At 42.6% G+C, this 126236-nt stretch overlaps 6 protein-coding genes and 1 long non-coding RNA gene across 10 annotated transcripts; 4 read left to right on the forward strand and 3 right to left on the reverse strand.

Moving 5' to 3' along the window:
- Positions 1-7238: 7238 nt before the first annotated feature.
- LOC119128877 lies at positions 7239-7896 on the forward strand. Its single transcript, XR_005099088.1, has 2 exons — positions 7239-7707; positions 7780-7896. It is a non-coding gene; the product is annotated as an uncharacterized LOC119128877 (long non-coding RNA).
- Positions 7897-44593: 36697 nt separating this feature from the next.
- glra1 (glycine receptor, alpha 1) lies at positions 44594-74891 on the forward strand. 3 transcript variants are annotated; one of them, XM_037263131.1, is made up of 11 exons: positions 44594-45384; positions 51277-51401; positions 52469-52480; positions 57575-57613; positions 63655-63722; positions 64701-64924; positions 66956-67038; positions 67544-67681; positions 70344-70558; positions 72267-72413; positions 73921-74891. In XM_037263131.1, the coding sequence occupies exons 1-11, from the start codon at positions 45314-45316 to the stop codon at positions 74230-74232; spliced, it is 1434 nt and encodes a 477-aa protein (XP_037119026.1). In that variant the 5' UTR covers positions 44594-45313; the 3' UTR covers positions 74233-74891. The 3 variants fall into 3 exon arrangements, with proteins under 3 accessions (XP_037119026.1, XP_037119027.1, XP_037119028.1); XM_037263132.1 differs by lacking the exon at positions 52469-52480; XM_037263133.1 differs by lacking the exons at positions 52469-52480; positions 57575-57613.
- Positions 74892-80593: 5702 nt separating this feature from the next.
- g3bp1 (GTPase activating protein (SH3 domain) binding protein 1) lies at positions 80594-85387 on the reverse strand. Its single transcript, XM_037263130.1, has 12 exons — positions 85239-85387; positions 84307-84419; positions 84144-84225; positions 83032-83205; positions 82722-82812; positions 82553-82643; positions 82244-82469; positions 82070-82174; positions 81867-81987; positions 81664-81789; positions 81408-81517; positions 80594-81194 (listed from the first exon to the last, which is right to left on the reverse strand). Exons 2-12 carry the CDS (start codon positions 84399-84401, stop codon positions 80943-80945), a joined length of 1473 nt encoding a protein of 490 aa, XP_037119025.1. The 5' UTR covers positions 84402-84419; positions 85239-85387; the 3' UTR covers positions 80594-80942.
- Positions 85388-87405: 2018 nt separating this feature from the next.
- sparc (secreted protein, acidic, cysteine-rich (osteonectin)) lies at positions 87406-96430 on the reverse strand. The gene is made up of 10 exons (XM_037263135.1): positions 96325-96430; positions 93188-93253; positions 92834-92992; positions 91571-91655; positions 91167-91288; positions 90843-90963; positions 89656-89789; positions 89104-89252; positions 88858-89006; positions 87406-88015 (listed from the first exon to the last, which is right to left on the reverse strand). The coding sequence occupies exons 2-10, from the start codon at positions 93242-93244 to the stop codon at positions 87987-87989; spliced, it is 1005 nt and encodes a 334-aa protein (XP_037119030.1). The 5' UTR covers positions 93245-93253; positions 96325-96430; the 3' UTR covers positions 87406-87986.
- Positions 96431-99318: 2888 nt separating this feature from the next.
- si:rp71-1d10.5 (transmembrane protein 216) lies at positions 99319-101465 on the reverse strand. Its single transcript, XM_037263136.1, has 6 exons — positions 101424-101465; positions 100762-100775; positions 100589-100682; positions 100418-100510; positions 99540-99741; positions 99319-99453 (listed from the first exon to the last, which is right to left on the reverse strand). The coding sequence occupies exons 1-6, from the start codon at positions 101431-101433 to the stop codon at positions 99438-99440; spliced, it is 429 nt and encodes a 142-aa protein (XP_037119031.1). The 5' UTR covers positions 101434-101465; the 3' UTR covers positions 99319-99437.
- Positions 101466-101693: 228 nt separating this feature from the next.
- On the forward strand, positions 101694-103771 carry tmed9 (transmembrane p24 trafficking protein 9). Its single transcript, XM_037261784.1, has 5 exons — positions 101694-101900; positions 102240-102340; positions 102539-102664; positions 102740-102886; positions 103296-103771. Exons 1-5 carry the CDS (start codon positions 101699-101701, stop codon positions 103443-103445), a joined length of 726 nt encoding a protein of 241 aa, XP_037117679.1. The 5' UTR covers positions 101694-101698; the 3' UTR covers positions 103446-103771.
- Positions 103772-104372: 601 nt separating this feature from the next.
- Positions 104373-110368, forward strand: b4galt7 (xylosylprotein beta 1,4-galactosyltransferase, polypeptide 7 (galactosyltransferase I)). Of its 2 annotated transcripts, XM_037261781.1 has the most exons (7): positions 104373-104843; positions 104927-104965; positions 106696-107034; positions 107232-107457; positions 107589-107672; positions 107754-107858; positions 108356-110368. In XM_037261781.1, exons 1-7 carry the CDS (start codon positions 104794-104796, stop codon positions 108509-108511), a joined length of 999 nt encoding a protein of 332 aa, XP_037117676.1. In that variant the 5' UTR covers positions 104373-104793; the 3' UTR covers positions 108512-110368. The 2 variants fall into 2 exon arrangements, with proteins under 2 accessions (XP_037117676.1, XP_037117677.1); XM_037261782.1 differs by lacking the exon at positions 104927-104965.
- Positions 110369-126236: the final 15868 nt, after the last annotated feature.

Raw genomic sequence — 126236 nt, forward strand, 5'->3', positions numbered from 1 at the left:
GTCTTTGTCGGTATTTTCTTCTTTTTTTTTTATTTAAAAAACTAAAATACATCTGACGTGCTTTTTTAAGTGGAGGCTGTACACAATGAAATATAAGTATAAGTATAAGTTCTTCTACTTTGAGCACCATCATTTTTACCTTCTACTTAATAATAGCAAGGTCTTTGGTCACCTCCGGCTTCCCGACATGTTCAGCACATATGTCAAGGCCTTCTTGAGCCCCCGCGTGGTCCTGACATCCGATTGGTCGCCGGGCCCAGGTGCAATTGACATGCAAGGCGCGCACGTGTCGCTGGAACAACATCACCCAAAACGTGTGCTGGACTTTGTGAACATGTGATAGCAGCATGTGACCTCAGGCTGATAGCGGGTTGGTTATCATACAAACTGTTGCAATGCAAATAACATTTTATTCTTGACGGGTTATGCGGTGGACTTTGTGTTTTGAAGGCTGTTGTGTTTGCGTGTGAGTGTAGAGTGGAAACAGGGAAACATCTGCAAGTGTTCATCATCAAGGCCAAGAAATGTTTGGAGCTCAATTGAAAAGAAAAGTAATGACAACCATAATAGCTCGCCAGGCTTTTAAACAATGAACAGAACAAAACAGATCCAAACAAACCACATTGAATTTTGGTGCCAATTGGATGAGATTGAAATTTTCTTAATTCAATTAATTCTCCCAAAAATATATCCATCCATCCATCCATCCATCCATCCATCCATTTTCTGTAGCACTTTTCTCCACGGGGGTTGCAGGTGTGCTGGAGCCTATCCCAGCGGTCATCGGGCAGTTGGCGTGAACCGGTTGCTAGCCAATCACAGGGCACACAGAGACAAACAACCATCCGCACTCACACCTAGAGGTGATTTGGAGTGTTACCCGGGCTACCATCCATATTTTGGGCATGTGGGAAGAAACCTGTGGGAAGAAACACACGCAGGCAAGGGGAGAACATGCAAACTCCACACAGGGATGGCCGGAGGTGTGGAATCGAACCCACACCCTCTGAACTGTGAGGTGGACGTGCTAACCACGATTTATTATTGTAGGCAGCTCGGTAGCGCACTGGTAATTATAGACCTAATATAGACGTCCATTTTAGGTCTATAGAATAACCTAAAAGAGACGTCTATATCAGGTTGCAGACATAACCACACTTCACGTGTATGAATAAATGGATGTTAAAAACGAAGGCAAACAACTTCTGTACATTATTTATACAACTTACAACTGTCAGGATTGAGTTGAAACAGGGTGACCAAATGCAGCTTGAACCAGGATTTATTGAAGGGAAGGGGGAAGGTGAACAAAGGAACCCGCGGAAAGAGGCTCACGGACAGCGAGCGGGAAACGGGATTCCCCTCGTACCAAGCGCAGACCAGGAAGAGGTTCTGACCGTGAGCCTCCACACAAGACCCGGCGAAGACACAACTGGCTCGGACACAAACGGGAAGAAACAGGAGACACCGACGGAGAGGAAACACGGTGACAGTCATTGCGGTAATGAAGGGGTGTGGCTGAGGGAAGTTGCCGGCTGAGCGTCCTCTGGCACGAGCGTGACAACAACTGGTTGAGAGTTAAAAATTTCGATATATGATCATATTTGATGTTTTTAATTTGGACGTCTAAATTAGGTCTACTTATACACTAATACAGACGTCTAATTTCGGTCTATATATAGACCAGACGTCTAATAGACATGGATGGCTGACAGGGCCGGAGATCAGGTTTTAAGTGCCTCGACCTGTGAGGTTTGCTTGCATCCAAAGTCACGACAAGCAGCAGTTTGACACATAGGGAATAGGTTCATTACGAAACTAAAACAATAAATGTCATGTTAGCCTATTGCTAATACTATCGTGTTGCATTTACATATAAATGCAGAATGCCAAAGACAGGCAACCAAAGCTAGGCTCAATATTGTGGTTTCCATACACAAATTCTGCATCCTGAGTGAAGAATGACTAATAAAGAGTCATTAAAAAATTACAACTTATATAAAACCAAGTTTAAAAAGCGACCATCTTTTTTTACAAACATTTATGGGGTGTTTGTTGCCTACCTGAAACAAATCAACATCATGTCCTTTGTGTATCTATCATGCAATTGCGCTGTAATGACTCTCAAGAAGTTCTGCCCCTAAATTGTAAAAATATAATAAGTAGATGTTAGTAAGAAAATAGTGCAAACTTGTCTCGGCCTTTGTTGGTTTGTTTTTGGTTTGGACTTGAGTGCTATGAATTTCGTCAAAGCGTGTGGCCCCCTCTACTGGTTCGTGGGCAAAAGCAATGACTGAATGAAAAACATGTTCAAAGTGGCTTCAAGCACAGTTGGGTTGTATTAGCGATGCATTTCAGCCGTGGCGAGTGAGGTCAGACGAGAGCGCAATACCACCTATGTCCACATGACGGCGCCACCCGATGGAACCCCGTCCCTGCAGGAATGGAACCCGACCGCCCTGTGGGCCCAGGCCGAGTCCCCAGCCGTTTTTTCCCCCCAAAGCCGGGGGGATATAATGGAAGAGAGCACTGCCGCAATATTGGCCTTTTCTCGTAGAATACGTCTACAAAACCAAATTGACTTTTCAAAATGAGTCTTTGTTTTTTTCATTTGCTTGTTTGCTCACAGTTGAGGGACTGTTTGCATCACTTTTCTTTCACGGTAATGAATGAATGAATGAAAGAATGAATGAAGTGAAATTTATTTTTGAACACAAGATCGACCAACCACAAAATCATTTTTTCACATTTTCACATAATTTCATTTCAAATTGACTTTTCAAAACGAGTCTTTGTCGACAGAGTTTTTTCTTTTGCTTGTTTGCTCACAGTTGAGGGACTGTTTGCATCACTTTTCTTTCACGGTCATACCGAAGCCTGCAAATAAATTGTAGGCAGCACACGAATAAGCGTATGGAATGTTTTGACAACAACAAAACGTGTGTGTGGCGGGGCTTTTCTTCACCGAGCGAGGTGGTCATGTTTTGGTTTCCTTCAATACACTGAGCAAGCTGCAATGCGAGAGGGCACAGTGAATTTGTGACTTTGAAAAGATGACTTGAAAGTCGGGGGGGGACCTTGATAATGTAACAACAACACAAATGCTTTCTGGAAGTCTTTGGTAAGGCAAGCCATTTAGCCACAGATGCTTTCAGCCATATTGAAATGGGACAGAAAAGTTGAGAGAAGGATTAAGACGTAAGAAAAATGAAAAGATTGAACTCGACCAGTCTGTTGACGTTCAAAAATGTTGCAAAGCACAAATACGAAGCGGTTTGCCATCCAACCGGACGCCCTTTGCAGAGAGAGAGAGAGAGAGAGAGAGGCCGCTAGCAGTCACCCGAGTGCAAGGCGGCTGGGCGGGTGTTCTCCAAAGTTCTTTGGATTGTGTTATTTACAGTGGTTGGGGCACCCCTGATTGCTTTCGAGATGTTCCATTGGGAAAATGACCGGTTGTCGGGATCGTCAATTTCACTTCAGTACATCGTCGTATAGTAGCAGACAAAAAGAGGGAAGTGGAGTTTACACGATTGACCGAAAGATGACCCAAGGAGGCCGCTGCCTAAAGTTGGGCACCCCAACAGAAAAGTGCCATGTCACACTCACTATTTAGGAGCTGGTCCTTTTGCAGAAAGAACACGACCTACGTAGCTAAATAGCATCACTATGTTCCTCGCTCACTGACAGTGACAGCTGAAATCTCTGCGCTAGCTGTTTTTTCGTATCCTTGCCCTGAACCACGACGTCGAACAATCTTTGCTTTCAGGTCGCTTGCCGGTGGTTTGGAGGCTCCCACGTTTCCGCTCTGAATTCAGAGGAGATGCAAAGAGGAGAAGAGCTTGCAAGCGGCCGGCCGTCCGGCCCCTCCGTTTCATGTAAAGAAGAATGGTCCACATGTTCTCGTCCAGCAGAATCGGGACTCTCGCTCACTGGGAGCCTCTCGAGGCTGTTGTTTCTGCCAAAGGAGGATTTTCTCTGGCCAAATGGATGCACGCAAGCGGCCTACTTCATTTTGTTCCATTGCACACTTTCTGCCAACTTAATTTCACGTCTCAAAGATCACTGTGTCTGATACATTGAACTGAAATGAACAACCAATGATTCCTCCAGGAAAATCCTGAAAAGGATCAGGGCTGCCCAAACCTCTGCATACGTGACGAAACAAAGGCAACAAATGGTGTGTGTTTGTGTCATGATCTCGGCGGACGCATGACTCCCGCGGCGAGCAAGCATGAGAATGGAGATTTGCAGTCCATCACTTTGCCAACAGCAGTCATGACGATGATGCAACCTTGCCGTGAAAAACACTTGCGGGTGGCTGGAGGGGGGCCGAGGGAAGTCGAGGCCTTCAGCTTTGCCTTTGTCCTCTGATGCAAAGGCACAGGGCACTCAAAGGTGCGGACCGCGGGCCGGATCACAAAGCGAGCCATTCGTTTGAAGGCTTTGAATTCTGACAATGTCGCTCACGCTGGAGCGAAACGGACGTTCTGTCTTTATGAGTGCGATTCCAAACGTTGACATTGCAATATTCTAATATGTATACATAACATATATAATATAAATACTCTAATATGTATACATAATATAACATATATATCTAATATATATATATATGTACACACACACACACAGACATATGTGTACACATGTAGACACATATATAAATAAATATATATATACATATATGTATTGCTTTTTATGTATTTATTTCTTTAGAATCCACTTCAAAGAATGTGTGTCAATACTCGTTTTATGTTATGCAACCTCTGCACAAACGATAACAAAGTCAAGCATGATTTTTTTCAGATCGATGAAAAATGAAAAGGAATTGACAAAATTAAATATATATATGTGTGTGTGTGTGTGTGTGTGTGTGTGTGTGTATTTAATTATTTATTTTTTAAACTCCACTTGAAAGAATGCGTGCCAATACCGACTTTATCTTATGCAACCGATGGACGAACTATAAGAAACGAAACTCAAGCATGATTTCTTTTTCAGATCCATGAGAAGACAGGTACTTTATTGTGATGATTTTAAGCCGACTCCAAAAAAAGCGTGGCGCGCCATTTTGCACATTTGGCTGACTCATTTGCCTGTTTGTCTTGAACTACTTGACTAATGACGGACGGCAGTCATAAAGTTAAACTTGCAAGCCTTCACAGACGCTTTGACATCAAGCTAAGCGCGCGTGGGCTCCGCGTGTCAAAGCGGCTTGACGTCACGCACGTTGCGACTAGTAGGGAGCGCTCGCGTCCGATCGTCACTTGGTTCGCTTGTCGAGCCGGAGCAGCCAGCCAGCCTGCCAGCCTGCCAGCCTGCCAACCAGCCAACCAACCAACCAACCAACCAACCAACCAACCAGCCAGGAAGCCAGCCAGCCAGCCAGCCAACAGCAGCCAGCAGCAGCCAGCCACCAGTCTGTCTCTGTCTCTCTCTCTGTCACTCTGTCTCTCGCTCCTACGCGGTACCCCTCGTCAGAATGAAGCTCGTGACAATCATCTTGCTCCTCTGCGTCCACTCGGCAGGTAGGAAAAGCTTTCACACACTTTGGTCCGCTGTCAGTGGAATCAAGTTGGTCAAAAGCGTCAATCCAAAGGACTGCAGCCAATAAATGGATTGTCATCAAAGCGTAAAGCGATGTTGATTTGAAAAAGGGCCACTTTGTTGTTGTGACGCTTGCAATGTCTTAACCCTTCATTTTGGGAATTTGGACGTCGTCGATTGGCAAAATGGCTCGCCGAAAGCAAAGTGCACAAATGACAAAGAAAGCTCAATGCTAAAATGGGTAATTAGGATTATTATTTGGCGCCTTGAATTGAATTTGTTTCTGAAGTAGCTTTCTGTCAGTACAATCCTTGGTGTCCTTTTACACCGTGGGAGTAAGAGCATGCGCTGGCTGGCCACCTCTGCTTTTCCAGATCCGGCAGATTGCGAAGGCAAACAGGGTCTGGTGAAGTTCTGCACAGCTGGCGACGACCTCAAAATACCAATCGCCTACAATAAGGACATCAAATGGGAATTGGGAGACAGCCTTCTCTCAATAGAACCAAGTGAACCTTCAAAATCAGAGAAAGCGGTTCTGTTGTCGCCCAACCTGGAAGAAGAGGACACTGGCGTGTACAAGGCCACCTACGACACGAACAAGGTCGAGAAGTTCACCATCATTGTTGGTGCCAGTGAGTTGCACGACCATTTGATTTTGTGAGCAAATTGAGATGGAAAAGAGCCAGTCACATCCATCTGCGTGTGTGTGATTTGGCCGCCTGCGCTTGGAGGTGAATAACTCTATACAACTCTTTTGGGCTTTTTCAGAGACCTGCACCGCAAGCACCCCATGCATCGTCAAGCCGGGTGGCTCCATCCATCTGGACTCCGGAGAGCCAACAGGTGTCACCTGGTACTTTAAGGCGCCTTCTGGCTCTGAAACCGAAATCAAGGACAGTGGCACTGATGATCCACCCAAGTTCACCGCCGACAAGAAAGAGTTGGGCCTCTTCAACCTGCAAAAAGCTGAAAGCGGGACGTACATCGCCAAGAAGACAAGTGACCAGACCGACAAAAAGTTTCCAGTCGCAGTCCGAGGTAAGTTTGGCGTCGCGTCTCTGGCGCTCCTTTCGCTCCTTTCGCTTGGCGCGAAGGATACCACCACGCGGCCGTTGGAAGTTTCGATCAAAGTAGCCGCTCAAACAATCCCGACGACGGGCTCGTCGCGGCAGGCGGCGCACGTTGAAAAGAAAGCGCTGCTGCTATTTTGTTGTCCTTTGATCGGTGCACTTTTTCAAACCCTTGTTAAAAACGTCAAACATTTGAGATGAGGGGAGGGGGCCCTTGGAGGACAATGCAACCGGGACCGATTTGCAAATGGCCTCTCTTGAAATTGAGTCTCATTTCCTCTTTCCCAACAGCTCCCGTCACCGAGGCCAAAGTCCAAAAGCGACAGAGCGGCTGCAATGTGATCTTAGAGTGCAATGTCGATGGTGATGCCAAATCCTTCAAATGGACCAAGGGCGGAACTGTCGTAGCTGATGCAACTCAGAAGCAGTTGACCATCCAGAAGGTGGATGCTGGAGCGAACGCTAATTATGTTTGCAAGGCCACAGACTACGACAACGAGGAGAAGCCTAGCGCCGCCTTCGCCTACACCTACGCAGGTGAGTCGGGGGCCCTTGGAAAGCACCATCCCATTGAATTTGCCCGCCCCTTGCAAAGCGTGACTTCCTGTTTTTGACAGTCTCCGACGTCCGCATCACCCGGAAAGGGAAAGTCCTCACGTGTGAGGCCAAGGGTGTCGTCAAAAGCTTCAAGTGGGAGATGGAGGATGGGACGGCTGTCACTTCACAGCACGGCGCAGTGGACGCTGTTGAGTCAAAGTTCAAATTGAACTCGAAGGCCAAAGGCAACTTTGTTTGCGTGGCCACCGGCTGCGATGACAAGGCCAAGACGTCCAACCTCTTTAGCGTCGACGGAGAAGGCGGAGAAGAGGGCGGCTCCAGCACCAACCACGACGAGAGTGACAATGAAGGTGAGTACTTGCATGTCTGTCAGTGGAGCAAGCCCCGCCACCGCCAATGTTTGCCATCTTTGCTCTAGGTCCGCGCCACCCAGGAAGTGGCCCCCAGGGCGCGTCCACCTCCGTCGCTCTGCTGCTGATAAGCGTCCTCGTTGAGCTCTACGTGATGATGCTGTAGACCCGGCGGCCGCCGGGTGAGTTGCCATTTTTTTGCTTTTTTCTTGCTTTTTTTCCCCCCAACCGGCTGTTTGTCTGCTTTTCCTCAGACGAGAGATCCTGGAGGCGACGACGTCAACCTGCGAGTGGCGCGCCCTTCCATTTTTCCTTTTTTCATTTATTCGTTCAGCAATCCAAATATTCATTCGTTCATTCAGCAATTCCCAAAGAGAAGCACGGAAAGCGGATCGGGAGAAGCGGCGGCGGCGTTGACGGCGGCACGAGACCCTCGGCCAATGGAAAACCTCCATCATCTGGCGCCAGGGAGGGCAACAACTCGTGACGCCTGAGCGGTTGGCCTTTGACTTGTTTGCAGCGGGCGAGTGGAGCGGGAAAGCGCTTTTTTTTGGGTCTTATTCAATGTTCGACTCCATTTATGATATTTACAATTGAGTGCAACCTTTTTGTCTTCTACTTATTCCAATTGTATTCTACTTGATTATATCATTGAACTTTAGCATCGGGGGTGTTGCCAAACGTTTTGTGGAAGGAAGGTGGTCAACGCGATGGGGTGAATTTGATGGCGCAACTTTGCTTTCAACCAACGCATTGGAAGGGCTTGCTTGAATTTTTGATGCGTTGGCTTTGCTTGCAGCGCATTGGAAGGGATTGCTCGAATTCCATGGTGCAACTTTGCATTGGTGTCATGTATTGAGTCGAAACCACAATAAAGTCTTCATCCCACTTGGTGTTGTGTTTTGACGTCAATGAAGCGCGCGCGCCATCTCGTGGACCAATTGCGGGACATCTCTGCGGCAAAGATTGAAAAGACGAGCAGAGATGGAATGGCCCGCCGCGATGGCTGTAACGTTCTTGCATGCAGGTTTGTTTTTAAATGACTTTTTAAAGACAGGTGGGATTTTTGTATCACACGTTCTTGCATGCTCTTCTCAGTCGAGCCTTTTTTTTCTTTTTTTGCTAAAAGACAGGTGGGATTTTTTTTGTATCAAACTTTCTTGCATGCATTTTTCAGGCAAATTGAGACTTTTTTTTCTTTTTGCTGAAAGATAGGATTTCTGTATCAAACTTTCTTGTATGCATTTTCAATCAAATTGAAGGGCCTGTTTTTTTTTTCCAAAAAGACAGGTGGGATTTTGTATCAATCTTTCCTGCATGCACTTTTCAATCAAATTGAGATTTTTTTTCGTCTTTGCCAAACGACAGGTGGGATATTCGTATCAAACTTTCTTGCATGCACTTTCCAATCAAAAGACTTTTTTGGTTTGTTTTCCGCCTGCTCCACATATCCTATATATGTTTCAGCCACTCACTCACTCACTCACTCACTCACTCACTCACTCACTCACTCACTCACTCACTCACTCACTCACTCACTCACTCACTCACTCACTCACTCACTCACTCACTCACTCACTCGTGATGGCAAAATTCAGTGAGTATTTAAAGTTAAAGTCCCAATGATCGTCACACACACACCTGGGTGTGGTGAAATTTGTCCTCTGCATTTAACCCATCCCCGTGTGATTTTAATCCATCCCCTGGGGGAGAGGGGAGCAGTGAGCAGCAGCGGTGCCGCGCTCGGGAATCAGTTGGTGATCTAACCCCCCAATTCCAACCCTTAATGCTGAGTGCCAAGCAGGGAGGCAATGGGTCCCATTTTTATAGTCTTTGGTATGACCCGGCCGGGGTTTGAACCCACAACCTTCCAGTCTCAGGGCGGACACTCTACCACTAGGTCACTGAGCTGTATAAGTAGTATATAATATTGATATATGAAATTATTGAAATAATAATTTCAGGTATTCTCATCATGTGCTCCATGAATTGTTTCAATTTTCCCTCACACGATAGCTCATAATTACAAACACTCAAACTGTTATTGCAGTAAATTCGAATCAATGGTCTCGTACTTTTGTGTTATTACTTTGCATCTTTGCCGTACAAAGAAATTGGCATATTCATTCAAATAATGTGAATTAAATCAATTAGGCAGGTCGGGAAGCAGCTTTGAAATTCGGTGGTCAGCATTTGTCCACCACATGGCGGCTCTCCCAATCAAAATGCTGCTATACAATTTCGAAGAAGTAAATTCCAACATGGTGACGCCGGAGGAGTTTTTCTTCCCCATTTGTTTTACGCAGGAGAAGGTATTCATAATGTTTTTACGTAAGCTCAATTCTGCGGCCAACCAGTGTTTTGAATAGTTGCTAACGTGCATTCCGCCTTACATTGACATTACAAGCAATCAGTTTATTACTTCGAAACCTAAAGTTAGCCAAAGAAAGAGACCTAAATTAATCCTGAATTTCGCCACTGTTAAAGTGTGATGAGGAGGAACACTTTCTTATCAATATCTCTTGGAACGCTTAAAAAAGACAAGCTCGATGCAGAATGGATCTAAAAATAACCACGTTCCATAATATGACCACCAGGGGGCACCATGACTTCATTTTGAAGTTCAAATCTCATTATTAGTATTATTTCTTCTTTTTTTTAAACGATTTCTTAAAACATTTTCTGTCTTTTTTCTTGGCTTGTCAATGTCACCTTTCCCACTAAGAAGCCTGGAAGCTCCACAGAATTCATAAACAAGAAGAAGACCAGGAAATCAGAGACGCACACAAAAAGGTACAATACACTCTTCTGCACAAGCGTGTGTGTGTGTGTGTGTGTGTGTGTGTGTGTGTGTGTGTGTGTGTGTGTGTGTGTGTGTGTGTGTGTGTGTGTGTGTGTGTGTGTGTGTGTGTGTGTGTGTGTGTGTGTGTGTGTGTGTGTGTGTGTGTGTGTGTGTGTGGTGTGTGGTGTGTGGTGTGTGGTGTGTGGTGTGTGGTGTGTGGTGTGTGGTGTGTGGTGTGTGTGTGTCCGATATGATTAATGTGCAGCCACAAAGGAACCAACCTCTTGTGTGTGCAACATGCAAGCATACATAAACACACAACTGATATCAATACAAACACGCAGAAAATGGACACTAACACATGAATATGCGCGCCTCCAACACACAGAACACAAAAATAACACAATCACAAATTGCACATACACACAAACACACACACAAATACACATACCAATTGTTAACAAATGACACAAACACATTTGACACATTCATACAAATTACACAATAGCAAACAACACGTATTATTATTTTTAGAGTGTGCTAAAATGTATCCTTGGTGTTAAGACGCGGTTGGCTGTTGAAGCATCCATTGAGGTTTACGCATAAGGGAATGTTCTTGTAGCCGTTGTGCAACACGTCGCCCACTTTGCGTCGTAGGCCCCGGTGGCCACATCACCGAGCAGAAGCTATCTGACGTGACGCCGCGGCCGGCATTCAGCCCGCCGCTCACGATTCATGATGTTACCTCGGGTGGCACACGGCATACACAAAGGGTTATTCTCAACCCTAACTGCTGGGGGACCACTGGAAGCCAGCCACTTCTCTGAATCCATCATCCAATTTCCAGAATTATTGGTGCATTTTACTCAGGTTGAAATGGCCAGATGCTAATAATGTTAACATTGGCTATCGAGTTCCCATCAATTTGAATGTGTACCGTCATCATATGATGATGACAACGGGGTTATTTCTAAATGTACAGATTTTTATTTGCTCCCATTTTAAATCCATTGATTAACACTAGTTAGTTAGCACTAAGCTAACCTGATCTCTTGTTTGGCATCCAAGGTGACAAACATTTTTTTGCGCTAGGACAGCGCGGGAGGCCAACAGTGAAATAACGACAAAAGTGTCAATACAATGCTTAGCTCCAGGCTTTATTGGCTGATTGTTTTAATTCAGTGCTCATTATCCAGGGCAAAATAGTCCCCTAACATAGCGCACTCTCACAACACCACACATTCGGAGAAGTGTCACCATCTAAACATTCCTCCTTTGTGAAAAGACACAGACAAATATTCTGTGACCCAATACGACAGGAATTCGAAAATTCTGATTGGGCCAATATGCGAATCAGTGCCGATTTTGTGTACAGGCCGAGTTAAAGTGGTGTCGTATTTGCAAAGGAATCTCGTTGTCGTTAGTCGTATATGTTTGTGGTGGTTGGTTCAAGGTAAGCTTTTGTGTTTGTGTCCGCTGTAAAACCCATCCGCGCTTATGTAAAGCAGGCTCGGGCCTCCGGCGGCGTTGAGGGTGAGTACGCTTAATGCGGAGTGACAGTCGCTAAAACCAATAGGCCGCCTGTCCTGTGGCGCCGGCGTGCACACGGCTGCGCATGCCAGCCGGGTACTAAATATGTTGACGCCGTGTTGCTCTCGCCGCTAGCTTGTCTCTCAAAGAAAATAGAAAATGTTGCTTTTTGTCTGGGGGCTGCCCAAAGGCTATGCGACAACACAGACCAACATATTTAGCATTTCAAGTGTTGTGGTTACTTTTTTGTTTCGATTGTGTATCTTGTTAGCTAAATGCCTCCTCGGGCCGGACCCAGATCGACATTTTAGACAGAATCATATTTTGATAATTGATTAATCACACATATAATAAATATCTTATTAGCAATTGTGTGTCCACTTTGCAGTTTGTTAGTTGTAATTGTGTCTTTTCCACTCGTGATTTTCCTTCAGCTCGTGATTGGCTGAGCTTACTGGACTATAGTGACTACTAGTTTACATTTGCTTGTGGCCTTTGTTTCCAGTAGGAGGCGCTGTAAGGCGTCAGTGGTGACCTCATGAACATCAAATGAGAGCCAACTGGCGAGATTGGCGGGCGTGACGTTTGACATTTGCACTCACTCAAACATGACCATTTTTTTTTTTTTTTTACTTTTTTGGGGAGGTTTGTTTGCGCTCGAGGTTGTCTTGGCGCCACGCTTGAAAAGCGTCGACCTTCTCCACAGTGACACGTCGAGTCGTCAGTCGGTGAACTTTGCCCGCAGGGTCGCTGGCGTCACACTCTCCTCCATTTTGTTCGCACCGTCGACATCGTTGCTTGCTTTTCTTATTTACGTGCCATGGTGTGGATGAGGAGGGAGGTTATTATGGGATGTGTGTGATGTTATTCAATCGGTATTTTTTGTGTTTTGTTTTGGTGCTGTTTTTTTGTTGAGTTTGTCTTTCAGTGTTTTGCGCTGTTTTGGGATATTTGTGTTGTCCGTTTTGGTGTCAGCTTGTATGCTTTGGGTTGGTTTGTATGTGTCGATTTTTGTCTTTTTTTATGTTTTCTCAATGTCTTTAAATGAGTGTTTTTGGTTTGAGTGTCTTGATGGTGCTATTTGTATATTTGCTGACACTGTTGGTGTTATTGTCTGCTTCTCTGTTGTTGCTTTCTGTTTGTCCAGTCTTTGTTGTATTTGTGTACTTTGTTGAGTTAAAATTGGAAATGCGCACACACTTGTAGGTGAATTTGCAGTCCTTGTGGGCCACCGCAAGGCATCGTGGGAAATGCTGAAGCTCCCAGAGCATCTGTCGAAGGTGCAATTGCCTGTTGTCGGCAATTTGTTGCCAATGCTAAACAAAGGCTTTCTTTTTTTGGAGAAACAAAACTTGCATTTTTTGTTTGTGCATAATACGGTGGTGTTTTGAAATAAGACTTTTGTCTGACTTCTGAAATCTATTCTGGGACCACTGGAAGTGGAAATGTCATTAATGCGTCCCAGCAACTGCCGAAAAATGGTAATTTTTGTAAGACCAAACTGTATAAAAGTATCGCGTAATGGCATAATGAAATACCAAGTCGAGATATAGACAATTTGTGTGTCAAGATTTAATGCCACAATTTGTTTTCCATTATGCGTTTTTTTTTAATGTGTTGGTTTTGGCCTCGAGGGGGCTGTACTGTAATACATTAATACGTCATCTCTTATTAAAGTAAATGCTGTAACATTTATAATAGAAAATCACGAATCTATTTCTGTGATTATTGTAGTATTGTGTGTATCGCCACCATTTGTGCTATGCTGTGTCTAAAACCTCAACTTTCAATGCTAACCATTAGCCTGTGCGTAGGGATTAATAGTATTATTTGTATTAAGTTCATTAGAATTTCCTGTGTCAAACCAAAAATTGGTCGAATGTCAGCTCATGTGTCAAAACCTCGTCAGTTGAGTCATTCGTATCTCGAGGCTCCATGTACGAGCCAGTGGGATACTTTTGGTGCGTAGCATAGCGAGTATTGCGTTGTGGTTGTTAGCGATATGAGTGAACGCGAGTATTCATTAGCTCATCATTAGCATTAGCCCATCATCAAACACTGGATGAGATGGGAATTGGAAGGTTTTGTGTCAGTGAGTGAGTGAGTGCGCGAGCGAGTGAGCGAGTGAGTGAGTGAGTGGGCGAACGAACAAACGAGCGAGTGAGTGGACTGGACGTGCGTCTGTCACACTGGAAGTGAGTTCACTTGTCTTCACAGCAAAACCTTAAAGGTCACAGACTTCACTGATGACATCGACCTGACATGCATGCACATTCACACTCACCGTGATGTCACTTCCTAAGGCCTTCAGAGGGAGGACTATAAAGAAGGGACTATGGTCCAAAAGAAGTAGGGTGAGGAAGCAAAGGGCGACATCATTGAGAGGGTTTGCTGGAAGGGTGAGGGAAGAAGTTTGGGCGCGAGTGTGTCAAAAACTGAAACGGGTGAGGAGCAGTCCCAATCGTCTTGTCATCTCTGTCCATCTGTCTGCATGTCTCTCCATCTGTCTTTCCATCCATGCATCTGTATTCTTTATGTTGAATGATTCCAAGCTGAGTAATAGACACCACATTGCATCCTGGGAAATTCCCGTTTAACCTTCAGCCCGCGGTGGCTTCAGATATTCACATCAGAACAAATTCAGGCCGGTGAGGCCAGAGCGCACATTCACCACTGGCCAACGGTTTCCCACGTGTTTCGATCACGATTATTCTCATTTTTAAGTCATCATTATCAAAATAATTATTTGGCTCTTCACAAGATGCCCAATGAAAAAAAAGAGATTGCTGAAATATTTGTGTCGGATCAACACAGCAACCTACGTGTGTGCGCGTCTGTGTCTGTGCTCGCGTGCTCTCGTGCAAGCGTGTGTGTACATGCTCGTATATGGAATTCATGTTGAGGTTTCTGTGCATTGATATGTGCATTCGATATTTATGGTGTGTGTGTGTGTGTGTGTGTGTGTGTGTGTGTGAGTGTGAGAGACTTGGTGATGGAGAGAGAGAGAAAGAGTTGGTGATGTCAGATGCTTGAGTTGTAAGTGCTGTCACTTCAAAATGGCAACCATGCGTGCCTCTCCTTGCTCATTTCCGAGGGCATCTTAGGAGCTTATAGTAGCAATTATTTTATTTTACGTTGTTGGATTTTGTCCACAATTTAGGGAGCGCGTTATCTGCGCCTCACGGCAAAAGCCATTGCCAATCACCTGTTATCCAATTTACTCACTGCGTGCTCGTTTGATTTCGTCAGATTTAGGAAAATGCTAAGACACTGAAGCAGAAATTAGACTTACACAGGTTGGTTGAGTTCAATCACAATTCTTGTTAAGAAAGCTCTGTTTTCAGGAAAGTACAATACAGCGCTGGGCCTTTCAAGAGCAGAAAGTCTCCATTCAGAAAAGGCAACGTTCAAGGTTCTTTGGTCAGCTTATATTCAGTTGCACATTCCCCTTGGGTTGGTGTCAGGAAGGGCATCCGGCTGTAAAAGGTTTTGCTCCAAAAAATTTCTCGGTATAGGACTCTCAACCACGAGATGGCCATGGACTGTCCCCGGTGGAAGAAAGCCATACTGAGAATCCAGTCCAACCCAGCGGCGCCTGGAACATGGACTTTAAACCGATGATGATGACATGCCGGTGTGGGCCGAGTTTGATGCGCGATGAGTCAGGGGGTGTGGCAAGTTCGCAGGAGATTTTGATTCCATGGGAGTGGGTGCTGGTTCGGTGAGATGGTTTTATCTCCAAGTGACCTTCCTGTAAACATTCTGCTCCATTCCTGCACATACACTGTCGCACCTCATCCATTCGTCATTCTTTCAATTTTGTCATTTTGTACGGAATTATGTGAGCTTTTGGCTGTGACATCTCAATTTATTAATGTTCCCTGACTATGCAAAGTTTGTACTCACCACTTACCATGTTTTTGTTTGTTTGTTCTTTTGATACTCCATGTACCGTAATTTTCGGACTATAAGTCGCACCGGAGTATAAGTCGCACCAGCCATAAAATGCCCAAAAAAGTGAAAAAACCCATATATATATGTATATAAGTCGCTCCTGAGTATAAGTGGCCCCCCCACCCAAACTATGAAAAAAAACCGCGACTTATAGTCCAAAAATTACGGTACTTGCTTACGTCATCATATTCTTCGTTTAATCATGCTTCCAACCATATCTTTTCTTTGTTAGGCAAAATATTTCCCTCTGTCCAGAACGTTCAGTAGTAATCGAAAACTGACGTCTAGCATGAGTCAAAACATAAGATACAATCAAGTACTGAACATTTTTAGACGACTTTGGCAGTGTCCGTGATTTAGAAAATCATCAGGCATGCATTAAACAGTTCCTTAAGGCTCATTAAGCTATTCAGGCAATATATCAAAAAACATTTGTTCTTTCAAAGTGCTCAGAAATATATATCAGATCATAAAGTTATAAAAACCTTTGTCATTACCACCTATCAGAAATGTCTAGTTAGTTCTTCTTTATTGATTTGGTGTGTAGGTATAATTATATGCTTAAAATGTTTCTTTTATTGATTTAATATGTGAATATACTTGTCTGCTTATGTGCTTTATTCAGTGAGGTTTGAGCATATCGGTTTTTGTAGCTAGGCAGGACTTTTTGTATTTCGACCCCATACCTTCAACGTCTTGCCCAAGTGTAGCGAATATAAAAACCTGTTCCCCTTAGAAGTCCAGGTTTAGCAGTGCAATCCCAAAAAAGTCCTTCTCGCTTTCCTCCCGCAAGCACTCGCTGCCTCGGGCCAGGCTGCCTCCACTCGTCTAATTGCCGCGCGCGTGTTTGCGTGCGCGGCTGCTGCAGTTCTATCGATAAAAAGTGCTCAACGGCCCTGCCGATGGATAGAGGCCTTCCTCCGTCTATTTTCTCTTTCGCTCGCTTAGTCTTTCTCGTTCTCGCCCTACCACATCTATTTTCATCTTTTTCTCTCACTTCATCTCTCTCTCATTCGCTTTCCCCTTTGCCCCCTTTCATTTTTTCTTTCTCTAGCATTCTCCCTCTCTCAACTGACTGCCATCCTCTCTGTTTCCCCATCTCCTCCTTCCCTTCTTTTCTCCCGAGCTTTCATTTTTCCTCCTATCTCACCATTCCCTCCCTGTGTCTCGTCGCTTCATTTTTTCTCACTCGTCTCTGTCCTCCCTTCTCTTTTTCCTCACCAAACTCGCTCCCTTGCAACCCCCCTCTCCATCTCACCTTTTCTCTCTCTTTCTCTCATCACCTCTCTGCTGCTCTCTGTCTCTCTCTCTCTCTCCAGTCTCTTTCTCTCCCCTTAACTTGCACTCTGTCACACATCACCTTCTCCTCCCTCTCTTTCTGCTGTCCCCCTCTCACTCTCTCTGCATCTGTCTGCCTCTCCTCCCGTCTCCCTACATCTCTGTCCAGCATCCTCTCTCCCATGGTTTTGTTCTCCTTTTTGGCTCCTGTATCTCTCTTCACCTGACCCTTGTTTTCCCCCCTTCTCGGGCTTTCTGTCTTCCCCTCTTTCTCTCCCTCTTTCTCTCTCGTCTTAACCCCCCCCCCCCTCCCCCAGTCTTGCTCGTCGCAGGCCATCAGTGAGATGGATGCTGAAGATGCTGATGGATATTGAAGATTTACGGCGTATGATTGATGGAGCAGTCGTCCCCTCAGAGATGTTCATCTGCTCCGCGGCTCCATCATCACTCAGCCTGACTGCCCCCCCCCCCCTTCTTTCCTCCGAAATTCTTCTTCCCCCCACAGATAGGAAGCTTTGCCTGCAAAAGTGCAAACCTTGCCATCGTCCTCTTCTATGAGTGCCACCTTTCCATTGCCGGTTGCCGCGGTAACCGTCCGACTCCTCCAGCCTCTTTCCTCTGTCTTTGAGTGACAAGCCCAAAAAGAAACTTGGTAAAAGGACAGACGGACAGACAGCGACCGCGGGCTGGAAAAAGGCCCGTCAGTCAAAATCATGTGAGCTTGACAATCTGCCCTCTGTCACTTTGATTGACGGCTTGAAAAGGTCATCGCTTGCGGAGTGCGTCGGCGCGACTCCGCTGATGAGTGCATGACACCCGTGGTGGACGCATGTAGCGTGTTCGCGTGACAGGGAGGAAATAAAGAGCAGTGTGACAAAATGAAAAGGTGAAAGAGAAACTGGTAGTTGTGACGCCGTTGAAGGGAGATTGTTGGTCAGTAGTGGTAATTGTGGTTGTCGGAGGCAGGTTTTTCAGTCATGGCTGTCGCGGGTAGATTGTCAGTCGTAGAAACTAGATTTTGCGTTGATTGTTGTCCATTAGTAATTATAAAGACTGCTGTGATTGTCGTTCAGTTGTGGTAGACATTGCTTTGAGTGCTAACATGGTTAAAACAACAACAAAGTGCGATTTTCAGTAAGTGCCCCGTCTGTGCTGCCAGAAGGTGAAGCACATGCGGTTGCAGCGAGGTTAGCGAGGGACGAGCCAGGACACGAGGGAGCGCGTCGCGTGTCCAAGGCCCAAAACGGATGCATTGCCCAAGTGGAGCTGACAACACTCATCAGGTCGCTTTAGCAGTTGAGGGGGGGGGAGCACCTCAACGCACGCCGGCTTCACTGCCTCCGCGTTTGCTCACTATTTGTCTCCTGCGGGCGGGAAATGCCTCCGCCGTGTCCTCATCAAACATTCAAGCGTCAATGCTGCTGCGTGCTGGTGTGAAACTCCAACCCCCTCTTGCCTTCGCGAGGCACCGAGTTGCGACTTGCACTCATCAGATCAGTCGGAATTTCGTTCCCTCATAATGGAGAGTGGAGAGTCAGCGTCTTAACCTTGAGTTAACTGTCGTAACTCAGTCGTGTAACACGGTTAAAGAAATCGTTAACAGTTCGCCACGGTAACAAGACTTGCGAGAGAGTTGAGCCTGGTAATACTTGCTGATCAGAAAACAATTAACAAGATGCATTGCCGATCAATTTCCATTTGCTGAGCTGCAGACTGTCCCTGTGCGCACGGACACACACGCATACACTCAATCGAAATTTGGAAGCAGCTCAGACGGGTAAATTGGAAAAATAAATTTGCCAGCCGGTTGAGCAATAAACTAGCGTTGGCCGTGAATCCAGCACGAGATGAAGAACAGAGGACCGCCGCGAGGATGACGACGGAGAAAAAGACAAGCACGCCTTATTGATTGCAGGGGAAGCTCGCCGACGCATGTCCACTTTTCAATCTCAACATACGTGACACGCTAATAGATTCAGCTCATATGGTCACAGCATTCCTCCATTAATTACTGCGCTGACCAAACGTTCCGATGAAAAACTCGTGAAAATATTTCGCGGCGTTGAGCTCTTGGACGTTGAACTGGGGCGATTCATTGATCCGATGTCACGCAATGGCGTTACGATAGAACGTCCTGCTGTCATGACACACTGATGTCACGCCATGAAGCCTTAAAGCTTTCTTATGTCATGCTGGATATCACACTGCAGGGATGGACAACTTAAATAATGGAGGGGCCTTCATTTTTTTTGTTTCATGAGTGCTACTGGGGAGCCCGATAGGACCACACACACTTGCTAACCAGATGTATGACACAAATGCATGTATGCAGAATGTCGAGATTTTATTTCACCAATCCACGGTACACTCTTTTAATATAGTTCACATATTAAATATCCAGTCAGTGCAAAGTGCAAAATTTCGGTACAAGAGCAGCAAAACCATGTCTGCCATCTCCTGGTAAATAGTGATATTACAACATAAAACTAAATTAGATGAAGCATGTTTCGAATTGAGAGCGAGATTTTGAGCTGTAATGTCACACTGCGATGTTACTGCAACGTTGTGTCAGTTCAAGATCAAATGATGATGTCATATCCCGCTATGGGTGTTACGCTACACCGACCGCTATGTCAACACACTGTGCTTCATGATAATGTGGCGCTCTTACGCTATGCCCTGCTGTAGTTGCACAATGAGCTTTTATTACAATGGTGTCACAATATCAAGTCATTTGGACCAAAATAAAGAAAAACAAGCATTTGCAGGGGTCACTGGGATTGCCCTGCTGGCGAGCGGGTCTGGCGGAGCCTGCAATATGTTGGAGGGATGTTTGGACAAAAGCGGCGACGGAGGCGGCGAGCTGCCAGTGTCACGCCGCAGCTGCACCCATGCCACGCCACGCCACGCCACGCGCCGCCGCATCCGCCCCGGCTTTGTTTCCATTCAGCTAAAGCGGTTGTGACAGGTTAAATGGCGAGAGGCTTGGTGCGTGCTGCTCAACGCCCTTTATCGACTGCAAAACGACGTCTCGGTCGCTCGCTCGCTCGCACTGACGCGGCGTGTACGTGCGTGCGTGAATGACCTCTGCTGGTAGTTGAAGGTCGGCGCCAGCTCATGACAAATGTTGACAAATGACGAGCAAGAAAGGGGACATTTGGAACACAAAAGCGTGTTTTGAGCTCCACGTGCTTGTCTGTCCATTGCCCAACCACAAGAAGATGCCGCTGAAAGCACACAGGCGCGTGTACGCACACATTTAGCGTGCACACGCCGGGCCAAAATGTGGCTGCACTTAAACAGAGGCGTAGCCAAGCCGGGGCGAGCCGGGGCGGCGCCCCGGTTAGGACTCCCTGCGCCCCGGTTGAAAAAAAAAAAAAAAAAAAAAAAAAAATCTTAATTTTCATGCCGTTTTTTTCTTTCGGTCTTGCGCGAATGTGCTTGCGCTATTCTATGTGCGCGATGTTATCCATTCACCGTTTGCCTCCCGGACCCGGATGTTGTTTTAGCGATCAGCGAACGGCGTGGGTGATGTTCGATTTTTTTTCCTGTGGGCGTGCGCCCCTACTGGAAAAATTCCTGGCTACGCCTCTGCACTTAAATGAGCCGTTAAAAAGAGTTTCTGGTCTTTGACGTATTTTTTAGCCGTCTTTTTTTTCTTCTTTTAACCTCTGCATTCATTTTGTCGTTTTGTTCTGGTTATTACATTTATTTATTGTGTGAAGAAGACTGGTGGCCTTCACAGATTCTTCTGCTGTCTCTGTTTTATTCCTCACACTTTTTTGGCGTTCTTTAACGTCAACATTTTTCAATCGAATCTCACTGTTCCAACGTATTCCAGAAATGTATTTTTATAATTTATAAATTTATTCCAGTGGGGCTTGCATTTTATTCCATCCCGAAAATTTGCGGTTTCCCCAATGGCACATTCAACATTTCTCATTTACATCGTTCCCATTTGAAATTCTCAGCATTCGGCTCATTCAAATCGCCTTGGGAATCATTTTCAACATGCCAAACATGACCACGCACTCAAAATGTTACATTTTCCCCTTTAAAAGACCCACAAAATTTTAATGAATTATTATTTATTTTATATAAGGCAGTTCTTTTGTTCAGACAACTCAGAATGTTCGATGTTACCTGCTTGACAGTTTCGACTGTCTCCAGTCTTATTATTTATATTGTTGAACTCCTTATTTCTATCTATTTTTTTCACAGTTTCAAACCATTCCAACCTAAAAGTGTTCAGCCTGCAAATTCCAAAAACGGACCAAAACTTTTCCTCATGAAGAGACCTACAAAATATTTATGTTGTTCATCATTTGTCTTATGTAATGTCTACATTTTTGACGGATTCAAACCGTTTCAACTTTAATAAATTCAGCTCATTCCCAGTCATTCCATGTCATTCAAAACATTTCACAAGTTTTCATTCAGTCTCTTAGCCTTCACATGCGATTTGTTCAGAAATTGCATTCCCTAGTAATGTTTATGCTATTCATTTTATTATTTCTTATCAAAAGATTATTTGATTTAGTTTCATTTTATCTAATCATCTTCATGAAAGCGACATTCGATTTTTTTGTATTGACTTGATCATTTGTCTTGGATTTGTATTTATTCTCTATTTCGGCCACTAGACACAATTCCACAATACAAATGAAAACATTTTACAAACAAACATAGGCACACACTTTTTAACACTTTTTAAACATCACAAGAACATACGATTAGTGCATTTGTACATCCAAGAAAGGCACATACCCGAGACGCACAATTCCCTTGGTCACGTTTGCAAACATCAAACTATGCTTAACTACCTTGGTAACCGACACGGGTACAATTAACTAGCCAATCACGACTGTTATTGTGTTTTAGGCCAGGCTCAAGATGGCCGCCAGAATTCAAAAGGCTCAAGTTGACGTATTGGAAGAGAAAGTGAGCAAAGCGACGCCGCTGCTGTGGTTTGTGCACGCGTCGCATTGCGGAGACTCTTACATTGATTTGTGGACGACCACACGCCGCTGATACGTCAGTCGAAGTGGGAGGGGCGAACGAGTTGGGGTGGGGGGGACGAGGAGGTTCACCTTGACGACGTCCCATCCGAAATGCGTCTCGTCGTCGTTTGAGACAAAAGTGATGGACGGCAGGAGAGTGGAAAGGAGGCGGTCACGTGGTCGTCGTAAACACGGCAGGCGAGGCAGGAGGCTGGGAAGGGAGGGGGGGCTGCAATCAGCAGTAAAAGCTTGACGGCGGCCAAGGGGAGGGGGGCGGTGGAGGTGCTATGTGATTCCAGATTCCAAATGCATCCCGTCCGCATTTCGCCTTGAAATTCCTCCCCCAACATCTGCAACGTCCTCACGTCGATGCTGCTGCCGCAATCACGCGGGAAGTGGCGGCATGGCAAACAGGAAGTACTTCCTCCATGTTCATGTATGGCAGAAGTGAAAGTAACAGCTTGAGTTAGGTACTCAATCATCAAATATAATCAAAGGGAGATGTGATTAATCTGCCGTGCACCGCAGATCAATAACGTTGATCCAAGATCAATAAAGTTGAAAAAATAGCTCTTATTTGACATTCTTATGTGCATGCGGTGGTTCGACACCGACTTGTGAATAAGAATGCAAATACGATTGTTTATGGATGAGGAGTGGATGCAGGTGTGGGAGGGATCAAACTTGCGGCCCATAGTGATGCCGAACGTCTGCTTGGCTGCCGTGTCAATCATTCATGAGTCTCATCAATCTGGACGACACGCTTAACCTATTCACGAGCGCCGCATCTCCTGATCGAGTGGCTTCGTGATGTCATCGAATGATTCCATTAAATCATGTCACAGTGCTACTTTGACTCAGAAATGTAATTAGTTCGGAGATTCTTTTTGTTACTTGACTTGAAACAAAAAACGTAAACAGTATTTTGCTGCGTAGTCTTTTTTTTTTTGTGCTATATTTTGATTCTGCCACATTTCTGTTAAACGTCAATTCAATCATATCGGAGTTCTTTGCTAGCAGTAGTCAAAGTTGAGAGATCGGGGATTGTGTGTTGGAGTTGGTGGAGGACATAAATTTTACAAGTCTTGGCGTACATAAACAAGAGTAGAAATGTTCTGTCGCCAAGCATCGCTAAAGGCGTCAACTCCTATCTTAAACTAGGCTAGCTTTGTTGTCGTCTGTAGCGGCATTGATGCTATCTTTGCTAACGGCTAAGCGGTGTTAGAGAGAGCGTTCGTGTTTTATCGACTAGAGCGCATAAACACGTTTGTCCTTGAATCTCATGAATAAACAAACACTGTTTTTGTATTCAAGTGGACTCACACTCAGGCAACTACACGTTCAACACCGCAGGACTAAGCTGTCAAAGGCTATTGCATGCAATCACACGCACGCACGCACGCACACAAACTAGCAGACAATCATGTGTCCTCAAGTAAAAACCGACTGGCTGGCAAGGATATGGCAAAACCACAGTGCAATACACATTGAAAATGGTGATGTCGTCATGTCACTTTCATACAATTTGTTGAATAACAGTAATGACATTTTTCTTGGTCAAATTGATCAGTTTCTAATCTTGTTTCTTCACATTTTAATCCAGCAATTTCTCTTAGCATGCTAACTTGGGGGTTTCCATCAACGATGTGATGCTTATAGCCATTTGGGATGTATTAGCACGCTAACTTAGCTTGCTAGAAGCATTATCTCAGCAAAGCACATGTATTACTCAAGTGTGTGTGTTTGTGTGTGTGGGTGACGCTCGTGTGAGCCGACAGTCAGGGTTGCGGGGCCAAGAGTGGACGTGATGGATGGATCCGGGTCGTGACAAGAAATTGAAAAAAGATCAAGTTCAGCGTCTACCTCACCTCAGCTCTCTCCGTACTTTGTCACCCGAATGTGTGTGTTTAAGTGTGTGTGTGTGTGTGTGTTGATTTTAAGATGATCCCCTGATCAACTGTGTTGGAATCTTCTGCAATTAAGTGTGTGTGTGTTGTGTGCGTGCGTGCACTACGACTACTCCTGCCATTACAGGACATCAACCTACCCAGAATTCAATTGCTAGTACCACCACTGCACATCAATCTACCTTCAACACTAAACAGTATTGCCATTACGGGCCATCAGTGTACCCACAACATAATCACTATAAATCAATAGGATCATCAATTCCAAGAATATTGGAATAGGTACGGCCCTAGAATAATGTCATGATTGTTGATTTTTTGTTTGTTTGTTTTTGTGATAATCAAAGAGGAAAGAAAATCCATTCAAATCGGAAATCAGCTGTTTGGGGGAAAGGCCTCATCCTAGTCTAACAATAAAGTTTCATTTTGAGTCAAACTTAAAAGTGGCTTCTAGCTAACGGGTGCACACAAACACACACACAAACAGACAACACATCCCCTGGAACTCTGCTGACGTGTTTCCTGGTGTCACTACAGTTTTATTTAGGTGATAAGTACTTAGTGGGAGTGTGTGTGTGTGTGTGTGTGTGTTTATGTGTGTACCTGTAATTTGCTGCGACAGAGCGGCCTGGCAGCACGTTGAGCGCCACGTAAACGAGGGCGAAGGAGGGAAGAGGCGCCCACTTGGCGTTAAGGCGCATCACGTGCACGCTCCTCGCTGCCTCCATTGTCACTTCACTTTGCCGACCAACGCGTCAGCTCCAAGGACAAGCACAGCACACATGCACATAAGCAGACATTTGCACCGATACAGCTAAGTCGCGTGAAAGGTCTCAAAAGTGAAGAGTCCTCTACGGCCGTAACGCCAAGATGACCTGCGACCTGCACGGCGGAAATTCACACCATCGTATTCACGTATTCCAAGTGATGCTATCCAAATTAAGATCAATGAGAAGGACATCAACCTGTTCCGAACCGATGACTACAATTTTTTCAAATGTTTCAAATCAGCCTCGTCTCGTCCCTTATTAGTCAAACATTCTTTCCATGCGCACCATTTGAATTACTTCTGGATTTGCTGTCAAATTGCGATATTTCACATTATCTAGCTAAAATTCATCGACTTGTCCATTTTGATTTTGTCGCCTCCTTGTCGTGTTTGACTGTTTATACTCGAGAATTCCTACACTTAAATACACTCTTACTTTGGGGAAGCATTTCATCCTGTTTGAGCAAAAAAAAAAAAGAAAACAGTTACGCTCGTGTGTGTTATGATGCGTATGTGACGTGATTTATCTTAATGCGGCGGCGGTGAGCATGCGGCGCACGTCTCAGCCCGTTGCGCTCGTCATTTCTTCTCCATATTTCGAAGATAAGCAAGGAGAGAAAGCGAGATGGCGCTCTATCGCTCAGCAGCGGCTGCTAACAAAACAAAGCAATTTCCCGCCACTGAGGCGGGGGCAGAACAATCTATCACCCCCCCCCCGCCATCCCCTTCACGAGAGCAAGGTGAGACAATGAGCAGGAAGCTTCTGTTTACTGATGAAGCTGCAGACAGGCGGAAAACAGCAAAAACAATTTAACTACTAGCTCAAATATCTCTTGGACATGCTGATGAATTCCGGTGGACTGCTATCGTGAATCATTGCAATATCGAAACGTGATTGGCCTGCCGCTTAGTCGGTGTTATCACGCATGTTATCGAAAGACGATGCCCTCGATGACTTAAATGATGACCAAGCGTGACTCAGCACTTTTTCTTCATTTTCTTAATCCACAATTGGAAACGCGTGACCCCGTTAGCATGTTTAGTAGTCTATTTGTGGCTTCATTGTCATCTTGAACTACAAACCATGAAATGGAGTACCTCATGGTAGCGTAGTGGACACTCTCTTGTAGAACATTTGCACCACAAGTGTCCAAACTTTAACCATTAGCAGCAAGCTGTTCATGTTTTTGTGACCTGCAGATTTATCCTATATTGGATTGTAAAAAAACATAACGAAGCCTTCACAGACAAACAAACAATCACAGTCACACCTAAGGCGATATACACAATCAGAATAAAACGTGTGGATATTTCACATTATTATATTTCAGCTGTTATTTAGACCCAAGTGGAGTTTCAACACATTTAACAACAAAACAGGCATTTTGGGAGCTCAGTTTGCAAACAATATTTTACCATGATCACAGAACAAAAGATTGCACCTTTTTGGTTTTAGTGAGTTTGGAGTTGTGTGATGTTCAACTCTAAATCAGTCACAATAGATTGCAACGCCCAGTGCACGTCGACATCAAAATGGCGACCATGCCGACGCGGCTGTCTGGATGGTGCCGCAGTCTAACGGCATTGAGATTTAAAAGCGGCTGCTGCCTGTGCAGGATTTTCTAATTAGAGCCGGCGACTTGGCTTCAGCTTCGCCTCGTAATAAATCATTGAGCCTCTCAGGTGCAAACCCCCTCGACCCCCCCCCCCCCCCCCCCCTCCTTACCCAATCCTCAGTCTTTGTCCCCTCCCCTTTCCACTATCAGCACGCCACCGGTGTTCCCCTGATGTTTCACTCCAGCAGGAAGCCAGTGAGAGCACGACATACATTTACCGTCATTACTACTAAAGAATAGACTTTGGAAGCGTTTCTATTTTTATTCCGTCCGATCCGAGTGCTACCATGTCCCCCTTACATCAGTTTGGGTCCTCGCGGGGTGAATCGCCGATGAGTCAATCAATCCACCGTGCAGAGGATCACAGTGGATTACGAGGGATCATGTGGGATTACATAGCATTGTTTTGGATCACAACGACCCGAGTCATAAAGACGATAGAATCACAGTAGCCCAAAGTGGATTACTCTCTATTATTTTGAATCAGGTTTAGTGGAGCAGAGCAGACCTAAGCACTCTTAACTAGATCTTAATCGATCTACAGTATGTATTCATCAGCATTCAGTGGATGGATCAAAGCAAGAAAACGCCTGACTTGACAAAATAAAGGAAAACATCTCACAGATTGATCCCACAGTGTTTGTCCTTCGGTCTGTCTGCTTTTTTGTCTCTATGTGTCCTGATAGTTACTGTTTGTCTGGATATACCGCGGCATAGACTGCCGACCAGTCCATTACTTGACTTTGGGATCTTCACGATGCCATGTTGATGTGTGTACATTTGATTGCTTTGGGAAGTCGTTTAGCAGTTAGCATGATTAGCCTTGTGATGCAAAAGGAAAAGTCTGATGGTGTCTGCGTGTTCTCCTTGATACGGGGGAGAGGTTGCCATCAGCGGGATCAAGTATTGATTTCTTTGACCAGGTCAACGCCAAAGAGAAGAGATTGATTGGCCACAAAAATTTGCATTCCGCTGACTGGTTGCCAGCTTTGTGGGATGGACCACGCACAGCCGGACTCAATAGAAGTGAATATCTTTGTCTTCTAAATCAGGGGTGTCAAACTCTTTTTTTTCACGGGCTGCATCGTAGTCATAGCTTCTTTCGGTATGTATGACTGTCAACCCAAATAAATGTATGAGCACCTCATATTATATACAGTAAAAGCTACAAAACAAACTGACAAATAACTCGTTTTCAAATCAGACGAGTAAAAACTGGTCAAATATTTAAAAAAAAAGATATTATTAAAAGTGAAGACAATTTGCAATTCTAGTAATGACACAAATTTGTCTTCGCGGGCCACATAAAATGATGTGGCGGGCCGTATCTGGCCCCCGGGCCTTGAGTTTGACACCTGTGTTCTAAATTATCTTGGACCACATCCTTTATCAAAATATCAGTCACTTACGAGGACGAAAACATATTTCTTTCCATCAACAGTTCAAAAATTTGAAACTGCAAGAAAAATTATTTGTTTACGGCTCGGAAGCTAGTACCTAAGAGAAGTCATTCATCGTATTGGTTTGGAAACTTTTACTTCCAGGAAGTACCAAGACCTGAAAGGGGAGCTCAGGGGGTATCTTTGGGACGTGCTATTTTTAGAACTGGCCTCATCCAGAGGATCTGTTTGATGGCAGCCCAGTGGAAACATCACATTTGGAACATAGACATCAAATTTGCATAGACCCGGCTTGAGCGCTAAATCATACATCAAGTTTGCTGCCATAGTTGAGTGCCAAAGTGGAAATGTGAAGATGGAGAGATGTCTCGTGCATTTGCTACCTGGGGATCAGAATCAGACTCGTATTTATTGGTTATGTTTAAACAAACACAAAAAGCTTGTAGATCAGCTTCCACATCTTTACTTGAGGAAAAACCTGAGTGGCTCAGGCCTTTTCTGCTGTGTCGTTCTGTAAAGTTCAGTCCATTGACTTGCATTGGCCGATATGACACACCCATTATGGCGGACGCAACAACGTGGAGGCGGAGTCTATTCACATTTGAAGTCTATGGTTTGGAATCCCTGAAAGCAGATACCTCTTTCTCCTCCTCTTTCTCCTCCTCGCCAAGATGCCGCCGACCCGTTGAGAGTTTACCATCTGGTCCTCGCACACCCGGACACATCGCCAGCTAACAGCACGGTGGCCCCGCCCATCACACTTCCGTGTGACACACATTTGTGGTTCCTGCAGGCATTAGCTTTTTTCCACGCCGCCGCTTCATTTGCATTTCAAAGCCAGCGGCGAGGGGGACTCCCTCGGGCAGCTGCGTCGACCAAAACGGGACAAACGAGGACGCTGTCAAGCTAATTGGCTAACGTATCGTTTATCAGCGTCACATTTGTCTCCTTGTATGTTTCGCCCTTGCCTTCGCAGCTGTCGTCCTCAGACTTGACCCAGCATCCCGGCTATCTGCCGAGGTCGCTGGAAGTTGACACTCGGCTGTCATTGGCTGACACCTTTGATTGACATTACCCACGTTTTCAAAATGTCCCCTTCTTTCCACTGTTTCTTCTCATTTTGTCTTTTCTTTCCGCAATTCCGCTATTGTGAGCACCCACAATGGATGTTAGTGAGAATTGAATCGATGGGCAGAAGCTGACAGCCTCAACCCAGTACACAGGCCTCTGACCATGACTAGGATCAGGACTAAGACCTGAAGACGAAAACAAGGATCGGATCTAAAAGTAGGTTTCAGTACAGGATCAGGCTGAGGTCACAAATGGAACTGGGAAGAAGATGAGGACTAATATCAAGACCAGAACGAAGACAAGAACAAAAACCGAGGTCAGGGTTGAAACTAGGATCTGACTATGAATCAGAAATAGGGCTAGGTCTGTAGTCGCTTAAGATCCAGGACTCGGACCAGTAACAAGATGAGAATCAAACTAGGTCTAAGACGGTAATTTAGCTGATTTGTTTTGTTAGACTATTACAATTCTGATGTCTGTTTGTTGATGGAAGCTCCATAGGTTGAATCTTGTTTGTTGTTTTCTGCTGCACCACAAGAACTTTGGTGGATAGATGGGATCATTTATCAAGTGAAAGTGCACATTAGCATGAGAAAGAATTCTCAGCGAGAAAAAAAATACTCTTGCAATTATGCAAAAGGACTTTGAATAATTCACACATTTTAATGTTGTAAAAAGACGCCTTGTGGCTCTTTAACACCAGGAAGCTAATGAACGTGTTAACCGCCTAGCTTGGCCCTAAGAGACAAAAAGACATAAAAAGTCAACACATCAGTCAACAACTTTTTTTAATCTTTTTTATTGATTAAAGCATTATTGTTTATTAACATCTGAGAGCTAAAATAAGGGAGAAAATGGTGCAGGAAGACAATCTAGCATGAGGGAGGGGCTAATAGGAATTAGGAATTGGAACTTACATTAAAAGGAGCTACTAACTGGATCAGAAAGGAGTTAATGCCCCGTTCCGGGAGAGTGGTCCGGGTTGGGGTTTCTGACGTCTGATCAGGAAAAGTGTACTGAGAGATCCAAGTTGCTACGTTGGAGAAAACAAAATCTTCAACCGGACTTCATCGAGTTGACTCAATGATACGTCTACAGAATTTCAGGAATATGGAAGTGGAGCTAACAAGAAGCTTATGAAGCTACTAACAAGAACAAAAACACAGATCACGAAATGGAACAAATAGAGAGCAGGAAGTTGAATTGACCTAAAACAGGAAGTAGAACGATGAAAGAAGCGGGCATCTTTTCAGATGCTTAATGGGGACTTCCTTGACTTCCTACACAGAAGGCACACCGGTCAATCACACGGACTGTGCATGCGTGAATGCACACACACGTCAATTATTGGATGTTTTGTGGTAATAGAAGGAAAAGTTGACATCGTATGACGGGAAGTCCTCATTTGCCTGCTGGCGTGTGAGTGGAGGAGTGTGTGTGTGTGTGTGTGTGTGTGTGTGTGTGTGTGTGTGTGTGTGTGTGTTTGTTTGTGGCACAGGCACTCTGAAACGTCAGCTATTTACAAGTCCAATATTTTCCAGCACAGTCAACAGTTGCCTGGAGGCACATAGGAAGATCCCATTTGGCTCTCCCGCCTTCATAAGCACACACACTCACACAAACACACATGCACGCACTTGGGGATAATGAACTATTTCAAGAAAGAATAAAATGGAGAAAGCGTCTATTGACTTATATCAGAGGCTGACGAGTCTCTGGAGCGCCATGTGAATTTAATTCATCGAACACACACACATGCACGCATACAATAGTTACCGACACATATATAACTACACACACATACTTGAGATTTAGTGCTTAAAGGGCTGCTAAAGTTGATTGAAGTCATCATTTAATTGAAGACTGAAGATATTCTTCACTTTCATTGTGCCCAATGACCGTCTTATGGCAAATATATTTTAGCCTTTGCAGCTGCTGATAAATAAACGGTAGCGTTAATCTAGTGACTGAATATTGCGAGATTTTTAAAGAACAATTTTCCATCTTTCAGCAGACATAATATAAAATGCAATGTTTATCATTCATACTTTATGTAAAATAATTCTAGTCTTGTCCTGGTACTTGTCCTGGCACTAATACCAGTGCTTGCGCCAAATATATTTTCTTTTATAGAGGCAAAAAATATTGTATAATTAGAAATGGGATAAGAATGAATTTGACTTCAATCTGGACGGCTTGTGTATAGATTGTGTGAGAAAGTCGTCGTTTTTCTTTTGTGTTGCCGCATGAGGGAGAAGCAGGATGATTTATTTCTTGTTCTGGTTGCTCCATATCCTGCTTTGTTTCCCGCTCACGCTGTTCTCGTGAGACCGTTGGCGCCTCCTGGAAAACGACGGACACAAAGATGAATGTGACGAAGAAACGTCTCTTTTGGGATTTTCAATGAACAAAAGTTCTTTGCGGAGAGTTTTCGTCATGGTTCTGAGGCGTAACGTTCTGTGTTAGGGTTGCATAAAGGTGGTTGTGTAGAGTAGTTTTGTTTATATCGTGTTTCTATGTCGTGATGGTTCTGTTTAGTCGCGCTGTATAGTTTTTGGCATTGACGTTTGTAGGTGTTTGTGTTGTTTTGTTGTGTTCCGACCGGGCCCGTTCAGCACTGCAGGCTTCATTTATCACCATAGCGCCGCCCAAAGTGGGGGGAGAAGGGCATTGCGGTGAGGGGGCGGGGGCATTTCATTGGTTACGGGCGCGCTGGTCCGTCGAGCCAATCAGTGCTCTCGGTTCAGCAGCTTCCCGCGGCCCGTGATGAAGCCATTAAAGATGGCTGACTGAGGCCAGATGGTCGTCAGCAAGCGGGGAAGATGGAGGGCGAGGGGAGGGAGTGCGAGGACGCAGCAGAGACAAGGTCAACGCAGGGAATTGGATCATGCACACTTCACGTACTATAGGTTACATTTACTCAACGTGTCACACAGCAGATTTTTGCGTTGGGATGTTGGGTTACGAGTGCCGCCAATTTAGCGAGTTTCCCATTTTTCCGCCACCCAGAGATTCTGCTAGTCTGGATATCCGGATCCAGATTTTGTTGGTGGTAGATTGCATGTTCCAGACTTCCGCCAGATCTCTTGATCATTCGGGTTAAATCTGCCAGCGCATACAATTCCTGGTCTTGATCTTTGTATCCCTTGGTCGAGATCTTCTGGTTGGGATCCCGCGATTTGGCATTTTAGGTATTCATTCCCCATTCCATATATCCTAATTTACTACATGGCTTGTTTGATTTTTTTCTTAGTTCTGATCTCTTCCTCCAGATGTCCTGGTCTGCGTCTTTTGGTCTCGCTCTAGAACAAATTCTACGTCTTTAGCTCAAATGTCAAGTCAGTCTTATTCTACAGAACACAAACTCATAGGAGCGCGAAACAACGTAATCTTTAGAGCTTTTTAACAGATGCTTGCATAATATCTTGGGAATTCACAGACTGCAAACAGGCTATAAAGAGCTGTAGAAAACAAATCTTAGTGTAGATCAGTTGGAAAAAAACAACCAGACAGTCTTTATCCTGGAACCTCGCTGTAAGGGGCGACCTGCAAGATTCATCGTGGCCTACAGTTCTGTATACTCATCTACACATCCAGCACATGTGTTAATTGGGGTTTTGTATGTGAGGCAAGCACTTTATGGATGCTCGTTGCACCTTTTATGCACGCACGCTTTATTTACAATCTTCATGTGTGCGTGCGTGCGTGCGTGTGTGTGTGTGCATGCGTGCAATATTACCAGAGTGAATTTGAAATGTTTCTCTCTCCCGCAGCTGCGAAGCATGTTTCATTTTAGAAATGACATTTTACATGAGAAATGACATTTTCACGGTGATTTATTAATAATTAATTAATTGTTCCGCCTCACCGTCGTTAATGCCACGCGCCACGGTGACATCCATCACGGAGCGTGGGGTGCGAGCAAAATACCAGAAAAAAAGCTTCATACAGTTGAGATGCTGAATAGAGCGTAGGAAAATAATTCATTTAAAATGACAACTAAATCAGCAAATACTCACACAAACAAACAATGAATGCAAGGAAGGAAGGTCTTGTCGAAGATCCGTTGGGTCGTCGAATATCAGATTTAGGTGGGCAGTGCAGTTTTAGTCTCAGCTAGGAAACAGCGGACTGGGTCTACACTCTCTGCAGGGTCCTCTATGGGAGAGTCTGCACATGTTTTGTGGACTGGAGATGGTCTACAGCAGGGGCGTCAAACTCATTTGTTTCGCGGGCCGCGTTGTAGTCATAGCTTTTTTCGGAGGGCCAGTATGACTGTCAACCCAAATAAATGTATGAGCACCTCATATTATATTCAGTAAAAGCTACGAAACAAACTGACAAAAAACCCGTTTTCAAATCAGCCGAGTAAAAACTGGTCAAATATTTTAAATAAAAGATATTAAAAGTGAAGACATTTTGCAATTCTAGTAATGACACACGAATTTGATGCGCAATTTGTCTTCGCGGGCCACATAAAATGCTGTGGCGGGCCGTATCTGGCCCCCGGGCCTTGAGTTTAACACCTGTGGTCTACAGTGACGTTTGGCTGAGAGCGGTCAGAACCCCAAAAAAAAAAAAAACACGAGATTCTAAATATGCATGGCTGAAATGAGTTGGCTATGATGGTCCCCGGGATGGAACTTGTCTCTCACTTGACCTGAGATTGTCTTGAGATCCCCATGAAAGAGTCAGATGAAGTGGCTGAGTGGAGGAAAGTCAAAGCTAAAGATGCTGCCTCCAATGAGCCAACCCCCAGATAAGCAAGCGCAGGATGGAGCATCCAAGACAATGGAAGATGGAGCAATTGCCTTTGGAATCATTCATTAATTCACTTATCACAATTTATTTTCAGGGGCCTTTTTAGTCGTTCTACAAAAAGAAATCAAATCTACTGTATCTTGATTAGGGAGTAGGAAATGAGTGAATCATTGCCAACGCAGCCTTTGTGTTTCTCTTTGACTTTCCTGCGGCGTCACATTCATCAGCGACAGCACAATAATAAAACCTACTTTGTGTGCGCGGGCGTGTGTGCGTGCGTGTGTGTGTGTGTGTGTGACTGTGCATGAGTGTTTGAGTGTTTTTTGTATGTGTGTGGACTTTCATACTGTGTTTTAACTAACACTCCTCCATAAAGTTTGAAGACTTCAAGCTGTGCTGTCCATTTGTTGTAATGTGTTGAAATAGTGCAGTGTGTGTGTGTGTGTGTGTGTGTGTGTGTGTGTGTGTGTGTGTGTGTGTGTGTGTGTGTGTGTGTGTGTGTGTGTGTGTGTGTGTGTGTGTGTGTGTGTTGGTCCGTAGCCAAAAGCCCCATTTCGATATTGGCCTTCTTCATGTCCTCACCACGGGAGGCTGAACGTTTAACACCTCACACCTTGTAGGTTACATCCTCATTCCGGGGCAACCAATGACAAGATGAGTGTGTTGCTGGTGTGTGTGTGAGTGTGTGTGTGGTTGACTGGGTGTGATTTTATCCATCAGTAACAGTCAAATGTAAGGGGGTGAGAACATTTGCAATGTTGGAGTTTTTTTATGTGCACTCAGCGCCGCTTGTTGGTTATTAGCTTCTCTCGTTAAAATGCGGATGTCGTTAAAAAAAAGGAAAGAACGATGAGTCAGCTTCTTAACCGACATCATTTTCATCGGGATGAGGAAGTCAAACAAAATGTCCGACTGCTTGGAGGCGTGAGGGAGCGGTGGAAGAGTGATGACTGAGATTTGGTGGTTTGGTGGTTAGAACATTGAGACAGGAAATGGGAATGATCGATGAAAGTAGGGGAAACGGATGGAATGGAACATTCCAGATTTAATCTCAAAACGCAAACTAAATTCGACGTGTAGTAAAGGATCAATTTATAGCTAATCGATTATCAAGTTATTTGTTATCCATATTTTTTCAATCGAGTCATTGTTTAGATATCTTATTCTTTAAATCTCAGCCTCTCAACAGTAAATATCTGTTTCTTTTTTTAAATTAGACCATCGGTTTTGTTTTCGAAAACCACAATCAGCATTTTTACCAATTTTCGCCCGTGTTACAGAGCAAATTTATCACAATATATTTGTGTCTTTTTTTTTCTGCACTGTCAATTTGAAATGATGTTGGACTAAAGAACTTGCAATTCCAACTTTTCCGAACTCTGTTCATCCATTAATCGACAAGCGAATCAAAATATCCTATATGATTATAGGATATAGGATACAGGATAGGATAGATTATAGGATAATCATATATAATTGTCTCAACACGACACAAATTTCTTTTGTAGCAGATGTGTGCGTCAGATGCCCCCAAGGTTTAAAACGACTCCCGCGGTAAAGATTGACTCTCATGCACTGACCTCGATCTCCTCCTCCTCCTCATTGCTCACATTCTGTGTTTCATTCCGACACGGTCGCTCTTGTCGGGGACATGAGCAGATGGACGTTAAACGAGCTCCTGACGTCACTGGGCCAAAATGATGCTGTTGCCACGCCGACAAAGCGCTCAGCTAATTGGCGCGCTTCACTCAAGCGCCAAACGACCCCTTTCTGCCATTCTGCCACTAAGAGACGGCGACCAGACGGGAACGTCCCGACCTGGTCCGCCGACGCCCTCCAAGCGGCGTTAACGAGCCAGCTCATTCTGATGGACACGCCTCATCAAAGATACGCTATCGTGCTGCTCACCAAATCTCGGTTAAGATTCACCTTTTGATATACCCGGTTGTGATCAACATGTCTGCCATCAAACTCCGCCCCACATTAGCTGGCATAGCCAACAAAAAAATCTCTTTGTCTTGGATGCCCGCTTTGGATTGGACCTCGTTCATATATATTACAGTCTAAAAGACAATTGGTCTATATCAATCAAACATAATGATCAGAAGAACTAAGATTAAGCAGAAAGGTGTTTCTCAGCATTGACTCAAAAGGACAGCAGATGCTGAAGAAGAAGACAAGTCAGGTCTTTGCAGGACATTTTCCACAATAAAATCTTGTGCATCTTTTTATGTTGTGTGAAAATCACAACAGTGCCATAAAAAGCGACAAATATGTAACAATAACATGCTTTTTACTACACAGCAGATGGCGCCGGCGCCGGTGCCGCCGCTACGCTCCATTTTGCAAGCGCCGCCTCTGCAGTACATGTTACCCAGCCAGCTCGGATCAGACAAAACTCAGCCATTCATCATCACCATCAGGTACATTCCTGCTTGATGCTTCTGTTTTTTTTTTTTCAGCTATTCTACTAACAGGTCCTCAACTAATGTTTTTGTATATAAGATTGGATCATAATAATGAATTCCTATAACCATACAATGTAAAATTTAAATACATCCTTCTTTTCAGAGATTATTAAATCAGCACTGATTTTTACAGATATTAAAAAATGCAATTTTGAAAATTCAGCCCCTGAAGCCAGTTGTACCTAGCAACATAAAATCTACAGAGTGTAACCCCCCCCCCCCCCCCCCCCCCCCAAAAAAACAATATAGCCATGACTGCAAAGACACAGGGAGTCCACCATTTTGGTGTAAAGCAAACTTGTTGGGCTAAACTGACATAGTTGTACTAACCCATTTATTTATTTATCTTTTATTTATGTTGCACTAGTTTGATTTTGGAACATGAAATTAAGAGTAGTCACACCGAAATATCTTAACAAGAAATGGCGTAAAAGACACAGAAAGTCTGTCATTATGGTTTGAAACGGCCATTTAGGGGTCACTTTCCAGGAATCCTTCATAAGTCCACTCTTGAAGCGCAGTTCACTCGTATCACATCGTCCATCTTTCACGAGAGTGTCCTTCACCTTGTAAGCTGCGATTTACATCTGGCGAGCAGACACGTCTCGGCAGCGGACTTGACGTCTTCGCAAGCTGGGATGTTTCCGGTCTTGACGCCCGACTGGTCTCGGTGACCTCGCGTCACAATGTTTTACATCCAACGCCGCTGCGGCGCCTTGGCGCTGCGCACACACCTGAGCCGCCGCTTTGTCCACAAACGCCTCAGACACGTCGTTCCATACGCTCGTTGCTATTTGGAGCGTGTATGAGGGTCAAAGCCGCGCCTCCCCCACCACTGCCATATTTGCCGCCTTCCCTGCAGAGTGCAAGATTCCGTCTTGACGTCTCTCTGGATGTTGGATGAGGCATCTATGCGCCATATGGACGCAGAGGGCTGTTTGGACAAATGTTCCAGCGGCGAAGCAGCCTTTGCTGGAATGCACAAAGAAGATAGACAGTCTATATACCAATATATATTAATAGTAAAAGATTTGAGATTTTCTTGAAATTATTTCTGGTATTGAATGAATACAACAAAGGACAGACTATACTTTTACGCATGAATTTGATGGATGGAATATTCAGTGGAATAAATTCAAAAGAAATGCACAGCGAAACACCGTTTGCATATAAAATAAGAAACCCAAACATTTGTGCAATATAGTGGTAGGTTTTGGGAATTATTGTCATGGTGGAATGAATTAAATTCTAATAATCATTAGTGATGGATGTATTCCAAAGCAAATGTAATCTGTATGTAATTGCTTTTATGGTATTGTGCAAAATGAACAACAAATATACGTAATTATCATCTGGTTTGAGGGGAACGTTTGATTTTTACATTATTTTACAAATTTAGTTTTGCAAGCTTGTTGAACGCGTGGCAAGTGATTTAACAGCGCTTCGTTTTGATTGGTTGAAACCTAGCCAACATGGATGCCATGGAATTTTGCGACCTAAAAGAGCTAAAAGTTGTTTTGCGTCACACTTAAGTCGAGCAATCTTCCCATTTGATTCCTAATTATTTTTGCCCCTTGAAAATTAATCAACAAACGTGTCTGATTACAAAGCATTTTGGGATTGATTGTGATTGTAATAAATGACGACTGGTAGGCCAAGCGGCATGCTACGGGGACCCTTTTGAAAAGATGTCCCCACTGTCATCAGTTATTGGACAAAATGTTAACGCTCATAGAATAATAGAAGGTGTCAGGCGGGGCTTTGACAAATGGTTCCGTGATGCTTTGCTGTAATTTAAAGGTGCTCTCTGGACTTGATGGCAGTAGGGATGGATTTAATTAATTCAGACGAAATGAGTTGTGTGTGTGTGTGTGCGCGTGCGTGTGTAAAATAATAAAGTGTACAATGAGTAGAAATGGTGATGATGCGAGCAGACAGGTGCAGAACTCCCATTGCAGCAGCCCCTCTTCACTTTTTAAGCCATGTCATGAATATGAGTCAACGTGACTAAATATGCACTGAAGCCCCATTTATCGTAGGGGATTCATTCTAGGTCCATTAGGTGAAACTCAGCAATGTAGAGAAACCACCATCATCATCATATATGTACGTATATTATTATATTACGTGTGTATATATATAGTATATATTTGTTAATTGCAGGTCCAATTATGATTCAGAAGCAGTCCAATTGTTCTATTTTTGACATGTCCTCGTTTTCGGGTTTCACGGTCGCCGGCAGAAGACAACGTCTGTCATCTTTGGCCCGTGGGGCAAGTTGACCTTTGCCCCGCACAGTGTGCGCTGGCATGTCAACCGGCGCGGCTCTCGTACGACGTGACTCATGTGAGAGGACGAAGCGTAACATCGTTTAAAGCCTCGTCTTCCTCGTCCTCGTGTCTGACATGACGGCGGCGTTGTCGTGACGACGGCAAGACGGGAGAGCTTTTCCTGTATTCGGCGAGGGCCGGGCCCCTGGGCGGCGCGTGCACGTCTAATGAGTCCAACTCATCCGGCTCGTCCGTCATCCGCCATCAGCGTCAGGGCCGGCCGGCGCACGCAGCTTTCCTTACCTTCAGCGCACACGAGTGGAAGTGACGCTCCTCCTCCTCGCAGCAGCATATGGCCGCCAGTGGCGGGCCGAGTCCGCTTTACGCGAGTCGACAGCCGCAATTACGTAACGCCTCTCCTCCGTGAGCCCCGCCGTCTTTCGCATCCTACTCGTGTGTTGTTTCGCTCCACAGCCAACATGCGCACATCTCGGTCTTCGCACGCCAGGCAAGGTGAGGACGCATCGAAATGGACGTTGCTGATATAGAAGTGAGACGACGTCTTAAAACTCAAACTTTCAGGATCATTTGCCGGCTGCAGTCCGATATCCCCAAAAGGCCCCAATGAGCTTTCACTTCCTGTTGCTTCTGTCCATGACATGATGAGACTCAATAGGGGACACAATGGCACAACATTTTACCCAATGCTAAATGATGAAGTGCCATTGGAGACTTTATGGGACACTAGGGTTAGGGTTACTATGGTTTCAAACAAGAGTTAGGGTTTCAAAGTAGGGTTTACAACTAGGGTTAGTGTTTCAAAGTAGGGTTTACAACTAGGGTTAGGGTTTCAAACTAGGGTTACATACGTACTAGGGTTACGGTTTCAAAGTAGGGTTTGAAACTAGGTTTAGGGTTTCAAAGTAGGCTTTCATACTTGGGTTAGGGTTTCAAAGTGTGGTTTAAAACTAAGGTGAGGGTGTCAAACTAGGGTTTCAAACTAGGGCTAGGGTTTCAAACTAGGGTTAGGGTTGTAACCCTGAGATCCACAAGGTCATTAATTCTTTTTGGGTGATGTTTTTCCATTTTTCTCCCTGTAGTTCTCCAGCTTTCCTCTCCGTCTTTTCATGTTTGTGCATTATATTATCAGCGATAAAGCGCTCCCATGCATCTTTTGGTGCCATAGTAGTGCTTAGCCCTTGTGCAGGCGTTGATCGATTGATTGAAAGCTCTAACATTGTTGATTTTAACTGTTAGGTAGTTAATCTAGTGTGTGTGTGTGATGTTTTAAAAGCAGATGCTGAAGTGGTTTTTTTTGGGGAGTTTAAAGTGTAGTTTGAGGAGCACGCACAGGCTGCACAAGGCGCTAGTTCAACACAACGAAGAATAACATGAATATGTATGTTTATGCTACGTCAAGTAAATATTTGCAATTAGCCCGCTGCGCTACATTAGCGGCAGCACGTTCACTCATGCGTGCCGCCGTCTTTTATGGATGAGACCAAAGCAGCGTTAAAAGTTGCTCGTCGGGCTAAAACCGGAACGTCTCGCTGCAAATATTCATGCAAAAAGAACAGCAATGAATACGTCTCCCATCAAGTGTGACGTCAAATACGCAAAAGGAGCTTTTGTGTTGTTGTTTTATTCCTCTTTGGTGGGAGTGCATGTGGATGAAAAAAGAGAGTGCATCTCCGGCCGGCGCCGCTGCATCTGTTGGCGCTGCCCGCGGGAGCACAGCTGGGCTTTCGGCCTTGGCGGGACAATGCAGACGGGCGCGGGACCACCAATCGCTTCTGCTTTCATAAGCCGCACGTGGAGGACGGGCACTCGTGTTGGGCGCCAGTACGGATGATTGCTGACACCATGATGCGTTTCCTCACAACTATCACGACAGCTTTATTGATTCCTTCCATGTTAGCAGTTTAGTAATATTGCAAAAATCACTTCAGAAATGTGCAACTAAAGCTGTCAAAATTAATCCATTGATTGAGAATTATTTTAAAAATCGACTAATCGTTAAGTTATTTTTACCTTAGAATTGTCCAAATCCTCTAATGTCAGCTACTTATACATTCATTATGTAGTCAAGTTAGGTGAGTACAACGTCTCTCTTGTGTGTTGTTCGTTATTTAGTTATTCTCATCACTATACCAAATAAACATTGGTAAATTGGGAAACATAATACACTTTCATGCAAAATAAAATTTGATCTGATGATTCGATTAATCGATTGGATAATTGAGCTCTATGCGCAACAATGTCCTGATGACTCAATCGTTACCACATTGATCGGCAACTATTTTGAAAAGTGATCGTTTCGAGGCCTTGTCCAAATCTATGGAATTTCTGCTGCGTAGCAGTCAATAATCGTTTACAACAACAGGGCTATCATACCAGCTCATGGTGATGCTAGCCCATGCCTGGACAGTTGTGATTGAAAACATGGCAGGCACCAGAAAGGCAGTTTTTCATTGAGAAATTATTTGCATGCAAATGAAAAAAATTCAAATTGAAATGTTCTATAAATTGCAAGAGCACTACAAAATGGCCACCTTATTATATGCCACTACTGTCACATGTAATTCCCAACACAGGCCATGACATCCATGTGCTAGCATCTTTCCAGCTTCCCATTTTAGTTTTGTTTGCTTTTGTTCCTTTTTGGCTTTGTGTGTGTCGTTTGCGCTTGCGAGCAGGTTAGCATGCGAGCCCCGGGCGGCTAGTGCAGCCGCTCTGACAAGGTCAAAGTTCCTTTCACATTCTTCTGTCATTTTGCGCTTATTTTCTTTTCCTTTCCTGGGGCCGACCTTCACTGCAGCAACCACGTTGTTTCCAAACAAGACAAAAAAAACAAACAAAAAAATCCAAATCCATTTCTCTTCCTCTAGTCTTACATGAATTCCTGAGCAGCCAGGCTGCAATTTTGTGGATTTTGTGATAATAGTTTGGCCTTACTTCCAAATGAAGTCAGGTCAGTGAATGTGCTGCTTGTTTACCTTTCTTTCTCTTTTGGCTGGCTGGGAAAAAAAACAAATGACAGTACAACAGTAACAGTACTTCTTTATCGGAAAATTAGTAACTTGACCAATTTCTCTGCTCCGCTTTGTGGAGTAATGTTAGCCTCAAAGCAAACTGTTAGCTATGCTAGTTGGCTAGTTTGCGTGTTATCGGTCTCGGTAGCACATTTGTCCAATTTTTGTAGGCACGCTAACTCTCGTAGCCGCTTGCAATGTTCATTTTATGATGTTATAGGAATGAATTTATTAGAATGTGCATATGCAGCAAACGCCCTCTTGTAACAACTAACAACTCAGGCTAAGTTTAGCAACTCTACGACATACAAAGATTGTCTTGCATTCAACATTTAGCACTTCCTTTGTACTCATTTTGTATTAGATTAGGTTATGGATTTTACCCGTGGCATGCCAAGACATTTTAGAAAAAAGAACAAAAAGGACAAATAGCTGTTTTTTTCTTTTTGTAAATAAGAGAAATAGTTCTCCGAATTTAATCAATAAAGCCAGTAAATGGCCCGCCCCTGCAATGTGTATCTAAGCTATTAAAATGGAATTTATGTTCCCTTACATGTTGATGGATTTTGTAAGCAAGAAAGATGGTCAGACGATCATCGACCCTTTTCCACTTCATTTTTATGCAGTCGTTTTTTAAACCTGTAGGTATACACCGCAAATACATATTTTTTATTTTCTCTCTCTAGCTCCGACAGAGGATGCATTATAACGGCCAGTGTTTTATTCATGAGCGCCATTATTGTACGGCTAGAGGTCGTCTCCGTCCTGCACCGCTACGTTCCAACTAATTACCTACGTGTGTGTGTGCGCGTGCGTGTGCGTTCTTGTGCGTGTGTGTGCTAATAGTTTTCCTTTAGCTCCATTCAAGCGAGTTGTTATCTGGGATTAAAAGCTCTCTCTCAAGCATACAATTGATGACCTTGGAACCTGCCAGTGTTTGACCTTGACGCCTTACCCGTGTCGGCGTTATGAGTCGGGCTCTCATGGACCCAATCCGGCCAGGCATTTATTTCTCTTCTAATTGGGTAGCTTTGATTGCCACCCCCTCCAACACTGGTCATTGGTTGATTTTGAAATGTTGGATCTTGATCACGAGGCCCTCGTCCTTTTCAATATCTCATTTAACGATTTAGTCAAGTTGTCTACATGTTGAGCTGACATTCACACGAACAGGAAGGTCACACAAGATACTTCCTGTTGGTCTACCTGAAAATGACATCACAGTCACTCAGGACTTAGGTAATGACAGGTACCTGCGTTCTGAGTTTGGTCATGTGATGACTTTTATCAAATATCTTTTAATTTTCATTCCTTTATTCACCAACAGTTTCAAATAGCAGAAAATGCAGAAACTGGTGGTAATTCATCTCTGGTTTTGTTCATAATGATTGATTGATTGATTGATTGATTGATTGATTGATTGATTGATTGAAATCCTGTCGAGAGGCTGGAAATTCCAAATATGATCTTTAAGTGTAACAAAATCCTGAGTCAAAATTTGATAATCAATTAGTTGCTAATTAACCGATGAATTCTGGTCCCCCTCTATTCCTAACTTACCGATTCTGTTCTGATTTTCTGATTGTTATTTCAGTGCTCGTTGTGGGCTTTCATTCCCTAATGAAGAGTCTGCTGCGTCATGACATCAAAAACTCAAAAAGTGTATTGCTGTGGTGGATGCGCACACGCTCATACACACACACGCTGTAGTAAAGGTCAGATTTCGTCTTTGCAGCTTGAAGAAAATGAAAAGCGACAAAGCACCTTTTGCCCAATTGACTGCAAAGCCTCCTTTTCTCTTTGTTCTACTTAGTGTAGGTGAGTTGAGCCCTCTAGCGCTGTCGCTTTGACGCCAAAAACCTCCTCTTTCATGAATGCTGTGGAAATGAGGACGGTGAAAATGGCGTAGCGTAAAAATCCCGAAGATTCATTAGCGGGGCTAAATGAAGAAAGGAAGCACATCTCCGTGTCACAGCCATTACATCTTTGCTTTTTGGAGGAGGCAGGTTGGCAATTTTCGCAGTCCTCCAGATTATTTTTATTTCGGAAAACTACTTGATGATCAACATGTTTGCGGATGATTAAATTCAACAATAGAATAACAGATTGTTTTTAGTCGCAGTTCTACTTTGAAGGAAGAATTTTGGAGCATGTTTGTTGTTGTCTTTGTTGTCTTTTCAACCTGCTGGTCCGCGTGTGGCCTCGCCCCCTGGTTGCCTTCCTGACCTACTTGCGAACGGATCACCACTCTCACCTTGATGCCCTCTGGCCTTTCATCCTTCTCAACAGGATAGAAAGATAAAAAATAAAAAAAATGTGGTGTGGCCGTCCAAACGTAATTGTTCTTTCAACCTTCACCTCAGCTGCATCAATTCACATTGATTTCATGAGCGCCATTTTTCAGCTGCATCAAATATCCTTTTAAAAACGCTGATTTCGGATAATTTAGGAGCGAGCCCCAATAAGAATGAATTGATTTTATGGTTTTATGAATTGATGAATTGATTTTACTTTGTGTTCTGAGTACTAATTCCAGTTGGAATCAAGCAATTAGGGCACTGTAATGCTTTACATGTGTAATATTTAACGAGATATGTCAATAACTAATCAATGTTCAAATTAATTTTCATATTAATAGATAACTGTATAAATCATTTAACTAATTTACTGTACTTCTAACTATTCATCAGTCCATCCATTTTCTGAACCGCTTATCCTCAGAAGGGTCGCGGGCATGCTGGAGCCTATCTTAGGTGACTTTGGCCAGTAGGCCAGGGGACAGAATTGTAACAGAATTTTCAATACGTAGTGATAAAATATACAATTCATTCTAGGTAATGAAACCATGCAAATTATTATTATTATTATTTTTTGGGAGAAGTTTCATAAAACTGAGGCTCACCTTAAAACTCAGTGCTCAGTGGCGCATGCGACCAAATCCCAGTGAGTTGAATACATAATTTTTACTCAATGATTTACATTGAAAGAACGTGGAAAAAAAAAAAATCATTGAGTTGATTTCAAACTGTATTAGGTGTTAATGACGTCAACTTATTATGACGTCTCATGAATATGAGCGTGGCGTTGCCTCCCAAATCGCTGTGCAGTTTGAATGACGTTTGTATCGGCCAATCAGCAGTGACAATCTTCCGCCAGCGGGCCAACAGTGGTGCTGGTAGGCGTGTCTTAAGCGGGGCGGGACTGGCGCTTAGTTTGCTAAATGACTGCAGCACGAGCATCACACGCGGCCGCGGCGTCCCTCCTGACGTGACGTGTGACGTGAACGGCGCGGCGCTTTCGTCCTTCCACTCAACTTGCTCTCGTTGGCAGCGGTGTGGACGGCAGCGGCGGCGGCGGCTCGAGCAACGGCGGACGCGCACGGAGCGGCAGACGCGGCGCGCATGGGAGCGTCCGCCGGTGCGTCAACACACCATGGCTGACGACCGCGCGGGCCGCTGACGTGCACGGCACCGAGGACCGGCGGCATCCTCGTCCTCACCGTGGGGTGGCCACTCTGACACTTGGATTAACACTTTGCGAGACTCCCCTCCCCGGCACCCCCGCGAAGGAATATGGCTCGTTTTCCCGCCAGCTGTCCGGATCTGTAAGCAGGTGGAATTCCTCTTCCTCATCCTCCTCTACCTCCCATCCCACTCTGGAGCCCCAACACGGACGCCCCCTTACTGCCTCGCCCACCCCGCCCCGCACCCCCTTTTTCCCGGAGAGGACACAGGTGTGATCGCATGGCCGCCGTGGTCTGACGGACCCTCTTGCCCCACCCCCCGCCCCCGTTCTCCCCGATTCCCAAGTCACCTTGGAGGTCCTCAATCCCACACCTGAGCCACTCCACCTCACTCTTCCTCCTGAAGGTGAGATTTTGGCTGGCAGAGTGTGACCGCCCCCCCCCCCTCCTTTGCCCCCACCCCTGCCCCTCTCCCCCCCAAAACAAAATGAGACTCTCCAAAATGTGTCGGCTCAACGCGCTCAGCATCTACTTGTGGGAGACACTCGTCTTCTTCAGGTAAGGACAACCGGCGCGCTCACAAAATCAGTGCAAATCTTTGTCCCTTTTTTGGATGGGATGGGGCGGCAGCCATTGGGTGCAGGAGTGCGGCCCAGAGCTAGGGACAGTCATGTTAAGGTGGATGTCTTGACCGATGGGAAGTCACACTTGGGCATGACTGGAATGATTTTGCACATTGTTGTAGCAGCACAGTAGAAAAAGTGGTTGGCCGGTCTGCTTTGCACTGTCAAGGTTCTGGCTTCCAATCTTGCTTCATTAAACACAATGCAACTGATTTGTGGGTGTGATTGCCACTCTGATATTTGGCTCTTTTATGTGTGACTTTGTCAGATGGCGACCATTCAAGTGTTCACTCAAGTGCACTGACGTTGACTTGCGACCAGTCCATCATTTGTATGTCCAGGGTTCTTCATTGAATGGCGACCAATCAGCGCTGACATTAGATGGTGACCAGTCTGTTTGTCGTCAATGTGTGACTGACGACCAGGCTGATGTTTTTCAATAAATACCGTGGCACAATCTGATGAGCATTAATTTGCCCTAACATTAACTGACAACCAGTCATTTTAATTCACGTATGGTCTGACATTGATTGATGATTTTTGGTCCTATATTTGCCTTGACATTGTCTTGCAACCAGTCCAGGATGTTCCTCGCCTCACCTCGTTTTGTCCTGAGTAGTTTCAATCCTGGTCATTTTTGTGGCTCTATTTTGAGTCCAAATCCATCTTGCATAAGCTCTGGTGTTATTACTCATCCGGGTTCTGGTTTAGATCATAGTTCTGGTCGCGTTTTTTGTCTATTTTCTTTTTTCGCTCACATTCTCCTCAGAGACACATTTCCTCACGCCACTGGTTGAGTCATTGTCCTCGTGCCCGTCATCCACTGCGCCATTGGATGCCGCGGCCGCTTTGGATTGTAGAACCGAGAAGGACAGGACGGCTTGCTTCTGAGGGAAGGGCAAAAAATTTCATCAGCCCCAATGCTAGGGGTGGGAAATTCTGCCATTTTATTAATTAGATTTTATGATTTGAAAAAAAAAAATCACTTTCCTACGAACGTTTTACATCTAAAATGTGCTCCAAATTTTAAAATTATTTTTTTTAAAAATTCCCCTACGATTGAATTGTGAGCAAGCAGGTCAACAGAATAAAATTATAATTTCAACTATCGATTCAATTTTATTGTTGCACAAAAAGCGGGAAATGTTTTTCAATTGAATATTACAAATATTGAAAAAAACCCACATAAAAGAATCACAAAACCATTTGAGAAAGTTTAGTGAGTGACTTGAGTGGCCACAAAATGCCAAAACAGCAAAAAAAATTCTAATGAGCTTGTAGCTGCCAAAGCTTTAAATGTCAAACCTTTTTGTGTATGTCAAGAAATACAATTTTGTGTAGAAGGGCCGCATTTGGTTTGGAAAGGTGACATTGAGCGCCAAACATAGGCCACATAGAGACAAACCTTTTTAGGTCTCCATCTGGGCATATAGACACAAATAAGGGACTGCTGACAAGTCAATTTTACGACATGCAAAAAACTGATCATCAAGTGTCATCGATCCAAAACAGAAAATCTTCTTGTGGCCCCACTAGTCGACATGTGATGGGCTATATTGCGACTGATTGGCTGACCGCGACGAGTCTCGAGTCTTATCACCATGCCGAGTCGTTAGACGGGGACCAATCACATCGGCTTGATTGTTATGTGCTCTTATTGAATCTCGTGATGGAATATAAATGCACATTTTTATTGTATGCAAATGTTGTGAGGGGCCTGCCGGCTCCTTCCTGCTTTATTGCGCTGCATGAAAATGATTAATACTGCTTGAATCCTCAACAGCACGCACACACACACACTACATTCAGCCGCAGTAAAATTCCATAACTGTATTGTTCATATCACGATTTTTTTTTTCCAGCTTCAAGCAATTCAAAACAGTCCAACGTGAAGATATTCACTACATTTCGATTCAACAGTAATTTGGTTAGCCGGTTAACAGCCAGCCAATTATCGAAGAATTATCTCCAGTTATTTACGACGCACCTTGTGCATTCTAAACAACTACGACAATATGACCCTGCTAGCTTAATGCTAACAGAAATTAGCTGCGATGCTTTACATAAATGTCTCCATCGCAAGTTGCTAAACGATATACATACCAGTACTCGCCGTCATATATTCTTTATCATCCGCATAGCGTTACTAACATTAGTGCTGTACTGATGAGCTGAAAGAGTAGTTGAAACATTATTATGAATCCCACCAGCATTCTAGGCAGGACATGCTCAGCTGTAATATGATCGACAGATACAAAGAGACAAGACCTGCCTAGAAATTTAGTGGGATTTGAAAAATATCATTAAAATGTGCTATTTGTTTTTTATCATCCCAAAACAACTTGCAACTTTTTTAATGAGCATTTTCAATTAGTTCAATGAGAAAAGAGGATTTGAGACATAAGTGTTTTTAAGTCACCACTACTGTATCAACTGTATTTTTTTTTTTTTTTTATTACTCTATTTTTCCATCCACATCTCTCGACTAATTCAAATGACTTCCAGTGTCACATTGTAGAGTCAACCGATTCAGTTGCTGGACATCTCTTTAGCACTTGGACACAATTTCTCCGTGTTCCGCCTCTTGTTCTTCCCCAGGCAGCCTCTTAACAGTTTCATTGTTTCGAGTATTGACGCACTGGCGCGATACCTGACGTCGCCCCCGCCCGGCGTCTGGCTGCCGCAGAGGACCTTGGCATTCCGAGTGCGGCGTTTAGTTAATGAAGCGCCGTCGGGATATCGCCACCTCAGCTCCTCGGGCTTGGATGCCGTTTAATTGATACCATCACCCCATCAGTACACATTGATCGTTCCATGGATGGCGGACCTGATGAATGCCTCTTTAATGCCCCTCCCCACTCCCCCACCAATCTTTCCCACCAAGAACTCACCAAGACTTTCAAACTTTTCTTGGCACTTATTTGTGGAGTTTGCCTATTTACATTTGGGACACACTCCTTTTTTTACTGCAGGTTACATCATAGTCGTGGAAAGACTAAAAATAATAAAATAAAATAAAAAGAAATTGATTGTTCAACTATATTTGTTTTCACGGGCCACCTAAGATGACATGCGGGCCCATATCCGGTAACTCAAAATTGGTCCAGCACTCAAATGAGTTGGACACACTGTCAACTTACGTGGGTGGACTGGAGCTGAGTAAATTCTCTTGCGCCTCCAAGAGGTTTTGCCACTGAGCTCGGCCGGAGGCGCAAACATGTTGATCAGTGTCGGCTGATTGATTGCTGATCGATGGATGCTTTCATCATTAGCTCGCTCGCTAGCTTGATCGGAACTAAAAGTGCAGTGCCTGACCTTTTCGCGCGGATCTGAACAGTCAATAATAAAGTAGCGCGGGATACCTGACGTAGATGTGTGTGTGTGTGTGTGTGTGTGTGTGTGTGTGTTCATTGTATTTGATGAGATGTTCTTGTTTCTCAAATTGTGTGTTTCGTAATTCTCCGTGCTTGATTGTGCCGCACTGCTGTAAACTGAAGTGGCCCTTGGGGCCGGTAAAGAGCTTCTTCTTCAGGATTGCACTCGTTTAAAAGAAACTTGTTTTTTTGTTCTTTTCCCGTATTGAGACGCTATTGATGAAACTAACGTCGCGTTGTTGCGCCCTCTTGCAATGGATGAGCGAATCATTTTATGACCAAATATTGAATGAATAAATTCATCATCTGTACAGGGTAAAATAACACCCACCCATATTGATATGAAGTGTTTTTGAGCCTGAAGCATTATCATTTGCTAACAATGGTTAGCCAGGTGTGTTGGGTGTATTTAGGGTGATTCTTCAGTTCTGAGTGATTTTAGTTTTAGTGGTGTAGTGAGTTCAGATTGATTATCCAGTGGTGTGTTCAAGGCTGTGTTAAGATCTCAGGGTGTGGCGTGTTTACAGTGATTATCCAGTGGTGTGCAGTGATGATTATCCAAATTGACCTTCCTTCAGTTTGGTATGTGTTAAGACTGATTGTTCTGTGGTTTGCAGGATGGCAACAGTGATTCTCTAGCGGTTTGGTTTGTATTAATTGTGATTATTCAGGGAAGTGTTCATGGCAATTATCCAGTGGTATGGAGTGTGTTAAGAGTGATGATGAGGTGTTGTGGTACTATGTGTTAAGAGGGTGTAGTGAATACTGTTAAGATGAACTCTGGTGTAGTGTGTGTTTGAATAGAGGGATGGATTTCTTTTTTTTTAAACGACTTGTATTGAAAAGAAAAATGTCCGTTTTATCAATTACTCAAATAACCATTTGCATTTCTGATAAACCGCTGTAAAAAAATTACCCTGGTTCTGGTGTGTACATGTTTGAATGTCATGTGGGACCGGCGTGATGAGCAAGTGTCTCTGAGGGACGAGGGACGAGGGTTGTTTGGCAAGATCAGGCCAATTAGGAGTTGAGGTCTTCAGAGGAACATAATGAGCAACACTTAGCGCTAATGATTTCAGGCCGGGCTTAGCGCAGGCCTCCCACTTGCCGCTCGCCGCCTGCACATTACACACATACACACACCGAGTTTCTTCTCGTTGCCATTGATCCGGAATAATCACAGCAAGCGGAACTTTGATCATAAGAGCGAGAGAACAGGAAGCGACGGACGGCAAGGGCTTCGGCTTACGAGGCTTCGAAGCAACCGAGGTCTGCTTTCATTCCGGCGCTGTGTTCACCTTCCGTTTCATGGCGTTTGCAACCTCCCAAATGAAATAAAAACATAGAACTTGGTGTTTATTGGTTTCCCCACTAAATCTGAGATATTTTTCTGCAGCAGTTTAGAAAGATGGAGTCTTGTCAAATGGTTGTTGTTTTTGGACAGTTGAGTCATAATGAGTTTATCCTAGCTCCATATGAATTTCATAAATAAATACATTCTTGCTCTTCATCCACAAATCTTTGGTTTTATCTATTTGAATGGACCAGACATGTTTCTGCTCTGCGCATTTCTGAAAGCCACTAAATAGGAAATAATTCTCGATCATATTAGGTTTATTATAAATATAGTGGGACCAGCACATTATTGTCATTGTGACTTACTGGGCAGCAACGAGTGCGGTTGCGCTGGTTCAAGCAAGCTGAAGGAGTTGTTGCAGTGTCTTATTTCAAGCGAGCGATGATGTAATCAGCAGCGCCGCCCAGTTAGGCCTTCACGGGTCAGTCCCGACCTCTCTGGACTTATTTAGTGTCCCGCCTTGGCCGGCGTCTGTGACATCATCCAGCGCTTTGCTCCATCTCTGGAACGCTGGCGGCAAGCACAAGTGACAAGCCAGAAAGTTCCCCGTAGACAGAGTTGTAACGAATTACTGTCCAACCCTGTATCCTCACGGTTTAGCGCCCGGATGTTTGAGGATGTCAAGTATTTTTAAAAATAATGTCCCCGTTTTTTAATGAAAATCTTGTATTAAGTGTTGATCAGAAAGAATTGTTTTGAATTTGACTTTTTTTTTGTATTCATGCTTTTAATTGACTGCAGTTGAGCTCGGTGCTGCCAACTGACCTGTTGTGGCATTGCAAGGTACTACACTGAAAGTGCGCTATGTGAAATTTGGTGCTGCCAGTAGAATATACAGACCATACTACTGCAAAAAAAAAGGTGGGGTGATGGCACAGAACACTGAACTGCGTTATCAAGTCAACGTTTATTCTTGTTCCAACAACTTTGACATTGAATGTAAACGAGTCCTATGTTAATTAATTGCTGATGCTTGTTGTGTCCCCGGAGCCAATTAGACAGCTTTTAATTATTGTTATTTGCAAGCTCTAGTGTGCACAAGCACGCACACACATTCATTTATTAATTAATTTGAATTGTCTTTTGTGTCTGGCAGCCTGGCGGCATCCAAGGAAGCGGCCGCCCGGAAAGCCGCATCGCCGATGCCACCATCCGAATTCCTAGACAAGCTGATGGGCAAAGTTTCGGGTTACGACGCCAGGATCAGACCCAACTTTAAAGGTAGGAGCGGTCCGCCCAGAAGAAGCCTTTTGGTGACGCCGATGTCAGTTGTCACTGCGTTTGGTGGAAGCGTCGGAAGTCTAAAACCACACTTTGAACAGTTGAGCAAAAATAGTCGCCACAAAAGGTTTGTATTTGTGACTTTGGATGTGTTCGGAATCGCTCCCTGATTGCTAGTCAGGGTTTCAGTGCCAGTTTTTTTTTCCGGTCAACTAAATAGTTGGCAAGATTAAGTTCTTAAAATGCACGAAAAATTCATCATTCCTGTTTTAATCACTACAGATTTGTTTTGTAGACTTTTTATCTACTACTGTATAGAAAACAATTGATCAAGTGAGTTGGGAATGAATGGTTGATTCCGAACACAGCCTTTAAGTTGAGACTGAACCATTTAAGTCTGCAGAGGTGTCATCGCCATTTTAAATTGACAAATGTGAAGCTTTGGGGCTGCACTACAAAGAAGAGCCACAAAGGACACATGCTACAGGTTGCCGGACTCCCGCTAGCTAGGACAGCACCCTTATTGTGTCCTCACTCTTGAAGTTGAGCCTACATAACGTTGTTTTTTTGTGTCTTTCCAGAGTATGTGGCTCCACCAGATTCAGACAGATTCACAGTCACTGTTATTCCACCTCAACTCAACTTCACTTAGCAAGTTCTCAGAGATTGGTTTTTGCATCACAAGTCAAAATCCTGTATGATTTTATCCCACTTTAAAGGACTTTCCCAGATTATTTCATTCCACATTAAATTAGGGTCCAAGATAATGTCTTTCTACCCTAATCCAAAATGGTTTTATTCCGCCTAATCCAGCTCCTAGATCAAGTCGTTCTACTTGACGGGAAGGTTCCAGATCATGTCGTTCCACCTTAAATCATCACATCAGATATGAGCCGTTCATGAGCTAACAGGAGCTAGCGGGAGTCCATAAGGAGCACAGCAATCCATTAGTAATCTCGACTCAATGGTCGGGAAATCTCGATTAGCGAACGGTGACACCCCTGACTGACTAATGCTAATGCTAACAATCTGTTTAATCATCTCATGTGCTTGTTCTCAACTTTCAGTGTGGAACAAAGGTAAATGAAAGACAAAATGTCTGATCTTTAGACACCCGCCCCCACTTTCCCCCTGCCTTTCTCCTTCCCTCTTTTGCACCCGGCTCGCAGGATGTTTCTTTTCCCGCCTCTGATGCTAGCTGGCTACATTGCTTGTAGCCACATGCTATCCTGATTGCTTGTTTTTTTTTTTTACTCTGGTGATGATGACAAACAAAGCGATCCCCCTTCCCTGAACGGACGCTCTCGCCTTTAAGACACATGTCACAGGTTTGACACTTTAGCAACACAAGTACAAATTGCGAAGAAGAATCAACAAGCAGCTCCACTTTTTCGCTTGGCAGTCACGGATGTATTTTATTATTTGTTCATTACTATTGAAATAACTCCAGCCAGTAATGACAATCGTGTTAATATCAGCTGACAAAAATTGGCTGACTACTGAACTTGTTGGGTTTTCTAAGATTGTTTGGCTGAAACACACAATCCATGACCCAGTTAAGCTATTTTCCTGAAATAACAATTCACTGTTTTAGCCAGTAGTTTAATACTAACTTTCTGAGCCACAAGGGGGGTAACAACTGAATTTGGTACAGATTCTAACGTCCTTAGGATTAGCTAACTAGTGGTCGCTTTAGATAAATACGTTTGATTCCCACAGTGAACGAGTCACATTACGCCACCAAACTAGGGCACTTTTAGCATTTACACGTTAGCGCCTCAGCCTCAATTATGAGTGTAACGAATGAAAGCGTTTGATGTTTGCGACGCGTTCAAGGAGGAGGAGTCGATATTTGTCTCAGGGATCATTTAAAAGATAATTGTGACGAGATGACCTGAATGCCCACGCTCTGTCTCGTGTCGGCAGCCGAGCGTGACAGCTCACACTTGCTAGTTCATCATACACTTTTTGGATTTGTGCGTGCGTGCGTGCGTGCGTGCGTGCGTGCGTGTGTGTGTGTGTGCGCGTGTGTGTGTGTGTTTAACAGTTAAATAAGGAAAACTAGTGCAGCTCGGCTCAATTGTCGACAACCGCCAATGGGTGCCCGCGCACACAGAAAACCACACGCACACACACACAGTGACGCTACAGAAATACAAACACAAATATTGTTCTTTTAAGACGGCACACTTTATGTTCTGATTTAATACGGCTGTTGTCAGCCCCGGCTTCTGAAAAGAAATCATGTAGACACTGCAGAGTTGACTATTTTTCGTCTTTCAAGTACAATTTGAGAGAAGGTTGTTTGTAACCAGTTCAGTGTTTCCCTGAATTGGAAAGGTTTGCCGGTTTTAGAAACTGTATGTTGCAGAATCGATTTTGAGGTTGTGAGACTTTTATTGATTTATAACACCCTTCATGGTCTAGGCCCCTTATATCCGGCAGATCTTTTTCATATCAACACTTGTGGCTCTTCAGGTCCTCTGGTAACTAACATATTATTAGAAAGTTCCAAAGTCTACAACCCTGTGTTGGAAATGAGTTTGACTCCTTAGTTTTAATCTGTTTCTTCAAATAGTATTCATTGAACCTTTTTAACATTTAGTTTCTTGTTTTGTATTTCTTTTCATTTGTATTTTTTATTTTTTTTCCCAGTTAGGTTAAATGATGCTAAATGAGCTACTTCTGCTAAAACATCCTCTATACAATGGTTAAAATGCTTTATATGACCTTCATGGGCTAACACCAGGTGTCAGCAAGCAGCAGTGGCACCCAGGGGTTATCAAATCAAAGAGTCAGCTAACATGCTAACTAAACCGGTTGTGTTTGAATGTCTCCAGGTAGGCTGTGCTTTATGATCTGTCAGCACTGACGTTGATTTGCTGCAATCAGCACTTGCTTAATGGCTGCTTAATGCTACGAATGGAGTTGCAGTAATGAGCTTGGGGTTGGGGGAAGTGTTGTAAGGTGCGGGAGTAAGGTAGCGTGCGAATGGCGTGCTGACCAAGTACAAGTTTAGATGCTTTTAGCTTAGCTCACGCTTTGGGTGTCACGTGGAAATTCCCAAATGTCAGTTTGGGACACGATGGAAGGCGGCAAGAACAGGCAGACAGGAAAGGAATAGGAAGACAGGCAAATGGGAAGACAGGGGATGGGAAAGACAGGAACTCAGGATGACTAAAAAAAAAAATATGAAGATAAGATAAGATTGGAAAGAGCATGATGAAGAAGTGGGAGATAATGGAAGAATGGCGAAACATGACAAGAACTAGTGGTGTCAAAATGAATGGTCAACAAACCGATGATCCAATTAACCAGCTTGTATTTTTATGATTAATTGTTTAGAGATATTTTTAAACTATCTAAAGGTTGTCTAAAGCTTGTAATTTCAGCCTCTCAAAAGAAAGAATTCTCTGATTTCTTCATATAACCAGACTGATTTATCATTTGTATTTAAAATGAAAGCGTTGCAAACATACACTTTTACATTGGAATTTAGTGACCATTCTTGTGTGATGTAGATAAATTATTCTTTAGTTGTCTTTAGTGACTAAACAATACCAAATAAACAAAAATAATTGGTTAATAATTAGTTGGATTTTTTTCAGTTTACGTAATGCAAATACAACTGTATTTGATTTATTGATTGGAATAATCCATACAATAATTGATTCTCACATTAAAACTAATCACTGTTTTACTATACATCAATTTTCAAAATCAATTTTTTATTCCTATTGTTTTATTCCTATATTCCCATTACGTTGCTTTTAAATATCAGTTTTTTTTTAGTTTTGTTTATTATGTCATTTGATTATAAATGCTTTTAAAAATGGTACTTTTATCTATGTGATACACCTGACGTAGTAAACGTTCTCGATAACAAAAGGTTCCTAGCTTGCTTTAAAAAAGGCTTTCAAGCAGGTCAATCTGACCCCAGTTACATTTATCCATCAGAAAACACAATGAAAAATCTATTGTAGAAATGAATGAAAAAGAAAACTGGTCATTTGTTGAAACCCTTTTTTTAATGTTTAATCTTTTTATATTCAATGTACTTTCAATCAAATAAAAAATCCCAAACAAAAATAATAAAAAGAAAAGTAAAACCCAAACCATTAATGAATGTATTCTTTTTGCATCCAAGAGGGTACAGTATGAGTATGCATATCCGCACGGCCGCTAGTGCGACGTTAATACATTAGTGCCCATATGGAATCCTGAGATACCTGTAGCAAATGCAATCTTTATCAGACTCAGTGCTAATGCTAACACTAGCTGTGCTTATCCACACCCAGATGCTAATCACCCTCGCTCATTTCTTAGCGTAGGGATAACTGCAGCAATAGCAGAAGTGTGCACACGTTGAATGTCAGCTAGCGTGATGCCGGGACAGCCCGGGGCAAGATCTGCCTCTGGCTCACTTTTAATCCCGATTTTAAGCCCCGACTTAAGCCGGGGCTTAGTGTGACACGAGCGCCGGGCCGTGCGCGGAGGTAAAAGTCGACAGAGTGCAAAATGCAGAGAACAATCACCCCAAGTCCATCTTTTATCCTGCCTTACTTTGAACCGTGACAACACGGCTTCAAGCAAATGTGTCAAACACATCCAACAACAGATTGATTATCTTTGCGGTTTTCCAAAATAAATCATATGAAAACGTCTATAGAAAAACAAGAAATGATCATCCTTGTGAGTGTGAGCCAATGAGGGAGCAGAATTGGCTGACTGTTGAGTTAGCCAGTTTACAAGTTGAGTGACAGCCTCACTTGTGGCAAACAGCAATTCTTGTGTGATTGCGTTTATTTTCGGCCTTTTCTTCAAGAAAGTGCTTAGACTTAGAATCTTTATTCATGCCTTAGGATTGCTCCTTCAAAAAAATGGATCCAGTATCTCACAGAAATAATACAAAAGAGAATATTGCATCGGTTGCTGTGTTTATCCTGGACCAAACTGTGAGCTTTCGACATCCCTACTGAGTCTGAAAAGTGTTTTTGTCTGATGAATGTCATTTCAGCTCACGATGGAAGTTGCTAACCTTCTGCTCTTGTGATCTGTGTAGAAGTTACATCATTTAAATATCAAACTGGATAACTATTAAAAAAAAAAAAAAAGATCAATAAAATAAAAACTAAGGCGTATTTAGATCACTTTTAGGAAGTATTTTGTAGATTTGAGCATATTAAGGTACCGTAATTTTCGGACTATAAGTCGCACCGGCCATAAAATGCCCAAAAAAAGTGAAAAAAAAACCCATGTATATAAATCGCTCCTGAGTATAAGTCGCCCCCCCACCCAAACTATGAAAAAAAAACGCGACTTATGGTCCGAAAATTACGGTAATTGATTATTTTTACTATCTTTAGTATTTGAAAACATCCATAAGTGTTTAGGTCACAATGTGAATGAACACTTTGGCCTACTATGCAATTTTATTTTAATATTGGTCATTATTGTGGTTCAGCTTTGGTGGTAATTGGTGAAAAAAGTCTATTGTAGCCAAATTGACTTTGTTGCCGTGAATGAACAAACACGAAGTATGTGACGCCATATTTTGCTGGTTGGCCGTGGATTCGTGCATGGATGGGCAAGCGTATACTATGTTTTTGGTTGTCATGGCAACATTGAGACGGCGGTGTGACTTCACTTGCTGTCTGCGACGGCAAAAAATAATAAAGCCATTTTGACATGTAGTCTTGATGCATTGTGAGCCTGCCCCGCCCCCTTGCATCATCACTCTCTATGAAGTAAGTAGTGCATTTCACAAAGATACGTGCATTTTGCTTGTTTGACCTCCGGCACCTTCCTCCCTCTTCCTCTTCGTCATCTTCTCCATGGCCGCTGCACTGGCAGTTTTTTTTTTTCCTTTACACTTGTGCATCCCCCCCCCTTGCCCTGCCCTGCTGCTACTGCCTTCACAGTATGTTGCCACACCCTCCACCCTTGCTGCCAACGTAAACTCCCCCTCCTCGCCCCAACTTTCCCTGTCCCTTCTTCCTTCTTGGCAGCGTGCCATGGCGCCCCCCACCCCCCTCCCCCGATAGTCGCGTTGTTTTCCTCAAGCAGGATAAACAACGGGTAGTTGCTCAGCTCTTGTTAGTCTCGAATAGAAAAAAAAATAATAATCAACAAACAATTTGTGTTGTGTTTAATTGTCATCTTTTTTTTATTAGACCCCAAAGGCTCCAAAAATGAAGCTACTCACAAGAAAGGTACTTTCCTCTTTTTTTCTCCCCCAAAAAGGTCTTTTTTTAAAATTATTATTATTATTCCTCTACCATGGCGGTGATGCAATGTCCTTTTCTTCCAATTATTATTTTCACTTCAATAATTATCATAACAATTGCAATCATGTGTGTTTCCTTCCTTGAGTTTTGATGTCGATGTATGCGAGAAGGACCGCGGCCGTTTTTTTCTTTTCTGTGATATTTTACGCTATTCATAAATAGATCAAATTCACTTTCACAACGTGACTACTTTCCAGTAAATATTCCTGACATTTTTGCTTGACTCTGAATTTAATGGTGGCACCGTGGCCAGTATGCCGCGGTGTCAAGCCACCACGTAACTTATTGCATCTTAATACTTTAGCTTGTATTCATAGGCTATTTTATTGTAGTGTATTTTACATATAGTATTTTATCCTGCCCAAAAAGACATTACATGCAAAATAATGAATGATATAGAAGTACTCACATGCTCAATTCATACAGTATAAATATAGTAAATATGAAATCATTTGAAGTTATTGTGTTGTAAAATCTTAGGGCCACCACTCAAAATGGCCCAATGTTGTACCCTGATTTGCCCTATTACAAAAGTTTTTTTGGGAAATAGTTTGGACCCTAACAAAAAATGAAAATTCTGCAAAAAAACCAAAGGTTTCATGATGACCTTTGCTATGGGCTTAAAAAAAAACTCCTGTGTGTACAGTATTGTACATATATATTTAAAGCCCCAAATATATATTCATAACTCGTCCCCAGTAAGCATTTCAAACAAAAACCATAGCTTGGCTCCGAATATCTCAAACTTTTTAAAAATGTAAATAGATGAAATAGTGGCTTGTATGTATTCAGAATGAAAAACCTGCTTTCTTGGGTTTCTTTTGGATTTCCACAGTGCTGTTTTTTTTCTCTGAAGAACATGAAATGAATTTAGCCCTTTTACCAACAAAAGGGCTTCTGATCGCAGTCAACAAACAAAACCTCAGCTCGAAAATATGTGAAATAAAACATGTGAAATGGAAGCCAAATGATGCGCAAGTATTGCGGAATGGCGCCAGTCGTCGAAGTCACATAAGCAGGATTATCAATGGCGTTCCTGCTTTGCTCTGCTCTCAGGCTGATGACATGTTTACAACAGCGCGCCCTCGGCAAAAACACACATTGCCTTACCTTCCTTCATATGACATTTCAATATAAACCGTGACTGTGACTCAACCTGGATGCGTGTGCAAAGTGCGTGTGTGCGCACTCAGCTGCCGTGATGCATCTTCTTTCCTGTCAAGATGATTCAAAGCATCAAGCTAACAGCACAGCATCAACACACTTTATTAAATTGCACACACACACACACACACATGCACACGGGAGATAAAATGTCTGTCTGCACAAAACTGCTTTGAGCAAAGTGTCAATGCAATTCATTAGGTTATATACACACACACACACACACACACACACAAATGAATTCAAACACGCACATTCATCAGATGTAAAATATCTGTCCACGCAAAACCAAGATAACGGCAAATAATCAACACACTTCCTTTAAAAAACACACACACACACACTCATGCAAATATTTTAACAGACACATTCAAACACACTCACACAAGCGTTCATCACAGGCTGACAACATGCCGCAAAACGCTTCCACTTTTCTCCTTTGGGTGTCACAGACCCGCTTTGAAACTATTGCAAGCTGCCAAAACAAATCGCTATGACGAAAATGTTAAAAAGCAGCGCAAGCAGCTGTGGGACACACACCTCCCTTAGCGGCGCCATTTTAACACATCAAAAACGTACGTTGGGACCGCTACAAGGTCCAAGTGGTGGTGCGGCGGCAGGAAGTGAGTTTTTTGCTCCCAAACACTCCCGGTAGATTTCCGATTTTCAAACTACTCGCCCTTGTAAAGTGGACACTTCATTAAACTAAGAAGGCCGCCGTGGCCATCTTTCCTCATTCTGTGCTTTGTTTATCTGCGGCTTAATGTGTTGACTCACAACTGCATAAACACACACACACACACGTCTCATACTAATGAAGTTAAACGGGCGGCGGCGTGGAGTGGCAGTGAAGGAAGTGAAGCGACGGAATCTGATTGACAGCAGAATGAGAAAAAACAAAAAGCCTCAAGCTTGGTCTTCAAACAGGAAGTCGGGAAGAAGCACGCCGCTCGTAATCATCCCTGACTCTCATTAAAAGAAAAATGGAAAAAACAATTTTTCATGTATCTGACCTCTACTACTTCATCCAAAGGCAGCAAATGTCACAATTGTTTGGATAAACAGACGGCAAAAGCGAAAGCGGACAGAAGATGGAAGGCCATAAGAAACTGAAGTTGAATGATTTCATTCAAAAAAAATAAAAGGCTTGGCTTCGATTTTATTTTCATCCCGAAATACTCTGTCACATGATGTCGTGTTTTAAGAGCATGCGTATCACTCGCCGGATGCATTTTGTTACAGTTGTATTTGTTTGTTTGTAATGTCAACAACGAGATTTAACAAAAAATCCAAATCGGCCGTCATATTGTGTGAATGTGGACTCAAACAAATGTGCTTCTGTTAACTGTCAACAAAGAAAGAGAGCCAAGTCTTATCCAAACAACTTTTTTTCAACTAAAAAAAAAAGAGACGTATGCCCAAAACCACTTTTGTTTTGTGTGCACTGACTGCATGGCTAACGACGCTTGCCGAAGCTCGAAATTGAAACTGGGCCTGATTGCAGGGGCAATATTGTCAGAATACGTGTTGCGTTGAACTCAAATATTTGACCGTTTGGTTTTGTCATCTTGAGGACCGATCCCACCGGGACACTTGACATTGTCGTTTCATTTCACAAGCATTCCGACTGTGAATACTTGTGGTTTATGTTTTTGGGCACATGAAACTCGACGCTCTCGTCAAAGTCATCAGACACGCTTGTCAAAATAATCAGTAATTCTAGAAACGTTTCTGTCTGCCGGTATTGAGGGTGGCTAAGCTACTGGAAAAGTCTCTGGGGTTGAGACCAGGTTCTGATAACGCACTAGGTTGACCAACTAGTGTCACAAAAATCTTGTTTTTTGATCATCATACTTTTGGATTGAGAAAAACTCAAGATAAGACGGGATAAACTTCCTGGTCTTTGGAGTACCACAAGGATCAGTGCCATGCTCACACTACAGTAACTTAGAGAATGACGGCATCACATGACTAAGATTCTACAGAATATTTTGTGGAGTTCCACAAGGGTTAGTGCCGCTTACCATTGTTATATGATGTAAGTAGCATGAAATTACAAAGCGCTCGAAACTGACTGACTCTACAAACCTTTTTTTCAGTCTGCGTCTTTACTACTCTCGATTGACTGAGTGTATCACAACATTAGCATCTATGAGTGTTGCAGTGTGACAAAGTGTGAAGGAATAAAGCAGCTTGAAGTGTTTGCTGTCACGTCGAATCAACCGCAACAATAAAATGCGCCACACGACGATTGCGTTCTTCACATGTCAGCGTCACAAATGTGACTTCATTAAGTTTCCCAGGAAGAAAAATAATCTTTTGACTTTTTTAGTTGATTAGCGGCGACAAAGAGCATCTTTACTGCGTTCTTGTGAGGATTCAGCAACTTGATGAAGAAGTTTCTAGAAGCAGGATCGAAAATGAGGCAGGCTTTCGAGTTTCGATGATGCCTGATGGAGTTTTGGATTCTTTTATTTTCTCTCAGCCTGAGAGCTGTTGGGTTGTGCAGTAAATACGGGTATTAGCTTAATAAAAGTAAACTCTCCAGCACACCAGTACCATGGATAATTAATGAAGCAGCAAAATCCTCATTAAGTCACAAATTCAGACCTTGGTTTCTTGCTTTAACAAGCTCAACTTAAAGTTTTTGTTTGTTTGTTTCCTTTGTTTGTTTGTTCACGTCCTCTGAAACATCCGCAGGCGCTGCATCTTTGCTCTTAATTTGTTGTACGTCGGTGGCTAAAATGAAATTCAGCGGTAGCTTGACTTATGAGTTAAATTGTTCCCATGACTCAATTTGTTTGCTTAGTAAATCAAGTTGTCCTAAGGTTCTGTCCAACTAGGTTATGTTGGTTCCATGTGTTTTCTGTGGGTTCCATCTGGCTTTCATAAAACTCCACGTTCCATCTGGAATGTAAAAATTCTGTGTGTTCTATCCAGGTCATACAGGTTCTATTTGTGTTTTAGTGATCAACATTTTCGATTGGTATCACGTAGTTCTTCAGATCTATTTTGGTTATGTTTATTTTTCTCTGGATTTAATGAGTTGTACTATCTGGATTCTTCTATTTAGCTAGCACTGTCTGCAGTGGAATCTACCAAGGTTCAATCTGGTTTATGTAGAACTGGAGGTTGTATGAGGATTGTAAAGAGCTTTTGGATCTCTAGGTTTTGGGTTCTGCATATTGTACCTGGGTTAAACAGGCCTATGTGGAGTCTTGAGGTGAAACAAACAATTGTTTGTTCTATTGGGTTTTATCAGGGTTATAGTGGTACGTTCTGGATTCTGAAAAAGCTTTATAGGTTCTGTCTGAGTTTCATAACCCCGCTATCTTGTCCTTTCATTTCTATATGTGCTGGTCATCTACTTTTTGTTCTTTCTTGTGTTTACGTGCCCGACCGTAACGACAAAGGCACTTTTTTATCGCCAGCTCGCCGACCTTGAGTCACGCCATCCACGGCCCAATCACAGCTTGCCACACTTTTGTCTCTCTTCTACCATCCTTCCCCTTTAAATGGACCACCATTGTCCTGCTCTCTCTCCCTCACACACACACACACACACACACACAAACACCAGCATGCACACACGCACTCACAGGGAAAGTGCCTGCAGGGATGCGCACACGCTGACAGGGAGAGTAATTGGCCATCAAAGTAATCCAGACTCCTTCCTTCGGCCCGCCTGTGGAATTAGACACCGACTTGCAGCAGGATATTAAAGCGCCCGACCCAGTGTGTGAGCGTGCGTGCGTTGGTGTTTGTGTGTACGTGCTTGTGTTGGTGTTTGCCAAAAGTCCGCTGTAACCTGAAGGCAAATAAATCCCATAAATAATAAAAGTCCAACAAACAAGTGCGGTGTTGTTTAGAGGTTAAAGTCAACATGGCGGCGCAAGACCCCGCTGCTGGTTTGCTGCCATGTTTGTACAGGCGCATAATACACACACACACGTGCGCAATAATTACATTGTAAGTGGACTCGTTAATATTTGGACTTGAAATGTAAAACAGCACCAACAATCATTGCCTGTCGCACATACACACATGCAGAGCACAGAGATGTTTCTGTTGGAGGAAGTTTGACTTTGAAACAAATTTATGGACGCTGGTGTCCTCACAGGTCACATGACATGGATTTTTCATCTGTGTTAATATTTCAGCAAGATGGCGACTGACAGTGGTGCCGCAAGGGCGATAAAACACTTTCATTGACCTCGTTTTGTGTGCGTGCGTGTGTGTCCACGCTTGTGTGTGTGTATAGTGGACATAAAGCTCATGTTTCGACTTGGGATATAACAGTTTTTCCGGTAAAAATGAAATATTAAAATGACTGCACAAAATTGACGATCAAAACTGGGCGCATGAAAAGTTTTCAAAGATTATAATTGGAGTGGAAGTAAGCCATTTGGTTTGAAGCAGCCATTTTGAGCATGGCTCGGGCCTCATATTATGGTCGTAGGAAAACTATATGGTCAAATGAACGAACTGGTGAAGCCACAACAGAGAAGCGGTCATTCTGACCAAAATATGGCTGCACTCGTGAGTTGCTCCCTCAATGTTTTGATTGGAAGCCTTTGTCGCTTGTGTGCTTGGAAAAGTCCGTTTGTTAAGAAGAGGAACAGCTCGTCTTTCTGTGTCTCAGTTGAGCCATCTAATAATTCAGATTTGAATCGGCGTGGGACAAAATTGGTTTTTCAACATATTCATTAAATTGAAATAAATTTGTTGATGTCCTTGAATGTAAAATATGAAATGTTTCTGTGGTTTGATGTATGTCCTGATATCCTCATCCTCCTCCACAGGTCCTCCCGTCAACGTCACCTGCAACATCTTCATCAACAGCTTTGGCTCCATCGCCGAGACCACCATGGTAAGTAAGTCGCTCTGTTTGAGCACCAAAAAAAAAACTGAAAACAAGTAATCAGTTTTTTTTATGTACAAAATAGGCACCTCTAGCCCATTTGGTGAATCAATCCATAGAACAATCTTTTTTCATTAAACTATAGAAATAAATGTGTCACTTGTTTTATCAAGATGTCTTTTTCCTTATATACAGCAAACATGCATACGGTTTAAGTAACATTTTCATACAACGCAATTTTATGGAGCGTTAGAACAAATTCTCATAGCTCCAAAATCATTATTTTTCAGGAGAGCCCTTGTTTGGCATGTTTGTTCAACCATTCACGGGGGCACCCAAAGCCATTTTCCATACTTTAGGCTGGTCACTCATTTGTACAAAACAAAACAAAAAACACCCTCACTTGTCAAAAATGAAATAGAAAGGTTGAAAGGTTTTAACGACATGACAGGGTGGAAAGTGAGTCGCTTGCTGTGCTCACAGTCACTTTTGTTGTGGTGACTGTTTTTTATTCTTTTTTTCCCCCACATCAATGAACCCACAAATTAATCAATTATTCAAATAGATGTCAGTTGTAAATATAAATTAATGTATGTGCTGCGTAAATAGTCTTTTTAGAACTTAGTGAATGAGCATCTCTAGCGTAGCGCTGTGCGTGCTCGAGCGTATGAAAGAGCGAGGCAAGTGAACAGTGACTGGTCGCTAATCCGTGCCAGATTAGAAAGAAAAACAACAAAGTACGTAAATAATCGGATTTAGCATCTTTTGTCCCGCCGGTAAATCCATTTAGGAGATCCCGTGACAGCAAGTGTGTATGTTTGTGTGTGTGTGTGTTGTGTGTGTGTGTGCTCATGCTTTCTCCTCTTGTCGGATTTGAACGCAACACTGCTAAGAGCGCCGCTTGAATTCTTATTAGCGCATTTATACAGCCGCATGGCTTGTTTTACCATTTGCGAGAAGCGGCTCATGTGTGTTGCGTGTCGACAGGACTACAGAGTGAACATCTTCTTGAGGCAGCAGTGGAACGACCCCCGTCTGGCCTACAGCGAGTACCCGGACGACTCTCTGGACTTGGACCCGTCCATGTTGGATTCCATTTGGAAGCCCGATTTGTTTTTTGCCAATGAGAAAGGGGCCAACTTCCACGAGGTCACCACCGATAACAAGCTGCTGCGCATCTCCAAGAACGGAAATGTGCTCTACAGCATACGGTGATCTATGGGTTACATTTGTTAGCTTTATTTTGCGTGTAAATCTCAAAAGTCGAAGCAATTGTACTTGATGGAAGTGTTTCAGAAATTCAGCTCCCCAAATCAATTTAACGTTTCAACGTGAAATACGGTAGGCTGGTTAATCATGAGTTGAGCCACAAAAAAAAATCTCAAAAAGCCGTACCGAAAAAGCTGCCATTTTGGATTCAGTGGTATAACTTGGTCATTTCCAATCATCTTTGATACTGAAAATACGTTTAGAAATTCAGTTTTAAATAGAAACACAAACTTTGGCTGACAACACAAGTAGACTCACAAAAACGTCATGCCTGAACAGACAAAGGAAGTCTGCCATTTTCATCTGAAGTAGCCGGGTTATTCTAATTTCTGGCTATTAACACAAATTAAGGAATTTTGCCCTCAATGCCAGTTTGATTTAGCAATATAAATTTGGGTAGAATTATCGATCATAAGTAGACCCACAAAAAAAGCCATGTCGGAAAAAACACTTGAAGTGTACCATTTTGGTTTGAAGTGGACATTTTCAGAGGGTCCTTCAAAGATAGTCGCCTGGAAAATTAAGGCCTCAAACTGAGCAACAATTTGGTATGTTCGTCTATTGTGAGCGAACTCAGGGGGGAAAAAAAAAAAAAAAAACCGCTGAAAAGGTCCTGCCTGAAAAGAAGGCGAGTTAGGCTTCAAGGTATAATTTTGGTATTTAAAGTGACATCCAAACTTTGTGTGTGCGTGGTCGCTACCAAATTTAATTTTGAAGACTAAACAGTATGGGGTGCACTGGTTAGCACGTCCGCTTCACAGTTCGGATGGTGTGGGTTTGATTCCACCTCCGGCTGGATGGATGGATAAAGGAAATGGCTTGTTAAAAGTTAATCAACTTTAATTTAGAAAATTGTGTTTTTTGTCTTTTGTCGGGAAGTGTGAGAATGTTAATAAACTCGGAGGGAAGACTTTTCAGACACTTTGATGCACTTTGAGGCCACACTTGATGGCTTCCCGTTTACGGCGTGGACGAGACCTTGACGCCGTTCCTGCAGAACATGTATTAATGCGTCAGAGCGTGACTAGCCGCTTTTCTTTTCATGGCTTCTCGCCGACGTCCAATTCAAGGCTGCTGGAGTTATAGCCACCTCCGTCCCACCTCCTCCTCCTTCTCTCGCTCCATTTTATCGCTTTGCCTCTCCGCGCCTCGCTGGTAATCTACAGAGCTTTTTAGTATTCCGCTGGCGTGCGGCGTCCATCATGGTGTCCACCGGCAGGAGGAGAAGAAGGAGCTACAGTACGAGAGTCCTTCAAATGACAAGCGGCATAATCGAGCTCCGTTTACAAGTGGGATTAAACCGCGCTTGGCTTCTTCTTTGCCTTCGTAAACTGAGAGCCGGTCCCTAAAATGTTATCATTTTGAATGTGCATGCTGACTGTTGCCATTCCAAAAGTTACTTTTGTGAAGGTTTTATGGCTCAAATTGCAATTTAAAAAAAAATCTAAACTTGTTTTTCTCGAAAAAAAAGGAACTTTTTGATCGCATGGCATTTAGTCGTATGTTTGGCCGTAATATTGCAATGGCGTTAAGATTTCGATGGTTTGGGAAGAAAAAAAAAACCTCTTCCTTTTTTTTTTTAGATGCTTTCAGTATTGTTTTGTTAGCGGATGATGTGAATCATCTACCGAGACATCCAAAATGTTGTCCTCGTGCTGCTTCAGTTGTCGAGCTTTGAGCAGCAAAGGCGTTTTACGACGCTCACTTTTCATGAGCCTGATTTTATTGCCTCTTGCCATGGAAAAACCGCATTACAGGCGCAGCTGAAGCGCATCACCACCTCTCCGCCCTTTCACTCACGTTGGAACTTGGAGCTTCTCAAGTGGGAGGCGGACATGCTAACCACGAGCGCGCTGAGCTGTCCCTTATTTACACGACTTATTATTGTCCCTTATTTGAACAGCTACCACTTACTCAGCTGATTGAGTTCAACCGAATCTTCTCAGTGGCAACTGTTTGTGTCTGTGTCGCAGAATAACACTGGTGCTGGCCTGTCCAATGGATCTGAAAAACTTTCCGATGGATGTGCAAACGTGCATCATGCAGCTGGAAAGCTGTGAGTACACACACACATAGTTTGTGCATATTTGTTGTATAAACACACAGTTCCCACCTACACAATTAAAATGTACATGCGCACACACAGTAGAAGACATTCAAGTGTAAATTATTTATACACACGCACGGGCATATTTAACGTGTACACGGGTGGACAGAGTGACACACGTGGTATACAGTAAATGAGTGTGCGCAGACGTGAGGTGACTAGGAAGCAGGAGCGGCGCAGCGGGCCAGCGGACGCGCTCTCGGCCCGACGCCAACATCGCAGAGACGTTGTGATGTCACTCAGTAACCATAGCGACCTCAACCTTTGTCCCGCTTCCTTCCCGTTACCTTTGTATCTTTGCATTTCAGTAACAAAGAGAAAAGAGCAGAGGTTATCAAACCTAACACGCAAACATAGACAAGTGATGCTATCGACGCTACACAAAGAAGCTACGAGTCGCCGAATGTGATCAATCCTCACAAATGATGCTAAGCTAATGTGTGTTTCATTTCAGTTGGCTATACGATGAACGACCTGATCTTCGAGTGGGACGAGAAAGGCGCCGTGCAGGTGGCGGACGGCCTGACGCTGCCTCAGTTTATCCTCAAGGAGGAAAAAGACCTCAGATACTGCACCAAACACTACAACACTGGTGAGTCAGCAAAACACAATTCAGCAACTCCACCACTACAAAACACTCCAGTGGGTAGAAATCTACCTCGGCCATTACCTCTACCATTACTTGACAACAATCTACCATTTTCATTCATTTTTGCCATTGATGGAAAGCAATTTACCTTTCAATACAGTCACTACTGCCTCTACTGGTCAAAATTCTCCCTTCTCCACAGTCACTACCATCACAACAAATAACGGGGCCACTACTAGACAACAATCTACTTAGCGCAATCCCTTCTACCACTACAAGACAGCAAATTCAACAGTCACTACTACTACCACTATTGGACAACAAACTGCCTACAACAAAGTCCCTACTGCTTTGACTGGACTACACAACCACTAGTGCAGGGATTGTCCGCGGCCCTCTAGTGATTTGTGATGGTGTTGCAGGTGGTCCGTGAAATTGGAAATGGAAAATAATTCATATATTTGAAAATAAAATTGATTTATTATTTAGACTTGGTTCAGTTTCCAGCTAATTTTGTGAATGATATTACCATCCAAATTATCTCAAATGTAGCTGAGATTCCCAAAATAAACAGATAGGATGTATAGGTTGATCCTCCAAAATAAAACAATATTCCGCCAAAGCACGGGGCCCCGAGTTGCTTCTTGGTTATAAAGGCGGTCCCTTTATAACCAAGTTGAAAACCTTCAACACAGTCACTGATACCTCCACTGAACCAATATAAGCTTTGTAGTCATCCTTCTCTTTTGTTCTTCCGTGTTCTTCCTCACTCCTCCTTGATTGTCATGCGCTCGTCGTCGAGGGGCTCGCTGCTCCATCTCGTGTTTGTGTCAGGGAGGAGGTGCATTGCCTTTTACTTCACTTCTCAGGTCCATCCATCTGTCTCAATATGCATGTGCGTGTTTTTTGTGTGTGTGTGTGTGTGTGTTTTGCTGGCTGGCTCCCAATAGGGAATAAAGCCCAAGTGAAGGTGCGTTGTTGTTTTTTCGTTTTTTTTTTTTTTTTTTTCTTTGTGTATGGGCAGGGATTTATTAGCTGCGGTATGACTGCGAGGAAAGAGATTCCGCCCGGCAACACAAAGAGTGGGCGACAAAAAGCCTCTTGAAATACTAATTAACTCACCGCCTGCTGCATTGCACAACTCGCCTGCCCCGCACACCGCCGCCGCAGAAGCAATAACAACCACAACAAGGAGAACAACAGGGAACGCCCCAGTGGATCTCGCAATTCGTCTTCGGCACCTTTGGCCACAACTTCCTTACAATATCTTGGCATAAAAAATAGCTCATGAAAAAAATATATATACATATAGATTTTCACATTATTCAACACTGCTTACCACGAATGGACGACAATCTACGTTAACCGCTGTTACACTGGTGGACAACTGCTTTGAACGCAAGCGCTACGGAACAGCATTTTACTTTCAACACATTCACAAGTGAATTTATCTTTAGCGAACAGCAGTAAACCATTAGAACAGGCAGCGATCTCATTAGAGAAGAAACAAACTAAAATGGAAGACTAAAAATATGCTTTCAGCCACATAAAGCGAGAAGCACGCAAGAATAAAAAACAACTGAGGAAAATACAGAAAAGATTTCTGGTAAAGAAATATCCGTAAATATCTTGAAAACTAGTTTGGATTTGTTGGTCTTTGAATATTATGGTTAATTCCAATAGAATCAGGCCAACGTGGAAAAGCTCATCACGTTTCACACTTTATTCTTGCTTATATATTAGATACCATGCTGTACTATATTGTTCTCCAGTCCACTGGACTGTATTGATTAAAGCTCACACACACGCACACACACGGATGAATCATTTCAGTCTTGTCCTGGGATGGAAAATATGGACGTAGCTTAAAAGCTCTCAAGTGTATCAGGCACATAAATCCAGCCGCAGCTCCCTCTTCCTCCTCCTCTTGCTCTTTGGTTGATATTTGAGGCATATGAAGGTTGTTGCAGATATTGATAGTGCTGATTAAATGGCTGGTTGGCCATCTTAACGTGGCACGTTGTTGTGTTTGTTGGCGCGCAAACCAAGATTGGCAATTGGGAGGTGGCCATTTTGTGCCCTTTCCTTCAAGGGGAACTCACAGAGAAAAAATATTTTTCATCATTACCTAAGTGTTTAATATGAAATTCTCAAGCATCTTTTTGGTAGCCTGTTAACGTCATCACTCGAATCACTTCACCGGGATTTTTTGTGGACATTTCAGTCAACTACAAAAAGAATTGACAGGTAGCCAAAACGAAAATTGTTCTGTATGCGCCATGAACAATTTCCAGTGTGGCGTCAGCCGCCGTTTGTCGTTGCGTTTTGCTTCTTGCATCTTGATGTTGATGACAAACATGGCGGCTTTCTACACTGTCAACTGCTTCAGTCAGCACAGATGTCTCCTCAAATGCTCACTTTTTTGCCTCCTTCAACCATGGTCTTTTCCACTCTTCATCTTCTTCCTCATCTGCTCCATGTCCGTTTATGTGTTCAGGTTCAGTTGGAAGATGACTTTGACACCAAAAGGAAACAAACCAAAGCAATGTGAATAAATGGTCGTTTTTGGTGCAGTGAAGTCAAATTGACGCACCCGATGATGTCCCGTCAGTAGCTTTGGATTTTCTGTTCTTTTTCCTAATGTCGCTGCTTTGTCGTCGTTCAGGCAAGTTCACGTGCATCGAAGCCCGCTTCCACCTTGAGCGTCAGATGGGTTACTACCTGATCCAGATGTACATCCCGTCCCTGCTCATCGTCATCCTGTCCTGGGTGTCCTTCTGGATCAACATGGACGCCGCCCCCGCCCGGGTGGGCCTGGGTATCACTACCGTGCTCACTATGACCACGCAGAGCTCGGGATCCAGAGCCTCCCTGCCCAAGGTCAGCCTCAAATTGAGTGGGTCGTTGCTCAACCACATTACAGCACCTTCATTTTGAACCAACGATCAAATATCCACGTATAGCAAAGTCAGACATCCACGATATTGCAGATGCATTTCGCAAGTTGGTGCCAGAAGTTGGCTTTGAGCCTCATGGTTTGAGAACAAAGTATATTTTGCGGGGCAGGGCTCCTCGATGATCACGCAGGCTTTCTGCAGCCGTCTGCCACTGGTGGCAGTGAGTCAACTCGCTTCACAGCAAGCAGCAGTTTGGCAGATAGTGTACAAGTGTTCACAAGAAAGCTTTCAAGGTGTTGATTGACACTCCCAGCTCCTGTTTACTGTCCAACTAACACTACATGACAACTTGTGTGTCGGGGAAAAAAACATACCATAGCTTTTTCGCGAGTGAGTGACTGAAACTACGTTCACACTGAAGTTCAATTTCTTCTTATGTGGTCCAAGATTGGATTTTATTTATTTTTTTACTCTATCAGTTAAGCAACGGATTGACCACAAACCGTGCAACACACATGGAGACAAACAATATAATTACTCACAATCATATCTTCTTCGTCCTCTGCGAATAAAGACTGTTGGGCTGTCTGTTATATACTACCCCCTGGTGGCCAAGACAGGCACACTCAAAGAAAACAATAGAAGCAGTGTGACAAAAAATAAAATGTAAAATTCTGTCTTTGTTATTACTGTGTTTTTTTTGCTGTTTTTCTCCCTCCTTAAAATACCATATTTTTGCTAAGAGAGTATTACTGATTTTAGTGATTTTTTCTTTTGGTAAACCATATAGTGAATTTTGTGACAGTCATTAAAGCTATGATAATATATATGTTAATATAGAATAGATTAGTGAATGCACAGCCAGTTTTCACATATCAAGAAAAAAAAGCAGTTTAAAAAAAAAAAGGCAACTAAATGTTTTTCCGTGAGGGATTTTCAGATTAAAGAAAGAAAACAGTCATAGCTTGCGTGACCCAGTATAGGATTGTATAATTATGTCCAGGGAAGCTGTAATCCCCAACACACATTCACTCACAGACGCGTGCGTATACACTCACACACATGGTTTTTCAACATTAGGTGCTTCATGCGCTCTAAAAATTGAACAAGTGAACCGTGATTCCGCTGCAGTTCAGCTGTCACAATAATGATCACACAGCACAGCTGAGCTTACGCGCACACACACAAATGCGCATGCACATACACACAAACACACACCTGAGTGTAGCTCTCACACAGACACACACTTTTGCACATCCAGTCGCTGCACGTCATGATGAAGGTGAGATTAGCAAAGGAAGTGCACAGGCAAAGATGTTAGCACTGTTAACGCAGTTAGCTTACTGTGAACACAAACATGACAACGCTTATCTGTAATATTCAGTAGAAATGTAAGTGTGTCATTTTATTCTTCTTTGTTGTTATTTGTAGTCATAATGAATCAACATTTTGAATGCACAAAATCTAGAGTTTGCCAGATGTTTTGAAAATTTGGTCCCTGAAATTTCTTTCGGTCGGTGAGAAATTTTTTAGACATGTCTGTTATGAGTTGACCCACAAAAAAAGTCTCTAAGAGTACACACAGGGAGTAAAAAATCATTTTACTTTGAACCCAAAAATGATGCTCTGAAAATGAACGTCAAGTTTCAAATGTTTCCACTTATGTTTTCCTTTGCTGTCTTTGCCGCCAGGTGTCGTACGTGAAGGCCATCGACATCTGGATGGCCGTGTGTCTGCTCTTCGTCTTTTCAGCGCTGCTGGAGTACGCTGCCGTCAACTTCATCGCTCGCCAGCACAAAGAACTCCTTCGCTTCCGCCGGCGGCGACGGCACATGAAGGTCACTTCCTCATTTTGTCAATTGACCCAAAAAAAAAAAAACCTTGACACAAAAAAAAAAAAATCTGCTTGTCAGTAGGAAAGGTCTCAAATTAGACCAATGTTAATGGCGCTAACAGCATGTTAGCATACAGAGAAAAGCAACCAAAAACTGAGATTGAGAGGAACGTACGTTTTTTTGTCCAGCTGAAAGTCAAATGTGATGGTATTAATTGTCATTTTGGCATACTCTGTGCTGATTAGCATTTCAAGCGAAAATGATTGGGAACCAATCAATAAGGAGACATCGTGACGTTGTCATCTGCAATTAAGGGGCGGAGCCAATTAGCCTGGCAATAGCAGGGGCAGCGGCTGGTTAGCTTGCGTCACTATCGATCTCAGCGAATCTTGGTGGGGGCGAGCACGAAAACGTGAGGGACGCCACTCGGCGACGCGTGACTCGATAGAAGGCTTGATTGATGAGCGCGCCCGCCGCAAAGCAGGCCAGCTCTTTAATTGGTTGTGAGAATGACGCTTAACTTCCAGGAACGAAAGAAAAAAAGGATGGAGCGAGCCAAAAAAACGTAGTTGCACTTCCTTGTGAATTTCGCTTGCTGTCCTTTTAATCACCTCCCTGTTTTCCTCTGTCTTTTCATTCCTTGTTCTTGAGTCTACCTCTTGTTGTTTTCCTTTTTTTCCTCTATGCCCTGTTCTCTTCATCTTCCACTTCCTGTTCTTGTTCTGGTCTTGTTTTCCCTCCATTTGCTGTTCTCTCCAGTTGTTTTTCCTGTTGCTGTTTCTTGGAAGTTGCTTAGAATATCATCAAGCACCCTATGACTACTTTTCTTCCTCCTCTTCTTTTTTGCCCTTTCCTCTTCTTCTCCTTCCTTGTCTTCCTCTTACTCCTCCTCTTTCTCATCTTCCTCGTTTTGTCTCCAGTTTTTTTGTCTCCCATTGATCCTGGCAGCGAGACCGGCCAACATCTGTCATAGTTTAGCTCAAGGGCGCACTGAGGTCATCGGTCGTGTGTGTGTGTGTGTGTGCGTGTGTGTGTGTGTGCGTGCGTGCGTGTGTGTGTGTGTGTGTGTGCGTGTGTGCCCGCGCGCTAAAAAAGCATAATACATGGTGTTGCCTGAAGTCAAGGACAGAATTGGGACACGAAGGCTAAAAATGGAGTGTGCTACCTGATACACACACACATACACACACACACACACACAAGTGGAGCGTGTGTTCATGTGTACATGTTGTTTGTTGTGATTTAAATGAGAGTGATGGTTTGGGGGAGACGAGCAGGGTGGGACGGCTGATTCATGAGATGCTTTTGTTGGTCGGTTGATTCTCATTCTCGCACCATTCTCGTTGAAAATGCATTTTGTGGTGTGAGGACAGAAAGCTTACACTTTTGAGCCCTAATTCCAAAAGGTCAAGTTGGTAGTTTTGAGGATTGTTGGGATACGCAAAAGCTTCCACTGCCCAAGGTGGAGAACACACGTGTCTGTGTTTGGCAATTTGTGGTGTGCTTGCAGGAGGACGACGGCGGCGACGGTCGCTTCAGCTTCCCGAGTTCGGGTTACGGCGTGGGCCCGACATGCCTGCAGAAGGACGGCATGACGGCCATTAAGGGCAACAACAACAATGCCCCGGCAGCAGGGGCGGGGCACGCGGTGGGGGCGGCGCCCGAGAAGAGTATCGAGGAAATGAAAAAACTTTTCATCAGCCGCGCCAAACGCATCGACACAGTGTCGCGGGTGGCCTTCCCTCTCGTTTTCCTCATCTTCAACATCTTCTACTGGATCATCTACAAGATCATTCGCAGCGAAGACATACACAAACAATAAACGCAAAATCGCAAGCACCGCGCTCCCCCTCTAGCGTCCTCTTCCTCTTTGGCTCCCTCATCCTATCATCTTCCCTACTCTTTATCATAATCTTCCTCCTCTCTCTCATCCTCATCTTTTGCTCCTTTTCATTGTTCCTCATCTTGTACTTCTTTCTCATTTTCTCATCTCCATTTCCTCTTCCTCCTACCACCTCTTTATCAACACCTCCACACCTTTCTCTTCTCCATTTCTTACTCCGTCTTATCCTCCTCTTCTTGCCCCGCTTCAGAATCTTACATGATACACAGTCCCTCTGCATTCTTCATCCTCCCTTTTCTCCTCTTCCTCCAGACAGGAAATGAATGGCTGCATGACAAGCGGAGTCAAAAAAAGAAAGAAAAATCTAGTGAGCTAAAGAGGCTACGCCCACCAAGCCATTTGGGCGGAGTCACCTCCATAATAGCGTCACAAACTCAAGCTCCGCCTCTTTGTTGGGACATGACCAGAATATTTATGAACTTTTTGATTTGATGTTAATGCTAGCGCGCTAATCTCTTCACCCCCAGCAGTGATGACAAAAAGTACATTAAGACGCGCACAGGAACCTGTGCTTATTAATCTTTTGTTTTGAAACACTGAACAGATTTGTTTCTTATATATTTTATCACTGTTAAAATTTTTATTATTCCTTTTTTCTTTTTGTATTTTTAATATAGATTATATTTTTTCTTTTATCTTATTTTTGTTTTTAGCCATTTATTTTTTCATCAGCTTATATATATATATATATATATATATATATATATATATATAAAAGGAGGTTTTTATTTTTGTATGTATAAAATTATTCTCATTATTTTGTTTTATTATAACTTTATTTTTCTAGTACAAGGCTTGTTTTTTTAGTTTTGTGGGAGACAGGAGGGTGGATGTGCCAAACTGACTGGTGTGATTTGTGCTTCCTGAACTTGATCCTCACTCGGCTTCTCTATGCAAAGCGCTCCGTATGCAAATGATGTCGCCATCGCCTGCCAATCATCCACCGATTATCTGTCATGTGACACCAAGCGAGTACTCGAATAATTTTATTTTGACAAAGAAGAATTTCTACAACAGAAGTCGCCGACAAAACGTCACACTTTCACGTTTTGCCTTTTTTTTTTCTTCTGGCAGATGTGTGTCCATCATAGTCCAAACCAGCAGCAACTTGTGCAAAAATGTTGTCAACTCAAACATTTACAATAATTGTGTGAGATTTTCCTGGAAAGAATGGAGAAAAAAAAGCAAAGTCATTTGAAACTAGCAGCATAAATGCTAATGCTAAACTGGCTAACAAACTGGGTTTTTCACTGGGCCTCTGTGCTAGCCTCATCGGCATTAGCTATTTTCAGCATATAGACCATTCTTTGGTTTTTGTGTTGTTCATAATTCAGGCTTACGCTGATTGATATTACCTATCAGCATCATATCTTCTGTTCAAACATTTCTTGGTCCACCTGCTACTGACAAATTAATGTCAGGTAGTTTGGGCAAATCCCTGATTTTTCATCCAATTTGTTGGTGAAAGAGTAAAAAACGTTTAACAACTATGAAACACATGCTAGTGCTTGTTGACTAACAGCTAGCTTAGCTTCGTCATCAGCTGCTTTTTGTAACATACAAATTGACAAACTGATTTTTACAACAACTAGCTGCTAGGCTTTTTGTGCCATTCAAACGCCATTGTTGACTCACTAGAAAGTTAGCATCCTGTAGCAGCAAACACTACATCAGGTGTAAATGTTTATTTTATTTTGTTTCTATGGTACACAGCCCTCTAGTGCTTCCGACAAGGCAAACTATTACGTCTTTGCAATTTGAAAATAATGTTGAAAATGTAGGTTGGTTGGGTTGTTTGTTTTGTTTTAATTTTCAGCATCACTATTCCTGCTGCTTGTTTTCATGCTAACAAACCATGCTACCTTGCTATCCTTTTTGATGAGGTTGAATTTACGTTTTTATTATGTCAGTTAGTGCCATGGCTACTGCTGCTAACTAGTTAGCTGGGGAAACTAGCTAGCTGGCTAGTTATTTGAGGGCATGCAAAGGAAAACAAACAACATGAGGACCTATGAACGGGGTGGGAAAACTTTTCGTGAGGGCAAAGAAAATAAATAAAATAATGAATTCTCATCTTTATTGATATATAAAATATATTAGAAATATTACCTATTACAGTCGTTTTGTTTTAATTGATGATATAAATGTACATGTATTGTATAAAATATACATAAATTGATAAATGTATTAAGTGGTTATTTTATAAATGAGCTTTTACTTTTTTGCATTTATATAATTTTTTGTATTTTGTTTTTTATCTAAAACAAACTGACAAATTAGTGCGACGTCTGAGTAAAACATTTCTTTTGATCATTTATGTAGATATTTGTTTTGATTTGTTTGATTGATTTATTTCAAGATTATTAAATATATATATATTTGGTTTATGGTTTTGTTAGGAATAAGATATAAAATAAAAAATATTAACCAGCTTACTAAAATATGCATTTGGGTTTTTTTCTTTTGGTATTTATGTAAAATTATTTATTTTTGATAGTTTAAATTTTAATATTTATAATATATTAAATTTGCATCAATTAAATTATGTAATGAAATGGGTAAATTAAAAAATGCGAGGAATACATTTTAATATAACCCATTTGAGGGGAAAAAACAAACATGAAATATTTTAAGATGGTTATTGATGTAAATGCTGGAAGGGTCGTGTTGTGTTTTGCTCACTCCGACCTCTGACCTGTAAACAGTTTTGTGCTTATAAAGGAGCGCTGCTTCAAAGCCTGCTGGTGTGAGATCACGTTCTCACGTCACAGTTATAAAGAGTATTATGCTTGGGGGGGGGGGGGTTCTTCTATTTTTGGGGGGTTGTCTTTACAAGTCGCATGTTTGATTTGTTGCATTTGACGGATGGCTGAGACAATTGATTCTGGATTCTTGCTGATTCTTTTTGCACATGTCGGAATGGCCTTACTCTTCTCTTTTCCTTTCTTTGACTTTTCGAGCTTTTCCAGCTTCTGCGATGGCACGTTTATGTGCGACCTGTTTGCTTTTGCCAGCCGGCGCCGGCGTGCTCCGTCCAAGCAGAACAAGGATTACCCCCTTGTTCCACATGAAGTAAAAAAAAAAAAAAAAATAGAAGTGGCGCAAATTACTTTGATTTTGCAAAATCTGACCAAGAATATTTTGCATGAATATGAAGATGATGAGATATTGGCGGATGGTTTGCTTTTTTTTGCTTGCACACAACAAAAAACTGTGAAGCAATTTGAAAAAAAGAATGTAGCGTTTCTGCTGTATCTGTATATATATATATATACATATACATATATTCTATTTATTGAAATATGTCCTACTAATTATTCTATTAACGACCTTTTATCAACATCATTTTGAACAATGTCGGCGACCGCTCGCTCAAAGATGTGTCATGTTCAAAAAAGAAGATTAAAAAACTGCAAATAAAACTTGACACTGATGTCTGATTTCTTGACTGATGTTTGTATTTGATGGTAATTTTTTATGATAAAACATGGTGACGGTGATACATTATATGTCAGGATTGCAATATCGAAATCTTACACGGCTATGGTATTGTTCCCAAAAAAAGATGATTGAAATCCATATTATTTTCAATTGAGCGGACCATCTGCAATACCGCCACGGACCACTAGAGGGCCGCGGACCACCGGTTGACATTGCTTGTCTGAGATGGAAGAGTGACAAACTTGATCGTTGGCACAAGTCAATGTGTAGTTACTTGGCATGAGTTGTGGCCAATCGTAGCTTTCACATGTTTGCGCTCTTTGGGCCAATATAGCGACTGAAATGCATATGAGCGGATTTGAGTGTTATCCGCATAGTCATTTGATAACTTGGAAGTTTTTTCGTTTATCCCCGTATTTGGGGTGTGAATTTCAAACGCCAACCTGCATCAGAGGTGTTGCAACTACTCCTGGTGAGACACGCAAAGTTAAGACATGCACCAATATCAACAAAGTGGAAAGAGCATTGTGGAAAAGGCCTCGTGGACATAATGACTTGCTTGGGAAAATGCCTGTGATTGCCTGGAAAAGCCTTTTTGATCCAAAACACATCAGGTAAGATACGTTAGATTTTTGTTTGTTTGTTTGTTGCTTAGTTCATGATAAATTCACTGAACAGTTTAGTAAACCACGGGGTGGACCCGGTAACAATCCTGCTCATTTGAATTAGGTGTGCAGCAGGTGGACAAAAAACACGTAGGACCCCGAGTACTAGGATTTAAGACCTCTGCACTAAATCCATAGTTGTTGCTCACATATTTAGGTGACAGCATGCAGGTGGCAAATTGGTGGATCCCTGTGATACGTCCACAAACGCGAGTAAGGACGAGCGGGAAGTGCATAAAAAAATTGTCAAGAACAATTTTGCTTCCACTTTAAAGTGCAAGAGCCCTAACAAATGAAAACGGCAATGTTTCTTTTGACCTCTTTCAACTTCAAACTGACATTGTGAACTCGTCACAATCCTTAAGAAAATATCATGTTGGGTTCAGTGTATTTCAAATAGGAACAAACAAAAACGTGTGCAGCCAGAATTTTACAAAACGGCTTGGTACCACTGAGACGAACTTAACAGTCGGGAGCAGTATTTTGCTTTATCGGAGTTGTCGTATGCAAGCGTCACATGGCGTTCTTCCTACAATTTTCATAACCGGGTACTTGCATTCCTGTTACATCCGCAATCATGACGATTCACGTATATCAGTAATAAAACGTGATTGTGCGGAATCATTGATAAACTCCAGACCTACAGGGGGCGACCACGCGAGAAAGTTCGAGGGGGGTGTGCCCACTGGGAATGAAATGTTTGAATGGAGCTCGATCAGAAAACTAAAATAATTTTCCGACGGCTACTCCTGAAGAATCGCAAATGGTAGGAAAAAACAACTTTAATTGTGGATGATGGAATCTTTTTGACCGTTGTCAAGTCAAATGCAAATCAAATCGCATTATTTGGTTGTGCTGATTGAAACCGGTGCATCCAAACGTAGTCTGCTACACCAGATGAGAAAAACGTTTAGTATCACAAAATTGCTGTTTGAATGTGATGAATTGCACTTTAGAAAACAAGATTCCTGTAAAAACATAAGTATTGCATTAAAAGGAGATCAATTTGACTGAGCATTTGACAAGACAAAATTTCTTCGGCTACAGGTGACTGGCATAGTCCTTATTGCGTCGACTCACTAGCTACAACTGCATTGCTTTTTAATACTGTCTTCAAAAGTGTTTGGAAAATATTTAACATTTGAGACAATTTTAGGTTGAATGATATCTAAATAGTTATCGCTGTTTTTACTAAGTTAGTTGTCAATCTTTGCTCCTCGAATTCATTTTTAGTTTTGAATTTAAAAGGCTCAAGTTATGTAAACATTTGTTGTAGTTGTGATGATTGGACTTGATGTGCAATTGACCGATGGATACTGCATTTTTGTTTATTTTAAAGGTAAAGTCGTCTTCCATGTTGATTTGTCCATTAGGAACAAATGATTTTTTTTTTTTTTTTTTTTACGATTCATGGTGTTGATAAATGTTGACAAATACGTGAGCATAGTTTGATATGAGATGATGATGTGCATATGCGATTGTGGAGATTTGCAGTCAGAAATAATGCGCCGTTTAGTTTGCCTTCCGCAATGACGTCACGCGCGTTGACTTGAAGTGGTGGGCTGCGTGTCAGTGACGCAAGCGTCGTTGGCGCCCGTGGAATACTTCAAATGTTAAGTCACATGAAAGTCGAGCGACGTGGTCTTTGCCTCATCGTGAAAAGCTACGCGCTTCTTGTTGGCGGTGCGTCACCGCCCCCTAGTGGCAGGCTGACGAACTGCTTTTGTTGAATGGAGCAAAACCTGGGGCTATGAGCCATTCATTCTTTTATGCAGTTCACAAAATAACTAATCAACGTCTACATTACTTGCTGAAATTTCCACCAAAATGTCTGTTGTATGAAACCTTGAACTACTATTTTTATTTTAAAACATTTGTTGCATTCATTGAGGCCAGGAAACATTGATGTGGTATCAGCCATGGGTGCTTTCAGAGGAGAGCCATGACTATGATGATGTCTAAAAACCTATCTATGAAAGAGTTCCCTTCTTTCACCAGGAGCAAAATAATTCTTTCTGATCATTAAAAATCACTAAATTCTGATTTGTGGACAAAATCAGAAGTACCTGTATCTGCTGAATACAAATTTGTGAACCAATGGAGTCTAACTATGTGTGTGAAGTAGTCCAGGTGTTAGTGAGTGTTGACATCATAAAGAAAAGGGCTTGGACACGTAGGTTTTTAAAAGAGGAACTCGTTTTAATTTAGTTGTGGTGGGCATGCTCAGCGGGAAGTGCCAAGCTTGCTAAAAAGATGCCGGTGCCTCCAGCACCAGCGCGGCGTTCCTTTAAGGAACAGAACAAGGGGGAGATTCAAGTCCACTTCCCACTTCCAGTCCACTTGGAGGGGAAAAGGGAAGGAAAAAAAAATACAACAGGACACGTCCGTGAGTCAAGATGGCAGCGAGGACAGGACAGTGACACGACCAAAACTCTGCAAACTAAACTAAAGTCCAAAGACATGAAGGACGCTCCAAGGTCAATTTGGTCAAGTCCAATCATCAAGACATCACCACCATCCGCCTCACGGGCGCTGCGCTGAGTAGCGGCCCTCACTGGGTGGTGCACCTCGGCCGGAACCAAAGCTGGGCTTCTGGGCAGCTCCCCCACGGGCCACCCCAGGCGGGCCCCTGGGAGCACCACCGCCGATGCGCTCTCGCGGACCGCCTAGTCCCCCTGGCCCGCGAGGCCGCACATCCCGCCGTTCGACTTCCCGGGCTGAGCGCGTCTTCTTCTCCTCCACGTTGAGGCGCACTTCGCCACGCAGCTTGATGGGCTGAAGATGAAATGCACATAAGCACCTAAAAGATCTTGGACTTTTTCTCACTCAAACTTAATCTTCCATTGCAATTCATTCCCACAATTAAGCAAAAGGCAAATAATTTAAAAGCAAGTTTGGGGCCAGATGAAAAGAAAAAACATCCTGACACCAAAGTGGTGGCCGAAGCAGCAATATTTGTCAAAGGACAGACGAGCAGGCCAAGCTCACCCGACTGCTCAAGATCTTCTGAACTGGATCCGAGTCATCAAACACCACAAAGCCAAAGTTGGGAAGTTTTCCTCCGCTGTTGATCCGCAATTCCAAAACTGTTCCGTACTCTGCGGGCCAGCACACACACCGTGACATTAAGCATGTGATGTCAAACATGACTTGTTTTTTTTACCCAAATCCTGATAGATTGTACAGTTTATCCTTTAGGCTCCCAAAATCATTTGCTTGAGTGTGCCTGGTCAATATGACTTACGCTCAAAGAACTCCTTAAGTTCACTCTTGTCGACGGCGTGTGGTACGTTCCCCACAAACAGTTGATGGGCATCGGGGTAACGCACCATCCGCCTCACTTCCGCCTCACCCTGCTCACCCTCACGAACTGGAAGCAAACAAAAAAAAAACGTAAATTGACACAGCCAAGCCTACTTTGGACATAATTTCCTCTTTTGCACATACTTGGGCGTGGTCCTCTGTGTGCAGGGGTAGGAGCACCGGGGCGCTGCTCTCGCGGCCGGGGGTCCCGCTGCGGAGGTCTCTGTGATGCCGATTGGGACTCTGACTTAACGTCAACCCGCACCTGCAGATAAGAACTCATGCTCAAGAAACAGAGGCAGAACCTCAAATTTGTTTGGACACCAGCGATCTCGGGCGTGTCCTACCGGGGCAGCGGGGGAGGCTTTGACAACGTGTGGCGGGATGCCAGACACGGGGACGGTACCACTGGGCGGGAGATTCTTACTAGTCACAGACGCCCACGAGAATGGCTGCAAACAGGATGTGCCACGTGAGCGTCTGGTTAGCGTCTGGTTAGCGCAGAGCATGCAAACACTGACCCGGTTCTCCTCCGGCGCGGCGGGCGCCGTTTCAGCAGGTTCTGTGCCAGCGTCCTTGTCTGTCTGCTCATTGGCTGCGTGTGCGGGCGTTTCACTTTGTGTCTCCAGCGCGGGGGCGGCCTTCAGCTCCACCGCGTTGACAACCTCCGCTTCCCTCTCTACTTCTGGTTCCGGCTGAGGGCTCGCCGCCGCTTCTTCCCCCTCAGCAGGGTGTGATGCTTCCGTACTAAGCAAAAAGAAAGAGTCGTGACTTCCTGGGTTGTAAGCTGTGTTGGGAATTACTTTAGGTCCACTCTATAACAATCATACATGGGTTGGTAGAAAGCAGGCACAGACTCGTCAGCCATGACGTCCGGAGAGGGAACACGCTCCTCCAGCTCCTCCACATCCTCATCAGACTCTGAATACACGTGTATATACTCACGCTTCGCACTGTTTTTCCCACAGTTTGACATCACCACAATATCAAATTATTTACCTTCAGGTGGCTCAGAGTCGGAATCGGCAAAGACTTCATCTTGGTAGCGAAAGACGTCGTTGTGAACGTAAAACTTGTTCGCCACCGTTCCCTGAGTGAGGAGAACATCGTTGGCATCTTTTTTCACACCACTTTAACCTTCAACAATTCTAACACTTTAATTAAAGCTACAGCCTGGTTAAAAACAATGTCGCTCTGCAATTACGTCAAGCCAGTGCAGGTGCAAGCCAGCTATTTCCATGAAACTCTTCAAATGATGTTTGTTAGAATTGGCAAAAGAAATATGGGCGGCGGTGGCACGGGCTGGTACCTCTGGGGCAAGCACGAAGGTCTGCATGAACTTCCTCATGGGCTGCATGTTGTTGGAGAGCTCCCCCATGACCTGCACCACCACGCCCTCATTCAGGGTGGCGTGCGCATCCACATGACGGATCTTGGTGTGGCAGTCGCGGAAGCTCAGCGCCATCACACGCTTGTGGATGTCCTGCAACACACACGCACCCGTCCTCAGTCTTGGCAAGCTTAATCGGTGGCACATCTGCAGTTGTCAAGGAAGTACAGCGGTAGCTCAGCTTCAGGTTGTTCGGCGCCAAGCTCGCAACTCCTATTTACTTGTTTGGGAATCGCGTTAACCCCGAAACTCCTTTGTATAGAAAGTCTTGGTTTTTTGGAAAGGCATGTTTTTAAGCAGCCGAAGGGGGCCTTTGTTACGTTAATACAAGTCAGGCATGTTGTTGGGCAGCCAGTTTGCCGTCCGTCACTTTGAACACTCCTCACACATCAAAGTCTGTTTATGTTTTATTAAAAAAGAGATGCACATGCAGATGACAATATCATGCGGATTGAGGAAGTCATTTTGATGCTATGTGAATTGGATGGAAGAGAGACTAAAGCGACCATTAATGTGTCTGGCCAGGCTCTGACTTCTGAGCGACTTTGCAGATGAGGCGCTTCCGCGAACTTCCCCCTCTCTGAATCAAAAACAAAACAATCCTAGCTGTCTGTAATAAAGCAGTCAAAGATCAAACTCAATTTCGTATGAAGTAATGCCTTCAAATTGGTTGCGGAAATTCATGGCCGCGCTCGTCATTTAGCTTGGAACGGTCCTTATATCATCCATATAAGATACTATTTGCAAATTTATGAAAAAAAAGAAAATTGGGATCCTTGACCAAACCACAGACAGAAAGTTGAATAGGATCGAAGCGAGTAAAATCGAGATTGAGGTGTATAGTGTAGCATTTCTTGTGAGCATAGGGTCGAAAGGTTTACATGGCGATTGCTACGTACCGTGTTATTCGACAGGCATTGTGTGGAAAGTATTGTGGAACGTTTTTGGGTTGGAAGGATTATGTTGCCTTTGTTGTGGCGTACATGTTGCATAGGATGTGGCAATCAATGTGGAGCAGGTGTGCGACCTACCGACTGTCCATAAACGGCCTCAAGAGGCTTGCCACTCGTGTCCAGCCCGCCGTGGACGTACGACGAGTTCTTGCCATAGAACCTACACGCACACAAAAGATGTGAAAGTGGGCAGGTGCGCACAGTCGTCGTGAACGTGTGCATGTATGTAAGGCGGGCGTACCTGTGCAAGTAGTCGGGCGCCTGGTTGAGGAGTGTGTAGTACTGTCGGACAAACTCCCGCCCGACCAGCTGGGCACTTGGCTTCTCCATCACCATTTCTTCTTCAGTACTCAACTGGATGACAAAAAAGGTGCATCATTGACATAATGTAAATATTGAGTAGGGGACCTATATCATTAGTACTTGACATCAATCCTCACTCCCAACTCCCCAGTCACGACTTTTATCCATTTACCATTATTGTAGGTATGGTGTGTCAGCTGCTGATTATCGTAATAGCCCTGAAATCTATTGTGATGCTACACTGGCCCAGTCCTAATCGAAAGTACTTTGTAGGGGATAATCAAAGGTTAATTCCAACAACACTACAACTCACTGTTGAATATAGTGGTTAGGGCGTGTTTTCTGAAGATTCCAGAACTTTTCGGTGGGGCCTCGAGGCTCAGTGACGCCGGCTAGCACGTGCCAGGTCGACTTTTAAGTCACACTTGCAGGTTTTGGGTAGATCAAAAAGCGCCGAGAGCAGGAGAACTATTCGCTGGATTGGGTGGCACAACAAGAGAATTTTTAAAGAAATAAAAATAAATAAAAACGACGCGAAAGGCAGGCAGCGGCCTGGAGCAAAAACGAAAGCGCGCAGCATGGCGGGGAAGCCCAAGGATGCTGGCTAATTCCCGGACTAAAGCGTCTAGAAGAGCCTGATAAAAGACATTCAACGCACTTATCACGGGGAGTGCCTCGTCGCTCTATGAAATGCCGGTAAATATTGAAAACGATGCCTTTTAAGATAAATATTGTAATTACATAGCTTCCTCCTTCCAGGACATAGACGGTTCCTTTATCACCGACCCAATTAGCTAAACCGATGCGGCGGAAGAAGCAAAATGGCAACTTTTAACAGTTATACGCGCCGCAATCCACGATGTTACTCACCAGGGGTCGATTGTCTCAAGTTTAAGTGGCTTTAGTACAAAAAGTGGTATTAGAATGAGTGACTACAAGCACTTAGGACAACGTGCTCCCTCGCTCGCCGGTTTCAGCCGCGCAGCCCTTACTCACGTCAGTTCCCCCAGCCGCACTTTTAACCAATCATATTATGCGTTCGGCTACTCTCAGCCAATCACGCGCAGTTCCCGCTGTAAGCCGTCCGTACAACCAATCGTAAAATGTTGCGGAGTCGAGGCTGCGCTGCAGCTGGTTGGCCGCTTCGGGGCGAGCTCAGCGTACCGCTGAAGAACTAATGAAGACTGTACGCGCTACTGTACTTTGCGATAATAAAACGTCTCGAAAACGTTTGCTTTTATAATTCATTTTCTTGTTTGAAAGACTTTAAAAATGTTTCCATCCTCGGACACAAACATTGTGATTGAACTCTCCATCACTACACAGCTAATTTAAAATAAAGTACTGTATTTTCAACGGTCTCAGCGATTATTATTAATGATTATAATCCCTCACTACCTCGCGTTTCGTTTATCGCGGCTTCACTACATCGCGGATTTTTTTTTCAAATTAAAAATACATTTAAAAGTCAAAATAAAACATGTGTCTAACCTTTAGGACAATGTAGTATTGCTCCAAATGTTCGTTTACATTCCTTTAGAAGTCCGTTTTCGCGTGTTAGCACGATCGCGAATTAGCATCTTTCCGCTAACTCGTTAGCCTGCCCAGTACTTCTTGTAGGTGACCGTAATTCGCGGATTTCACTTATCGCGGGTGGTTTTTCGAACCAATTATCCACGATAAACGACGGATTACTGTTGATATTTAACAACTGTAAGATGGATCCAGCCTGCCAGATCACTGGAATTTAACTGGTAAGCTATATATGCGCAGTAAATATATGTATACAGTACTTAGTAGCCCAAGCAATTTACAATTAGGAAAATAGTCAGAACTGGCTCATCAGATAGTTCAATATGCTCTGTGCGTGTAGAGAACACAAACTGTATTTTACTTTAAAAAACAAAAACAAAAAAAACTATTATGGCTACTTTGTCTAAAGAAGATTGCATTGGTGATCAATTGTTTATTTGTTTGTTCTTAAGACCACGTATAATATAATGATATTGAGATATATTTTAAGAAGCTATAACTAGCTAACTAATATACAGATAAAGTGGATCAAACTTCTGGATTTTTATAGTCGCTGTATTAAATTTATCTAGATCTAAGTAGACTAAAATTTTAAATAAATGTTCACACAAGGGAATGTCAAAATAATAAATAAATAAATAATTAAATTAAATGAATTCTGGTCATTTATATACTCTGAAGATTATTCAACAATATTAAAAATGCATTGTTAGGGCATTTTGTTGAGCAGTTTAGGTTTGTGGAATCAAGAGTCACTCAGTGATTTCTTTTCCTTTTAAGGAGCTGAATTCTCGTCTGTCTTCCGCCCAGTCCGGGATGAGCAGGTGTGCATGGTGACAGGGTGCGGTCGTCTCCCAGAGGGCCGCCGGCCTGTCGGAAGCTCTTTGCTGGCTGCTATGCTAACGTTAGCATTCCAACAGCAGGCAATGGGTTAAGACACGCTCAACGTTGGAATATTCTCAGGTGCAAACATCCTTTTCCATTTTCATGTGGAACAATAGAAATGAATGATTCCCCGCCTAGAAATGTCTCCCAGTGTATTAACCGCACCTTGACATTAGTAGTTTGTATTCCATTCATTATTTTTCTCCATATTTGTTCATCATCTAAAAGATTGTGCTTTGTTGTTAAATGAAAACGTAAGTGGCCAAACAATGCTAATGCTAACATCATATGAAGGCTAATGTCACTATCGGGACACAAAGTTTGCATGTTGGTAGAAATCATGATGATGGTAAAGATGAGGATGTAAAAAGTGTCTCCTGGGGTTCTGATGAAGAAAAGGAAGTCATGTAGATTTGTGGTCATCTTAAAATTAGGTTCATTCATTAACTTTTGCTAAATTGATCATGATAAAGAGTCCAAATTGTTTAGCAGAAATTGCTAATAGCAGGTCAGTGTGGGAAGTGTCTTGCATCTGGAGAGTGCTCTGTTGAAGAGCACGTTGTCCAAAGTGTGTGCAGGGGTTGCGAAGAAGATACCAAAGGCATGCAGACGTTTGATCATTTGATTGATTTTATTGTGTATTTCTTCAAGTAAGCTTTGCTGCTGTTGTCAGTAGAAACACATTAGAGAGAAAAAAAACTCAGCCTGCGAGACTTTCCCTTGGTTAAACATGCCCAACTTATTTTAGCACCGTGGAAACCAGGCGGGACTAGCATCGCCATGGAAACCAGGCAAGAGCGAGTGCGCGCAGTAGTGGAGCCCAACAACTAAACAAAAAAGTAAGTCTGGAGTAGAAAAGCAAGCGCAGGGAACATTTATTTCCAAACTTTATTTTTGGACTTTTACACTTAAGTCTAATTGATGCCCAATGGAAGTCCTTAAACATAAATTTAAATATCATAAAAACAAAAAACATTTACATCAGAAGTCTTTAGTTTAATGTGAGTTTGTGCACATTTCGCTTTTGGAATTTTTGCTTATTTAGTGGTATAGGCAGAAAAGTTTGTTACTTAAATCTTAAAATGAAAAGAGCAATTAGCACCAAAAGTGATATTTTGTTTTGACTTAAACTTAACGATCAGCACCTCGTCCCCAAAGAAGCGAGCTGTTGTGTGGCGCCTCTGCATGAGGGGGCGAATCTTAGATGAGGAGGTCGTTGTCCACATCCTCTGCAAAGACACGAAACATTTCGGAGCACACGTAAAGATTAGTGGTGGGAAAGAATTAATTGGAGGATTTGTCTTTTGGTTTTGAACAACATATTGTTTTCAGATACAAACAGCAGTTGTTGCTGTTAGGTCCTACAGCGCTTTCAAAGTGTTGCTGCCGTCTGTGAAATATTAATGCTATTAACCATCGATATGTATACAAACACCTAAACCGCTAAATAATTTGATAACTCATATAATAAAATTGGAGCTGCGATGGATTTTTCGACACCTCATTTAACATAATATTCAAATCCTCGGAATTTCAACCTCTTAACAGTGAATTTCCCTTTTCGGTTGTTGACTTGCCCGTAAAAGTAGAGTAATAAAAAAGTAGATAATGTGTCTTTTTCCAAATAAGACATTTACAAACATTAGATTTTACTTATTAAAACCAATGATCAACCTTTTATGATATTCTGAGAAATGTACTAACAGACCTAACCAGTAACTGAGTCGTAATCAATTTTCCGCACTGTCAATTCGAAATGATGTCCTGTTTTTATAATTGAAGGACGTACTTCCTGCCACGCTATTTCATGTCACACCACTTCCTGTTATGTCCCTACATGTGTGTTATACATTAGCTACCAAGTGATAGAACACCTATTTTCCATTGTTGATTTGGGTTTAGTTAGCGCTGCTGCTAGATTAATTAGACATCCAAGATGCTAACGCAACAAAAATTGCTTCTCTATGATGTCATTCCCGAGATATTTGACCCGGACTCAATATCAAGTGAGTTGGACTTCAAAATAAAAAAAATAAAAAAAATTGATAGGAGAGTTGTGGTTTTTACTCACGCTCCTTAATGCCGAAGCAGGCGGCCCACTCCTCAAGGGCGATGTACTTGTCGCCGTCGGCGTCGCATTCGTCAAAGAAGCGGGTGGTGCAGTGCTCCATGGGAATGAGGGGGGCACGCAGAGGGGCCAGTTCGCTGTGCGTCAGGTAGCTGTCAAATCAAACAAGAGCAGTCAAGTATCCGTGGTCAGCAGGATACTGGTGCGAATTTGGAGGCAGACTTGTCTTGAGTTTCTGAGCATGCGTACCCGTCGGCGGGATGCTGGTCCAGCTGCTTGAACTGCCAGTGCACGGGGAAGATGTACATGTTGTAGTTCTTCACAAAGTCATGAGCCAGCAGGTCCAGGGTGTGCTCTCCCGCCTTCAGCCTCTTTTCGTTCTCGTAGATTTTTTTCACCTGCCCCACCACAAGTCACGAGGTCAACATACAACATTGAATGTACCGTTTCCAGCTTCCAAAGTTGAAGACAAATGAATGCACGACTCTTTTGATTAACTGCAGCGATACAAGTTTGCGGGTTACGGGCCCACTGGCAATCTTCTGAGGTTCTATCAGACATAACCGAAGCGGTACAGTAGCTGTGTGAAAGAGTGGAAATTTGGGACTGTCGTGTGAAGTTTAACACCTGACACTGACTTTTCTTGTGTACCGTCAGTCAAGTCAAATTTGTTTATAAAGCCCTTAATCACAAAAACGTCTCAAAGGGCTTCACATGATTCCAGTTCACAATTCTTCTTGACATCTCCTGATCAGTAAGAAAGGGGTGAATAACGCCAGCCGTTCAGGTGGCTTTCCTCACCCTGAGCTTTTGCTTCTCAGTCAGCAGGTTGTTATCCTCGTCGCGCTCGTACAGAGTCACCAGGACGTTCTTCAGCCAGTCCCTCATACGCAGGGGGAACTGGCTCAACTCGTTGTCCAAGCAGGGTTCGATTTCTGCGCAGTCACAAAACGCCATTGATGCAGCTAGGAATCACACCTACTTTCCCATAGTAAATACGTTAAAGTAATTGAACCTGGATACAAGAATTCCTTCTCAGGATACAAATTTAGCTTTAAATCTGATTAGGTAATTCTCGAGGAATGTCTAGCTCTTGGCGGCTGTGCCTCCAAATCGACATGTTAGAACTGCCTGACGGAATCAACGTTTCCAAACACCTTAATTGTCAAACCTAACCCACTTTTGACTGCTTCTGGTTCAGAACACTTGATTCAGTCCAGAACCTCCGTAAATCAGTTTGGTCTGGATAACAGTTGAAATTGATTGCTTGCACGGATGGAAAAAAAACTTTTCCTGTGATTTTGGGTTACCCATCAGTCTCAGATACCTGACTCATTTCCACTTAGTTTCAATGAGGAAAGGCCAAGGACAAGCTTTGTGTTCAGTATTGTGTATTGCCTTTGAGATTTTCTTGTATGTCCGGCGTATCAACGCCATTTCATGTCAATCCGTTAAAAAAAAGTTGTCCTTCCCAGGTAATGCTACTGAGTGAGTTTTGGAAGGACTTGTGTTTGGGACCTACAAAACCAGGATATACATGCTTGATTTGTCATTCTTTAGTGAAATAGAAAACAAATGCAAAGCACCGTCCAGTTGTTGGATTCTAATCTAGCAGAGTAGCATCTCATTGACTAGACTTGGTGGGAAGCCTTTCCATATCAGTGGCGTCAGCCTGTTCTCCACTTGAACCCCGCACACCCGCACTCCAGCCCAGTTTTGAATGTGTACACAAACGTGTTTGGACGCGTCTCAGTCGACAGAGCGCTGCAGCTGCTGCAGCTCACACTTGGCAGTACACTACTACCTCGACATAACTTGAATTTGGTTCATGACCGAGCTCTTAATGCAATTTACTTGGATATCAAATAACAATAAATACCATTTATTTGTTACGTCCACCATTTGCAAAATGTCTTCCTTGGACATTTCATTGAATGTAGTATCAGTTCTATTCATATGGCTCAATATTAGCGGGGTGGAGGGTTCACCTTTGCAGGGTCCGATGTAGTCCAGGTGCAGCTTGTGACCCTTCTTGGTTCCCTCCAAAGCGCACTTGGCGGCGAAGAAGTGGCAGGAAGTGTCGTAGGTCTTGTTGTCGGTACCGCAAACCTGAACACAACAACGCAACAGTGAGGCGCAAAGACGTCAACTGGAACTCTTAGTTGAGTTCCGGAGACGGTGTTGCTGGTCCAGGAACCTTTTGGGTGTGGTGTGCAGTACCAAATATTCTTTATTCAGATTGATTTGGTTCTAGGAGTTAGGAAGAAATGTATATCGTTGTTTTGTGCGAATGGCCGCCGGTAAAAACTGACATGCTCAAACTGTCCCTCGGCGGCGGTGCAGGTGGATGGGTCCTGACACACGCACATGGGGGTGTTGCTCTCGTCCACCTCACACACTTTGCCCTTCTTGCATTGGTGCTGCAGGCATGCGTCTGGATAAGAACACATCATCATGAAATAAAAAGCGGCATCGTTTGCACAATGTTGGCCTTTTGTATATTTCATGCCACGGACTTCCTGCAAAACATCAAACTAACAGTCTACTACTGTGTACGCTTTGCGACTGTTCTCCTGATTACACATAATTCTGGTCTCAAATATGTCATTTTGCTTGTGGTTGTGGTTGTTGAGTCCAGACGAGTGTGAAGCCAGAGAGACATTACGTTGCGGCCAACTGTGAACGCGTGCGGTTGCTTGTGCGTGTGCGCGCTCACTCTCGACAACGTCGTCTTCCAACTCGATGGCCTCGTCAAACTCCCCAATCTCTACCTGCACTGGGTTGGAGCCCACCTCGGTCTCCTGGAAAGCAGCAAAGGTCAAAGTTTAGACCGGAAGTCAATTAAGCAGCAGGATTAACGTGAGATTCCATATAGAGAAAATTTGCTGGGATTAGCATCAAGCTAGTGGTCTAAAGGCTAAGCTATGTGTTTGTTTTAACAAGAGATGTAATTCTCCTTGTTTCATTTAAAAAAAACACAGATAGGGAGTGATTCCGAGCACAGCCAAGTTTTTATTTATGACCACCGAGGCTTTGAGGTTGGACCGGCCACGTTCCAGAAGGTTCCACCCTGAAACAACCAGCCTGTGAGCGGCAGGACCCAAACAAGCAGCTGCGTCCGCATGCAATGAAGCCAGGAAGACGTCAGAGCTTCCTGAGAGGTTGCATGAGACTGCTTTTTCCAGCTGTGGTCTTTGCGGTCCTTCGGGACCCCGGGAGGAGCCAACGTTCACATACTTAAGTTCCTTTTTTTTTCCCCCCCCATTTGAAACCAACCAAACAGAACATTGTGTCTTTGCGCTTGATTTCCTGTTGAGTGACTTCCAAAGGGAAGCATCTTTCTGTTTATCCACATAAAGGTCTCCAAACGGAAATTTCGGATTTAACAACTATGAAGATGATGATGTGGAAGATTGGGAATGGAAGTAAACATGATGACTTCATCAGAACCAGCTGGACAACTAAAGTTCCAACTGTTCCACTTAAGTTTAAAGGCGAGTGGACTCTTCTTGTTGAAGATATTTGACCTAAAGTCCAAAGGATTTCTTTCGTTCTAAATATTAAGGATTGTAACTTAATCCAGCTTTATTGAGGGAGCACCTACACAAACATCCAGAACCTTTTTTTTTTTTTTTTTTGCATTATGTCAGATTCTGGATGGTTCAGTGTCATCGTCATACTGTTCCATGAATGCTACTTCTTGTTCTCCATCTTATTTCATGCCACTTTGGACTCGATTGAGAAGAACTTGGCAACCATCTCTTTGCTGAACAGCTTCTGTTTCACTTGATTTTTTTACCCCGTTAAAAAAAAACAAGCAGAAATATTTGGGTTTTGTCTTCTTCTGCTGTCTTGATGATTGTGGTTTAAAAAAAAAAAAAAAGGAAATGGGAATGTCAGGACTAATTGGTGTCATGTTCAGAGTATCGAGGCTGCAGTGTGGAAGAACTTTTCTGGTGAATGACTTATTTTGAATCACCTCAACAACTGAATCTTCCACCACGGGCTCATCCACCACCAGTTCCTCATCTGCCACCAGCCCCTCATCCATCGTCTGCTCCTCAACCGCCACCAGCTCCTCGTCCATTGGCTGCTCGTCGACCGCCACCAGCTCCTCGTCCATTGGCTGCTCCTCAGTCTGACAAACACAAGATTTCTTGAACAGTCAGTGCATGTGGATGAAAATCCTAGAGGAACAAAACCACGTAGAACTTGCCAGGAACTTTGAGTGACTGATAAAAACTGGGCTTTCAAGTTATTCTAACAGAACATTTGAGGTTGTTGAGGACTTTACACAAACACACAGTGATCGGTTGTCAGAGAGAGGACTTACAGGAGCCGCCATGGTGTGCCCGGCTAGGCAAACCAGGAAGATGACCCACATCCTCATCTTCTATGTCTGTGGTTACAAAAGCAAAACAAGGAATCATTTTATTTGGATTTCAACACAGATGCTTTTTAAGAAAGATTGAGAATCAGTAGGAACCTTCAGACGGTTCCCTGAGGAACACCTGTTAACTCTACTGCATCCCTGTTTGCTTGATTCCTATTATCTGCTTAAGGGACGCTCCAAATTTATAATCAGACACGAAGCATTTTCAATCATGTTTTCTGAACATTGTACCTGACAAAAAATGGCGCGAAGTCTTGGAGAATAAGTGCAATTTGCAAACATTCAGAAGGTCCCAGAAGAGTGTTTTGGAATCCTTGAGCTTTTTCTACGGCAAGCAGTGCGACATCAACATGATTGCATGTTTATTTCTCAGATATTGAACAAGCAAGCATTCTGTCTGTTTGAGGCCTCATGAGCTTTCATTGTTTAGGAATTCTGTCTGCCCCCATCTGCTGTCAAATGGGGAATTCCATAAAAGCTCTTTTGTTTGGGTAGACTCCCGCTCAGTGTCTCTATCGTGCAGACATCAGAAATATACGAGGAACGCTTGGATGCTGCTAAATGCCGGCATCAAAGCATGAAAAACCTAGTGCTGCTCTACTGGCTTCCTTTCAACATCAACATCCAGAATGTTCTCTTCGTTCCACCAGATGATCTGATCATCTTTGAATTCCTGCCTCAGCAGATTGTCAAAATCTTTATAATCTGACGTGCGTTATTCAGGAAAAAACCTTAATTTTCCATGTCTTAATTTCCCACGTGAAGGTTCAACTTCCTCAACAAAAGAAACTTCTGTGTTCCCCCAAAACTAAAGCGTACATTTGTCTGAAATGTTCTCAGACGATGACGGTAATGGTCAGCGAGCTTGTTTATTTGTTTGTTTGTTGGTGGAAAGTTCCAGAGCAGGAACGTTGTGTACAAGGCAGGGTCTCTTTTAAAAATAACCAGAAGGGAACATTGAGAAGTCCTCATCTAAGTGTTTGACTTGGAGGGACACGACCATCATCATTGGGTGAGGAGGACGAGAAGGTGACGCAAGTACCAAACAAAGTGTTTTATTTGGAAAAGGCTCAGTCGCTCTCATAAAGTAGCTCTTTGCTACAAGCTACCTCTTTGATTTGCAGTGTCAGCACGCCAGGAAAACTACCTGACGCATGCACACACACACACACACACACACACACACACACACACACACACACACACACACACACACAGAATGAGTGTTGTGCTTTCAAGACGAGATAGATGCAAATTCGGTCTCCTCGCCATAAATGTTCACATGTGGATTCATGAACTGAAGTTCACCAAATGCCTTTACTACTACTACTACTACTACTACTACTTCTACTACTAAAATATTTATTGTAGTGACCAACACATAGACATGATAAGAAAAAAAATATTTTAAAAGTGTTACTCCTCCCAGCCTTCACTTAAATCGTGAAGTACATCAAAAGCAGCGTTGTTAATGCTAACACTGTTTTGCTAATCCAGGCTCCCAGTTGCTTATTACCTCTGTAGCTTAACGCTTAATAGTTTCTGAGCAGCAAACTTCCACCAAGTAAATTGGTTGTTTCAGTTGGAAACTTAGCTTTGATACTCCTGAAAGAACATTTGGGACTCTCCAAGTAGTGCTGTTTTTTTTTTTCCTGGTATGAAGACAAAGGTTCTATAGTCAGAAAGAAAAAAAGAGAAGGTAATATAAGCTCAGTAGAGCAGGGAAGTAACCTGAGAGCCATTAATTCCTTTTTTCTTTTTTTTTTTGACTTTCTAATGAGATTCTCAGTCATCTGCAACTTGTCTCAATACTCATTTTCATTTACAACATTTATATTCTATGAATGACTGGCGACCAGTCTAGGGTTACCATGCCTCCCGCCAAAAGTTAGCTAGTATCGGCTCCATCTTACTTGCTGCCAAAATGGATTATAGGAAATACATTGAACATGTATAAATTAGTGTGAGAATGGGGAAATAATGGCCTTAAAATCACAAAAATCGAGATTATGATTTTCATGCATTGTTTTTCTAATCCAAAAAGAAAATGTTTTTACTATTAGCGCCGCTAGCAACATGCAAGTAATGGTGGAATTACAGTTCCAAGCAAGTAACTCCCTGCGTCGTTACAATTGCACTAAAACTTCCTGTCAGCAGAGTTTGGGAAAACGCAGCGTACACCTGGCAGCAGACCTCCCACTTTTAGCACTTGAATGCATACCTGGATAAGAAAAATTCACATACTGTACATGTATGTGTATCAAACTTTATAATGTCTTCCTTCGTGCTCCACTCATGTCTAAACTGCTATAATTACACATCGTCTTCCGCAAAGAAATGTCTCTGTCAAGACTGTCAGTTGCTCCATATTTAAAGGGCATAAGAAGAGTAAATGCTCCCCCACAATGGCGCAGCTTGCCCACCTGCAGATCCGCCGTGCTATATTCACATCATTGCTTGTCAGGGGAAAATGCTTTGGTCGTATTTGGGAGCACTTAGGATGCTTTCGTGGACAAAACAAAAGCTTTGATTTGATTTGAGCTCTTTTTTGTGAGAATCTTAGGAAATTTCTTTTGGATGACTTACTGCAAATTTTCATAATCTTGAAAGTGGGTGAGGGTAAGTCGGTGGACAAGTAAGAGGTTGCCTTGACGACCTGCATTCCTTCACAAGGGAGGGGACACCAGGCTGAGATGTTCCTAACCCTTTTGCTTGTCCTTTTTTCTTGGCATTCCAAGTGAACTGTCTGACTTGGGACAAACCCACCGCTAACCCTCCCCCACACGCACTACCACCCGGACCCTCCAATGCCCTCCCTGCCTCCCCCGCTGCCGATGTGGCAAACATCTCATTCCGCACCGACCCTTTCTTGTTTGCTCAAATACTTTGCTCCTCATGCTTCAAACTTTTTCCAGTTTTTTCTTTTTAAGTTTCTTGTTGACAACAAACATCTGAAGTTCGAAAAGATTGTCGCTATGATCTTTTATGCGGTGCAAATGTAGTAGGCCATTCAGGGCAGCTGTCAATCAACAAAACAATAAAAACCAAGTGAGGTGGAAGTATTTTCAAAGTCTTACCTTTGGGAGCAGAGAAGCAACGGACTAGTCAGCGCAAAGAAGATCTTTGAGAACTTCTGAAGGCTTCCCACTGTGGTAGGACAACCCCCCCTCCCCTCCTCAGCCCCCACTTTTTACCCCGCCTGGTGGGAGAGGCCAAACTGTAACCACAAATTGAGCTACCCTTGTTGACATTGCCGACCAAAGTGCTGCTAAAAGAACATCAAAATAACTTGAGCGTCTCAACGCCAAGTTGTTGTTTATATCATCCAGATGAAAACTTGATGGAACTCCCAAATGCGCAGGCAATTTTTGCAGGCCACAGGGACAAACGACAAACTGGTCCCCCCATCAATGTATCATATAGACAAAAAAAAAAAGATAGGTGTTGGTAATGTAAAAACTATAAAGACTTGAGAATGCATTGTGAATTTTTTTTTTTTTTTAGGGTATTGTAGAGAAAATGAAAACAATTCAATTTTTTTGAAAAATATTGTGCATTTTTAAAATAGATTCATTGCTGTTTTTGTTGTATTGTGTTAAGTTCAATTTGTCGGCGGCGGCCACGTTAACAGAGTTGAAGGTCCCATGAAAGGACATGCACATAAGCTTAGCATCATCATAGCTTAGCATCGGACTAATATGCAGCTCAAGGGAGCGTGCCGTATCTACCTCAAGCGATAATTGAGAACAGATTTCTTCAACGTGCTATTTTCGCTACAGTAGGCTGTTGTATTTGTCAAGCTCCTATTTATGGATTCAAATTTTGACAGATGTGGGGAAAAAAGGAAGGGCACCTTTTCCCATTGCAATTCATGGAAATGCAAATAATCCGGTCAATAATAAAACACATCATGTGTTCTGTATCTTTGTTATAGTGGTTTGTTGTTGTAAAACTAGAGTTGTTCAAACTAAAAGAAACAAATTGCTTTTTTCTTTTCTTGCCGATTAAGATTCGTATTCAGATTATAATACAGTGGTGAAGTCATAAAATGGAAAAAATATATATTTTTTTGTTTCATGAATATAGTAATTCTAATTCTAAAGTCTAATTGGCGCTCATGAATGCATTGGGAAGAAAAGCAATTGTTTAAAAACCCCAAATGCTTGAGAAAACTGTGATAAACTGATTAAGAAAAACGTTTTCTACAGAAAATGGGGATTGCTCCTCCCCCTAAAAAAGAAAAAACATTTTTTGTGGACTGTGTGCCACCCTGCAGGTATTTTAGTTTCCATTCATTGCGAAACTCAAAGCATGCATTAATTTCTTTCAAATGGGCAAAGGTAAATTAATCAGAATGCTGTCACCGATTTGGTCTTTACATACTTAATGAATATGTTCGTCAACGACAGAAATTTAATAAAAGTGAAAATGACATGACACCTGAGCTCCCTGGAGGCCATTGACACGTTTCATTCTGTCAATGATGACATGCTGCGTTGGAATGTCTGAAGTCAGACAGAAGCAATCGAGCGCGCCAGCTGTCTGGTCCCTGGTGATGATAAGACCGGCTGGATTGGAGGAGGGTGGAGGTTCTGGGTGACACGCAACGTGGCGTTTTCCACCCTGTCCTGAAGTTTCCAGAAAGCCAGAGAGAGAGGCGTGGGGGGGAGGCAGGAAGTGGGGGGCTCACTCTACCACTTTTTTTTTTCTGCCAGACTGCTCACTTTTTTTATATTCCCTCCTTTATTTACCTCCTTACCTCCTCCACCTCACTTCTTTTTCCACGCTGACGTGGCATTGGGGCAGGTTGGTGCGTAGCAGCGACATCACATGACCAAGAGGTCAAAGGTCATGGGTAGCTGAAAATGACTAGGTGTGATGATAATCAAAGAGGGCGGAGAGAAGAAGGTGTGATTGTTTTATATCACGGTCTGCACACACGTGCCATGGCAAAGACCTTTGACGGAAGATTAATGAACTAAACATTTTGAATTTCGAATGATTTGCCTCATTGCAACTGAAGGAGGGTTGCTCATTTATTTATTTTAGTGGGAAATTATATTTGGGGGAGTGACTCTTTGAATTTTTGGAATATGATGGTTCAAAATTCGGCTGCATCTTTTCCAGTAAATCACAGTGCTGCCTTGGCATGTTGTGGCGGAATGAGGTACTACACTGAAGGAGCGCAACTGAATTCAACAAAAACCAAACATTGAGTTTGATTGGTTGTCAGGAAATTAAGCTTTCAATGGCTACATATTTCAGAACTGTCTTGTATTTAATTAAGGCAATCAAATGGGAACTAAAACACAAGATAAGCTGTTTTGTATATTTTGTAGTAGTGTATTTTGTAGGTTCAAGTTGTAATTTCACAAGACAAAAAGGGTGCTGTTTTTTTTTGTTAGGACGTTTAGTAGCGATGCCCCACGAGGACTTTTGAAGTTGGTCATTTATTTTCCACATTTGCTTGTTGGAGTCCCAGAGGGGAGTGACGGGTCACGACATCCACTTGCCATAAATGTGTGTGCGTGCTTTGGTTTAAAACAACTTCAGTAATGGAGTCAAATGTTTTTCATGTTTTTATGAACATGTTGGGACATGCTGACATAATTCCAACTGTGGGAGTAAGAGTTTGTGGATGCAAATGAGATTTTAGGACACCATCAACTGAGCACTATCGACATATGTTGCCATCAGATTAGCAGCGTTTGGAGACTAAACTGAATCAAGTCTCAACGAGTTGAGCGATACTGTGACGAAGACACGCTTTCGCTTGTTTGCGTATGCATGTGACAAACAGTTTGCATCATGCAGGAAAACAAGCCGGTGGTTATCTGGGGAAACTCTAAAGATCCTCTGAGGACATTAACGCTTCGTTTCTTCTGTCATTTTGATTTCTGCGTTGACCTAAGGCCAGGTCTCTTAACTTCAGTCAAGCGCTTTGCCGCCACCTGCTGTCTATTCGCACCACGTGTTCCGTGAATTTGTGGGGTCAATAGGTGATTTGTTGACATTCGGAAGATGGATGGATGGAACAGATATTAGAAGAAAGACACAAGATGTTGTAGAAATGAGATATTGTGTTTAGATCTTTATTGGTTCTTTTGATAAAAAAGTAAAAATGTCAAGACGTGGGACAAAATTATGTACAAATGAAATTTGAAGTTTTTGATGTGATGCTTGGTTCGCCTCAGTAAACTTTGGATCTGTGGGATGTAAACATGAACATTTTAGTGGGATATGAGGGTTTTTTTTGGGGTGGGGGTGCTCGCTGGGGTTACATTTATCTCACCTTGCAAATGACGACAAGGCCAGCACACTTAGCAGGAACTGGAGGCCATAGAAGCAGAGTAGCACTAAGCCCAGAAGGAACTCCAGACGTAGCACAAAGGTTTGCAGCAGCAGGAAGTAGACGGCCAGCGTGATGCACGGCAAAAGCAGGAACAGAGACACGGCCGTTGTCACCGCGTGTTCGCACAGGTTGCCCTTCCATCCTGACACGCACACGACACCGACCGCTCTTATCACCTGTCTCAATCGTCTTCATCCACATCAAGAAGTTAATCTTTGAAGAACACTGGGAAAAGGCCAACGTGACCTTCAAATGGTTGCTTGTGGGTCTACTCATGTAAGACTTGCTCAAATTGGTCTCAGTGTGGTTTTGAAATTATTTAAATGACCCAACTGATTTGAAAATGGCTGTTTCAACCCAACTTGTCAGACTTCTTGTCTTTTTTTCAGTCATGGCTTCTTGGAATATTTTTGTGGCAGATAAGTCCACCAAATTTCAGTGTACATCAAACTGCTTTACTGACTCATTTTTATTAAGAATTAGTTTGCATTTTATGGCAAGTGATTCAAATTTTGCCCACACACAAAGACCAAAATTCGAATTTCTTTAAAAATTAACATTAACAGCCATCTGTGTAGTATACATATTTAAAAAGTGCTAGCAGTCAAGCACAATCGGCTTGTCTCTAAGAAAATCCGAAAATGTCCAAAGTAACACACCAGAATGAGGCGTTACAGAAACCTATTTTTGCGGATAAGTAAGTCAATCAAATATCGTGATGCTTTCAAACAAGGTGGCTTTGGAGTCTTGCATGTTTGCCTTAATTCAAAATGTTCCTACCATGTCTCATTGTCAGTGAAAGGACTTGCAGCACCCACCATAGAAGATCCGCAGAATCTCTAAACCCAGGAAGAGAACCAGCAACACCACATCCAGGATCAGATTACTTGTCGGATAGGGTAGCAAGAGACCTGCAGAGAAGAAGCATAAAAATATCATAAAGAAACTTGTTGACGCTCACACTAGTTGAAGATTTGCAGACGGCCAACCTTTATAGATGAACATGAGCACATCTGCCAGGAAGAAAGCAGCAAAGTACCAGCAGTTGAGGTACAGAAGCACCTGCAGGGCAGTCGACGACAGCTGAGGGTGTGAGCAAGTCAAGGTCACGCGAACAAGGTCAAGCACACACACAATCAAAATGAAACCACGTGAAGGATACAATTGGTCGGTTACCTGCAGACAAACAATGACATCACAGTAAAAACGGCATGAGAAACAATGTGCCTCGGTGTTACATTACTTTTAAGCTCAAACTTCACTTTATTGTGATGTCGTCATTTCACAAAATTAGCAAAACTATTAAAGCACGTTTTGGTATTTGTTTTAATTGTGCCAGGGTAAAGCTTTTTTCTCCTTACATCTAAATTCACTAAAAATAATCTAAATTGACTAATAATTAAATACATCTCGGAGTCTGCTATTTAAACATTTACTTCATTAAATGTTCTGAATCGGAACTTTTGACTTAAATGTTTAACTGTAGTTGTACTTTTATCAAATCAACAATTACCTTCACAAAACTGACGCAAAGCTAACTTGATTTGCCTGATAATGTCAGTTTCGGTACCGACAATTTCAACATTTGGTAGCTGGTGTTTATAAAGTTTCCAATCAATAATCAGAGTTTCGCTTTTATCTAAGCATTGCAGTTTAAGCAGTCTTACGTATTGCTTTTTACATTGATCACACTAAAAGGTCGTCGCGTGGTAGCACTTTGCATGAACACATATCGTAACTGTAACATCCAAAATATAAAATTAGATCCTTAATTTCTTGTGAATGGCGACATTTTTTGATCGGTTCAGAGATTGCGCTACTTACCGGGCGCCATTTCTGGTAACCCTGGAAACAGCTTGGCGGAAGTGGGCTTCTTCGCTTGTAGTACTTTATTATGCTGCTCTCTACTGTATGAAAACTGCATTACTGGATGTTTTTTTTTAAATGACAATTTTTACGATGTTTTTGTAATTATTATTTCTTTTATATCCGGGTGTGTCTCATTTGTTTTTATGCCAAGTGCTTAAGTTTTAACTTAAAAAAAAAAAAGGGGGGGGAAATGCGAAAGCCTTGCTTGGCTAGGACGTAGGCTTTGGTTGATGTGGCACTGCCGCCTATGCGCAGGCGCAGTAGCGCTCTCTCCTGACAGTAAGATGGCGCCCGTCAGTTCGTGCTCGGCTCTGTTGACGTTTTTCATTCTCAATATTTTTTACGGCTTCATCACCGCCTTGTACTTCCACATCGGAGAAACGGAGAAGAAATGTTTCATAGAAGAAATCCCAGATGAGACGATGATTATCGGTGATTGCTTTCGAGACCGGGAATCGGCCTTGCTAATGCTAACATCTAACTCACAAACTTTGACAATATTGTTTATTCTCAAAGTTGCTCAACATTTCTTCAAGTGTGATTTAAAACCTGAAATTTCCGTCCAATGTTCCGTCATTTCACCTAGCAATACTTGAGATGTAAATTTATTTCAAAATACAAATGTTACCCATAAAGTGGTTTTAGTAGACTAAGTTTGAAGCTTTGATTGATCTTTCCTGTGATGCACACTCGGTGGGATCTTACGTCATTTGTTTGTGACAAAAAGAAGAGTTATCATGTAATGTAGACATGAATTCCATGTGTTTGCAGGCAACTATAGGACTCAGCTGTACGACAAACACAAAGAAGAATATCTGCCAGCCACTCAGGGTCTGGGCATGTTTGTGGAGGTCAAAGACCCCGATGAGAAGGTTTGTAGGATAGACATACGACTTTGTTGTTGAGACACGTGACAAGCAAGTCATCTCAGGAAAGCTGTCTATTGAATGGAGTCAGTCAACGGTGCTCGGACAGCATTCTGAGTGGCTAAATAATCGGTTGGGCAGACTACGTACTCACGGCTAGGTCTCCCCTTTTTTTTTTCAAATGTATTTATTTATTTTTGGTAGGTGATAATGTCTCGACAATACGGCTCCGAGGGAAGGTTCACCTTCACATCTCACACGCCCGGAGAACATCAGATCTGCCTGCACTCCAACTCATCTAAGTTCTCCCTCTTCGCCGGAGGCATGCTGGTGAGGATGCGCCACACAATGTGCCCCCACTTCTGCATCCATTTGTTTTGAGCGGTGTTTGCTGCTTGCCTGCAGAGAGTCCACCTGGACATCCAGGTGGGCGAGCACGCCAACAACTACGCCGAAATCGCCGCCAAAGACAAACTATCAGAACTGCAGCTGCGGGTCAGGCAGCTGGTGGAGCAGGTGGACCAGATCCAAAAGGAGCAGAACTACCAGAGGGTGAGTTGTGATAAGAAATCTTGTTTATGAATACAATAATTCAGTGTTTTTAAACCTTTTATTGAGCCAAGGAATATATTAAAATACCTCACTGATGCCAGCTCTTGTGAATAATATTTCTTTACTGTAGCCCAGTGGCTTAAAACTAGGATAAGGGTTTCAAACTAGGGTTAGGGTTTCAAACTAGGGTTGGGGTTTCAAAGTAGAGTTTAAAACGAGGGTTAGGGTTTCAAACTATAAGTAGTTTAAAAAAAAAAATTCTCTATCATTTTTGACCCACTTATGCAGCTTAGGGTTAAGATGATACTGGATCATACACAAATGGTGAAAAAGGAAGAGTTTTTGGATCATCCCCCAGGTGACTTTCTTTAGCGTTTCTGGTACAGTGATGTTCATGTGTGTCCTGCAGTTCCGGGAGGAGCGCTTCCGCCAGACCAGCGAGAGCACCAACCAACGCGTCCTGTGGTGGTCTATTGTGCAGACCCTGATTCTGGTGGCCATTGGCATCTGGCAGATGAGACACCTCAAGAGCTTCTTCGAGGCCAAGAAGCTGGTGTAAACGCTCGTTTGTGTGAGTGCAACTTGGGGTGTGCTCCAAGTCTATAAAGAGATGCAGTATAGTGCGGGGATGCTGTGCACAAAAGTTACTTGAGACCATTGCTAATATTTATGATTTCCTTTTGGACGGAAGTATTTGGATTATCCAATGAAATGTGAAGCAGGCCCACGGCATCGCGTACTGACAGATTCCTATTTCAAAAGTCGACGTTGACGACTTAAAGTCATACATTGTGCTGCATGTGTGACATCACGTGTGATCACTGCACATTTGAACTCATGTCAAACTATTTCATTTTAGTGTTATACACCCCCCCCCCCCCCCCCCCCCCCCCCAAAAAAAGTGAGTTTTAACAAATGAAAAGTGAAAAACGAGTTACTGCATCTAGTGTGAATGTCCACTTTTTGCTGTTTTTAGCGTGCTCGACATTTCAGCTATGCGGGAAGGAAGTCGAATTTGTCAGTAGTGTGACACTGTCATGTTTGTTTCTGGATATTTGTGTCAAAATTTAATTAATGAAAATGCAGTTTTTTTGTGTTGTTCTACACATCTTTAAAGGTTAGCCCAGTTTGGTTTTTAAGAGAAAACCATTTCTTTTTAAATAATTTTGCTTCCAATAAAATTTGATATTAAATGCACTGATTCAAAAGATGTTCAAATAAAGTCTTATACCCATTCAATATTGATCATTAGAGTGGCAATGCAAAGTAATTTTAGGTGCAGCGAGACGTAAAAGCATTTTAAGTCTCCGCTGTAATCGTTTGTGTTGGCGAGAAATCTGCGTTGTTGCCAAATTGGGTTGGGATAATTATGTGTGCTTTGTTTCCGCCCAAGCAGGTAGTCATGTTTTTTTAATTTTTTTTTTTTTTTTTATAGCAGGTAGTCAATTGAGTGTGCGTTACCTTTTCAAATTGCCTTGGAACCAACAATTGGATGCTTTGTTTCCGCTGAAGCAGGAAGTAAGTCGAACTTAATCACATTCAACTCTTAAAGGGTTGTTTTGCGTGTTTTCAAGAGGAAAAATCATAAAAATCAGTTTTGACCGCTTACCTAAGTTGGTGACGTGTCCGTTTTAAACGCGCTCGTAGCGTGTTACGTCGCCAGCTTCGACTTCTCACGATCAGCATCTCATAGCTCAACGCAGGTATGCTACATGCTAATGCTACATGCTACGTGTCCACCCATTAAACGAGAGGACGCCGCCGACACGAGCGACTCTTGGCCGGGCGAAAATAATTGTTCATTACTGGACGAGTTGAAATGAAGTCCGATTACACGTGAGCTACTCAGCATGGCGGATATTATGGACTCACCCGAGAGATTAAAAAAGTGAACTTGAAGAAGCACGATGTTCTCATCGAGGAGGAAACCTGTGCTGTACTTTAAGGAGGAGAGAAGGTAAATTTCATGTTAACCCAACCTCATATATCAATTAACATATTGAACTGGACATTTTCCCTAATCAAATGGATTGTTTGAAGAAACGACAGTGCCAAATTTGCAGACCGGAAAGACAAGGAGTAAGTGAAAGAATGAGTGGAATTCCACACAAACTTGTCATTTGTACTCTGCAACATCTGTATACTAACTACTATACAGTGCTTCTCAAACTTTTACACCTAAAACAAGTAATTACCTCTCCAATTACATTCCTTAAACGTGCATTTAATATTATTAGGCGCTGTGACATGCACATTGTGGATATGTTGTGAATCACTTTTTTTTTATAGGTAAGAAAAAATACATTAAAAAGCTTAAACCCATTCTAAAGATTCAATGCGATTATATGTCGAGTCGAGATGCGAATACAGTCATTGAATTTCATTTGTGTTTAAATCAAAGTCTTGCACTAATCATTTAAGATACCACACTTTGAGAAGCACTGTCTTAATCCCGTCACAAAATAATACAAATTAATATGAAGCTTGATTTTGAAAAAAAAACAACTAATTTTTCTCTCTTTAAATGAGACCACCTGATGTGTGTGAGCATGTCAATAAATGTGGCTTCTTGCACCACAAGCATTCTTTCCAAATCAACTAAAATGTTTTTAAAGAAAATGATGACAGATTATAGAGGAGCTTTGACTCTCAGTGAAACAATACATTGCTTGCTGGAACAATAAAAATTATTGTTGAACGTGACTTAAAGCATGTGCATTCAATTGCTGTGAATTGTGTTGTGTTAGCTGTCAGCTAATTTCTTGGGAGTGAAATCTAGTGCACTTTATATCTAATCAGTTAACTTGGTGCTGCTTATATTTGAACCAGTGTTTCTAATAAGTCTGTGTTACTTCACAAAAACGTATGTTTTCCAAACGGGCTAGGGTAACAATTAAAACAATTTTTGCGTGTAAGGTAATATCTTAAATCCTTCTGCTGCGATGTTCTTGTCAATCCATTGTTACATCATGAAAAAAACGTTTTCCTTCAAACACTGTTTCCATATAATTTTATTTTTATTTCAAAGTCAAAGTCAAAGTAAGCTTTATTGTCAATCCCTTCATATGTCAAGACACACAAAGAAACCGAAATTCCGTTTCCTCCATCCCACGGTGACGAGACATACAAGTAGGCGACACAAAACAAAAACAAGAATGCCCAAACCATAAATAACAAATAATAAATAAAATAAAATAAAATGAGCGATGAATAAATAACAGACCAATAACCCATTAAATATGAGGGGCAAAACCGAGCCAGTGTGCATACAGCAAGAACAGGACGCTACGCTGAAAGGGGGAGCGAGTTCAGGATCCTAACAGCCTGGAGTACGAAGCTGTTGGAAAGTCTGGTGGTGCGGGAGCGCAGGCTCCTGTACCGCCTCCCAGAGGGCAGAAGTTCAAACAAAGAGTGAGCGGGGTGACTCACATCACTCACAATCTTGGTCGCCTTGCGGGTGAGTTGGGAGGTGTAAATGTCCTTCAAGGAGGGGAGAGATTTACTGTCAATTCTGATAATCTGATTGGAGAAGGACTTTTGTGTCTTTGAGTTTGATAAGAATGAGTCTAAGCCATATTGAACATACGTTAAAAAAAAAAAAAAACGACTTTAATGTCTTAGAATTTTTCTGTCTGTTTATTTTTTGCTACCAAAAACAGTAGCGTAGGAAAATATAAATTGGGTTTTCTTTCACGGTCATCAAGATATAAGGTAACGTAACGTGATACAGACTTATAAGCGACGCTGTATATTTATTTTTGTTTTTTTAAATAATTATGCTGACGTAGTCATGCTGCTTGTGTGTTCAGGTTAGCGTGGGGCCGCTGTACAATGTACAAGCTGTTCGGCCTTTGCGTGCTGCTGCTGCTTGCGTCTCTGCTGTGGATGCAGCTCAGCTGTTCAGCGGACTTGGCCGCCACCTCGTCGCAGCGGGACGGACGCCACCCGGAGCAGCCGCCCCCTTTGTGCCGGTCCGATAGCCACCAGCGAGATGAGTCGACGTGGGGTCCTCACAAAATGGCGCTATTGGTGCCCTTCCGCGAGCGCTTCGATGAGCTGCTAGTTTTTGTGCCCTTCATGCACTCCTTCCTCAACAAAAAGAAGATTGCACACCAGATCCTCATCATCAACCAGGTGGACCACTACAGGTAAGACGCCGCCGTGTCTCGAGTTGTAGCCGAGCTTCAGTTATTGTGTGGAGAAATCCAGGAACTCATTTTAGGACCCCGCACGCAAGTGTCATCCAGCCTTGCCGCGTGGCGAAACGCTTCATTTGTTAGCTCTTCCAGTAGAGCTCAAAGATGGGGCACAACCTGGTGACTGCGTGTTTTGCGGTGACCGGCAGATTCAACCGGGCTTCGCTGATCAACGTGGGCTACCTGGAGAGCCCCAACGACACGGACTACCTGGCCATGCACGATGTGGACCTGTTGCCTCTTAACGACGCGCTGAACTATGGCTTCCCCGCTGACGGGCCTTTCCACGTGGCATCCCCAGAGCTTCACCCCCTCTACCATTACAGGACCTACGTGGGTGGCATCCTGATGCTCACCAAGCAGCATTACCAAATGGTAATCACCAGCATGAGGAATTTCACGTTTTAACCTCATCAATTTTGCATTTGTGACACGACCAATTTTACATTATGTAGTGATATAGTTGCCGTTTAAATGCTTGTTAATTTAACCAATTATCTGCGCAGTGTAACGGGATGTCCAATCGTTTCTGGGGTTGGGGCCGTGAGGACGACGAGTTTTACAGACGTCTGCGAAAGGCAGGCTTGCAGGTGGGTGGCGTGTCTCTTCAAAATAAATGTTGGTGGGGGTTTTTTTTTCTTTCAAATCCAAGCTGTAATGCCAATTTACAGCTGTTCCGGCCGAGCGACATCACCACAGGATACAAAACCTTCCTGCACGTGCATGACTCGGCCTGGCGCAAACGGGACCAGAAGCGAGTAGCGGCTCAGAAGCAGGTTGGTCACGGCATGCACTCGAGGGACAAAAATTATTGTTGCACTTTGGTTTGCTTTTAACATTCAACTAAAACGTTTTTTTTGTTTTTTTTTGTCACGGTGGTTCAACATTTTGTATTGACCTTTTATTCAACGATAAGTGGATTGTAAAAAAGTACAATTTTAGAACATTATTTTATTGTTACCTACTAATTGGACAGTTACTGGTCAACATAAAATTTTCTCAGATTAAAAAAAAAAAGATTAAAAATTTGTAGACCAGTGTCATTTGGATAAAAGCATGAGTGTAAGACAAATTGAAACTTCTCGAACGGATTTTATTTTATTTTTTGTCTTGGCGCGTGCACACGCACACACACGCGCATCGTCATGTGGAAATCAAATTTACGATGTCAGCACACAAGACAGGCAAGTGTAGGGCCTACACCATCAGCGACCCTCCTCTCGGATGTCTTTAGCAAGCCGACCTCAATAGGAAATATTTTTGTGGCGTGCAGGAGCAGTTCAAAGTGGATCCTGAAGGGGGCCTCAGCAACCTGCGCTACCAAGTGGAATCCCGCCAGGAACTGACTATAGGGGGCGCTCCCTGCACAGTTATCAATACCAGGCTGGAGTGCGACCAAGACCAGACCCCCTGGTGCCTCCTCATGTAGGACAGGCAGGCAAAGTAAACGTGTCTTTTATTTTGGATAGCTCGTGAACAAAAAGCAATTGAAGCACAATTTGGCTGCGTTGGGAATGCCTCACTTCCTACTTCTGAAATAATTATTTGGTGTTGTTACTGTTGTAAATGGTGGCTATCCTCCAAATCAAGTTTCCCAACCTTTAGTGGGTGTTTGAATTCAAAATCTATAACCCCCCCCCACACACACACGCATACACACACTCAAAGAAAATATATACTTGAGATAATAGTAAGACGGCGTGTTAGTGTCACACAACAAGAAAGAAAATACAAGATTTAAAGTCACCCTGGTGAGATTAAAAGTCAACATGATGACTTTAAATATCATGAGGACTTGAAGGGTCAACTTGGTGACGTACATTGACCACCGACCATGTTTGCAACTGCAATTTACCGAAATAGGAGTGCATTTTCCTACTGTGGTATGTAGACTTGTGATTTGATGTTTGGATATATCCTGGCTTCACATGTTGTCTGAACGTCCTACTTCAAGATCCTCTTGAAAACTATGATGACTTTAAATCTGGTGATGACGACATGAAATCTCATTTTCGTGATTCCCAACACAGCCTTAAATTGAGTGTAAGAGGAGCAAGCAGTAAGTGGCGCCGTTGCTTTTGCTACGGCCAGATGCTGTGCAACGTGCTGGCAGTAACCTCAACAAGATTCTTGTCACCGCTACAGCAAACCTTTTTTTTTTGGGGTGGGGTGATCTTTCAAATGGTAGTTTTCGTGTTTTCATTATTTTTAGCAAAGTTTTTCTAAATATGGATTCCTTGTCAAGAAAAAGTCCAACATTAGTCAAAAAGGATCACATTTAAAAAAAAAATGGTTAAAAAAATTATTTAAAAAAAGAATACCTATTAAAAATGTGTATGAAAATCGTCTTATTACAATTTGTTTTTTGCATTAATTACACATTGCTTGCACTCCAAATTATCCATGTAATATATTAATGTACTGATTCTGTTTGTGTTAAATTATCTCACTAAATCACAGCTTGATTGCTTGTCCATAAATAAAATTTGATTAAAAAAAAGTAAATATTGGATACATTGAAAACAACAATAAAGATCAGTAATTTTTATAATAATTTCTTTGTATAGTTTAGTTTTCCAAAATATGGTTATTTATTTTTTTAATTTTTAATCTTAACTAGTCAATTAATTTCTCTTTAATAATATGTTGTAAATGTTTTTAAATGTAACTTTTTAAAATTTTTGTTAAGTGGTTGGTCAATTAGCTTTAGTAAAAAAATGAGTGTCTATTATTGAAATAAAATAATTTTCTACATTATTTTATTTAAATTTAATTTTTTTTCTACTAAGAAAATGTCCCTAAGCATTTTTATTTATTTTCCATTCGTCAGGCTCTAATTTTAAAATTCATTTATTGTGAAGGATAAAAAGTAAACATGATGTTAAAATAAAATATTTTCATACACATTTTGTATTTAATTAAATATTAGTTTTATCAATTGCAGTTTTATCCGAATAATAAAGACCAACAACAATAAACACCTCTGATGTGGGTTACTTAAGCCAAACGTGGCCCCTGAGCACAAATGTTTACACACCCCAAGTTTCTTTCGTTTCTGTTTTTGTTACTCAGTGTTGACAGAAAATCGCATCAAATGAAAGAAATGCAATGGAATTATTTAAATGCTTTATTTTTCCTATTTATAAGTGCTTTTTTAAACTGTAGTTTTGCTTGAGGAACTCCACAGACGGACGCCCTGTTACGTGCAAGACGATGATGTCACTGAACGACTATATTGTAGCTCTCATTTGCCATTTTGTTGGGAATAAACGGTACCTGTATAATATTTTATTAGTCTGTCTACTTTTTGGTCTTCGGTACTTTCACATTCTCAATTGACTGGAACTTCTATGTGGGTGGCTCTTTTTTTTTTTTACTGTTGTTTGGTTGGTTGAGCACCTAGCACCGATTCTATTAAATGTAAATTTAGCATTTTTCTTGAAACAGTAAATCAATTCTGTTCACTGTTCTGCTCTTTTACCACTAGATAGAGCTCTGGCTCCATTCAATCCAATTCGTGGCTTTCTTGCAATGACTTATTTTTTTATTTGCTTCTCGTAAACATGATTATATAGATTATCGGGTTACGCTGGTGCTGCTGAAGCTCCCTCTAAAGCTCAAAAACAAAGAAAAAAATGAGATGAGGTATAAAACCACCATTTTTTTACATTTCACAATTTGATCAAAGCAGTCCAACTTCAGTTCATTCAGTATATATTGAAATTTTTCTTTTACGTTCCCCAAAATTCACTCAAACTCCAAGTTTTCCATTTCAAAAGGCGACACACACTAGCGACGTAGAACCTGGCCAGTGACCGAAAAACAAGCAAATGCTTCTTATGTTTCTTTAAATTTAAGGTGTCTAGTGGTGTCTGACAGTGACAGTGTCCATTTCTGACTTGACTTAAGTACCAGGGACTAAGTTGACTAGTAATGTCAGACAGTGGCCCAGGAATTTCTATGTTCGACTAGTGATGTCTATAATGGTGGCCCAGTAGTCAACTACTCATGTCTGAAGGGGAGTCTACATTGTCTTCTAAGTTGACTTGTCATGTCTGACATTGGCTAAGTGTTTCCTGAAGTTGATTAGTAATGTCTGACGGGAGTTATGAGTTTCTCACATTCTTGTCATAGTTGTAGTACAGGTGGTAATTAGTGTGTGCGTCTGTTTGGGTGTTGTTTCGCTAATAGCTAACTATTAGCTAGCTATTAGCTACCCCCCACCGCCTGTCCCCAAATCCCTCAAGGTCTGGTGATTTCTCGGGGAGCTTTCTGGAAGTTGCGTGACGATTGACACTTTTGGCCTTGGGGCTGACAGGTTGTTTTTTTACGAGAATTTGTCACAATTATATACTTGAGCTGAGAGTAGCCCTGCAGCCATCTTACTCAAACGATGCTCACAAATGCACACACGCCTACATCTACAAATCCTGGATCAGTTCGACATGGATTTTGTCTACGTACGTAGACATAGCTAAGTGGGGTCTTCATGTCGGCAAATGTAAATGTCTCAAGGCTGAAACAGTAACGGTTTAAGTTTATCATTTCAAACTCGAGTGCCTCAATGTCCTTATTGACCTTCACAAACGATGGCAGCCCAAACTTTTGCTCAAGATGTAAACAACCTCATAAAAATTTGTTTAAACTCTGGGTTTAGATGCATAATTGATCCCAAGCTATGCGCTTGGTTTTTTTTGTTTGTTTCTATACAATCGGAAAAACGACATGCAATTTTTCTGACATGTTTACAAATTCATACATCAGAAATTGCCACCTGCTATTGTAAATGCAAAATGGCTCCTTCACTCTGGCACTTCCAGATCCCTTTGGTGGACTGCAATAACCTCATGAGGCTCCCTCCATTGTCATTAACGCTAAAGACAACTTGAGTAAGACTTTTAGAAGAATTTAAAGCAGGAACTCTGAAGACACCAAGTAGTGATGTGCATTTAGTTCTTTTAAGTGAACTGAATCTTTAGAATCAGTTCACTCAAAAGATTCGTTCAAACGAATTGTTCAACGAATCCCCCCCACACACACACACTGATCCGTTTTTTTTTTTGTTTTTTTTTAACTTCAATAACACATACAACGAAGCAATACACCAGACAAAAAACAATCGAGTAAACACAGTAATCTCGACAACGGCAACCCACACATTTTTCTTTATTTACAACATCCCGTGGGAACAACGTATACATCAAACAATACAACTACCCCCCCCAAAGAAAATATATAATAATAATTGGCTCGGGTAATTCACACATTTCTTTCTATAATACACTTACACACTGATCCGTTGGCAACAGTCTCACTTCCCTCGAGAACGGGAAGTTGCGTCACTGACTCGTCTCGTTCGTGAACGGGAAATTACGTCACGGACTCGTAAAGTCCCTGGCTCGTGAGTGAACGATTCGGTCAAAAAAAATAATATATTTTCAGTGAACGAGTTTATGGGTTAACTGCCTTCCTGTGCATCAACGGATCAGTCAGTGAACGTGTTGCGTCTCCTGGCGTGAACTATGTAAGCCAGAATGTAGATTTACAATTTGCCAAGGAAAGAAAGAACCACTCACTGAAACACCACTCCTTTTATGCACGTTTTCTTCAAGCTAACGGCTAACTTTATTGCATGAAGGGTTGCGCTGTTATGCAACAACGGGGAGATTATGCTTCTCTTTGGGTAATCTTGATTTTATAACATTTATAGTTGGTTTTAAATAACATGTATGCATATATACGTCTGAATATTATTATACAATAAATCTACTGCAATTTCACATTAGATTGCTGGTTTGAAATTGACTTTTATCATTATTATTAAATAAACATTTATGTTAAAACGTGTCTGGTGTTTTATTCCTTGTTTTTATATTCGCCAATTAAAACATAAAAATCAGACATTTGGTTAACTGCTTTATATGACTGTGTTTTACGTTGTTATAGGAGTTGGTGTCCCCCAAGATAACAAATGTCGGCATAACGGATGATTTTTTCAACCTTTTATTCAAACACAAACACATTCGGTATAATAACAAGTTCCTACAATCCAACAAATACACAATTAAAACAATGTCGGGCTAAACGTGTGTCGGCTGGCATAGCAGCAACGCTGTCTGTCACTCACTCGTGAATCTTCGCGAACAAACCTGAAAATGGCGGTGTACCTAATAGAGTGTCCGAATGACGTCACATCAACCAGCCAATCAGGAGGTGGGGGTGAGGGCGGGTGTGGCACTTCACTTTCACTTAAGCTTTTTCCCTAATGAAGTGGCCTGTGATTAGGTACACCTCATGGACACTTCAATAGGTACACTACACGAGGTAAAAATAAATAAATAAATAAGAAAGTATAGCGAATGGTTCGGTGAATGATTCTTTTGAACAAATCTTTTGAGTGAAACGATTCTAAAGATTGTTCACTTGAGAACTGGAATGCACATCACTAGTACAAAAGAGTGCAGACGGCCAGGAGCTTCCAGGTCGAAATAGCCAAATGGTTAGTGATGTATGCTCTCGCTTGGTAAAGCCTGGGTTCGAGCCTAGGTGAGAGCATATACCATAGTGTGCTTTTAGTGAAAAGTGCCACACCCGCCCTCACCCCCACTTTCTGATTGGCTGTTTGATCTGTGACTTCATTCGGACACTCTATTAGGTACAACATAATTTTCAGGTTTCAGGTAATGAAGTGGCCTGTTATTAGATACACTTGAAAATGGCAGTGTACCTAATAGATTGTCCAAGTGACGTCACAGATCCAACAGCCAATCAGAAAGTGGGGCTGAGGGCGGGTGTGGCACTTTTCACTTAAACCAGGGGTGTCGACCTCCAGTCCTCGAGGGGCCGCGTTCCAATATGTTTTCCAAGTTACCCTCGTTAAACACACCTGCGTGAAAAGATTTTGGTCATTTTCACGTTCGGCATGAGCTAAAAGTTTTCACGCAGGTGCACTTAACGAGGGAATCACACGGACACTCCACTAGGTACACCGCCATTTTCAAGTGTACCTAAAAACAGGCCACTTTATTAGGGAAATATCATGGTCAAAGGTCACAGGTGTCAAGCTCTAGTCCTCGGGCCGCGTTCCAATATGTTTTCCAAGTTACTCTCGTTAAACACACCTGCGTGAAAAGATTTTGTTCATTTTCACGTTCTGCAGGAGCTAAAACTTTTCACGCAGGTGCACTTAACGAGGGAGTCACACGGACACTACATTAGGTACACTGCCATTTTCAAGTGTACCTAATAACAGGCCACTTTATTAGGGAAATATCATGGTCACAGGTGTCAAGCTCTAGTCCTCGGGGCCGCGTTCCAATATGTTTTCCAAGTTACCCTCGTTAAACACACCTGCGTGAAAAGATTTTGGTCATGTTCACGTTCTGCAGGAGCTAAAACTTTTCACGCAGGTGCACTTAACGAGGAAATCACACGGACACTACATTAGGTACACTGCCATTTTCAAGTGTACCTAATAACAGGCCACTTTATTAGGGAAATATCTTGGTCACAGGTGTCAAGCTCTAGTCCTCGGGGCCGCGTTCCAATATGTTTTCCAAGTTACCCTCGTTAAACACACCTGCGTGAAAAGATTTTGGTCATTTTCACGTTCTGCAGGAGCTAAAACTTTTCACGCAGGTGCACTTAACGAGGAAATCACACGGACACTACATTAGGTACACTGCCATTTTCAAGTGTACCTAATAACAGGCCACTTTATTAGGGAAATATCTTGGTCACAGGTGTCAAGCTCTAGTCCTCGGGGCCGCGTTCCAGTATGTTTTCCAAGTTACCCTCGTTAAACACACCTGCGTGAAAAGATTTTGGTCATTTTCACGTTCTGCAGGAGCTAAAACTTTTCACGCAGGTGCACTTAACGAGGAAATCACACGGACACTACATTAGGTACACTGCCATTTTCAAGTGTACCTAATAACAGGCCACTTTATTAGGGAAAAATCATGGTCAAAGGTCACAGGTGTCAAGCTCTAGTCCTCGGGGCCGCGTTCCAATATGTTTTCCAAGTTACCCTCGTTAAACGCACCTGCGTGAAAAGATTTTGGTCATTTTCACGTTCTGCAGGAGCTAAAACTTTTCACGCAGGTGCACTTAACGAGGGAATCACACGGACACTCCACTAGGTACACCGCCATTTTCAAGTGTACCTAAAAACAGGCCACTTTATTAGGGAAATATCATGGTCAAAGGTCACAGGTGTCAAGCTCTAGTCCTCGGGGCCGCGTTCCAATATGTTTTCCAAGTTACCCTCGTTAAACACACCTGCGTGAAAAGATTTTGTTCATTTTCACGTTCTGCAGGAGCTAAACGTAAAAAACACGTACAAAGCGAGGTTCCAAGTCTAAAAGCACATGCAAGTATACGCACACCTGGGATGGAACCAAATTCATACCGAGTAAGAGCCCATGTCACTAACCAGTCAGCTATTTCGACCTGGCAGCCCTTGGCAGTCTGCACTCTTTTGTACTAGTGATGTGCATTCCAGTTCTTAAATGAACTGAATCTTTAGAATCCGTTCACTCAAAAGGTTTGTTCAAAAGAATCATTCACCAAATCCTTCGCTACACTTTCTTGTTTATTTATTCTTTTTTTTTTTCTTTTTTTTTACCTCGTGTAGTCTACCTATTGAAGTGTCCATGAGGTGTACCTACTCACAGGCCACTTCATTAGGGAAAAATCACGGTCAAAGCTTCACGGAAAGTGAAAAGTGCCACACCCGCCCTCAACCCCACTTTCTGATTGGCTGTTTGATCTGTGACATCCTTCGGACACTCTATTAGGTACACCGCCATTTTCAGGTTCGTTCGCGAAGATTCACGTGTGAGTGACAGACGCTGTTGCTGCTATGCCAGCCGACACACGTTATGCCGACATTGATGTTTTAATTTTGTATTTGTTGGATTGTAGTTGATGGTATTATATCGAATGTGTTTGTGTTTGAATAAAAGGTTGAAAAAAAATCCGTTATGCCGACATTTGTTATTTTGGGGGACATCAACTCATATAACAACATAAAACACATATTGTCATATAAAGCAGTTAATCAAATGTCTGATTTTTATGTTTGAATTGGCGAATATAAAAACAAGGAATAAAACACCAGACAAGTTTTAACAATCATGTTTATTTAAAAAAAAAAAATCTATACATTAAAAGTAAATTTCAAACCAGCAATCTAATGTGAAATTGCTGTAAATATATTGGATAGCAATATTTAGGCGTATATATGCATACATGTTATTTAAAAACTACTATAAGTGTTATCAAATCAAGATTACCCGAAGAGAAGCATAATCTCCCCGTTGTTGCATAACGGCGCATCCCTTCATGCAATAAAGTTAGCCGTTAACTTGGAGAAAACGTGCATACAAGAAGTGGTGTTTCAGTGAGTGGTTCTTTCTTTCCGTGGCAAATCATAAAGCTACATTCTGGCTTACATAGTTCACGCCAGGAGACGCAACACGTTCACTGACTGGTCCGTTGATGCACGGGAAGGCAGTTCACCCATTAACTCGTTCGCGAACGGGAAAGTCAAGATTCGTTCCTTCACTGATCCGTTCTCGCGATGAACTGGAAATGCAAATCATTCACTCACTGACTCGTTCACTCACAGATCTGTTCAGTTAGTCAACGGGAATGGCAATTCACGACTTGTTCGTGAACGGCAAGTGACGTCATTTTCTTCTTCGTTTTTGTTTTACGGCGAGGTGGCACCAGCTTCAATGCGCATTACCGACACCTACTGGTTGAAATCATATAAACTGAGAAAAGAACGAATCACTTTAGGAAGTAATTTGTTCACTCTTGTTCACTGAAAAATAATTCGCTCTTTTGAACGAATCGTCCACTCACGAGCCAACACTAACGCCAAGATGCATTTGTATGGGCATATCCCAAAATGAAAATAGCAGCTTCATAAAAGTTGAAAGGAATATCAATCAAATGACTTGATTTTCAGAAAGAAAATTCAGTAGAATATGTACTGTTAATCCAATGTGATAATGAGCCATTCAAAAGCAAGTGGGTTTTGGTTGTGTAGTTTGTTGGAAATGCTAGAAAGTTGGGGCAACAGCCATTACATTGCCTTCCAAATGATTATGCAAACCAAATTTTCTCTCATTTTCCTAAACAGTTTATTCAAATGGGATTATTTTCAAGTCGTCAACTGTTTTGAAACAGTAGTTGGGGGGGGGGAAATCCAAACTATTCCATTTCAAATTACTTTCTAAAATCTAAAGAACTGAAGTGTTCACTGTTATTATTCGTTGGAGTTGAGTTTGCGTCAAGTATGAAGGTAATTCAACATCAAATCAGTGTTGTGAAAATCTGAGATTTGTCCAATTTTCAGTTATGAAGTAATTCCAGTAATCACCAGTGCATTGCTATACATATCACATGGAATCTTATCAGCAATAGCTTCAAAATATCAATTGTATAATCCTTTGTTATATGACGAAAGTAAAACAAGTGGGAGGAGCTTTGCAATTGGCTGTCTGAAGTTTTTGAGGCCTGTGCAAGGGGCACTTACAGGCACCGCCTGGGCACCTGGTTTCTCCCCTCCAGCTGAATACTTTGCGTCCATCTGTCTGTCATCACTTTGGCGAGCCATAAAGTTGAGAATGTTCATCATCGGCTGACAGGAAGTTCTCAAAGGAGATCCGTGAAAGACAAACGAGCGGCAAACGAGCAACGACATCTACTGCCGTGAAAAATACCATACGCCGTATCTATAGAAATGTCATCTGTCTTTTGGATTCAGTCGCCATCTGGCCAATATTTCCCATTTATTTTTAAATTTTGTTCTTTGCAAATGTTGGACATCAACACCACTTTCCTAACTCCCACTGATTTACAGTAGCGGCCGCTTTATGTATGTTTCATTTGATTGATTTAGTATAAACACACAAATATACGGAATCCAACCATGTTAGTACTGCTAATTTTATTCATGTTAATAAATGTGACAGTTAAATTATCCATCAAGTTAGTCATGCTGATAAAAATGTTCATAGTTTTATTATATTGTTAAAGAGGAAGTCGACCGAAACATTTTCTTCACAATAATACGGATGGATGGATGGATGGATGGATGGATGGATGGATGGATGGATGGATGGATGGATGGATGGATGGATGGATGGATGGATGTCCATATCAAGAGACAGCCATTTTGTTGCTGTTGACTGAAAATGACATCACTGTTGCCAGGTTTCAGCCAATCACAGCTCACCAGTTCTGTGATTGGTTGTGACCTGGCAACCGTGATGTCTCCTGGACCAGTTTCAAGGCATCGATTGACCACAAAAACAAAAAGTTCAAAATATGAGCATTTATATAAGCCCATACTGCAACAAAAAAATACCTGACAGCATCTCAACATGGCACGACCCAAAAACGGCATGCCAATGCTAATTTGGTACCCTGAGGTAACCGTAGGACACATTGCTAATTTGGTCCGAGTAAACAAACGTGAGCGTTTAGGTGTTTAGGCTCTAATTGTTCTCACTGGGGAACACTTTAGGACCTGCACATGTCTCCTGGGGGGCCATGAGGGGTGTGGGGGACGTGCTTACAGGAAGAGCCTGGGGCGACGGACACACACACACACACACATATACACACCTGCAGACAAAGGGGGTGTCACATGAGCGCCCACACCCATCTGTCAAGGAGATTCTGGCGGGATGCGGTCCGGCAAGTTGGATCAGAACATCAAAAAGGCTTTTGATGGACAGGTGTGACGAGTGACGGACCACACTTCTCCGAATCTTCCGTGTGATGACATCATGAACACCTGCTCAGGGACCAACTTGACTCAGCGTCTTTTGGGTGTCACTTTCATTTTCATTGAGAGCCTTACTAATTCTCTTTCTTGTTGCCACTTCTTGCAGATCATCATGAAGTGTTGTGGGGGAGTGCATCAGGTAAGAACACACACTAAAACTTGGTTAGGCTGTCGAAAGTGAAGCTGGCATAGCTACACATAGTGGTCACATAGTGGTCATCATGCCAAAGTTTAATTGCTCCTTAATTAGTCTCCTTGTCGCCTGATTCTGTCACACACACTCGTGTGAGTGTGCGTCGCCTCCTTCCAAGCTGTTTCTTTGCTCACACAAAAAAACTCAAATCGTCACTTCTTTTCAACCTTCTGTTCTCCTCCTCTCATTTCCTGTCTTCCTTCATCCCCCTCAGCCACCCCTTTATACCACCATCCGCACCCCACAGCAAGTGTGAGTGCTTTAATTGTGCTGAGCTGGAATCAATTAAGTGTGGCATGAGCATGGGGTGTTTACACTACATACTCACACACACCATTGCGAAAATGCTCATTAGCATTAGCACTAACGTTTACGCCTCACTTGTGGGTAATACTCAAATTTAGCCACATGCTTGCTCACTGGCTTTAATGATCATAAGAGATCATCACACACTAAGTGTCCGAATGACTCACGCATCATGTTGCGTCATCTCATGGCCATCTCGCAAACTAACAACACATTAGTTGTCATCCAAGCGATACATTTATCAGCAGGTCTTATAGCTCTAGGATTATTTCCAGTCAGGGCTTGCTTGACTTTGAACTCCTGCCAGATGCAGGTACAATTTCATCAGAGGGTGAAACCATCACTGGAACTCACCACTCACAACCACAACTTGAAATTTAGGAGATATTCTGTCTTTTCCCCTCCAGGGATGTAAATGAAATGAACCACAGTTTACCAGTTGCTTTTTGTAGGTGTGAAAAGCAGGATTGAAGAGGATTTTATCTTCAAGATTGGAATACTTTTTTTTTCTTTATTTGCTCATATTTGACATAGTATATCATTGCTGTCGGGTGGAATTCCCCCTTCAAAATGTCATTTCGCAACTGTGCTTCCAGATAGCCGTAAAACCTATCGACGAATGAGGCCTATTGTTTGAGTTTGCTTTGTTTCTTCTTGTGCCAGAGTTCAAAGTGTCAGCAGGGGGCGACATCGGAGCCCGAAAAGGAGGCCTTGTTAGGTCAGGCCTTAATGGCGTTTAATGATGCTGTGAGAGGGAGGAGATGCCTCATGCCGCTGGGAACCGGATTATCCCGCTTTTGTCGCCTTGGACCAGCTCAGAGGCACCCACAATAACCCCTGCCCCTCAGGACCGAAGCGCCTCTTAGGCCCCCTGGGTCTATAACACCCCCAACTGAAGAAAGAACAAGTCTTTTAACCCTCCATCACCGGGAAAACGTCCTGCCTTGTGACATCAGCTGCCGTCAGAAATCAGTGAGGTGATGTCATCAGATCACATGCATATCACATGACGGATCTGATCGGAAATGTTGGACATGGGACATGATGGATGCGGTTGGTGATTAACACGGACGGACGTCTTGGCGCGGGCGACCATGTTGATCGCGGGCACCCTTGTTGGTCACGTGACGCGTTGAACACTTGTGTGGGTGTTAAACGCGGCGTCAAAGAGATGAGCAGTCGCCATCTTGTCCCCTGTGCCAAAAAAGATTGAGAGGTCAGCAGATGGCCGCCTCTCGATTGCTCGCACCGCCGCCTCGGCGACCAGTCAGTGAGCTGCCGCAGGCGCATATGTTCTTCCCTGCAACAACCTGGCCGTTACAGGGCCACTTGTTTGGACAATTTGGGCGGCATGCAGAAAACCTCTGCGCTGATGTGAATATGAATCTATATGATGTCTTCATTCATGTTGCGCATCTTTGTTTTTGCCTTCCTCAACCCCGCCTCCTTCAGCAGCAACAGGAGCAGACTCATTTGCTCAGTGAAAAACACCTGAATAGCCTCAGGCCGGGGTGACGCCGCACGCATGCATGTCAATTGATTTTACAGGAAGTTACTCACTTAAACACACTTCATATATGCGTGCGTGTGTCATTATGTTTGCACGTGTTGTGTTCATGTGCATGCGCAGTGTGTTCTAATTTATAGTGTGCTTTGTGTCTCAATGTGTATGTGTGCATGGTAAAACGTGTTTTTTGTTGTTATTGTTGAGTGTTTTGCGTGTTGTTGTGTGCGCCCACGCCTGTGTGTATGTTGCATGATTGTATTGGGAACTGGAAAGTGCCCCCCCTCCCTCTCAGTTGCGCCCAGTCTTCTTGTTTGGCGTTAACACTTCAGATGTTCTCAGGATGCTGGGGGGGGGGGTGTTCATAAGAGGGCTTATGGGGGTGATAATGAAGCTAACACCTTGTCACACACGCGTCCACACAACGAAAGAAGCATTTTGACTGATACTTCTTCAACTTTTTGAAGTCCTTACAAAGTTGTTGTTTTTTTTGGTAAAAGACAAATAAGGAAGGATAAATAAGAAGGCAAATATAATGAGCATCGATTATTTGAGAGTTTTTTTTTCTGGGAAAAGACAAATAAGGATGGATAAATAAGAAGGCAAATATAATGAGTGTCAATTATTTATAGATTTTTAAGGGCCTTCTGTGATTCAGTGTTTTTTAATTGTCTTTTTCATATATTTTGGTAAATTAACGTTACTCACTGTCATGAATGTAATGATGACAAAAGTAACACGATCAACGACACATTCTTAATGGAACATTTCATGATAACACACACAAAGATTAATAAACAAGTGTGTTTGTAAATGCATGTGTATTGTAATAAAGGTTAATTAGCATGACACTCGTGCCAACATGTTTAACACGCCCCAGCCTTGGTATCGCTTCCTTGGTCACATGAGCAAAATTGAGCGCCCAAAACAATAATGCGTACTTACAGCTAACCAGGAATACCAACAACACGTGAGCTCACTCCTAAAATTGTTAAATCAAATATCATTATGGATGATGAGTATCACTATGATAATGATGACAATTATTGCTATTTTTATTATTATTTATTGTGGGTTTTTTTCCACAAAAATGTGTGTGTGTGTCTGTGTGTGGGGGGGAGACCGTTACATACACAGACAAATACTCACTTGCAAACAAATGCACACACATGCACACATTTTTAAAAAATAAATAAATACAGTGACAAATGTACAAAGACACACACGTACAACGTCTTGTAGCTGTGCGCGCAATTTGTGTGCATGTGGGGAGAGTTGGTTTTGCGTTGGCATGGTTGCATTGGCCATCTGCGTCTGGCGCTGACATTGGCGCGAACCACAGTGGCTAATGACGCCTCATTAGACGTTGGCCATGATGGCTCCATCAGAGTGTCACTTCTTCACAGCTAAATGGCTGAAAATGTAAAATGGCTAAACAACTACATGGTTAAAGGGCCAAGGAGCTAAATAGATATGTGGCTCAAGGTAAAGGTCTTAATTGTTAAACAGCTAAGCAGATACATGGCCAGCATGCTAAAGAGTTAAACCGCTAAATGGTTAATGGATATGACAATGGAATACGCCAGCATGCTGTAGCAGTCAGGATGCTAACAGCCATACCTATGTGGCGACCATGTTGGCAGGGGCATTGACATTGCAATTAAATTGAAATTTGCCTTTTTCTCAACAGATTTTTGTGAGAATCACTTTTTTGTAAAAGCCATGATTTTTGCTGACAGCAGAAATGATTGTTATCGCTCACCCCACATATGCGGTGATGACTTTGCCGGTAATATCCATGAATTAAACGGCTAAATGGCAACAGAGCTAAATGACAAAACAGCTATAATGCTAGCTATATGGCTAAACAACTCAACGGTTCAACTGTCAAAAAGCCAAATAATCTATATGCTAAAAGGGTAAACGACTAAATGCCCAAAGGACAGCCGATAAGGCAAATGGTTCAAAGGCCATATTGATAAACAGCTGAACGAATAAACCAGAACCAGATTTTTCCTTCATAAAGGGAAATGTACTTTCGGCAGTTTGCAAACATATTTGATTAAGGCTGCATTAGACATATATAATCATATCAATATAATTTCTAGTGTGCTCGTGTGGTGATTAATAAGTGGAAAGGAATGTGCAGGCTACAATGAATTTGTTCTCTACAAAGTATTGTGGAACAGGATGTCCAGACAGGGAGGATATCTCAAGGCCGGTGAGGAACAACTCGTCTTTGTGGTCCAGACACCTGTGCTGAGCAGGGGAAAAACCCAAACGAGGAGGAGACGACCATCGACCATCGACCAATCACCACACAATATTTTGCATGCTTGAATATTCATATTGTGTTTCTTTAAAACTGGGCAACCCGGAAGAATGTGTTGTCTCTTGATGGTCACAAGAACACACGAATCTTAGTGTGAGGGACCCGGGGGACCCAGGCGCCTGTATTAGTTTGCTTTGTCAGGATTAAACAATTGGTAAATTCGGCCTAATTGATTTATTGGTCTTCTCTTTGACAGAACGAACTCGCAAAATTGTTAGGTGTACCAGTGTGTGGATTAGGACATAACGATTCATGTGTTAAGTGTTGATCGTAATTTGGAGTCAGATCAATAACTAAAATCCGTAGCCTAACATTCACAAGAAACAGAACCTTCTTTTAAAGGGAACGACAATTTTCCTTACACAGATGAGGCATGAGCAGTTTGCACATTGATCCGTATGTATGTCTGTCGTTTCATTTGTCTATCTGTCCATGGCTGCCATACTGATACAGCAGCTGGAGATTCAAAGGTCAAGCTTGTTCTGTGTGGAGCCGCTTGTCGACAATGACGGGCAGGAGACAGTCCAGCGGGAGGCAATCCAGGTGGCCATCTGCAGCTCGGCGCCATTTGTGTGGGTGAAAAAAATGAAGCTTCTTTTTACAGAGCTGACTACAAACGCATCTCATACACACAAACACAGCTAAATTGCTAAATGGCCAAGCAGTTAAAACAGCTAACTGATTAAACAGTCAAAGTGCTAAATGGCAACAAGGTTAAACACCTAAACTACTAAATTCACAGGTGCTAAAAAGCTAACTGGCTAAAAGGTTAAACAGATAAATGGCTACATAGCCAAACATAATGGAGAAACGGCCCAAGGCTTAATAGCTAGATGTCTAAACAGGCAAATGTTTAGAAATGTATTCATCATGGTGACTTTTTCATTTTTTTTTTTTTTATTGTGCATCATCACCTTCATGTCAAGTTTTGATTGGGGCTAATGATGTGAGATTTGTGTGTTCAGTCTAAATAAAAATACTCATCTTATGCGGAAGACACAACAACCACGCGTTCCAGCCTCAAATTAATGTTAGGTTTTTGTGTTGTTGTTGTTGTTGTGTTGCTTCAGATTTCCAAAGAGTCTGCTAATAATAGTTGTGCGATCGGTTACGTGTTGTTGCCAGCGGAGTTGTAAAGTTGTAATGTGAAGCATATGCAGCCCAATCTGTTGCGTTATTTATTGCAAATGCGCGTGACCGTTTCACGCGTCATCTTTGAGCGCTGCATGACTCTAATTAACGCATCATTAAAAGCATAATTCGTATCATTATCCTTTCGCACTCCGCCAGCCAGCAGCCAAGCGACGAGGCGGCAAAGAAAATGTGTCTGTGAAGAAGCCAATTTGGAAGCAGAAAGAACCAAAAGCAACGGCAAATACACCAACTATCATCGTTACTGGATCATTAGATTTGATCAATCTATGGCAGATAATTACAAAATCATACGAGGAAACAACATTTATTCTGATGTGTGTATCACACAATTTAAAGGTCCGGTTATACAAGAAGTGTTTGGCAGTAGGTCACCACCATTTGCCAACATCAATAATTTTAAGCAACAAAGATGTGGAACCGATATTTGCGTGATTAGCATTGTCTGTAATTTTTCCCATACAAATTGGATAAATCGTGTTGTTCAGAAGACATACATTGGACTTGTAGATTAAGATTACAATTGGTTCTAACTAGCAGTGGTAGGCTAGCCCAAATAGGGTTTCAAATTGAAGTTAGGGTTGCAAATTAAGGTTGGGTTAGGGTTTAGGAATAGAGGTTAGGGACAGGCGATAAGTTTAGGGTTATTGGTTGAGTGTCGTGGTACGGTTTTAAACTAATGCCATCTTTTCATCTTCAGGTTATAGAGTTTCAAAATAGGTTTTCTATTTAAAGTTACAGCAACGGAGCCAACCTGTGCATTTGAGTAATGTGAGTTGTCATCACATCGGGGGCCCTTTTTGAATGGGAGGCGGCCATCTTTTGCACAGCAGCGTGGCGCTGAGGCAAATTGCTCGCTCGGACCTTTTGCATACAGGGGCGGGGCTAAAGAGGCCAAGCACAAACAATTCGTTTAGTTTTTCATTGGTGTTGAAAGTTGAGTAATGTCCTTAGGTGTGTTAATGTTCACTCATTAACGGGGACAGTGAGAGTGGTCATTCAAAGATTTCTTCGATTGTCCAGAATTGGATTAGCATTGTTCTTCAATATTCAAGACACCTTCAACATGAAAAACTTAACAATATCAGTGACGACATGACATGAACAGAAACTAATGACAACCCTCAAAAATATCAGCGACACGATTAACGATATGAGCAACACAAAAAACAGTGATGACAACATAGACATTGACATTAACAATGTTGACAACTACGACATCACTATATTAATCACATTAGCATGAATGACATAAATGCTCTGACTAATAATATTCCATCGCTAATGATATCAACCACAAACAAGATTAACAATAATAATAACGACAAAGAGTGGGTAACATAAATGATACCGACGTCAATGTAACCAACATTGTTAAACCACATCTGCAAATTTCATATAAACACCCTGAAAATCAAAAACACTGACAACATAAGACATTAACGTCTATAACCTTCCTGAATCAATGGCGTTAACATTGGCTGTTCTATGATAATTAACCCTGTTCGCATAAAGTTCAGAGCAGAAGCTGCAAGACACACACACACGCACACACACGCACAAGCACTAACAAGTCAAAACCACCTCCACCTCATTTGAATACAAATAGTGTGGGTAAAGTGTTAATTAACCTAACGAGCTTCAAATGTTCTCACACCCCATTGTCTTACACACACACGCACACACACACACACGCATATATACGTATATGTACGTATGTATATATATATATTTATATATACGTATATATATATATATATATATATATATATATATATATATATATATATATATATATACTACGTATATATGCATTCATATAAATCCCCGTATAATATATACACATTATATACAGAATGATGCT

This window comes from Syngnathus acus, chromosome 10, assembly GCF_901709675.1.
Source record: "Syngnathus acus chromosome 10, fSynAcu1.2, whole genome shotgun sequence".
Taxonomy (NCBI): Eukaryota; Metazoa; Chordata; class Actinopteri; order Syngnathiformes; family Syngnathidae; genus Syngnathus; species Syngnathus acus.

What these genes read in the sequence shown, in the direction of transcription:
- glra1 (XM_037263131.1), top strand. Translation starts at nt 45,314, where the DNA reads ATGAGACTCTCCAAAATGTGTCGGCTCAACGCGCTCAGCATCTACTTG. An exon ending in CCATCGCCGAGACCACCATG is followed by an intron (nt 63,723 to 64,700) that starts GTAAGTAAGTCG and finishes GCGTGTCGACAG; the next exon opens with GACTACAGAGTGAACATCTT. An exon ending in CACCAAACACTACAACACTG is followed by an intron (nt 67,682 to 70,343) that starts GTGAGTCAGCAA and finishes GTCGTCGTTCAG; the next exon opens with GCAAGTTCACGTGCATCGAA.
- g3bp1 (XM_037263130.1), bottom strand. Translation starts at nt 84,401, where the DNA reads ATGGTGATGGAGAAGCCAAGTGCCCAGCTGGTCGGGCGGGAGTTTGTC. An exon ending in GCGCCCGACTACTTGCACAG is followed by an intron (nt 84,226 to 84,306) that starts GTACGCCCGCCT and finishes GTGTGCGTGTAG; the next exon opens with GTTCTATGGCAAGAACTCGT. An exon ending in AGAAGATCTTGAGCAGTCGG is followed by an intron (nt 81,195 to 81,407) that starts GTGAGCTTGGCC and finishes TTTCATCTTCAG; the next exon opens with CCCATCAAGCTGCGTGGCGA.
- sparc (XM_037263135.1), bottom strand. Translation starts at nt 93,244, where the DNA reads ATGAGGATGTGGGTCATCTTCCTGGTTTGCCTAGCCGGGCACACCATG. An exon ending in TGGAAGATTCAGTTGTTGAG is followed by an intron (nt 91,656 to 92,833) that starts GTGATTCAAAAT and finishes GCTGCTTTCCAG; the next exon opens with GAGACCGAGGTGGGCTCCAA. An exon ending in CCGAGGGACAGTTTGAGCAT is followed by an intron (nt 90,964 to 91,166) that starts GTCAGTTTTTAC and finishes TGTTGTGTTCAG; the next exon opens with GTTTGCGGTACCGACAACAA.
- si:rp71-1d10.5 (XM_037263136.1), bottom strand. An exon ending in GCTCATGTTCATCTATAAAG is followed by an intron (nt 100,511 to 100,588) that starts GTTGGCCGTCTG and finishes TCTTCTCTGCAG; the next exon opens with GTCTCTTGCTACCCTATCCG. An exon ending in GATTCTGCGGATCTTCTATG is followed by an intron (nt 99,742 to 100,417) that starts GTGGGTGCTGCA and finishes TGTGCGTGTCAG; the next exon opens with GATGGAAGGGCAACCTGTGC.
- tmed9 (XM_037261784.1), top strand. Translation starts at nt 101,699, where the DNA reads ATGTGGCACTGCCGCCTATGCGCAGGCGCAGTAGCGCTCTCTCCTGAC. An exon ending in TCTTCGCCGGAGGCATGCTG is followed by an intron (nt 102,665 to 102,739) that starts GTGAGGATGCGC and finishes GCTTGCCTGCAG; the next exon opens with AGAGTCCACCTGGACATCCA. An exon ending in AGGAGCAGAACTACCAGAGG is followed by an intron (nt 102,887 to 103,295) that starts GTGAGTTGTGAT and finishes TGTGTCCTGCAG; the next exon opens with TTCCGGGAGGAGCGCTTCCG.
- b4galt7 (XM_037261781.1), top strand. Translation starts at nt 104,794, where the DNA reads ATGTTCTCATCGAGGAGGAAACCTGTGCTGTACTTTAAGGAGGAGAGA. An exon ending in AACCAGGTGGACCACTACAG is followed by an intron (nt 107,035 to 107,231) that starts GTAAGACGCCGC and finishes GGTGACCGGCAG; the next exon opens with ATTCAACCGGGCTTCGCTGA. An exon ending in GAGTAGCGGCTCAGAAGCAG is followed by an intron (nt 107,859 to 108,355) that starts GTTGGTCACGGC and finishes TGTGGCGTGCAG; the next exon opens with GAGCAGTTCAAAGTGGATCC.